General features: G+C 42.1%; 1 protein-coding gene across 3 annotated transcripts; it reads left to right on the forward strand.

The window, feature by feature from the left end:
- The first annotated feature begins 61337 nt into the window (after window positions 1-61337).
- On the forward strand, window positions 61338-117339 carry LOC106578590 (cadherin-20). Of its 3 annotated transcripts, none has more exons than XM_014157580.3 (12): window positions 61339-61755; window positions 74041-74422; window positions 81083-81377; window positions 82117-82236; window positions 82750-82917; window positions 85161-85348; window positions 85798-86051; window positions 92305-92441; window positions 103532-103653; window positions 103982-104099; window positions 114229-114480; window positions 114757-117339. In XM_014157580.3, the coding sequence occupies exons 2-12, from the start codon at window positions 74186-74188 to the stop codon at window positions 115284-115286; spliced, it is 2421 nt and encodes an 806-aa protein (XP_014013055.3). In that variant the 5' UTR covers window positions 61339-61755; window positions 74041-74185; the 3' UTR covers window positions 115287-117339. The 3 variants fall into 3 exon arrangements, with proteins under 3 accessions (XP_082821788.1, XP_014013055.3, XP_014013054.3); XM_014157579.3 differs by having other exon boundaries at window positions 74044-74422; XM_082965662.1 differs by lacking the exons at window positions 114229-114480; window positions 114757-117339 and adding an exon at window positions 111785-113773 and having other exon boundaries at window positions 61338-61755.
- Window positions 117340-144179: the final 26840 nt, after the last annotated feature.

The raw sequence follows: 144179 nt of genomic DNA on the forward strand, positions 1-144179 counted from the left end.
CGTCACATGCTAATGTAAAAAAGCTGTTTTTTGATATAAATATGAACTTGATTGAACAAAACATGCATGCATTGTATAACATAATGTCCTAGGGTTGTCATCTGATGAAGATCATCAAAGGTTAGTGCTGCATTTAGCTGTGGTTTTGTTTTTTGTGACATTATATGCTAGCTTGAAAAATGGGTGTCTGATTATTTCTGGCTTGGTACTCTGCTGACATAATCTAATGTTTTGCTTTCGCTGTAAAGCCTTTTTGAAATCGGACAGTGTGGTTAGATAAAGGAGAGTCTTGTCTTTAAAATGCTGTGAAATAGTCATATGTTTGAAAAATTGAAGTTTTTGTATTTTTGAGGAATTTGTAATTCGCGCCACGCCTATCATTGGATATTGGAGCAGGTGTTCCGCTAGCGGAACGTCTAGATGTAAGAGGTTAAAGGTTGAGACCGAGTCTGCGTCTCTCACATGGATAGGCAGACCATTCCATAAAAATGGAGCTCTATAGGAGAAAGCCCTTCCTCCAGCTGTTTGTTTAGAAATTCTAGGGACAGTAAGGAGGCCTGCATCTTGTGACCGTAGCGTATGTGTAGGTATGTACGGCAGGACCAAATCGTAACGATAGGTAGGAGCAAGCCCTTGTAATGCTTTGTATGTTAGCAGTAAAACCTTGAAATCAGCCCTGGCCTTAACAGAATGCCAGTGTAGAGAGCCTAGCACTTGAGTGATCAAATTCTTTGGTTGTAGTCAAGATTCTAGCAGCCGTGTTTAGCACTAACTGAAGTTTATTTAGTGCTTTATCCGGGTAGCTGGAAAGTAGAGCATTGCAGTAGTCTAACCTAGAAATGACAAAAGCATGGATTCATTTTTCTGCATCATTTTTGGACAGAAGGTTTCTGATTTTTACAATGTTACGTAGCTTTTCGGCAAAAGCACATTTTGCAATATTCTGAGTAGATAGCTCGGCCATCACAGGCTAGCTAAACAGACACCCGCCAACTGCAGGGCTCACTAAACTCAGAATTACTATTCGAAAAATTGGATTAGCTTTGCTGTTCTTCATCAGAATGCACTACCAGGACTTCTACTTCAACAACAAATGTTGTTTTGGTTCCAAATATTCCACAGTTATATCCAAATTTCCTCCGTTTTGTTCATGCGTTCAGGTCACTATCCAAAGGGTAACGCGCGAGCGCATTTCGTGACAATAAAATTCAAAATGTTCCTTTACTGTATTTAGCCTCTCTGGGCTAGGCGGGACGAAATCGTATCACCTACGCAACAGCCAGTGTAATCCCGTGGCGCGATTTTCAAATACCTTCGAAATGCTATTACTTCAATTTCTCAAACATATGACTATTTTACACCATTTTAAAGACAAGACTCTCGTTAATCTAACCACACTGTCCGATTTCAAAAAGGCTTTACAACGAAAGCAAAACATTAGATTATGTCAGCAGAGTACCCAGCCAGAAATAATCAGACACCCATTTTTCAAGCTAGCATATAATGTCACAAAAACACAGAAGACAGCTAAATGCAGCACTAACCTTTGATGATCTTCATCAGATGACACACCTAGGACATTATGTTATACAATACATGCATGTTTTGTTCAATCAAGTTCATATTTATATCAAAAACCAGCTTTTTACATTAGCATGTGACGTTCAGAACTAGCATACCCCCGCAAACCTCCGGTGAATTTACTAAATTACTCACGATAAACGTTCACAAAAAACATAACAATTATTGTAAGAATTATAGATACAGAACTCCTTTGTGCAATCGAGGTGTCCGATTTTAAAATAGCTTTTCGGTGAAAGCACATTTTGCAATATTCTGAGTAGATAGCCCAGCCATCACGGCTAGCCATTTAGACACCCACCAAGTTTAGCCCTGACCAAACTCCGATTTAATATTACAAAGTTTAATTACCTTTGATGTTCTTCGTCAGAATGCGCTCCCAGGACTGCTACTTCAATAACAAATGTTGGTTTGGTCCAAAATAATCCATCGTTATATCCAAATAGCGGCGTTTTGTTCGTGCGTTCAAGACACTATCCGAAGTGTAAATAAGGGTCACGAGCATGGCGCAATTCGTGACAAAAAAATTCTAAATATTCCATTACCGTACTTAAAAGCATGTCAACCGCTGTTTAACCTCTCCGGGCTAGGTGGGACGAATTCGTCCCACCTACGTAACAGCCAGTGTAATCCAGTGGCGCGATTTTCAAATAGCTTAAAAATCCTATTACTTCAATTTCTCAAACATATGACTATTTTACAGCTATTTAAAGACAAGACTCTCATTAATCTAACCACACTGTCCGATTTCAAAAAGGCTTTACAACGAAAGCAAAACATTAGATTATGTCAGCAGAGTACCCAGCCAGAAATAATCAGACACCCATTTTTCAAGATAGCATATAATGTCACAAAAACCCAGAAGACAGCTAAATGCAGCACTAACCTTTGATGATCTTCATCAGATGACAACCCTAGGACATTATGTTATACAATACATGCATGTTTTGTTCAATCAAGTTCATATTTATATAAAAAAACAGCTTTTTACATTTGCATGTGACGTTCAGAACTAGCATACCCCCCGCAAACTTCCGGGGAATTTACTAACAATTTACTAAATTACTCACGATAAACGTTCACAAAAAGCATAACAATTATTTTAAGAATTATAGATACAGAACTCCTCTATGCACTCGATATGTCCGATTTTAAAATAGCTTTTTGGTGAAAGCACATTTTGCAATATTCTAAGTACATAGCCAAGCCATCACGGGCTAGCTATTTAGACACCCGGCAAGTTTAGCCTTCACCAAAATCAGATTTACTATAACAAAAATGTTCTTACCTTTGTTGTCTTCTTCAGAATGCACTCCCAGGACTTCTACTTCAATAACAAATGTTGGTTTGGTCCCAAATAATCCATCGTTATATCCGAATAGCGGCGTTTTGTTTGTGCGTTCCAGACACTATCCGAAAGGGTAAATCAGGGTCGCGCGCATGGCGCAATTCGTGACAAAAAAAATCTAAATACTCCCTTACCGTACTTCGAAGCATGTCATCCGCTGTTTAAAATCCATTTTTATGCCATTTTTCTCGTAAAAAAGCGATAATATTCCGACCGGGAATCTCCTTTTAGGTAAACAGACAAAGGAAAAGAAAGCTTTCGGTCGACGCGGGCACGAGCCTGAGTCTCACAGTACTGTAACCAGCCACTACCCAAACGCGCTACTTTGTTTCAGCCAGAGCCTGCAAAGCCACGATTCAGCATTTTGCCGCCTTCTGAGAGACCATGTGAGCCGTAGAAAGTGTCACGTTATAGCAGAGATCCTTTGTAATTGATAGAGATGGCAAAGTTCAAGAAATTGTCAGACAGGGTACTTCCTGTACAGAATCTTCTCAGGTTTTGACCTGCCATTTGAGTTCTGTTATACTCACAGACACCATTCAAACAGTTTTAGAAACTTTGGAGTGTTTTCTATCCAAAGCCAATAATTATATGCATATTCTAGTTACTGGGCAGGAGTAGTAACCAGATTAAATCGGGTACGTTTTTTATCCAGCCGTGTCAATACTGCCCCCTTGCCCTAACAGGTTAAAATCCATTTTTATACAATTTTTCTCGTAAAAAAGCGATGATATTCCGACCGGGAATCTGCGTTTAGGTAAACAGAGGAAAGAAAACAAAGTATTCGGTCGACGCGGGCACGCGCCTGAGTCTCACAGTACTGTGACCAGCCACTACCCAAACGCGCTACTTTTTTTCAGCCAGAGCCTGCAAAGCCACGATTCAGCTTTTTGCCGCCTTCTGAGAGCCCATGGGAGCCGTAGGAAGTGTCACGTAACAGCAGAGATCCTTTGTAATGGATAGAGATAATTAAGAAGGGGAAGAAATTGTCAGACAGGCCACTTCCTGCATGGAATCTTCTCAGGTTTTGGCCTGCCATATGAGTCCTGTTATACTCACAGACACCATTCAAACAGTTTTAGAAACTTTAGGGTGTTTTCTATCCAAAGCCAATAATTATATGCATATTCTAGTTACTGGGCAGGAGTAGTAACCAGATGAAATCGGGTACATTTTTTATCCAGCCGTGTCAATACTGCCCCCTAGCCCTAACAGGTTAAAAGCATGTCAAACGCTGTTTAAAATCAATTTTTATGCTATTTTTCTCGTAAAATAGCGATAATATTCCAACCGGACAACGTTGTATTCATTCAAAGAGGGAAAGAAAAAAATGGCGAGTTCTCGTGAACGCGCATCTCCAGTCTCTCTGTCACCAGGCAGTCCACTGACAAACTCTGCTGCTGTTATATGCCCAGAGACAGGAGAAGCGTCAATCCAGTTTCTGAAGGCTTTAGAGAGCGAATGGAAGCCTTAGAAAGTGTCATGTAACAGCACAGATGCTGTAATTTCGATAGAGATTCAACAGAAGGACTACAAATTGTCAGACAGGCCACTTCCTGCTTGGAATCTTCTCAGGTTTTTGCCTGCCATATGAGTTCTGTTATACTCACAGACACCATTCAAACAGTTTTAGAAACTTTAGAGTGTTTTCTATCCAAATCTACTAATAATATGCATATTCTCGTTTCTGGGCAAGAGCAATAATCAGTTTAAATCGGGTACATTTTTTATCCGGCCGTGAAAATACTGCCCCCTAGCCCGGACAGGTTAACATAAAACTTCAATAATATTCCAACCGGACGATTCCAATGTCTTGAAAAATGTTATGGAACACAGCTACCTCATCACGTGAATGCGCGCCACTGAACTCATGTCATTTTCTGAGTCACCAACTTCCCGGCCTTCTTGTTCGCTCTCTGTTCACTGCAAAAGCCTGAAACAAGGTTCTAAAGACTGTTGACATCTAGTGGAAGCCTTAGGAAGTGCAAAATGAACCTTAAGTCACTGTGTGTTAGATAGGCAATGACTTGAAAAGACTACAAGCATCAGATTTCCCACTTCCTTGTTGGATTCTTCACAGGTTTTTGCCTGCCATATGAGTTTTGTTATACTCACAGACATCATTCAAACAGTTTTAGAAACTTCAGAGTGTTTTCTATCCGAATCTACTAATATATTTGACTCTGGGCCCGAGTTTTAGTTAGATTACTTTGGGCACGCTTTTCATCCGAAAATGAAAATACTGCCCCCTATACCTTAAAAAGTTAATGCCACTTTTAGTGAGTTTGGTACACATCCGGTGGATAGAGAGCCGTTTATTATGTTCAACATAGGAGGGCCAAGTAGGGTCCAGTATGCAGCTTGAAGGTTTAGAGGCCATGATTATTTTCATCGTGTCAAGAGATGTAGTACTAAAACACTTGCATGTCTCCCTTGATCCTAGGTCCTGGCAGAGTTGTGCAGACTCAGGACAACTGAGCTTAGGAGGAATACTCAAATTTAAAGAGGAGTATGTAATTTGCATTCTAATTATCATGAACTTTTCCTCAAAGAAGTTCATAAATGTATCACTGCTGAAGTGAAAGCCATCCTCTCTTGGGGAATGCTGCTTTTTAGTTAGCTTTGTGACAGTATCAAAAATACATTTTGGATTGTTCTTATTTTCCCCAATTAAGTTGGAAAAATAGGATGATCGAGCAGCAATGAGGGCTCTTCGATACTGCACGGTTCTGTCTTTCCAAGCTGGTCGGAAGACTTCCAGTTTGGTGTGGCGCCATTTCCGTTCCAATTTTCTGGAAGCTTGCTTCAGAGTTCTGGTACATTTTGTATACCAGAGAGCTAGTTTCTTATGACAAATGTTTTTGGTTTTTAGGGGTGCGACTGCATCTAGGGTATTGCGCAAGATTTAATTGAGTTCATCGGTTAGGTGGTTAACTGATTTTTGTACTTTGACGTCCTTGGGTAGGCGGAGGGAGTCTGGAAGGGCATCTAGGAATCTTTGGGTTGTCCGAGAATTTATAGCACGACTTTTGATGATCCTTGGTTTTGGTCTGAGCAGATTATTTGTTGCGATTGCAAACATAATAAAAAGGTGATCGGATAGTCCAGGATTATGAGGAAAAACATTAAGATCCACAACATTTATTCCACGGGACAAAACTAGGTCCAGAGTATGACTCTGGCAGTGAGTAAGTCCGGAGACATGTTGGACAGAACCCACTGAGTCGATGATGGCTCCGAAAGCCTTTTGGAGTGGGTCTGTGGTCTTTTCCACGTGAATATTAGTCACCAAAAATTTGAATATTATCTGCCATAACTACAAGGTCCGATAGGAATTCAGGGAACTCCATGAGGAACGCTGTATATGGCCCAGGCGGCCTGTAAACAGTAGCTATAAAAAGTGATTGAGTAGGCTGCATAGATTTCATGACTGGAAGCTCAAAAGACGAAACTTCATTTTTTGGGGGGGTAAATTGAAATTTGCTATCATAAATGTTAGCAACACCTCCACCTTTGCGGGATGCGCTGGGGATATGGTCACTAGTGTAACCAGGAGGAGAGGCCTCATTCAACACAGTCAATTCATCAGGCTTAAGCCATGTTTCAGTCAGGCCAATCACGTCAAGATTATGATCAGTGATTAGTTCATTGACTATAACTGCCTTGGAAGTGAGGGATCTAACATTAAGTAGCCCTATTTTGAGATGTGAGGTATCACGATCTCTTTCAATAATGGCAGGAATGGAGGAGGTCTTTATTCTAGTGAGATTGCTAAAGCGAACACCGCCATGTTTATTTTTTCCCAACCTAAGTCAGGCGCAGACACGGTCTCAATGGGGATAGCTGAGCTGACTACACTGACTGTGCTAATGGCAGACTCCACTAAGCTGTTAGGCTGGCTAATAGCCTGCTGCCAGGCCTGCACTCTATTTCATTGCGGAGCTAGGGGAGTTAAATCCCTGTCTATGTTCGTAGATAAGATGAGAGCACCCCTCCAGCTAGGATGGAGTCCGTCACTTCTCAACAGGCCAGGCTTGGTCCTGTTTGTGGGTGAATCCCAGAAAGAGGGCCAATTATCTACAAATTCTATCTTTTGGAAGGGGCAGAAAACAGCTTTCAACCAAGGATTGAGTTGTGAGACTCTGCTGTAGAGCTCATCACTCCCCCTAACTGAGAGGGGGCCAGAGACAATTACTCGATGCCGACACATCTTTCTAGCTAATTTATGCTTTAGCCAGCACCATCTTCAGATTATCCTTAACGTCGGTAGCCCTGCCCCCTGGTAAACAGTGTATGATCGCTGGATGATTCGTTTTAAGGCTAATACTACTGGTAATGGAGTCGCCAATGACTAGGGTTTTCAATTTGTCAGAGCTAATGGTGGGAGCTTTCGGCGTCTCAGACCCCGTAACGGGAGGATTAGAGACCAGAGAAGGCTTGGGCTCTGACTCTGACCTGCTGCTTAATGGGGAGAACCAGTTGAAAGTTTCTGTTGGCTGAATGAGTGACGCCAGTTGAGCATTCCTACAGCATTTTCCTCCAGAAGCCATGAGAAAGTTGTCCGGCTGCGGAGACTGTGTGAAGGGATTTATACTACTATCTGTGCTTACTGGTGGCACAGACACTGTTTCATCCTTTCCTACACTGAAATTACCCTTGCCTAACAATTGTGTCTGAAGCTGGGCTTGCAGCACAGCTATCCTCGCCGTAAGGTGATCGTTCTCCTGTATATTATGAGTACAGCGACTGCAATTGGAAGACATCATGTTAATGTTACTACTTAGCTTTGGCTGGTGGAGGTCCTGACGAACCACATCCACATAAAGCGTCCGGAGTGAAAAAGTTGAATGAAAAAAAGAGGAGCGAGGGAAAAAAACGAAAAATATAAACGGTAATTAAAAAGTTAAAACCGTCAAGTTGTCAGGTAGCAAAGTAAGGTTAGCAACAAAAACACACAACAGCACCTAAACAAGTACAAATAAATATTTAGATGAGGTTCATACCACAATGGTGTTTAGACGCGTTTGTTGCATCATACGTTCTGTTGCTACTGTTCCAATCACAAATTTGCGATCATATGCTGCAAGGACCACTCAACAATGATCACAAATATGTGATCGTACGCGTCAAAGGGTTAAAGTCCCCGGCCACTAGGAGCGCTGTCTCTGGATGAGCATTTTCTTGTTTGCTTATGGCCTTATACTGCTCGTTGAGTGCTGTCTTAGTGCTGGCTTCGGTTTGTGATGGTAAATAGACAGCTACGAAAAATATAGATGAAAACTCTCTTGGTAAATACTGTGGTCTACAGCTATTCATGAGATACTCTACCTCAGGCAAGCAAAACCTCGAGACTTCCTTCATATTAGATTTTGTGCACCAGCAGTTATTGACAAATAGACACAGACCGCCAACCCTTGTCTTACCGGAGGCAGCTGTTCTATCTTGCCGATGCACAGAAAACCCAGCCAGCTGTATGTTGTCCATGTCGTCGGTCAGCCACGACTGGGTGAAACATAAGATATTACAGTTTTTAATGTTTTGTCGGTAGGATAGTCTTTATCGGAGCTCATCCAGTTTGTTATCCAATGATGGTAAAGGCGGGTTACCCACTCGCCGTCGGATTCTTACAAGGCACCCTGACCTACGTCCCCTATATCTCTGTCTCTAATTCATGCGAATGATTGGGATTTGGGCCTGGTCCTGTGTTCGATGTAAATCCTTTGTGTATGACTCGTTAAAAAATCAAAAAGCTTTGTCCAGTACGAGGTGAGGAATCGGTGTTCTGATATCCAGAAGCTGTATTCAGTCATAAAAGATGGTGGCAGAAACATTATGTACAAAATAAGTTACAAATAATGCAAATAAATACACACAATAGCACAATTAGTTAGGCGACCGTAAAACGGCAGCCATCTCCTCCGGCGCCATTACTAGCATCAAGTGCAGCGTCTGGATACTCCTTATTAATTACATCAAACCCACAAATATTTTTAGCATAATTCATATGAGTCACAGCATAATCTTTTGTATGATCTCTTATATACTATTTTAGGCACGGCTTTTGGAACTTTGGCTTCTCTGGATATAGCCGCTATATTGTAATCACTGCATCCAATGGGTACGGATACAGCTTTAGAACAAAGTTCTACAGTATTAGTAAAAATGTGATCGATACATGTGGATGATCTTGTTCCTGTAGTGTTTAATAAACACTCTGGTGCGTTGATTAATAACCTGAACCAGATTACAGGCACTGGTTACAGTGAGAAGCTTTCTCTTGAGCAGACAGCGTGATGAAAACCAGTCAATATTCAGGTCCCCAAGAAAGTAGACCTCTCTGTTTACATCACAAACACATTCAAGCATTTCACACATATTATATAGATGCTGACTGTTAGCACTTGGTGGCCTATAGCAACACCCCAAAAGAAAAAGCTTTAGATGTGCCAAGTGAACCTGCAACCACAACACTTCAATAACACATGACATAAGATCTTCTCTAAAGGATATGGCTCTGAATATATATACAGCAACACCTCTCCCATACGCAGTTCTGTCTCTTCTACAGATGTTGTCCTTGTATTGCTACTGCTGTATCATTAAATTAATGATCTTAGTGAGTCTCAGAAATGGCTAATATATGAATGTTATCTGATGTTAGCAAGTTATTGAATTCATGAACCTTTTTTCTATGGTTACATATATTAATATGGGCTATTTTCAGCCCTTTCCTGGGTAGCTTAACAGACATGTGGAAAAGAGAAAACAAAGCAAGATTAAAAAAAATACATTCAGCTGTTAATCAATTGGTGTGTGTGTGCTGCGGGGTTGAAGTTACAAACCCATAGGCTTGGCTCTCTCATCCCCTCCAGGCTTCTGGGAGGGAGGGTGGACAATGAGCCTGTCATAGCGGATGCAAGCAATGCCCACACACGCTCTGGAAGCTTTTATGACTGGGATACGTTATTTCCTCTTCTGGCGCACGGCTTCAGGATAGTCCTCGTTGAGGAACATATACTTTCCTCTCAGGCTCTTGGCTCTTTCCAGAACAGCTACCTTGTCCTTGAACCTCAGGAACTTGATCACTATCGTTCTGTGCCTGTTACCTGGGCCAGTGGTGGGTTTTCCAGTCCTGTGGGCATGCTCCAACTCAATCTTCCTGTGGTCCATCTTCAATTTTCTGAGATAATTTCCCTCACTTTGTCCTCAGACTCCGTCCAGGTCTCATGTGGAGATTCTGCAATCCCGTCCACAACCATGTTGTTCCTCCTTGATTGTCCCTTGAGATTTCTCCATCATCATTATCATGGATTCACACACAGAATTGATGTCCTCTCTCAATTACTTAATGCTTGCTGTCATCTTGCCATTCTCCTGTTTCAACACATCGAGTTTACCCTGGGAGAACTGCAAACTCTTCTTCAAGTCCTGGACCTCTCTGGTCAAGTCATGCATTATTTTATTAGTTGAATCCACCAGCCAGCTTTGGTCTTTGTCATGGTAGCTAGGAACGTAGGTTATGCTGTTACTCCTCACAGTTCCAGACAGGGCAGGTCACAGGGAAGATTGATAACAACAACAAACAGCAGGGATCTACAACCACAAACCCGGGACAATCCGCGGTCCCAGTCACAATGGCTAACCGCGTCACAGGCTGCATTCAAGCCCTCAAGAAAATCCTGCTAGCTTGATAGGTGAGCTGCTATGCCAAATAGCTCCTCAGACCCGGCTTGGGTTGGCAGGATCACTGGACAGAGAGTAGCAGTACCAGCAACTGATGCCAACTTCGTTGTGGGATCCAAAGTCAAAAGTTAGCTAGCTACTAAGGAACTTTCCAATACACTTTCAAAACAACATACTTTCCAAAACAACAACACAAGCTCTCCCTTATTCTGCATTCAACAGGAAGTGGAAACAGGTTAAATAAAGGGGAGGAGACAGGTTAAATAAGGATTTTTAAGTCTTGAGACAATTGAGACAAGTATTGTGTATGTGTGCCATTAAGAGGGTGAGTGGGCAACACAAATTATTTAAGTGCCTTTGAACGGGGTATGGTAGTAGGTGCCAGGCGCACCGGGTTGAGTGTGTCAAGAATTGCAATGCTGCTGGGTTTTTAACACTCAACAGATTCCCTGTTCACCACCCAAAGGACATCCGGCCAACTTGACACAACTGTGGGAAGCATTGGATCCCTGTGGAATGCTTTCGACACCTTTAATAGTCCGTCCCCCCCCCGAAGAATTGAGGCAAAAGGGGGGTGCAACTCAATATTACGAAGGTGTTCTTAATGTTTTTTACACTTAGTCTATTTAGTCAGCGTTGCAACTTAGCTGTAGTCAACAGATCATTGATAGTGATTCACAAGCCTAGAGAGCATTGAAGAAGATGAGGTGGTTGAATTCATTAATGGCGGGTACGTTATCAGTATAATGTCAAAATCAAAATAAATCTTTAATTGGCATATGCACAGGATAAAGTGCGGTGCATACAGGAATATGACATTGCATGGTACCATGTACTATTGAAGTTATAATTTGTTTCATGTTATCCCAATGTCAATCTATAATGTACAGGACAGCTTGGTCCTGTTGGATGGAGGAAACAGTCAGCCATAGATGATGACGAAGATCCAAACCCATCAGCATTGTGTCAGTTTGACGTTCTACCTGCTACACCAGAAACCAACCAAACCAACTTTATTTATGATTATTTCAATTCAAAAGATAGAATGCACATGTGTTTCATCCATTTAGAATTTAACCTCTGTAGCAGGGCTGTAAAGATACATTGCTGTCATTTCGGCTCTATTGACCTCCAGGCAGTGCTTCATTTGAACAGGATCCGGCAACTCTCAGATTTCATTTTCCCAGATCCAGTACCTCCCGGGGCATGATTTATTCATTGTTTCAGTGTTCGCACTGTAAACATACTAATAAAAGTTTTCACAGTTAAATCAAGTTGCCTCGTTATTTCTCCGCCCCCCAGAAAAAACATCACATAAAAAAATTAACATAAATGCTCGGGACCCTTCTGTGTAATCAAGTGCATCCACCGACGAAGTGCTCAGAGCAGGTGCAATTTGGACGGAGGCTCAGTTCAAGATCAAGCAAACGTATAACCACTGGCTTGTCTTGCAAAATGTTAAACTGGGCAGTACAACATGCAAAAAGGTAGGGAGCTTGGGTCTAGAAAAGACTGGAGGGATTAAACTAGCAAGTAACGTCCTCCACCTCCGATGTAAAAAAAACTACAAAGAGCCCTCAGAAAATAGGTTTTTGAACATGCCCGAACCAATGCACATTTAGTGGCAGCTATCATTGTACAAAATGTTAAAGAGGACACCCAGGTTATAGGTAACACTCAAAACTAAAAAATAGACACTACAGCCAGTCTTCTGAAGAGCCTTAGAAGGTGTATAAACGTCACAGACACAGGCTCGTTCATGGCTTTGAGAAAGAAATTGACTGTCAGGAGTTGAATGGACTTGACATGGGAAAAGTCATTGTGGTAGGTTTTGAAAACTAAGGTAGGAACACATTTTTCCTTTACAAACTTGTTCTCTACTGTGAAGTTCAACTGAATATGTGCGTCATATTATCACACAGGCAGGCCTATATATTCTCATACAGTATGTGTGTTCTGCTGTAGCCTAGATTGATTTATTTTATTTTGAACTTGTATTCCAATATTGTGATATTTGTTCTACTGCTGCATTGATGTCTTGAAAATCATGTATGTCCCACAGCTGAGTATGTGTACATATGTGTATGGCGGGTGTTCTGCAGTGATGTCTAAAATGCTTTGAATTAATCAGCACCTCAGAGAGTGCTGTCCATTTCACCACCATAGATAGAAGGCTACTTGGCTGTTTACTCTGTCTGCTATGCTGCTACGTTGTGTTTGTCACTTTTTTCCTCATACATTCCGTTACCCCAGAGCCCCTGGATAGCCCCCCTCTCGCGCTCACTATGTGTTCCAGGGCCTCCCAATTTACAAATTAACCTCCAATGTCTTTTCTGTAGGGAAGCTAATTATCCATCATTTATAACATTCCTGGGAGTGTGTAAAATTAAACTTTTTATTACCAAATAATTTTTGTATGTTCTCTATAGTTATGTACTTGAAAATGTATCAATTTACCAATTCGGCACATTTGGGCAGACTTGATACAACATTTTGAACAGTAATGCAATGGTTTATTGGATCAGCCTAAGACTTTGCACACACTGCTGCCATATAGTGGCCAAAATCTAAATTGCACCTAGACTCCTAAGTGATATAATGGCCTTTCTCTTTCATGCTTTTTTCTTTGTATTATATTTTACCAGATCTAATGTGGTATATTCTCCTAGATTAATAGTCATTTTTGTAGTTTTTAACCAAGCTTTATCTTAAGTAGCTAGCTGTATATGTCTTGTATATGTCAAGCTGTATATGTCTTGTATGTGTGTTTTATTTAAGTTCTACAGTGTTCAGTTGTCATTGTCAATTGTTTTTAGAAAACAACACTTTTACCTTGTAAAGTTTTTAATTGTGATTTTATGTGATCATTTTTTATCATGCACCATGTAGTCCAAGTCATCCATGGTTTTGTTACTCCGGCAATGTTGATGCTGGTGGGTGACAAAAAATTAATAACACTGGAATGTATTGAAATCACTTATTAGCGCAGGTGTCAATGGCCTTTCCAAACCAAGTTTTTCATTGTATACATTTTAACTCAATGTAATTGTATATTCATTTCTCTAGTTTCATCAGGAAAAGGGAAAATGCTTGTAACGAGTTTAATGTCAACCATTCTGTATGAACAAACATTTCCTACCAAGCCCTTTGTTAGTGGTACTAGCTACAGAATGCTAGACCAGATACTGTGATTTAGCCAAATATTTTTGGGATCCATTACTGGGAGTTACAGGATAGGTACTATTTGGTGTAGCACAGAGCATTTTCAACCAAACTTAGTTTGGTGATACAGTCTTCATCCTCAATTCCTGGAAACAAGAGTCTCATAACATTTCTGTGTCCAGTTGCAGGGGTTCTGTTTGAATTTAGAAAAGGCTCTGGTATTAAAATAACTTTTTGACTCCATAAAGTAATCCAACAATGTGTACACCGCCATGTTGTCTATTTCAAGTCTTCTCTCATTGATCAAGACAGGTGGGTGTCCACGCCAAAGTGCTACATGTCATTATGACAGACACCTAGCCTTTGTTGGTTTGGTGTAGGCTAGACCATGTTAGGCTTTCATGGGCTCGGTGTGGGCTAGCCCATGTCGGGCTAGGTGTGGGCTGGCCCATGTTGGGCTGGTGTGGTTTAGCCCATGTTAGGCTGGTGTGAATTCAAGTCTTCTCTCATTGATCGAGACAGGTGGGTGTCCACCCCAAAGTGCTGTATGTCATGATGACAGACACCTAGCCTGTGTTGGGCTTGTTGTGGGCTAACCCGTGTCGGGCTGGTGTGGGCTTGCTGTGGGCTAACCCTTGCCCACCTTCCCCACTGAATACCCACATGGGGATAATGAGGGCATGTTTGCTGGGTTAACTAAAAAGTATACAAATACAAACATTACCGGCACCCAAATTTCCATCCAAGTCCAGCACTGGGCAGACTTGAATGATCACTATCAAACACATCAGCAAGTGACCAACCATAAAGGGTTTAGGGGGGCAAGTATTCTTTCAACATAACTTTGGCGACATGTTGTATGTTAACAAGTCCAGTCTGTCTCACTGTCCATATGATTGGATAGAGCTCAATCAGCACAGCTGTTTCTCCATGCATGACAATTCTCCCAAGGTGATTCTTCCCTGTTAGTTGGCATGATCTAAATGAAAACCCAATCCAATATAAGTCGTGACAAACTCAGTTACACAAAACTCAGTTTTGGAATCTACTGACTATATGACCAAAATTATCGTACTTATACTTTTTAATACATTTTGGCATTAGAATGTTTCTGACTAATATCGATATCAACCAGAGAAGTTAGTTCATGCGTTCAGTTGACCTTTAAGGTTAGGAGGACACCACGAGGGGGCTAAGAGCAGGGCAGCAGTCAACAGTCATAATTATAAAGCTAGGTCACAATGGTGGTGCAACAAATGATCCCATCATGGCAGGTGGGGGAGGTAAAGGTAGCAAACACAGAAGGGTGGTGTTGGCTAGAAAAGAGACAGACGGTAGAAATCATCTCACAGAACACAGCTTGAGGGGGAGCTGATGAGTTTTCGTTTAGTTTGTTCTGCTCTTCTTCCTCGCCAGCATCCCTCTATTTCTCTCTCTTTTTCTCTCCCTCCGGCTCAACCTCAAATCCAACCTCTCTCTATATCTCTCTCTCCCTCCTTCTCTCCCTCGGCTCAGCCTCCAAATCCATCCTGGCTCTCAAATCTCAGTGTAGCCAGCATACAATCACAATCCCTGTTTCACCATGGAGGCAAGGAACAAGGCAAGGAGCTGGGGGGTCGTGTTTAACATCTTGGTTCTTCTCGCCTTTCGGCGCCGCTGTGGGGAGGAGAGGCTTGGCAGGCTTGGCAGGAGCAGCGCTCCAAAATCAACATGAGGTGATGGCCATCTGGACCTGTGGAAAATAGCAAATACCACACGCTGCTCTGGGTTCTATTTGTCTGCCTCAGAAATTGTACCCTATTCCCTATGAAGTGCACTATTTTTGACTAAAGCACTATAGGGAAACGGGTGCCATTTGAGACAAAGTCTCTGCCCCTCTCCAACCATTCCCCAACTGGTCCAATACACACACAGACCCACCATCACCCACCATCATAACACCCAGATTAAATTAAATAAACAATCTGTCCTGGCTGTGTATGGAAGAGGTGGTGTGTCCTGAACGATTGTCTTAAACAGAGGTGATTCGCTTTGTCCTCTCTTATTTATAGAAGTGTTTATCTTCACAAGGAATAAACTGTTGAAGGCCAGGCCATGCAGGGGGTTCAGTCATTCAGGGAGTAGAGAGTTTGTGAAACAGTCAAGGCTCTGCTTGTTTTTCTATACACTGTGGTAGGGAAGTGCCTCTGTCATGATGCATTGTTATTCCTTGCAAGCCTGCCCCCCTCCCTATGATCTGTGAAGGCAAACTCAAACCTAGTATGAGCCATGCTGTAAGGGCCATCCAACAAATTGGGTGAAGGCTCATTGGAAGAGAGTATATGACATTGTCATGTTTTTGAACTCAGGTCTAGTCTACACAATGTTAGTGTCCCAAGGCATAAATTATGTGTGCTTTCTCTTGACTTTGGTCTTTTGTCCTGAAACATACTTGGCATAGGAATGGCTGCTAGGAAGATAGCTTGGTGGGGGTCTAAGTCGTGGGAGGAGATAGCTAAATTTGAAATTGTATGAAATGTCCCACAGCAGTAGGTGGCCAGTTCTCAATAGCTCTTTCTGTATACATTTGAGAACAGGAATCTGTTTGTCAAACCGAGACATACGGTAAAATGATTTTGTGTAAGATCTGTGATATGTAATGGTCTGTGTCTAAAATGCCACCTCATTCCCTATATAGTGCTCTTCTGTCTCTTTCTCTCTGTCAATTTACTTTCTGTCTCTCTCTCCATTCACATTCTCTCTTGGTATACTCTTATCTATAACTATGTTACACTCTCTATCACTCTCAATCTATCTGTCTCTGGTGTTAACAGTTTGAGAGCAGTCTCCTTGTAAATCGATTCCCTGCATGTTTAACTAATTGACGGCGATTGTGAAGCCATGTGTAATTTATTCCCAGGCCTGATCCATCACCCAATCTATCCCAGTGACATCTGAATGCTTCCGCGTTTCGATGCGTGTTTATCACAGCGCCACAGCACAGAACAGCTGATATGCGGGAGATGAGAGAGATGGGCTTGATAGAACACTCCCGCAGTGTCTCAAAAGACATTGTCTTATTCCCTATATAGTTCACTACTTTAAACAGAGAGGGTGTGTGTGTGTGTGTGTGTGTGTGTGTGTGTGTGTGTGTGTGTGTGTGTGTGTGTGTGTGTGTGTGTGTGTGTGTGTGTGTGTGTGTGTGTGTGTGTGTGTGCGGGTGTGTGTGTGTGGTGTGCCCATCTCAGCCTGTCACCCCTGTTCTGGTCGAAAGTAGTGCACTGTATATAGAATAGGGTGCTATTTTGGGATGCAGCCTCAATCTCAATCATGGCCTCTCTCTCTCTCATGCTAAATGGTTTTCATCACAGGCTCTTACTAAATAGCTATTGTTTTCATGGTTTAGATGTTATACATTTTGTTAGCCTATAATGCTAGTCTGACAGGATTTAGCTGATGGAATCCTTGACATAAAATAAGGGCAATTAAATGTAAAGAAGACAGTAGACCAAAAATAGGCATTTTCTATTTTATGAAAGACCCTTATACTATTGCATTACATTAAAGAGAGAGAGGTTGATTAATACAAAATGTAAAAGAGCAAAGCTTCCAACCGAATGACTCACCACTCAGGCCCCCCAGTCTAGTCCAAGTCCCTGACAACCGAGATGGCAACTGCTGCTACGGTGACGGCTAGCCGAATCCATTTGGCGCCTGAGAAGACACAAACACAAGCTGTCTGTAGGGACTAAGGTGGGCTTCAATCAGCTAAAAGGTGATAAAACATAATTAATTCAATCACTCGCTCGCTCTCTCTCTCGCTCCCTCCTGCCATCCCCTCCACCTCATCTGAAAGGAAGGGAAAAGGCAGGATACTACAGAAAGCTTCTCTCTCTTCAGGGCTATTTCTGTATTAGTAAGCACTAGCTGCCATTCTGGGAACTCTTCTCCTCTCCCTGGTTCCCTGGTTCTATAGGGAATCCATACACTAGTCTGCTAATAGAAGAAGACTTTGCTTTTATTCTAAAGGCTTTATGAGATTTCCTCTGCAATCCATCCATCTAGCCAATTCAATAAAGCACATCTGATATCTGCTAAAGCACTGGTTTTGATTCCTGAAACCCTTTTCACTTAATTGGGTACATGATACACACACACACACCCACTCACAGGCATAGACACACAGCCTCACACAAATCATCATGTGTATGGTCACATGATCAGAAACAAAGCAGTGATGGCTTCCTATCCACCCTGATTGTCATTAGTAGTGGTAGGGCTAGGCATCAAAGCAGTACGGCAGATTGGGAAATGACACTAACAGGTAGAAGTGTGTGTGTGTGTGTTTGTTTAGTGTGTGTGTGTGTGTGTGTGTGTGTGTGTGTGCATGTGTGTGACAGACATATAGCGCTTCTTAACAACCTCACACTCTCTCATAGACCATTAACACCAGGACCGGATGACTGCACCAGCCACCCTCCGTCCACCCGTCAGGGTCAAGTGGTCTGCGATTAATCCGCCGAACCGCCACACAAACACACTCTCACACACAAGCCTTTCCCGTATGCGTGCCTCAGCCTAGGGCAGAGTGGGTGAGAGACTATGAGAGGCAAATTAGTTAGTACTGTATCAATTTCTCATCAAACAGGCCTGATGTATGAGGCAGTGTTTATTTGTTATGGAAAGATAGAGATGGATAGACAGTGGATGGGAAAACATGCAGAGATTTTTATTTAATTTATTTATTTCACCTTTATTTAACCAGGTAGGCAAGTTGAGAACAAGTTCTCATTTACAATTGCGACCTGGCCAAGATAAAGCAAAGCAGTTCGACACATACAACAACACAGAGTTACACATGGAGTAAAACAAACATACAGTCAATAATACAGTAGAAAAATAAGTCTATATACAATGTGAGCAAATGAGGTGAGATAAGGGAGGTAAAGGCAAAAAAAGCCATGGTGGCAAAGTAAATACAATATAGCAAGTAAAACACTGGAATGGTAGATTTGTAGTGGAAGTAAGTGCAAAGTAGAAATGGAAATAATGGGTTGCAAAGGACCAAAATAAATAAATAATACAGTAGGGGAAAAGATAGTTGTTTAGGCTAAATTATAGATGGGCTATGTACTGACGAGGAGGGCGTTTGTGATTTTGCTTGCTTGTTTGTGTGCATCCTCGTGTGTTCCTGCCTGTGCATGTGAATGTGTATTTTTAGAACATGTACAATGGCGTTCTGTAAGCAGAGCCAATATCCTCAAAGGCAGTCCTCTCTCCCACATGGAAAAGGAAGGTGTTCACACAAGAACAATGTCTATACGACAGAGAATCGTGTTCAGCATCAATCCGACTCTGTCACAAATGGCACCCTATTCCCTATATAGTGCACTACTTTTGACCAGGGCTCTGACGTGGTTTGAGAGAATTTGGCAGTATGTCCAACCAGCCTCACAAATGCAGACCACGTGTAACCTCATGTAACCACGCCAGACCAGGAACTCCCAATCCGTCTTTTTCACCGGCGGGATTATCTGAGACCAGCTGATGAAACTGTGGGTTTACTTAAACAAAGCATTTCTGCACAAACTGTCAGAAACTGTCTCAGAGAAGCTCATCTGCGTGCTCGTCTTCCTCATCTCGGTTTTAACCTGACTGCAGTTCGGCGTTGTAACTGGCTTCAGTGGGCAAATGCTCACCTTCGATGGCCACTAGCACCCTGGGGAAGTGTGCTCTTCATGGATGAATCCTGGTTTCAACTGTACCGGGCAGATGTCAGACGACGTGTATGGCGTCGTGTGGGCAATCGGTTTGCAGATTTGTCGAACGTGAACAGAGTGCTCCATGGTGGCGGTGGGGTTATGGTATGGGCAGACATAAGCTATGGACAGACATAAGCTACGGACAATGAACACAATTGCATTTTATCAATGGAAATGTGAATGCACAGAGATACCGTGACGAAATCCTGAGACCTATTGTCGTGCCATTCAACCGCGCGCCATCACCTCATGTTTAATCAAGATAATGCACTGGATCTGTACACAATTCGTGTAAGCTATAGATGTCCCAGTTCTTCCATGGCCTGCATACTCACCAGACATGTCACCCATTGAGCATGTTTGGGATGCTCTTGATCAACGTTTATGAGAGCGTGTTCCAGTTGCCGCCAATATCCAGAAACTTCGCACAGCCAATGAAGAGAAGTGGGAGAACATTCCACAGGTGACAATCCACAGCCTGATCAACTCTGTGCGATGGAGTTGTGTCGCGCTGCATGAGGCAAATGGTGGTCACACCAGATACTGGCTGGTTTTCAGATCCACGGCCCAACGTTTTTTTAAGGTATCTGTATTCCCAGTCGTGAAATCCATAGATTAGGGTCTAACAAATTCATTTCAATTGACTTAATTCCTTATATGAACTGTATCTTAGTCAAATCTTTGAAATTGTTGCATATTGCGTTTATATTTTGTTCAGTGTAGTTCTCTCCTTATTCATTCCCCGTGCAACCTGAACATAAAGTAGTTATCACACTACACTACAGCACGGACGACCTGAATGCAGCATAACAGGTGTTACCTGGTCCTCCCTGTGTATTTCTTACTCTCTCTCCCATTTTCAATGTTTTCTATTTCTTTATCTGCTTTTTTGTGTCAGCTCTTAGATGGCAACCATGAACAGCAGAGAGAGGGTCAGAGAGAGAGAGCGATGAAGCAAGAGATAGATAGGTAGAGTGAGAAAAAGACACAGGGGCGTCATGCACCCCAAAAATCCAAGGGGTACAAAGTATTTAGGGATGGCTTGGGGGTGGTCTGGAGCCATCGGGAAGTTGGAGAATTTAGCATTTTTAAAACACCTGAAACAGCTTTTTTTTGTGTGTGTGTGTATGTGTGTGGGGGGGGGTTGACACCTACACACCCGGTCGTAAATTAAGCAGGTGTAAAGGGGTGCGTAACTGGTGGCAGTGAAGTCAGGCGCAGGAGAGCAGAACTAGGTAATAGCCGGAGCAGTTTAATTTCAAAATCAACGACATAAAGAAATAACCAACATGGGTACAAAACCCGACGCGCACCAGTAAACATGTGCACAAGCACTTACAACAAACAATTACACACAAAGACATGGGGGGAACAGAGGGTTAAATACACAACAATTAATGAGGGAAATGAGAACCAGGTGTGTAGGAAAACAAGACAAAACAAATGGAAAATGAAAAGTGGATCGCCGATGGCTAGAAGACCGATGGCGCCGAATGCCGCCCTAACAAGGAGAGGAACCGACTTCAGTGGATGTCGTGACGGCAGGAGAGGACTCTCTCTCAACCCTCCAGTGATGGCTAAAGCTGCATACTCAAGCTGCATACTGGACCCTATTCCAACTAAACTACTGAAAGAGCTGCTTCCTGTACTTGGCCCTCCTATGTTGAACATAATAAACGGCTCTCTATCCACCGGATGTGTACCAAGCTCACTAAAAGTGGCAGTAATAAAGCCTCTCTTGAAAAAGCCGAATCTTGACCAAGAAATTATTTAAAAAACTATCGGCCTATATCGAATCTTCCATTCCTCTCAAAAATTTTAGAAAAAGCTGTTGCACAGCAACTCACTGCCTTCCTGAAGACAAACAATGTATACGAAACGCTTCAGTCTGGTTTTAGACCCCATCATAGCACTGAGACTGCACTTGTGAAGGTGGTAAAAGACCTTTTAATGACGTCAGACCGAGGCTCTGCATCTGTCCTCGTGCTCCTAGATCTTAGTGCCGCTTTTGATACCATCGATCACCACATTCTTTTGGAGCGATTGGAAACCCAAATTGGTCTACATGGACAAGTTCTGGCCTGGTTTAAATCTTATCTGTCGGAAAGATATCAGTTTGTCTCTGTGAATGGTTTGTCCTCTGACAAATCAATTGTAAATTTCGGTGTTCCTCAAGGTTCCGTTTTAGGACCACTATTGTTTTCACTATATATTTTACCTCTTGGGGATGTCATTCGAAAACATAATGTTAAATTTCACTGCTATGCGGACGACACACAGCTGTACATTTCAATGAAACATGGTGAAGCCCCAAAATTGCCCTCGCTAGAAGCCTGTGTTTCAGACATAAAGAAGTGGATGGCTGCAAACTTTCTACTTTTAAACTCGGACAAAACAAAGATGCTTGTTCTAGGTCCCAAGAAACAAAGAGATCTTCTGTTGAATCTGACAATTAATCTGGATGGTTGTACAGTCGTCTCAAATAAAACTGTGAAGGACCTCGGCGTTACTCTGGACCCTGATCTCTCTTTTGAAGAACATATCAAGACTGTTTCAAGGACAGCTTTTTTCCATCTACGTAACATTGCAAAAATCAGAAACTTTCTGTCCAAAAATGACGCAGAAAAATGTATCTATGCTTTTGTTACTTCTAGGCTGGACTACTGCAATGCTCTACTTTCCGGCTACCCGGATAAAGCACTAAACAAACTTCAGTTAGTGCTAAATATGGCTGCTAATCAAATTTATTTATATAGCCCTTCGTACATCAGCTGATATCTCAAAGTGCTGTACAGAAACCCAGCCTAAAACCCCAAACAGCAAGCAATGCATGTGAAAGAATCACGGTGGCTAGGAAAAACTCCCTAGGAAAAACTCCCTAGAAAGGCCAAAACCTAGGAAGAAACCTAGAGAGGAAACAGGCAATGAGGGGTGGCCAGTCCTCTTCTGGCTGTGCCGGGTGGATATTATAAAAGAACATGGTCAAATCACGAGCTTAGCCATTTAGACACCGACCAAGTTTAGCCCTGACCAAACTCCGATTTACTATTACAAAAGTTTCATTACCTTTGTTGTCTTCGTCAGAATGCACTCCCAGGACTGCTACTTCAATAACAAATGTTGGTTTGGTCCAAAATAATCCATCGTTATATCCAAATAGCGGCGTTTTGTTCGTGCGTTCCAAGACACTATCCGAAGTGTAAATAAGGGTCACGAGCATGGCGCAATTCGTGACATAAATATTCCATTACCGTACTTCGAAGCATGTCAACCGCTGTTTAAAATCCATTTTTATGCCATTTTTCTCGTAAAAAAGTGATAATATTCCGACCGGGAATCTCCGTTTAGGTAAACAGAGGAAAGAAAACAAAGCATTCGGTCGACGCGGGCACGCGCCTGAGTCTCACAGTACTGTAACCAGCCACTACCCAAACGCGCTACTTTTTTTCAGCCAGAGCCTGCAAAGCCACGAATCAGCTTTTTGCCGCCTTCTGAGAGACCATGTGAGCCGTAGGAAGTGTCACGTAACAGCAGAGATCCTTTGTAATGGATAGAGATGGCAAAGAAGGCCAAGAAATGGTCAGACAGGGTACTTCCTGTACAGAATCTTCTCAGGTTTTGACCTGCCATTTGAGTTCTGTTATACTCACCGACACAATTCAAACAGTTTTAGAAACTTTTGGAGTGTTTTCTATCCAAAGCCAATAATTATATGCATATTCTAGTTACTGGGCAGGAGTAGTAACCAGATTAAATCGGGTACGTTTTTTTATCCAGTCATGTCAATACTGCCCCCTAGCCCTAACAGGTTAACCTCTTACATCTAGACGTTCCGCTAGCGGAACACCTGCTCCAATATCCAATGATGGGCGTGGCGCGAAATTCCTCTAAATATCGAAAACTTCCATTTTTCAAACATATGACTATTTTACAGCATTTTAAAGACAAGACTCTCGTTAATCTAACCACGCTGTCCGATTTCAAAAGGGCTTTACAACGAAAGCAAAACATTAGATTATGTAAGCAGAGTAACCAGCCAGAAATAATCAGACACCCATTTTTCAAGCTAGCATATAATGTCACAAAAAACAAAACCACAGCTAAATGCAGCACTAACCTTTGATGATCTTCATCAGATGACAACCCTAGGACATTATGTTATACAATGCATGCATGTTTTGTTCAATCAAGTTCATATTTATATCAAAAACCAGCTTTTTTACATTAGCATGTGACGTTCAGAACTAGCTTACCCCCCGCAAACATACGGTGAATTTACTAAATTACTCACGATAAACGTTCACAAAAAACATAACAATTACAGAACTCCTCTATGCAATCGCGGTGTCCGATTTTAAAATAGCTTTTCGGTGAAAGCACATTTTGCAATATTCTGAGTAGATAGCCCGGCCATCATGGCTAGCTATTTTGACACCCACCAAGTTTGGTACTCACCAAACTCAGATTTACTATAAGAAAAATTGGATTACCTTTGCTGTTCTTTGTCAGAATGCACTCCCAGGACTTCTACTTCAATAACAAATATTGGTTTGATTCCAAATAATCCATAGTTATATCCAAATAGCGGCGTTTTGCTGTTCGTTCAAGACACTATCCGAAGGGTAAAGAAGGGTGACGCGCCCAGCGCGTTTCGTGACAAAAAAATTCAAAATATTCCATTACCGTACTTCGAAGCATGTCAAACGCTGTTTAACGTCGGTAGCCCTGCCCCCTGGTAAACAGTGTATGATCGCTGGATGATTCGTTTTAAGTCTAATACTGCGGGTAATGGAGTCGTCAATGACTAGGGTTTTCAATTTGTCAGAGCTAATGGTGGGAGCCTTCGGCGTCTCAGACCCCACAACGGGAGGAGTAGAGACCAGAGAAGTTTCGGCCTCCGACTCCGACTCGCTTAATGGGGAGAACCGGTTGAAAGTTTCTGTCGGCTGAATAAGCGACACCAGTTGACAATTCCTACAGCATTTCCCTCCAGAAGCCATGAGAAAGTTGTCCAGCTGCGGACTATCTACCTGAGGTGGGGAGAGGAGAACTCCCCTCTCAGATAATCACTGGCACAGCTAAGTAGCTGTTACATGATTAATTTAATTGGGTAACAATTAAACCTAGTTAGCGGATGAAATAAATAACAGTCATCAGACTAATGAAAGTAAAGTCACAACATCATAATGCTTAATTCTATGTAAAAAAAAGAATTAAACATTTTCTGCATATCTAAAAAATATATATATATTTTTTAAGAAACTACATATTGTTTCTCTGCATCTCTGTTAAAATATGGTTAAAAGATTGAAAGGAATGTGAGTACATTTAGTTAATGCCTGCTTTTCTAAAGTCTATCAACCTTGCCAGCAGGTATGCCAGCTAAGATAATTAGGCAAGCTAGCTGCTCTAACTTGATTATTAGCCTGAAATGGCTAATAATCTAGTTCTGAGGTTGTGAGATTGGAAACTCATCTGGGCTCGCTAAAGCCATCTTCATAAAATTGCTTGGTGAGTAGTAATGCAGAGAACCCTAAAAAATACTGGACAAATCTGAGACGGCATGTGTCCCTGTGCCCCCTATTGGCAGGAAGCCTCTGCACACACAGGGCATGGACCCAGGCAGTGCAGCAGTGTCTGCCTCTCTGTGTATATTTATATTTCTACATTTCTCTCTGGTCTCTCATTGTCCTATACCCTTATACAGTATAATGCATATCATTTATTTATGTATTTTTGGACCTGGCTGTTCCGGCCAGATTAGTTATTAACAGGGCTTAATTGCTTATTACTCTCCCCAACTCAGCATTGCATTATACTAAACCAAATAAATTAGAAATAGCTAATTGCCTTTAGGGAACATTCAAACAAATTGGCTGCCTTGTTTTTATATGAAAAAAGGAGGATGAGCAGAACTGCCTTTTGCTCATCAAAGCTTCTGATAATACCGTTGTTGTCCAGATACCACTGTTGATACTGTGTGCGTCCTAAACGGCATCCTATTCCATATATGGTGAACTACTTTTGACCAGGGCCCAAAAGGATTAAGGTGCCTTTTGGGATGCAAACACTAAAGAAGCTCTTTGAAATGGGGCAGAAGGACAGATTCCATCCATGCTCATACATGACCACATACATGTCTTTCCACATGACATAACTTTTATGAGAACTATGTCTGAGTAAGAGATTAATAGAAGAATACATGAACACAATGAATGCAATATTATCCTGCATCTCACACAAATGCACATGTCTGTTTTTCCACATGAGACTACCTTCATGAGAACTACATTTTAACGGAAAACTGTGATTTATACAGTCATTTTGGTAAAGCATTCTCACTCATGGGCAACAAATATAGCCTCTCACATTTCACACTTCCAAAAAAATGTAAATCAACAATACCATGCACCTACTAGTAGTCAAAAGGTTTTTGGCGCTCCAAAGATACAGTATGGTACTGTGTTCTGTGAGTTTGGATTACAGTACCATTTGAAATACAGCAATTGTTTCCCCACCCACAACATTTTCCCACAATGGAGTGAAAGCATGAGTGCATGGATTATACACTGAGAGTAGAAAACATTAGGAACACTTCCTAATATTGAGTTGCACCCCCTTTTGAGTTGCAAATGGGGGTGCACCTCAATATTAGGAAAGTGTTGCAAATGTTTTGTACACTTAACCTTAAATGGTTGAGTATTTTGCCATGTCCTGGTCTGTTTTGCCCTGTAGTCGCTGCCAGTTTGGAAGCATTTGTTAAGGCCTTTAGAAGTGCAATTGATACAAAACACTAAATAATAATGAATGTGCAAACACTACCTAGCAGCCATTCTGCTTGCACCAATCCCTTATAATTACAGTAAAATACTGTGACATACAAACCACTCCCTTAATGAATTTGATTAATCCATTCTTTTATTTATTCATTCATTCTGATTAAGGTAGCATTTACTTTTTTTACAGAACAGTGCAGTAAATGTTATGGTATTGTACTGTGTGTCATTACACAGTATTTGCGTTGATCAAATAAAAGTTTATTTGTCACGTGCACCGAATACAACAGACCTTACAGTGAAATGCTTACTTACAGGCTCTAACCAATAGCGCAAAAAAAGGTGTTTGGTGAACAATAGGTAAGTAAAGAAATAAAACAACAGTAAAAAGACAGGCTATATACAGTAGCGAGGCTATAAAAGTAGCGAGGCTACATACAGACACCGGTTAGTCAGGCTGATTGAGGTAGTATGTACATGTAGATATGTTTAAAGTGACTACCCTATTTATAGTACAGTAGGTGTACTGTAATATGCAACTTTGCTATGGTCAAATTCACAGAAACCCCTTTACAGTGTATAGTATGTCTCAGTAAGAGTGAAAGATTTCATCCATGCTCTTAACGACCACATATATCTGTTTTTCCACTGTCACAACATACCTGAGAACTATCTGATTGTCATGTATATGTCTTTCCACATGCCACAACCTTTATGAGAAAGATGTCTGAGTAACAGTTGGTGATGAACAGAAGACAATGAATGTACTGTAGCTAACGTTATCCTGATCCTCACACATTGGGTTCTTGTGGAGAGAGGGAAAGAGAGGTAGAGAGAGACCTGGGGTAGTGGTTCATCACAACGGCCTTTTGTGCGCTGTCCGTTTTCAAGCTGCAATGAAAAGACACTGAAACATGAGCCAACACTGTGGAGAGGAGACAAAGATGACACTGACCTAACGGAATAGAGAACTAAAGGAAAATAAATAAGAGACAGACAGAGGGAGAGAAAGAGAGAGAGAGCGAGGGGGGACAGAGGAAAAAAGAAGAGAGGAGAGAGAGATGTGTCATTCCCCCCTCCCATTTCCATAGTCTCAAGGACATGTACTTCTGTGTTAATTTCTGATGAAGGAGGATGTCTTCTTTGCAGAGATAACGCTAACACACGTTCCGTAGTGGTGTCTACAAAAGCTGAAAAAGCCTTGTCTCTTTATGGGGGTGACAGGCTGAGATGGGCACACCACACACACACCCACACACACACACACACACACACACACACACACACACACACACACACACACACACACACACACACACACACACACACACACACACACACACACACACACACACAAAATCCGCTCCCCCTCAGGCTGTGTGCCTGGTCCTCACAGGTAGCGTGGTGGGGTAGGCCTGACTAGATGTCTTGTGAAGGCCTGGTTGTGTGCGTGCGTGTGTGTGTGTCGGCGTGTGTGTGTGCTCCTGCCCATGCCACTAGCGGTAATACGGGCAGACAGCAGCATATTTGCTGTGGATCATCAACTCTGACACAGCTGTTGATCTCGCTGGAGGTAGCGAGGAGCAGAATGTGTACCTGCGAGGCAGACCTAGCCACACATCTATCCACAGAGACGGAGACAGGGAGAAGGGCAGGAGGAGAAAAGCTATGCATAGCCCTGCCAAAGAGAGCGGGAAGGAGAAGGTAAGGAAAAGGTGAAGAGAGAAGAGGAGGTGGAGGAAGAGTTGTCTGTAACAGAACGCATATCTGCGAGACAAAGATATTCACAGCCCCGAAACACAGAGGGAGAAAGGGAGGATGTTTTACATTACCTTAGGCCTCCTCAGTCCCCTTCACAAACTCTCAAAAACCAACACACACATGTACATACACAGAACCCCTTTGAGCAGGAAGGCCACTCTCAACCGCCTAAACAAACATATACTCTGAGTGTACAAAACATTAGGAACACCTGCTCTTTCCAAGACATATCCTGACCAGGTGAATTCAGGTAAAAGCTATGATCCCTTATTGATGCCACTTGTTAAATCCACTTCAATCAGTGTAGATGAAGGGGATGAGACTGGTTAAAACATTTTTTTTAAGCCTTGAGACAATTGAGACATGGATTGTGTATGTGTGCCATTCAGAGGGTGAACGGGCAAGATAAAAGATTTAAGTGCCTTTGAATGGCGTACCATTCAGGTGCCAGGTGCCAGGTGCACTGGTTTGAGTCAAGAACTGCAATTCTGCTGGGTTATTCATTCTCAACAGTTTCCTGTGAGTATCAAAAATGTTCCACCACCCAATGGACATCCAGCCAACTTTACACAACTGTTGGAAGCATTGGATTCAAAATAGGCCAGCATCCCTCTCGACCCATCCCTGTGGGTCAGGTCCTTGAGGAGCTACTTAGGCCATAATTAAAGATGCAACAAAAGCTCTGTCAATTGTTGATTCACTCGTCTTCACGTGCACTTCACCTTGCATTAGGACACAAAGCTCAGTCTAGCATTCTCTCAGCACAGGGCTGGTGTATAGTCACATACATTACATACACTCTTATAAAACTACTGACATACTAGGTCTACATTACATACACTGTTATTTCAACAAATGTATGTATTAGGTTTAGATCAACACCAATTGTTTATATGATACGGCTTCTCTATGGAAAGGGCAATATGACCTACCAGTATGGTACTATTTTGGTGCTACTTTTAGTTTGTTTTGACTAACCAAAACACTAACGATGTGCTAAAAAATAACTAGAATGAAACCACTTTTAGTCATTCAGCTTTATGAGCAGAAAGGGGTCATCCATCTTAATGGTCTGTGTAGGACATAGAGAGAGAAAGAGAGAGCGAGAGCGATGTTGAGCTATGTCATTTGGCCACCTCTTGTTGTGTCAGGTGACTCAGTCCAACCCTTCTCTATAGCTCATCATACACAGAGACAGGTGTTGCCAAACTGTCATCATTCTAAAGTAATCTATTCTCATGGAATACACTGAAAATCCAACTGTTTACGATCTGAACACTGAACTTTACACTTTTCTGTAACACTTTTTAAACGCCTCGAGGCATTTCTAATTTCAATGAAAACACGTCACAGTCTTTAGATTGTAAACACCAGAACATGTTAATTTGCTGTGACACTTTTTAGACACATGAACAGGTTTATTTAGCACAAGGCCTTTATGTTTTAAACACTAAACTGGGGGTGTTGTTTTAACATTCAAATCAAATCAAATGTCATAAACATGGTTAGCAGATGTTAATGTGAGTGTAGCGAAAAGCTTGTGCTTCTAGTTCCGACAGTGCAGTAATATCTAACAAGCAATCTAACAATTTCACAACAACTACCTAATACACACAAATGTAAAGGGATGGAATAAGAATATGTACATATAAATATATGGATGAGCGATGGCCGAGCGGCATAGACAAGTTGCAATAGATGGTATAAAATACAGTATATACTTATGAGATGAGTAATGTAAGATATGTAAACATTATTAAAGTGGCATTTTTTAAAGTGACTAGTGATCCATTTATTAAAGTGGCTAATGATTTGAGTCTGTATGTAGGCAGCAGCCTCTCTGTGTTAGTGATGGCTGTTTAACAGTCTGATGGCCTTGAGATAGAAGCTGTTTTTCAGTGTCTCGGTCCCAGCTTTGATGCACCTGTAGTGACCTCATCTTCTGGATGGTAAAGGGGTGAACAGGCAGTAGCTTGGGTGGTTGTTGTCCTTGATGATCTTTTTGGCCTTCCTGTGACATTCTGTTTTGTAGGTGTCCTGGAGGGCATGTAGTTTGCTCCAGGTGATGCGTTGTGCAGACCGCCCTACCCTGTGGAGAGCCTTGCGGTTGAGGGCGGTGAAGTTGCCGTACCAGGCTGTGAAATAGCCCAACAGGATGCTCTCAATTGTGCATCTGTAAAAGTTTGTCAGGGTTTTTGGTGACAAGCCAAATTCAGCATTCTGCGCTGTTCAGCATTCTTCACCACACTATCTGTGTGGGTGGACCATTTAAGTTTGTTCGTGAGGTGTACGCCGAGGAACAACGTTCCACCTTCTCCACTTCTGTCCCGTCGATGTGGATAGGAGCATGCTTCCTCTGCTGTTTCCTGAAGTCCACGATCATCTCCTTTGTTTTGTTTACGTTGAGTGAGAGGTGCCCTCACCTCCTCCCTGTAGGCTGTCTCGTCGTTGTTGGTAATCAAGCCCACTAATGTTGTGTTGGATGCAAACTTGATGATTGAGTTGAAGGCGTGCCCATGCAATCATGGGTCCATGGCCACGCAGTCATGGGTGAACAGGGAGTACAGGAGGGTGTTGAGCACACACCCTTGTGGGGCCCCAGTGTTGAGGAACAGCGAAGTGGAGGTGTTGTTTCCTACCTTCACCACCTGGGGGCAGCCAATCAGAATGTCCCCGACCCAATTGCACAGAGCGGGGTTGAGACCCAGGGAATCAAGCTTAATGATGAGCTTGGAAGGTACTATGCTGTTGAATGCTGAGCTGTAGTCAATGAACAGCATTCTTATATAGGTATTCCTCTTGTACAAATGGGATAGGGCGGTGTGCAGTGTGATGGCGATTGCATCGTCTGTGGACCTGTTGGGGCGGTATGCAAACTGAAGTGGGTAGGGTGGCAGTTAAGTTGGAGGTGATATGATCCTTGACTAGTCTCTCACAGCACTTTATGATGACAGAAGTGAGTGCTACGGGGCGATATTTATTTAGTTCAGTTATCTTTGACTTCTTGGGTACGGGTACAATGGTAGCCATCTTGAAGCATGTGGGTAAAGCAGACTGAGTAGGGAGCAATTGAATATGTCCGTAAACACACACCAGCCAGCTCGTCTGCACATTCTCTGAGTACGCGGCTAGGGATGCCGTCTGGGCCAGCAGCCTTGCGAGGGTTAACACATTTAAATGTCTTACTCACGTCAGCCCCGGAGAAAGAGAGGGGTGGCCAGCAGTCCTTGGTAGTGGGCTGTGTCGGTGGCACTGCATTATCCTCAAAGCGGGCAAAGAAGGTGTTTAGTTTGTCTGGAAGCAAGACGTCGGTGTCCGTGATGTGGCTGGTTTTCCTTTTGTCGTCCGTAGTTGCCTTTAGACCCTGCCACATACGCCTCGTGTCTAAGTTGTTGAATTGCGGCTTCACTACACCGACATTTTGCTTGTTTGATTGCCTTGTGGAGGGACTAACTACACTGTTTATATTCAGCCATATTCCAAGTCATCTTTCCATGGTTGAATGCGGTGGGTTGCGCTTTCAGTTTTGCGCGAATGCCTCCATCTATCCACAGTTTCTGGTTAGGGTAGGTTTTAATAGTCACAGTGGGTAGAACATCTCCAATGCACTTCCTTATAAACTCACTCACCGAGTCAGCGTATAAATCGATGTTATTCTCTGAGGCTTCTCAGAACATTTCCAAGTCCGCGTTATTAAAACAATCTTGAAGCGTGGATTCCGATTGGTCAGACCAGTGTTGAATGAGCTTGTCGGGTACATCCTGTTTGAATTTCTGCCTGTAATACGATAGGAGCAAAATTGAGTTTTGGTCCAATTTGCCAAAGGGAGGGTGGGGGAGGGCCTTGTATGCATCGCGAAGGTTAGAGTAGCAGTGATCCAGTAGCCTTGTTCTCAAATTAGCTTTGTTAAAATCCCCAGCTACAATAAATCCAGCCTCAGGATATTTATTTTCCAGTTTACATAGAGTCCAGCGAAGTTCCTTGAGGGCCGTCGTGGTATCTCTTCGAGAATTCTCTTGGGAGATAATGTGGTCTTCATTTGATTGTAAGGAATTCTAGGTCAGGTGAACACAAGGATTTGTTATGATTGTTATGATTACGCCATGAGTCATTAATCATGAAGCATACACCTCCGCCCTTCTTCTTCCCAGAGAGATGTTTATTTCTGTCGGCACAACACATGAAGAAACCCAGTGGCTGTACGGACTCCAACAACATATCCCGAGAGAGCCATGTTTCCATGAAACAGAGAATGTTACAATTTCTGATGCCTCTCTGGAAGGAAATCCTTGCCCTAATTTCATCCACCTTGTTGTCTAGAGACTGGACAATGGCGAGTAATATACTCGGAAGCAGTGGCTGGTATGCATGCCTCCAAGGTCTGACCAGGAGGCCGCTCCGTCTACCCCTTCTGCGGCAACGTTGTTTTGGGTCGGACTCTGGGATTAGATCCAATATCCTGGGTGGTGGTCCAAACAATGGATCCGCTTCGGGAAAGTCGTATTCCTGGTCGTAATGTTGGTAAGTTAATGTCGTTCTTATGTCCAATAGTTCTTCCCGGCTGTATGTAATAACATTTAAGATTTTCTGGGCTAACAATGTTGATAAAAAAACAAGACTGCATAGTTTCCTAAGGACTCGAAGCGAGGCAACCATCTTTGTCAGTGCCATTTTGATAATTTCCCCACAGGATTTGAGTGAATGTGAGCAATACAGTACCTACCCTTGACAATAGGGTATAATGCCATATTTGCATATTTTCCCCACATGCCTTTGAAGTGAATGTGAGCGATACAGTACCAACCCTTGACTGTGTTTGTTAGTGACAGAGACATGGTTGTTGCATTCGGTAAGTCTTCACCAAAAGACTGCCTAATTGAGTATGTTTCTGTTAAATGTAAACTGTTTATGACCACATGTATATTATACATTTCATAAGGAATTTAGTTATGGACTTGTTATACTCAGAAACTCTTAGATCATGTCAGACCTGGAAGATACAATACACTGGTTTGCAAAGCCATCAGTAATCCAGAGGGAGTCTAGCCAACAATTGGGACATTGGATCACTCACAACCTGCACTCAGAATGACTGGTATGGTGTAAGATTAAACAAACAAGACTACCTAAAGCATATTAATTGGAACAACCTTCTCAGTTGTATTTATTTATTTCACCTTTATTTAATAAGGGGCAGTATTTTCATGGCCGGATAAAAAACGTACCGATTTAATCTGGTTACTACTCCTGCCCAGAAACTAGAATATGCATATAATTAGTAGATTTGGATAGAAAACACTCTAAAGTTTCTAAAACTGTTTGAATGGTGTCTGTGAGTATAACAGAACTCATATGGCAGGCCAAAACCTGAGAAGATTCTATACAGGAAGTGCCCTGTCTGACAATTTGTTCTCCTACTAGGGCATCTCTATCAAAAATACAGCATCTCTGCTGTAACGTGACATTTTCTAAGGCTTCCATTGGCTCTAGGAAGGCGCCAGAAAGTGGAATGAGAGCTCTCCAGTCTCTGGGCGAAAAACAGCATGGGTTTTTGTGAGTGGTCCTTCTGGGAACAATGACACTGGAGCGTGCGTGCACGAGACGACTCCATGTTTTACTTTCAGTGTTTGAATTAATGCATCTCCCGGTTGGAATATTATCGCGATTTTACGAGAAAGTTCGCATAAATATGGATTTTAAACAGCGTTTGACATGCTTCGAAGTACGGTAATGGAATATTGCAAAAAAAATTGTCACGAAACGCACCGGCGCGTCACCCTTCGGATAGTTACCTGAACGCATGAACAAAACGGAGCTATTTGACTATAACTATGGATTATTTCGAACCAAAACAACATTTGTTGTTGAAGTAGAAGTCCTGGGAGTGCATTCAGACGAAGAACAGCAAAGGTAATCAAATTTTTCTTATAGTAAATCTGAGTTTGGTGAGTGCCAAACTTGGTGGGTGTCAAATTAGCTAGCCGTGATGGCCGGGCTATGTACTCAGAATATTGCAAAATGTGCTTTCACCGAAAAGCTATTTTAAAATCGGACAGGAGTTCTGTGTATCTATAATTCTTAAAATAATTGTTATGTATTTTGTGAACGTTAACCTCTTACATCTAGACGTTCCGCTAGCGGAACACCTGCTCCAATATCCAATGATAGGCGTGGCGCGAATTACAAATTCCTCAAAAATACAAAAACTTCAATTTTTCAAACATATGACTATTTCACAGCATTTTAAAGATAAGACTCTCCTTTATCTAACCACACTGTCCGATTTCAAAAAGGCTTTACAACGAAAGCAAAACATTAGATTATGTCAGCAGAGTACCAAGCCAGAAATAATCAGACACCCATTTTTCAAACTAGCATATAATGTCACAAAAACCCAGAAGACAGCTAAATGCAGCACTAACCTTTGATGATCTTCACCAGACGACAACCCTAGGACATTATGTTATACAATACATGCATGTTTTGTTCAATCAAGTTCATATTTATATCAAAAACCAGCTTTCTACATTAGCATGTGACTAGCATGTGACTAGCATTCCCACCGAACACTGCCGGTGAATTTACTAAATTACTCACGATAAACGTTCACAAAAAACATAACAATTATTTTAAGAATTATAGATACAGAACTCCTCTATGCTCTCGCTATGTCCGATTTTAAAATAGCTTTTTGGTGAAAGCACATTTTGCAATATTTTAAGTACATAGCCCAGGCATCACGGGCTAGCTATTTAGATTCCCGGCAAGTTTAGCACTCACCAATATCAGATTTACTATTATAAAAGATTGATTACCTTTTGTTGTCTTCATCAGAATGCACTCCCAGGACTGCTACTTCAATAACAAATGTTGGTTTGGTCCAAAATAATCCATCGTTATATCCGAATAGCGGCGTTTTGTTCGTGCATCCCAGACACTATCTGAAATGGTAAATCAGGGTCACGCGCATGGCGCAATTCGTGACAAAAAAAAATCTAAATATTCCATTACCGTACTTCGAAGCATGTCAACCGCTGTTTAAAATCCATTTTTATGCCATTTTTCTCGTAAAAAAGCGATAATATTCCGACCGGGAATCTCCATTTAGCTAAACAGAGGAAAGTAAACAAAGCTTTCGGTCGACGCGGGCACGAGCCTGAGTCTCACAGTACTGTAACCAGCCACTACCCAAACGCGCTACTTTTTTTCAGCCAGAGCCTGCAAAGCCACGATTCAGCTTTTTACCGCCTTCTGAGACCCTATGGCAGCCGTAGGAAGTGTCACGGGACAGCTAAGATCCTCACTCTTCAATAAACAGAGACAAGAAGAACGACACCTTGTCAGACAGGCCACTTCCTGCATGAAACCTTGTCAGGTTTTTGCCTGCCAAATGAGTTCTGTTATACTCACAGACACCATTCAAACAGTTTTAGAAACTTTAGGGTGTTTTCTATCCATATGTAATAAGTATATGCATATTCTAGTTACTGGGTAGGAGTGGTAAGCAGATTAAATCGGGTACGTTTTTTATCCAGCCGTGAAAATACTGCCCCCTAGCCATAACAGGTTAACATAATGTCCTAGGAGTGTCAACTGATGAAGATCATCAAAGGTTAGTGCTGCATTTAGCTGTGGTTTTGTGACATATATGCTTGCTTGAAAAATGGCTGTGTGATTATTTTTGGGAGGGTACTCTCCTGACATAATCTAATGTTTTGCTTTCGCTGTGGCTGGTTACAGTACTGTGAGACTCAGGCGCGTGCCCGAGTCGACCTCATGCTTTGTTTTCTTTTGTCTCTTTACCTAAACGCAGATTCCCGGTCGGAATATTATCGCTTTTTTATGAGAAAAATAGCATAAAAATTGATTTTAAACAGCGGTTGACAAGCTTCGAAGTACGGTCACGAATTGCGCCATGCTCGTGACCCTTATTTACACTTCGGATAGTGTCTTGAACGCACGAACAAAACGCCGCTATTTGGATATAACTATGGATTATTTTGGACCAAACCAACATTTGTTATTGAAGTAGCAGTCCTGGGAGTGCATTCTGACGAAGAACATCAAAGGTAATCAAACTTTTGTAATAGTAAATCGGAGTTTGGTCAGGGCTAAACTTGGTGGGTGTCTAAATAGCTAGCCGTGATGGCTGGGCTATGTACTCAGAATATTGCAAAATGTGCTTTCACCGAAAAGCTATTTTAAAATCGGACACCTCGATTGCACAAAGGAGTTCTGTATCTATAATTCTTAAAATAATTGTTATGTTTTTTGTGAACGTTTATCGTGAGTAATTTAGTAAATTCACCGGAGGTTTGCGGGGGTATGCTAGTTCTGAACGTCACATGCTAATGTAAAAAGCTGGTTTTTGATATAAATATGAACTTGATTGAACAAAACATGCATGTATTGTATAACATAATGTCCTAGGTGTGTCATCTGATGAAGATCATCAAAGGTTAGTGCTGCATTTAGCTGTCTTCTGGGTTTTTGTGACATTATATGCTAGCTTGAAAAATGGGTGTCTGATTATTTCTGGCTGGGTACTCTGCTGACATAATCTAATGTTTTGCTTTCGTTGTAAAGCCTTTTTGAAATCGGACAGTGTGGTTAGATTAATGAGAGTCTTGTCTTTAAAATGGTGTAAAATAGTCATATGTTTGAGAAATTGAAGTAATAGCATTTCTAAGGTATTTGAAAATCGCGCCACGGGATTACACTGGCTGTTGTGTAGGTGGGACGATTTCGTCCCGCCTAGCCCAGAGAGGTTAACGAGAGTCTTATCTTTACAATGGTGTAAAATAGTCATATGTTTGAGAAATTGAAGTTATAGCATTTTTTAGGTGTTTTGTATTTCGCGCCACGCTATACTATTGGATATTGGTGAGGCGTTCCGCTAGCGGAACGTCTGTACCTAACAGGTTTTAACCAGGTAGGCTAGTTGAGAACAAGTTCTAGTTTGTTGCACCCTCAGTAAAGGGTGCAAGAAAGCCAAACCCTAGCAGATTGGATTAGTTTAGAAAAATGAATTTACCTTTGGATAGTATAAGATCAATTAGTCAATGTGCATGAGGATACATAGATATTAAAACAAACTATTCTAGAACTCTACCTACAACAAAGCATGCTGGGGAATATAATAATGAGGCCCCTCCCGATGCCCTTTTGAATAGAAAACTCAACACAGTCACATAATAACGCCACACGGTTGAAAATATCTTTTCAATCAAATGTCCTGTTCAGTTGTGCTAAAACATAGGTAAGGTGACAGACATTCCTAACACTGATCTGAATAAAAGTCATGGAAAGTCACATCAATTTCTAATGACTAAATGCACTCCAAACATGACAATAGGAAAGTAAGCACTAGTGTTGAAAATCAGAACACTTTGGAGATACAGGTGTTCTCCTGGTTGGAAACTGACTGGAAAAAGCTGATTCTCATGTTTAATCTTGCATTCTAAAAGCCTGTGTTTAAGAGACCACTTATTGAGAGACCCCTGTGTTTATGAGACCACTTATTGACAGATCTAGATGCCTAATGTTTAAGTTTTAAACACTGATGTTTAAGTTATAAACGTGTGACATGTTTTATGGTTATACAGTGTAGAAACCTCCTTGCATCCAACCCCTCCCTCTAAGAATAGTAAGGATTCTATATTTACAGTTAGTAAGGAATCATGAGAGCATTATCTAACGTCTCAAATGGCACTTTATTCCCATGTAGTGCACTACTTTTGACTAGGGCGTGATTTGACTCTGAGGAATATATTCCTTTCTTCTGGAGTAGAATGTCATAATAGGAAGGTACAGAAGTCCTAGAAATGTCACATTACCTTAAACTCATAGGTACACAGTACTGAGCCCCTGGTTGAAAGGACAAAAGCTATAGAAACCTGAATGTGCTATAGAACTAGGTGTATCCCAAATGGCACCTTTTTTCCTATGTAGTGCACTTTGACCAGAGGCCTATGGGTATTACAAACACTAGAGTGTTTGTCTTTTAGCCAAATATCCTAAAGATAAACACCCAAAGAGCAGACAAGACAGGGTATGTCAGCATCTCAGACTGGGTGATTCACAAAACTCCTCTGAATGCCTATCTGGTTGAGAAACATCTCTCTTTCAGAAATAATTGAAAGTGACGGTTCTTAAAACCTTCCAGACTCGGAGCGATAGTCAGCGAGTTGTTTGGTAGGAGAGGATAACCCCTAACCCCTAAACCTAATCCAAACCCTTACCCTAACCCTAAACTTAACCATAACCCTAACCTTAACCTAATTCTAACCCTAACACTAATTATAACCTTACCCTAAACACCCTAGAAATAACACACACACACACACACACAAACACACACACACACACACACACACACACACACACACACACACACACACACACACACACAGATCCAGAGTTTAGTGTTCATGGTACATCATTAAATATGTTGGAAAAACAGGTGACAAAGTATATTTTTATCAAGCTGACAGGGAGAGTATTGTTTTGTGTCTTTTTGTCTGGATATTCTTTATCTTTAAATCACATGTTCCATTCTTTTATGAAACACAGCTAGACCACTTCTGGTGGTAGGCTTTTCATTCAGTCTCGGCACACACACGCAGACACAGTGGTGGAAAAAGTACCTAATTGTCCTACCTGAGAAAAACAAAAGATATCATAATAGAAAATGACTCCAGTAAAAGTGAAAGTCATCCAGTAAAATAGTCTAAAAATATTTGGTTTTAAATATTCTTAAGTATCAAAAGTAAAAGTATAAATCATTTAAATGTTGTTATTTTAAGAAAACCAGACGGCATAATTTTCTTGTTTTATTTTTATTTACAGATAGCCAGGGGCATGCTCCAACATTCAGGCATCATTTACAAACTAAGCATGTGTTTAGTGAGTTCCCCAGAGGCTGTAGGGATGACCAAGGATGTTCTTTTGATAAGTGTGTGAATTAGACAATTTTATTGTCCTGCTAAGTATTCATTATGTAATTAGTACTTTTGGATGTCAGGGAAAATGTATGGAGTAAAAAGTATAATTATGGGTGCTTTAGCTGATGGTGGGGTGAAAGGGCTGGGTTTTGATGAATAAATAAGTTGTAGGATTGTAGAGGCTTGACCCAATACTGGCCAATCAGAACATGCTCCATCGCTAAATATGTGATTGCTTCAAGATGTGTATTTAAGGTATTATATATTGTATTGTCATCAACCCCAATTACACAGGAGGGCATGGGTGTTCATCCTATCATTTGCAGATTGCTATTGTTAATTATTCAAAAGTAGACTATCAAGTAGCCCTAGGCTATAATATGACTAGTTATGATAAACACGTAGGCCTATCCAGTTTTTTACAGCAAAAAGTTGCCTAATGTTTGGCTTCAACATGGAAATATTATCATACAATGCATTCACATTTCGAAATGGCCATGCCAGAGCCATGGACATGCTCACAAAACATTACATAAGATTAGCCTACCTTCACCGTTGATAGGGCCTGTAGCAAATTTGCCACGTGAAGAATTGTTAAGGTAAACAAACAGGCAAATATCAATAGCCTCAGCACTGCAGACAGGGATCTTTACGTACAAAGGAGGAAAATGGAAGATGAAAAATGATACATTTAAAAACAAAAAGCTGTACTTTTTAAACGACTTGATGTTTATTTTTTTCCTTATTATCCCCTTTTTCATGCTATCCACTTGGTAGTTAAAGTCTTGTCTCATCGCTGCAACTCCCATACAGACTCAGGAGAGGTGAAGGTCGAGAGCCATGCGTCCTCCGAAACACAACCCAGAAAAGCCAAGCCGTACTGCTTCTTGACACAATGCCCACTTAACCCGGAAGCCAGCCAGAACAATGTGTCGGAGGAAGCACCGTACACCTGCCGACCGTGTCAGTGTGCATTGCATCCAGCCCGCCACAGGAGTCGCTAGTGTGCAATAGGACAAGAATATCCCTGCCGGCCAAACCCTCCCCTAACACAAACAAACCTGGGCCAATTGTGCGCCACCCCATGGGTCTCCCGGTCGCGGCTGGCTGTGACAGAGTTTGGCCTCGAACCAGGATCTCTAATGGCACAGCTAGCACTGCGATGCAGTGCCTTAGACCAGTGGTTCCCAAACTTTTTATAGTCCCCTACCCCTTCAAACATTCAACCTCCAGTTGCGTACCCCCTCTAGCACCAGGGTCAGCGTGCTCTCAAATGTTGTTTTTTGCCTTCATTGTAAGCTTGTCACACACACACACTATACAATACATTTATTAAACATAAACACATAAACCTGGCTCATTGGAAGTGACAAAGAGCTCTTATAGGACCAGGTCACAAGTAACAATATAATAGCAATCAATCATTTTGATCTTTATTTAGCCATCTTACATATAAAACCTTATTTGTTCATCAAAAATTGTGAATAACTCACCACCGGTTAATGAGAAGAGTATGGTTGAAAGGATGTACATAACTTTGCAATGTTGGGTTGTATTGGAGAGTCTCAGTCTTAAATCATTTTCCACACACAGTCTGTGCCTGTATTTAGTTTTCATGCTAGTGAGGGCCGAGAATCCACTCTAAATAGGTATGTGTTTGCAAAGGGCATCAGTGTCTTAGCGCGATTTGCCAAGGCAAGAAACTCTGAGCACAGCCCTATCCAGAAATCTGGCAGTGGCTTGTGATTAAATAACATTTTCACAGAACCGCTTGTTGCAGTTTTGATGAGGCTCTCTTGTTCAGATATCGGTAAGTGGCCTGGAGGCAGGGCATGAAAGGGATAACGAATCCAGTTGCTGGTGTCATCCATTTCGGGAAAGTACCTGCATAATTGCACACCCAGCTCACTCAGGTGCTTCGCTATATCACATTTGACATTGTCCGTCAGCTTGAGTTCATTTGCACACAAAAATCATACAATGATGGAAAGACCTGTGTGTTGTCCTTGTTAATACAGACAGAAAAGACCTCCAACTTCTTAATCATAGCCTCAATTTTGTCCAGCACATTGAATATAGTTGCGGAGAGTCCCTGTAATCCTAGATTCAGATCATTCATGCAAGAAAAAACATGACCCAGATAGTCCAGTCTTGTGAGAAACTCGTCATCATGCAAGCGGTCAGACAAGTGAAAATGATAGTCAGTAAAGAAAACTTTAAACTCGTCTCTCAATTCAAAAAAATGTGTCAATATATTGCCCCTTGATAACCAGCGCACTTCTGTATGTTGGTAGCTCAGTTGGTAGAGCATGGTGTTTGCAACGCCAGGGTTGTGGGTTCGATTCCCACGGGGGGCCAAGTACAAAAAGAAGAAAAAAAAAAAAAAAAAATGTATGAAATGAAAATGAAATGTATGCATTCACTACTGTAAGTCGCTCTGGATAAGAGCGTCTGCAAAAAAGAAAAGCGTTACATGGCCGCTGCCCATATCATTGCATAATGCAGAAGATACACGAGAGTTCAAGGGCCTTGCTTTAACAAAGTTAACCATTTTCACTGTAGTGTCCAAAACTTATTTCGAACTGTCAGGCATTCCCTTGGCAGCAAGAGCCTCTCGGTGGATGCTGCAGTGTACCCAGGTGGCGTCGGGATCAACTGCTTGCACACGCGTTACCACTCTATCAGTTCAGATACCAACAGATCTTGACCACCAAAGTCCATTTGATGTCACAAAGCTGTCCAGTACTTTAAAAATATCCTCCCATATTGTCCTGGTTTCCAGTGGTTTGCAGAAGAGGATGTCTTCCTTAATTGACCCCCCATTAACCTAACGGACATAGTATACCAGGAGCTGTGCCAGGCTCGCCACTTCTCTTGACTCATCTAGCTGTAATGCATATAATTCACTGGCTTGTATGCGGAGCAGTAATTGTTTCAAAACATGTCCTGCCATGTCACTGATGCATCGTGAAACAGTGTTTTTTGATGAAAGCATTGTCTGTATAGTGTTTTTGTCCTTTCCCCCAGCATTGTCCCGCGGTAGCAGGAAGAATTAAGTCCTCCACAATAGTATGGGGCTTGCCTGTCCTAGCCACTCGGTAGCTCACCATATAAGATGCTTCTAGCCTCTTCTTATTAATGCTATCTGTTGCTTTTAGACATGTATTACCTCTCGAAAATCATCTTTATTCTCTCTCAAAAAACTCCTGTGGCTTATTTTTCAAATTGTCATATTTAATTTCTAAATGTCTGCACAAGAGTGAAGGTTTCCAGCGAGAGATTAATGGTTAATGTGATTGGATGTTAATTATTTGATTAGGATACCTGTATTTCACATTTTCTTGTTATTTCACTGAACCCTAGATGGTTTAATTGTATTTTTGGCAGTGACATGAGGTTACTCAGGCGAGAAAAGAAACTCACTGAAATGTATAGCACCTTTGGAAAATATAAATGGACTGTTTGAAAATGTTAGTACATTTAAAAAAAAATGTGAATCACATTTTTATTTGGCGTACCCCAGACAACATTGCGTACCCCAGTTTGGGAATACCTGCCTTAGTCCACTGTGCCACTCCTGGAGGCCTCACAACTTGATGTTTCTGAACAGGCTTTCCAGACACTGACATCTTTCATTCAGTGGACATCGCACATAATGAGTCCAAACTTTTCACAGAAGCAGACCAAAGTTCTAATGCAAAGAGAAAGTGGGGATGTACAATCACCGTTATACTGCTCCTAAATATGTGTTATACACATTATGGAACCATCTTACAGATCACATTCACACTTTTCCACAAATAGCAGACGGCTCCTAAATTGCATTGCACATTGTCAGCATAAAGCCAGAGTAGTGAAACATTCTAATAAGTTTCGTTTTTAATCAAATTAAACGAAAAACAAGATATCTGTTTTTTTAAACAACAACAATATTTCTAAATAGATTGGGGTCAGAAGCATTATATCATAACATCGCCAGGATAAAAAAGACAACGCTGTTGAACCAGGCTTCGTTATTGTCGCCTTGCTGCTCCCAAACGTTTTATATTTTAACAAAGCTAGGTTTGGTGATTAAGATTTATTTGAAAGTGGTCTCATGAGCTAAACCCTTTATTGATAGGCTTGGTTACTTGGCAAATGCAATGGGATTGATTTTGACACCACCTGCAGTGAATAAATCAAGTGTTATTTAAATCACTGTAATCACATGGTGTTGTTGTTACTCGACTGTGTAAAGTTAAGGGGCTTCATTACTATTATTACCCATCATGAGTTGTTGCAGGTTGATTTTTAGAATAGTTTGTTTTCATATCTCTTTCTACAGTACATGCACATTGATTAACTGATATTATAAACTGGGTGGTACGATCCCTGAATGCTGATTGGCTGGCAGCCGTGGAATATCAGACCGTATACCACAGGTATGACAAAACATGTATTTTTATTGCTCTAATTACATTGGTAATAGACAAGAACAGCTCAAGGGCAGAACTACATCAATTCCCAAAATAATTTAAAAAGGCACACACAGCCTACATATCAATACCAATACATACACACAAACTATCTAGGTCAAATAGGGGAGAGGCGTTGTGCTGTGAGGTGTTGCTTTATCTGTTTTTTGAAACCAGGTTTGCTGTTCATTTGAGCAATATGATATGGAACAAAGTTCCAAATATAATACTGTACTATTGTTGAATTTGTTCTGGATTTGGGGACTGCGGAAACACCCCTGGTGTCATGTCTGGTTGGGTAAGTGTGTGTGTCAGAACTGTGTGTAAGTTGACTATGCAAACAATTTTGGACTTCCAACACATTAATGTTTCTTATAAAAATAAAAAGTGATGCAGTCAATCTATCCTCAACTCTTAGCCAAGAGAGACTGACATGCATAGTATTTATATCAGCCCTCTGATTACAATGAAGAGCAAAACGTGCCACTCTGTTTTGGGACAGCAGCAGCTTAAATATGTCTTGCAGCACTTGACCACACAACTGGACACTAATCAAGATTAGACAAAACTAGAGGCTGCAGGACTTGCTTTTTGGAGTGTGGTGTCAAAAAGCAGAGCATCTCTTTATTACGCACAGACCTCTCCCCCATCTTTACAACCATTGAATCTATATGTTTGACCATGACAGTTTACAATCTAAGGTAACGCCAAGTAATTTAGTCTCCTCAACTTGTTCAACAGCCACACCACTCATTACCAGATTCAGCTGAGGTCTAGAAATTAGTGAGTGATTTGTACCAAATACAATGCTCTTAGGGTAAGAGATGTTCAGGACCAGTTTATTACTGGTCACCCATTCCAAAACAGAATGCAACTCTTTGATAAGGGTTTCAGTGACGTCATTAGCTGTGGTTGCTGATGCGTATATATGGTTGAATCAATACCCTTTACATGTTTGACATTAGAGAACCTTCCGTTAAATAAAACCCTTTGAGTTCTACTAGATAGATATCTCTGAATCCATGATATGGCAGAGGTTGAAAAGCCATAACACATAATTTTTTTCAACAACAGGTTATAGTCACTAATATCAAAGGCTGCACTGAAATCTAACAGTACAGCTCCCACAGTCTGTGCAGAACATGTTGAGTGCCCTTCTCTATAAGCATGCTGAAAGTCTGTTGTTAGTTTGTTTACAGAGAAATAGCATTGTATTTGGTCTAACACAATTCTTTCCAACATTTTGATAAGAGCTAGCAGCAAGCTTATAGGTCTACTGTTAAAACCAGTAAAGGCTGCTTTACCACTCTTGGGTAGAGAAAACTCATTTGGCTTCCCTCCAGGCCTGAGGACAAATACTTTCCTCTAAGCTAAGATTAAAGATATGACAGATAGCAGTGGCTACAGAGTCAGCTACCATCCTCAGTAGCTTTCCATATAAGTTGTCAATGCCAGGAGGTTTGTCATTATTGATCGATAACAAAATTGTTCCATCTCACTCACACTAACTTTACAAAATTCAAACCTTGCAATGCTTTTCTTTCATTATTTGTCTTTTTATGCATAAATACAATGTCTCACTATTCGTTGTTGGCATTTCCTGCGTAAGTTTGCCGACATTGCCAATAAAGTAATCATTCAAATAATTGGCAACATCAAATAGTTTTTTGTCTTCTATAAACCAATACCAAACTAATCAGGTGATTCTTCAATGAAGCAAAGTTTTGAATGTCATTAAAACTTCTTAGGGATAGGGGACAATATTTTCACGTCTGGATGAAAAGCGTTCCCAAAGTAAACTGCCTGTTACTCAGGCCCAGAAGCTAGGATATGCATATAATTGATAGATTTGGATAGAAAACACTGTGAAGTTTCTAAAACGGTTAGAATGATGGCTGTGAGTATGACAGAACTGATTTGGCAGGCAAAACCCCGAGCACAATCTATCCAGGGAATGTGTTTTTTGAGGTCATTGTGTGTTCCAATGATATTCTATGGAAACCCTGATTTATTAGGGCCCAGATTGCAGTTCCTATGGCTTCCACTAGATGTCAACAGTCTGTAGAAATTGGTCGATGTTTTTCTTTTGAGAAATGAAGAAGTATTGCTGTTCTTTGTACGTGTCACTCTGAAGGTCTCTAGTATTTTGGTGCGTGTGAACAGGAGCGCGCTCCGTGTTATTTTTCTTAGATATTGTAAACAGATTATTCGGTCTTAAATTTTATCGATTATTTACAATTTAGGATACCTGAGGTTGGATTAGGAACATTGTTTGAAATGTTTGGACCAAGTTTACAGGTAACTTATTAGATACTTTGTAGTCATGTTGGGCGAGTTGGAACCTGTGTATTTCTGAATCAAACGCGCCAAATAAATGGACATTTTGAGGATTTAACCTGTTGGGGCTACAGGTTAGCAATGAACCCCGAGTCGGGATTGCTAACAAGGCTGGAAATTCAAAACATCAAAAATCTAATAATTTCAATTTCTCAAACAATCAACTATTTTACACAATTTAAAAGATAAACATCTCCTTAATCTAACCACATTGTTCGATTTTCAAAGAGGCTTTACGGCAAAAGCATAAAGTTAGATTATGTTAGGACAGTACATAGCCACAAAAGTACAAACATCCAATTTCAATTCAAGGTCAGGCGTCACCAAAAGCAGAAACCAGCTAAAATTATGCACCAACCTTTGACAATCTCCATCAGATGACACTCCTAGGACATTATGTTATACAATACATGCATTTTTTGTTCCATCATGTTCATATTTATATCCAAAAACAGCATTTTACAGTAGCGTGAAATTCAGATTTTTTTCTTCTCTGAAATGCTTCCGGTGAACATAACAAAATTACTATTCGAAAACATTGGTAAATTATAATATTGTCATTCAAAGAATAATATATTATCATCTCGTAATTGCTACCGAATGGCCAGATCTCAAAATAACTTTACTGGGAAATCACATTTTGCAATAAACGGGGTGCTATGCTAAGAACAATAAGCTATGCTATACAGTTAGCATCATCTAATATCGATAATAACATTGTAAATATCCCCTTACCTTTGATTATCTCCATCAGAAGGCACTGCCAGGTCCAGAACAAATGTGGTTTCTTTTGACAAAGTTCATAATTTATGTCCAAATAACACCAAGTAGTTTGCGTTCATTATGCTCCCACAAAACGTGGTGGGGGGGTGTAAAATCACGCCGAAAAGCTAAAAAAACCTAGTAAATAATCTATTTACGTTCGTTCAAACATGTCAAACGTTGTTTATCATTAATCTTTTGGTCCATTTTTAACGTTAAACATCAGTAATATTTTCACACAACCTATCCTATGTCTAGATAAACAATTGTGACAAACTCACGCTTCTCAGATTTATGCGCAGGCGCAAAAAAATGAAGTGACGACATGTCAACTTCCATGCATTCTAATTTGCTCTCTGTTTATCATAGACGCTTCAAACAACTTTATAAAGATCGTTGACATCTAGTGGAAGCCGTAGGAGTTGCGAAATGAATCCTTTCTCACTATGGTATCTATAAAACAATGACACTAAATAGTACAGTCACAAAATTCACATTTTTTTAAATCTATTTTTCACAGGTTTTTGCCTGCAATATGAGTTTTGTTATACTTACAGACACCATTAAAACTGTTTTAGAAAATTCAGAGTGTTTTCTATCCTAATGTGTTAATAATAAGCATATCCTAGCTTCTGAGTTGGTGTAGGAGGCAGTTAAAAATGGGCACATATTTTTTTCAAAATTTCTCAATACTGCCCCCGAGCCCCAACAGGATAAAGAAGGAATTTATCGAACAAAACAATCATTCATTGTGTCACTGAGACATTTGGGATTGCAAAAAGAAGAAGATCTTCAAAGATAAGGCATGAATTATATCGTTATTTCTGACTTTTGTGTCGCACCTGCCTGGTTGAAAAACATTTCTATGTGTTTGTATGCGGGGCGCTGTCCTCAGATAATCGCATGGTGTGCTTTCGCCATAAAGCCTTTTTGAAATCTGACACAGCGGCTGGATTAACAAGAAGTTAAGCTTAATTTTGATATTTTCGTGAATGTTGAATATTGATATTTCCGTAGTTTGAATTTGGCACTCTGCAATTTCACCGGGTGTTGTCAAATCTATCCCGCCAACGGGATTGGCGCGTTAAGGGATCACTAAGAGGTTTTTAATCATGTGCTTCTGATAAAGTGATACAGGCATCGACACGCTGCTTCGAATGTAAACTGCTTAGCGATTTCGAGTTACGCCTTGGAGCTCCGGTATCAAACATAACAGCACTAATCTTTACTAAGACATAACTAAGGCCAGTGCTTGAAGTGGGCTTTCTACTGCTAGAATATTGGCTCAAATATATGAGTACAGTACTGTACAGGCACCTAAATAGCAACGGAAATAAATTATAATGTATTATTTTTCCATTGTGCTTTACTAGTGGAGGCCAAGTATTTAAGAGCTGAATCCTCCAACAATAGAGAGTGTCAGTTCATAGCGTAAAGTAAACCCACACTCTTAGAAACTATGCCTTTCTTTATAACACAGCCACGTGTCTACTTAAAAACAACAAATGTGTTTTTTTTTCTCCCACAATCACTTTGATGGGGCAACATAAAAGTATTCATGTGTACCTCTAGCATACAGAGTTAAACTGGTACAACACTTCCACTCACGGGTGACCAAAAAATAACAGCCGTAAAGCCACACCCCCACTAAACCACCCCTCCAATATAATTTCCCAGTGTGCCTTTCCTTTTTGCGTGTATTGTAGAGTTACTACCAATGACTTTAATTGTTAGTTGTTAGTGACAGAGATATATGAATATATATATGAACTTTTTCGAACTTAGTTAGGTTGCATTCAACAAGTGAGTTCTTAGGTGTATGTTATTTTTTAAGTTTTAATTGATATGTATCTCAAAAGGTTTAATTTTAATATTAAACAGTGGCCTGGAATTTACAGTTTACATCAGGCCTGCAAATAGGTTGCAAAATTCCCAGAAATTCTGCTTAAAATATTTAAGATTTCCTGCTTATACCTAGTGATGGGGAAGTGGAGTGTCCTGAAGTGTTGAGTATTTCCAGCCAATTCTGTCAAAAATAGCTAAATTACTCAAGGCTTTGATCAACACAGTGTACACTAGTGCCACCTGGTGGTCAAAAAAATTTAGAACAGCATTATAGGTGACCTGGAACACATCATACCATGTGTGCAGGGTAGCGATTTACCGTAACCAATACCAAAGAGGTGGTTGTTCGACAAAATAAAGCTTTGGACGTCATTGATCACATGCTTCTGATAAAGCCACACAAGCATCGGCACACTGCACCAAAGTAAACTGCCTAGCATAACATCACTACTTATTCACTCCCATTTACACAAGGTTTGCAACGGAGATTTCCGGAAATCCTCTGGAAGTGTTGAATACAGTGAGGGAAAAAGGTATTTGAACCCCTGCTGATTTTGTACCTTTGCACACTGAAAAATAAATTATCAGTCAATCATTTTAATGGTAGGTTTATTTGAACAGTGAGAGACAGAATAACAACCAAAAAAATCCAGAAAAACGCATGTCAAAAATATTATAAATTGATTTGCATTTTAATGAGGGAAATAAGTATTTGACCCCTCTGCAAAACATGACTTGGTGACAAAACCCTTGTTGGCAATCACAGAGGTCAGACGTTTCTTGTAGTTGGCCACCAGGTTTACACACATCTCAGGAGGGATTTTGTGCCACTCCTCTTTGTAGATCTTCTCCAAGTAATTAAGGATGCGAGGCTGACGTTTGGCAACTCGAACCTTCAACTCCCTCCACAGATTTTCTATGGGATTAAGGTCTGGAGACTGGCTAGGCCACTCCAGGACCTTAATGTTCTTCTTCTTGAGCCACTCCTTTGTTGCCTTGGCCGTGTGTTTTGGGTCATTGTCATGCTGGAATACCCATCCACGACCCATTTTCAATGCCCTGGCTGAGGGAAGGAGGTTCTCACCCAAGATTTGACGGTACATGGCCCCGTCCATCGTCCCTTTGATGCGGTGATGTTGTCCTGTCCCCTTAGCAGAAAAACACCCCCAAAGCATAATGTTTCCACCTCCATGTTTGATGGTGGGGATGGTGTCCTTTGGGTCATAGGCAGCATTCCTCCTCCTCCAAACACGGGGTTGAGTTGATGCCAAAGAGCTACATTTTGGTCTCATCTGACCACAACACTTTCACCCAGTTGTCCTCTGAATCATTCAGATGTTCATTGGAAAACTTCAGACGGGCATGTATATGTGCTTTCTTGAGCAGGCGGACCTTGCGGGCGCTGCAGGATTTCAGTCCTTCACGGCGTAGTGTGTTACCAATTGTTTCCTTGGTGACTATGGTCCCAGCTGCCTTGAGATCATTGACAAGATCCTCCCGTGTAGTTCTGGGCTGATTCCTCATCTTTCTCATGATCATTGCATCTCCACGAGGTGAGATCTTGCATGGAGCCCCAGGCCGAGGGAGATTGACAGTTCTTTTGTGTTTCTTCCATTTGCGAATAATCACACCAACTGTTGTCACCGTCTCACCAAGCTGCTTGGCGATGGTCTTGTAGCCCATTCCAGCCTTGTGTAGATCTAAAATCTTGACCCTGACGTCCTTGGAGAGCTCTTTGGTCTTGGCCATGGTTGAGAGTTTGGAATCTGATTGATTGCTTCTGTGGACAGGTGTCTTTTATACAGGTAACAAACTGAAATTAGGAGCACTCCCTTTAAGAGTGTGCTCCTAATCTCAGCTCGTTACCTGTATAAAAGACACCTGGGAGCCAGAAATCTTTCTGATTGAGAGGGGGTCAAATACTTATTTCCCTCATTAAAATGCAAATAAATTTATAACATTTTTGACATGCGTTTTTCTGGATTTTTTTGTTGTTATTCTGTCTCTCACTGTTCAAATAAACCAACCATTAAAATTATAGACTGATCATTTCTTTGTCAGTGGGCAAATGTACAAAATCAGCAGGGGATCAAAAACTTTTTTTTCGTCACTGTAGTTACTGACATTTTGTAACCCTACCTGCAATTGAAATTATACTGGCTTACATACAAAGTATTATTCCTATTGGAATACAGCCAGTGTTAGTTGACATTTTTATTCCCCTGCAACCAGCATTCAAATTTGTAACCAAGGATATGAAGATTGTTTAAACTGGAACAACCATTTCAGTAACGGTTGCAAATTAATGAACTAACGGATTGTATTAGTTTAGATAAATGTATGTTATTTATCTTTGTATAACATAAGATTAATCAATCAATGTACATGCAAAAACACCAACTGATAGTGTTAAAAAACTATATCTGTTTTTAATCTACCTGAAGTAGAGCATGCTGGGAAATATGATAACGCTTATAATCCAAATTTGCCTGACTAGCCTAACTTCTTCAAATGTTCCGGAGATACATGATATTTTTATAAATCAGAGATAAAATTTTGCCGTGTCCGCTCCGCATTAGCCTCAAATGGACACCTCATTCAGATAAAGAATAAATCTACCTTGATTTTTGTTTCATATTCCTCCTGCTGGCTGTGGCTCACTCCAGGCTGTCATCTGTCACTTCACATTTCAGGAAGTGAAGGCCAGGGTGTGTGGACGCAGCATAGATGCATGAAGACTTTAGATCCGCAATGTGATTGGTCAATAATCTAACAATTCTAGGGTGTGTTGTATGGTTTTCAGCTTTTAACACATTAATTGTAGGAATTAACACAAATCATGTTGTGTCAACATGGTGATTGTGTTAAAAGTAACACAACATGTCGTCCTGCAGCACTGGGTGCCAGAAAGCTCACCACACAAAATTCAGAATAGTTGCTAGTCGTCCTCACTACAAGCTCTCTGCCACAGCAATATTCCTCTGTCTCCCATTCCTCTCACGCTTCAGACAACTCCTCAAATTGGGCAGGAACTTCTTTCTTTGGGTTTTGGTTTAATTTCGTTCAGAGGGCTTTTTCTGTCTTTAAACCACATTTTTGTGTTTAAAGTAAATAATTAAGTCGGAGCAACAATGCTGACTTTCATGCATCCATAATTTAGAGAAATGTCATGTTGCATGAGCGTTGATTGCTTCTTGCAACTACTTCTTGCAACTGCTTCTTGCATCAATTACAATGAATGTTCTCCCACTTGTGCTTCACAAGGACTTTCAGTGTTCATTTGTGTGTGTGTGTGTGTATGTGTGTGTAAATGTTTCTGTGTTTCTTTCTACATAACTGCTTTTCTTGACAATCATCATTATCAGTACTTTATGTCTAGACCATTTATGTAAGCTTCTATGGTTTCACTTTTCTATCTCCGATTCTGCTGCATAGCGGGGCAGGATATTGCAGCAGCAGGGACAAGGACAGGGTCATGGAGATTAGGGGTTATGGGGAGTGACGGGGGGATGAGGGGGGGTTGGAGGGTAAATATCAGTGCAGAGAGACATGTTTTCCCTGTTCTCCCTGACACAAACACACACACAAATTCCAGAGGTTTTCAGCGGACCCCGCTTTTCTAAACTTCGCTGAGCTGCGCTGTCTCTTCGGTTTCCGTCAGTGCATCAGGGCCAACTAGCATCTGATCCCCAACGGAATACAGCATCAACCGGCCCGAGGAGAAGCCTTTTATCCCAAAAAGAACGCCACTCCATAGCTATGTGTCACAGGGAAGCAAGAGAAGCTTCTGCATTGAGGTTGGAAAGCAGAACGTGTCGATGTGAAAGTCGACTGTTTCATCCCATGTGGCACCCTATTCCCTATATAGTGCCATACTTGTGGCCAGAGCTCTATTGGCCCTGGTCAAATGTAATGAGCTACATAGGAATAGAGTGCCAACTGGAACGCATCTGAGTCTGGCGAGGTGGTGGGGAAATCTGGAAAGGTCACGTTTGTAAAAATGTCTCATCTAAAGTAGGAAGACAGCTAGCTAGCTCCAAGTCAGAGCACATTGAACTACTGTAGTTACAAAACACTATAACAGCTTATCGTGAAATAGACAGGGTTGGATAGGTTACTTTCTAAATGCAATTCGTTACCTGTCCAAAATTGTAATCAGTAACGTAACTTTTGGATTACCCAAACTCAGTAGCGTAATCTGATTACATTCTGTTACTTTTAGATTACATTCCCCTTAAGAGGCATTAGAAAATACAAAGATGTATATTACCAATTGAACAACATCTATTGCAGGACAAATCAACGTTAAAGTTTACATAGCTGGCCATATATGGATATTACATTTTACTTTATGGGTTGGTTATGTAGGATTCTTCTAACCCATCGCTTTCTACTACACATGATAATACGATTAAATTATATCTTTACATTAAAAACCAAAGTCTATCAGAATTCCAGTCATTCCAATGAATGTTTTACCCCTTGATCTTCAAGAATAGGACTTGGAAATATGGAAGTATAGACTAGACAAATTGTTTTACCTGAGCATGACCCCAAAACGAAGGACTTATTAGCTCTGTTGTTTATGATGTTGTCCACTGGTTTCAAAACAATGATTGATAGGCAGCTTAAATTCAACCATTATTGGGTTCAAATACACATTTAGATTTTTGAACAGCCAACCGCAATCCGTAAGGCGCAAATAGGTAAATGAGAGAGCAGCAGTGTAATTCACATCAATACGCTATGTAGATATCAATAATAAGCTATATCCGTATCGCCGTAGACTACACTGCTGTTGTCATCCTTACCTCCAAGCAGTTATTCAAATTCGATAATCTTTGGATGCCGATAGCAGTCACGCCATTAGGAAGAAATAGCTTGGACTGTAGTCAACAAAAGCCTATTCCTGCGCTTTTCCCGCGATCCATCAAACACATTTGGTGTGTCATCATAGTGATCTCTGACTTGTGGTCAGACTCGTTCAGGTGGAACAAACTTAAACATTGCGTTATACACACACCCATCCTCCCTGACTGATATCCCTCCTATTTTTCTGTCTTAAGTAGCCTATTGTCTTTATCTTTGATTATACTACACAATACTTTTCCACGTGCCTGTCACAAATGTCCAATAACTAATTTGTATCTGTTTCACAATAACCTGTGATAGTGGGTTGGAATGTCATAAATCTTGCTGTCTTAATTATATAAAACATTGATTACATCCCAAATGGCACTCTATTCCCTATATAGTGTACTACTTCTGACCAAGGTCCACCTTTTCCATATATAGTGCACCACTTTTGACCAGAGCCCTACAGGCCCTCATCCAAAGTAATACATAGTATATGAATAGCGTGCTAATTGGGACGCAGACATAGTTCACTCTAGTTGACCTAGTGCCTAATTCCTGCTGTCTTCCAATTATACAAAACATCCTGTATTTTGTCATTATGGCTCTGGTCAAAAGTAGTGTATAAATTACACTGTAAAAAAAGAAGTGATTGTTGTTTTTATGGGAGTTTGACCCTAATTCATTTATTTGAACCTGGGTCCAGTGATTGACTCAGGCGTGACCTCCAATGTACTTTACTTGCTTTGTTTTTTCAAGTGAATTGTACAGTTAATACCCATGCCTGTATTTGTTAGTGACATAGATATAATTGTTGATTTCATTCATTTTCAGTCCTGTGGCCTTCACCAAGTGACTTCCTAGGCGAATGTTATCATTCAAATTATACTTTTTATGACAAAACATATTTTGAGGCCAAATTCTACCCACATATAATGGCCTGAAATTCATGGTTTACAGGCAACATCAGGCCTGCAATTAGGGTTGCATTATTTTTAACTTTCACAGATACCATGGTTGAAGAATTCAAAGTTTTCTTCTTATTCCCTCCTGTTTCCAGGAATTTCCCAAAAAAGGATTTTGTAGCCCATCTGCAAATCAGATTATGCTGGTTTTCAATGTGATGTGAAATTCCTATTTGAATCCAGCCAGTTAGAATATCCAACACATTTTCACCCGCAGCCTATATTCAGAATGACTGTCAGGATTAGGCATATTGATTAACCTGTTGGGTCTAGGGGGCAGCATTTGCACGTCTGGATAAAAAAAATGTACCCGATTTAATCTGGTTACTAATCCTACCCAGTAACTAGAATATGCATATACTTATTATATATGGATAGAAAACACTCTAAAGTTTCCAAAACTGTTTGAATGGTGTCTGTGAGTATAACAGAACTCATTTGGCAGGCAAAACCCTGAGACATTTTCTGACAGGAAGTGGATACCTGATGTGTTGTATTGACTTTAAACCTATCCCATTGAAAAACACAGGGGTTTAGGAATATTTTGGCACTTCCTATTGCTTCCACTAGATGTCACCAGCCTTTACAAAGTGTTTTGAGTCTTCTGGAGGGAGATCTGACCGAACAAGAGCCATGGAACGATGATGGCCCATTAGACACCTGGCGCGCGAGTTCATGTTGGGTACCCTCGTTCCAATACGTTATAAAAGAGTATGCATTCGTCCACCTTGAATATTATTCATGTTCTGGTTAAAAAAGGCCCTAATGATTTATGCTATACAACGTTTGACATGTTTGAACGAACGGAAATATATTTTTTCCCCTCGTTCATGACGAGAAGTCCGGCTGGCTTACATCATGTGCTAACGAGACGGAGATTTTTGGACATAAATGATGAGCTTTTTTGAACAAAACTACATTCGTTATGGACCTGTGATACCTGGAAGTGACATCTGATGAAGAGAATCAAAGGTAATGGATTATTTACATAGTATTTTCGATTTTAGATCTCCCCAACATGACGTCTAGTCTGTATCGCAACGCGTATTTTTCTGGGCGCAGTGCTCAGATTATTGCAAAGTGTGATTTCCCAGTAAGGTTATTTTTAAATCTGGCAAGTTGATTGCGTTCAAGAGATGTAAATCTATAATTCTTTAAATGACAATATAATATTTTACCAATGTTTTCTAATTTTAATTATTTAATTTGTTACGCTGACTTGACTGCCGGTTATTGGAGGGAAACGATTTCCTCAACATCAATGCCATAGTAAAACGCTGTTTTTGGATATAAATATGAACTTGATAGAACTAAAAATGCATGCATTGTCTAACATAATGTCCTAGGAGTGTCATCTGATGGAGATTGTAAAAGGTTAGTGCATCATTTTAGCTGGTTTTATGGTTTTGGTGACCCTGTCTTTGACTTGACAAAACATTACACACAACTCTTGTAAATGTACTGTCCTAACATACTCTAAATTTATGCTTTCGCCGTAAAACCTTTTTGAAATCGTAAAACGTGGTTAGATTAAGGAGATGTTTATCTTTCAAATGGTGTAACATAGTTGTATTTTTGAAAAATTTGAATTTTGACATTTATTTGGATTCAAATTTGCCGCTCTTGAAATGCACCTGCTGTTGATGGAGTGCACCACGGGTGGCACGCTAGCGTCCCACCTAGCCCCAAGAGGTTATTAAGTAGACTACCTAAACCATTAAAATTGTAACAATCATTTTAGTAATGGATGCAATAGATCTAACTAGCTGATTGGATTTGTTTTATAGAAACATGTATGGATTTGTTTTATAGAAACATGTATGTTGTATGTTATTTATCTTTATGTAGCATAATATTAATCAATCAATGTACATGCGAAAACAGACACTCAAAACAATCCTACAAAAAAAAATCTGTAGAGAATGCAGGGAAATATTTCATATTTTTACTGTACAAGAGATATATGTATATTTTCAAACCTTTGTTTTACAGTAACTTACAGGTAACTGGCCGCCAGTAAATTAAGAACTAAAAAGTCCAATTCAGCATAAGTCATTCAGAGGGGTGTCCACATTTTGTGAAGGTGGGGGAGGTGGAGAGTTGTTTGAATTCAGGGTAAGTGATGTTACAATTCTCCTACTTTCCACAAGGGGTCTGTGTTTTGCATGTAGCTCCTATTTTGTGGGTGCTTGGGTTACTTTTAACAATGGAAAATTATTCATTTGTGTGCTGTGCCTTTCTGATTGTACAGTGCAATGCAAAAGTATTCATCCCACGGAGCACCATTAACCTCTTGACGGTCGCCTAGGATAGGGGGCACTACAGCGATTTCTTAAAAAAAATGGTGCCCATTTTAAACGGCCTCCTACTCAAACTCAGAAACTAGGATATGCATATAATTAATACTTGTGGATAGAAAACACCCTAAAGTTTCTAAAACTGTTTGAATGGTGTCTGTGAGTATGACAGAACTCATATGGCAGTCAAAACCCCGAGACCGATCGTAACAGGATGTGGAATTCTGAATTGCGGACTCAACTTCATCACTTTGCCTATTAATCACACCATGAGCAATGGTTCATTGAGCACTTCCTATTGCTTCCACTAGATGTCCCCAGTCTTTACAAAGTGGTTTGAGTCTCCTACTGTGAAAACTGACTGAATGAGACGCTGTGGAAAGTGGTCACATGAGGATGGCCATCACCATTATGACGCCGGCGCCCCTGGCTACCCTCCCCTTTCGAAACGTTTTGAAAGACAATGCAATCGTCCCCCTTGAATCTTATTGGAGCTCTGGTTGAAAAAGGCCCTAAAGATTTATGTTATACAACGTTTGAACGAACCTAAATTAAAAAAAAATGCATTTTATTGAAAGAGGAGTCCCGCAGCCGATGGAAGTTTTGGAGCAGCCTTCAGAACGCGCTAACAAGAACAAGCTATTGGGACGTAAAGGATTAACTTTTTCGAACGAAAATACATTTGTTGTGGACCTGGGATTCCTGGAAGTGCTTTCTGAGGAAGATAATCAAAGGTAAGGGATTATTGACAATAGTATACAAGAGTAGATTTGATATGCGATTGTTCCAAGATGGCGCTGACCTGTAACGGTAGCCTATTTTTCTGAGTATCGCATCCCCTTTTATCGCAAAGTGTGATTACCCAGTAAAGTTATTTTTAAATCTGGCATTACAGGTGCTTTCAAGAGATATTCATCTATAAATCTTAGAATGACAATATTACATTTTAAAAATGTTTTCGAATAGTAATTTAGTAAATTGTAGCGCTGTTTCACCAGATGCATTTGAGGGAAAATAGTTAGTCAACGTCACGCGCCGATGTAAAATGCTGTTTTTACATATAAATATGAACTTTATCGAACAAAAGAATGCATGTATTGTGTAACATGATGTCCTAGGAGTGTCATCTGATGAAGATTGTCAAAGGTTAATGCTGCATTTAGCTGTTTTTTGGTTATTTGTGATGCATGCGGTTGGTCGGAAAATGGCTATGTGGCTACTTTTACGATATACTCCTCTAACATAATCTAATGTTTTGCTTTTGCTGTAAAGCCTTCTTGAAATCGGACAACATGGTTCGACTCAGGAGAGGTGTATCTATAAAACGATATAACATAGTCCTATATTTGAAAAAAAAAAAATATTACATTTTGTTATGCATACGGGACGGAGCCCGACCAGGGGTTAAATTGATTATTAGAAAATGGAAAGAATATGGCACCACAACAAACATGACAAGAGAGGGCTGCCCACCAAAACTCATGGACCAGTCAAGGAGGGCATTAATCAGAGAGGCAACAAAGAGACCAAAGACAACCCTGAAAGAGCTGCAAAACTCCACAGCGAATATTGGAGTATCTGTCCATAGGACCACTTTAAGCCGTACACTCCACAGAGCTGGGCTTTATGGAAGAGTGGCCAGAAAAAGCCATTGCTTAAATAAAAAAATAAGCAAACACATTTGGTGTTTGCCAAAAGGCATGTGGGAGGCTCGCCAAACATATGGAGGAAGGTACTCTGGTCAGATGAGCCAAAAATTGAGCTTTTTGGCCATCAAGGAAAACGCTATGTCTGGCGCAAACCCAACACCTTCCATCACCTCGAGAACACCATCCCCACAGTGAAGCATAATGGTGGCAGCATTATGCTGTGGGAAGTTTTTCATCGGCAGGGACTGGGAAACTGGTCAGAATTGAAGGAATGATGGATGGTGCTAAATACAGGAAAATTCTTGAGGGAAACCTGTTTCAGTCTTCCAGAGATTTGATACTGGGACGGAGGTACACCTTCCAGTAGGACAATGACCATAAGCATACTGCTAAATCAACACTCGAGTGGTTTAAGGGAAAACATTGAAATGTCTTGGAATGGCCTAGTCAAAGCCCAGACCTCCATCCAATTGAGAATCTGTGGTATGACTTAAAGATTGCTGTACACCAGTGGAACCCATCAAACTTGAAGGAGCTGGAGCAATTTTGCCTTGAAGAATGGGTAAATATCCCAGTAGCTAGATGTGCCAAGCTTATAGAGACCTACCCCAAGAGATTTGCATCAGTAATTGCAGCAAAAGGTGGCTCTACATAGTATTGACTTTGGGGGGGTGAATAGTTATGCACGTTCAAGCTCAGTTTTTTTGTCTAATTTCTTGTTTATTTCACAATAAAAAATATGTTGGATCTTCAAAGTGGTAGGCATGTTGTGTAAATCAAATGAAACAAACCCCCCCAAAATCCATTTAAATTCCAGGTTGTAAGGCAACTAAATAGGAAAAATGCCAAGGGGGGTGAATGCTTCCACAAGCCAATATATATGGCTAGGGTGCCATTTAGGACACAACCAGGTAGTATTTATATCTGGTACATTGGAAATGACCATGCTGTACACAACTCTACTCCACTTTCATAGATAGACACATAAATCTTATCTGCTGTGGTAGGAGTCACCACTTCCTCTCATAATTTCCCTTTGTTTTTATCTACAGTATAAGTGGAGGAAGACATGAAAAGCTTTATCTGAGCACCTCAAAGACATGAGGGATCACTTTGTAGTCTACTTTTTGTAGTCTGTGCCACTTTTAATCTTGGGCAGAAAAAAAGTGTCTCCTCTCCTTTCTTTCGTCTCTCATCTCAGTCAGACGACATGGAGGATTTGCTCTCTCTCTACCTCTTTTTTTATTTTTTTCTGATATCTTTCTCTCTTTCAGTTCTACCGTTTCATGACCAATTTATTAATGTAACTACCAGGTGACGGGAACAAGTTGTTGCTTCCTCCCTTTTGGCCAATCGACAACACTTAATCATTTGAAGGGGTGGATTTTATCCTGGAAGCTTTACAACACACCATGTCTCTATTACATTAAGCATATCACACCAGACCTATGTCCAGATTAGCAGAACAACCAGAACACAACTGAATCCAATTTCTATGCTGTACCTAGGACTATTGTGGTGGACCCCCTCTGGGGGGGGGGGAGACAAAAAAGAGTCCTTCTCTTCGATAAGACCATACGTTCAATTAGTTCTGTCAATTACGATCTCCCGGCCTGCCAGTGTGATGGAAAGCGCTGCTCAATGAGGTGGAATGTCAACCTGTCAAACCCCGCCCCTCTCCCCCGACCGCACCCCGCCCTGACAAAGCGGGAACAAGAGGGACTAAGAAGTGCCGAGACCCCCTGTCTTTTCTGGGGGCTCAGTAAAGCTTTGTCTGACAGATTGGCTGAAGCACTAACCAGTCAGGTCTTCAGAGAAGAAAAGAGGTCGGGGACACAGGGAAAAGAAGAATGGGCTGGCAAATGAGAAAGAGACATATTGAATGGGACAAGAGAGGAAAAGAAGGAGGGAAGGAGAAAAAACATATTGAACTTGATGGAGGGAGTAACCTTTTGTCCATATGTGCTGTGGAGGACGACAACAGCAGTCATCTGTATTTTATGTACCATACAACAGACTGAATTACTCTGTGAGGAAGATGAGACTGGAAAGGCTTGGAGAGGAAAAAAGAGCTTACTGTTCTCAGAGAAAAGATGTCAAGAGAGAAGGAAAGAAATATGACTTGCAGTGCACAAGAGGAATATGGGTTATGTTTGGAGTCCTGAAGTTATATCACTTTTACAATATCAAAATAGCTTGGAACAGTTGATAAAAAGAGCCACTGGTCACATAATGATAGTCTACTAATGAAATATTAATGATAAAGCATTTTATTTGGTATAGCACATTTCACAAACCCAGAGTGCTTGCAAAATGTAATGAAACAAAACCGACAGCATGTCACACTGCCTTCCTCTAATGTATTTTAATTTACTATCTAAGCATGGTTGAATAATTCTTGCAATGTTCTCTCTCCTAGTTTATTTAGTGGAAAGAAGTAAAGAAGAAAAATCATGCACAAAGATTTTATCCCAAATGGCATCCTATTCCCTATATAGTGCTTTACTTTTGAAACACTGTGTAGGGAATAGGATGCCATTTGGGACCTTGTCAAAATACTCAACTTTACCATATTAATTTCATGATTGCTTTAAATGAAACATTGGTTTTTCCTCCTGCTCCTCCTTCTTTACGGATGATGATTTTTCTATTCTAAACAGGGATCAGATTTTCCGTGACCATGTTTAATGCCGGCAATGTGCTTTGTGTGTATTGGCATGCATCTAATTTTCCACAGTCTTTACGCAAATTTGGTAAACAAATAGCTTTTTCTCTGGCTAGGCATTGCAGTGATATATAATGTAGTTTGAAGTTTGAACTTTAATGTTATAAATCCCTGTACAGATCCATCCATCCGTGTACGACATGCTGTCATTAAAATGCATAAGGGTGGAAGAGAAGAAAAAAATGTCTCCTTCCCCTTCCTCTCTCTCCCTCTTTCTCTGTTTTCCACTTCACCGCTCAAGGAAATAAGGAAATGAGTACACACCCTTCTCTCGCGCACTCCCCCCGCCACACACAAGGCACTTTATTCACTTGCAAATACAGAAAGATGAAATGAGTGGCATTTGTGACACAAGAACCCGCCCCTCACCCTGCTCCTCTCCCTCTCTCTCTCCTCTCTCTCTCCTCCCCTCCTCCCTTTCTCTGCTCTTCGCAGAATTCTTGTCCCCTGCTTCAGGTTGCAGATTGCTGGATTACGAAGGATCAAGAGGGCTGACCCCTGATTGTGCACAGCAGAAAATGGTCCTTTAGTCTGATTGGCTCCTGGGGGGATGACACTGTGTATGAGAGTGTGGAGATGGAACGAGAGAGAGAGTGGAAAGTAAAAGGGAGAGAGGAAGAAGAATGCATAGAGAGCAAGACAGAGAGAGAGAGAGAGACGAGAGAGAGAAGGGGAGAGAGAGAAGTATAAACTTTTCAAAGAATGACAGCCAGTATAGTTGAGAGGGAGCATGGACCCAAGGTGACTCTATAGGGAACTGATGCACAAGGGGAATTTAGTGAGCTTTGAGAGAAAAGAAGAGACAGATAAGCGAAGAAGAGCAAAAACTGTCTGAAAAGGACAGAGAAAAAAGAAATAAGGAAAAATAGAAGGTAAGGTGTGGAATTTTAATTGATTCTGACTCCACGCTAGAATGCTTTTCTACATGATCATCAATGAGAGATTTCAATTAAACGCTTGACTGGGTGTTACAGACCTTGTCTTGGAAGTTTTTCTTTTGACTGAATATTTTGAATATTCAGAAACGGAAAGAGAAACCTGTGGAAAATGTGACTGGCAGAGATGATGCCAGTGTGGGAAAACTAGCTAACTGAAGCTGTAACCTGTTTTTCAGTATAGAGAATTGGTCTGTAAGAATGCTTGTCTTGTACAGCAGGATATTTGGCTGTCAAGAGACGACCAGAGTATTAAGAGTGAGTATTGGTCTGTGAGAATGCTTGTGGCAAAGTACAAACTTGTATAACTTCAATATGAATCGGAGTTCAAACTGTATAGGCTCATTCTGTACACGTCTAGCCTTGTCGGCAGTTCAAACACACTGTATTATTAGGTCTGCTTTTAGGGACTTCAGTTTAGCATTCAAACCTCACTCCTCACTCACAGTGAAGGCTTACATTTTTCAACATGACAAGGAGGTCTTATTTTTTTTAACTCTTCTCCAAAACCATTAAGCTGTCTCCTGTCTTGTAAATTGAAGCTGGGTATTTCGCCAGTGGATTGACAGCTGTGCTCAGACACAGCTAGAGGCACAAAGGATATTGTGATTATTATCTGTGTCAAAAGTGGGGACGATTAATGCTCATTCATGGAACTGAGTGACGCACATCATGCTGATGTGTTGCTGTGTTTTCTCTATAATAACTAACAACTGCTTCCCAGGGATCCTGGATGATCCCAGACTATGTCCTAAATGACACCCTTTTCCCTATGGTCAGAAGTAGTGCACTATGCAGGGAACTGGATGCCTTTGAGACGCAACCCATCTAGGACTGGTTAATTTGTGGTGAAATGACACTGATTGCAAACTTTCCTGATGACACTCATGCTCCATGACATAATTTCCATGCACCAGTGATCGGGATGAATGCCAGTTTGTATGATTTAATTTCTCCATAAATGACAAGGTTTCCACCCCACTCGGAATGAATGGACGTGCAGAGAAAGACGGAGAGAGAGAGAGAGAGAGATGGAGAGAGCGAGAGAAAGAATGAGACAGGGAGTGCCAGAGATGGAAAGAGAGAGTGCAATAACAAATGAAATAATTTTTATATTGTTGTAGAAAAGCATAGCAGAAAGGAGTGAAACATTCAGCGAATAATTTTTCCCTTTTTATGGCACTGAGGGTGCTAGTCCACTGATGCAGCAGACAGACAAAGCCACACAACTGGGTTCAGAGTACAGAGATCCTATAATTTAAGAGGCTCACATGTGGCCCCCAGAACACATAGAGACAGGACGGAGAGGGATTATGTTTAGTCATTTGGTTGACTATCTGTTTTCATGAACCAACCATGTTTATGCCTTGTGTTTTTTTCAGTCTAACATGGGTGGGAATCTGGTCTCCCATACCAGGATTTTAGCTTTCAATCCAGCTGCCCTAAAGAACCTACATACATTCATCCTTCTCTGGGGACAAAGATTTGAAGTGCCCCGATAGTGTCTACTTCCTCAACTTTCTCCACCATGCTAAATCAATTGTGGTTAACAAATTAGCCATGACGTATCTTCCTGTGGTTCCCCACAAGGGGTTTTACGATGTTGGGAGCCCAAAATTGGCCTTCTTTCACGGTGACTCCCTCTTTAACTGGTCCATTTATGGACCAATGGTCCTCTTAGATAGGGGTGAAATGAGGATACGGACATGCCCACTGTGAAATCAATCCTTATTAATGAATTGGAGGACCTGGATCTACATGGTATATAGGACCAGACTGTCGCGCTACACACAAAGTTGGGAGAAAGTATAAACGTCATCTCTTCAATAGGTATATTGTTACGTATAGGTTGTTCCATGAAATTAATTCCTTTTGCCCACCTTTGATATAAAAGCCTGTTATATTAAATAAAGTGCACTTTAATATACACTGAGTTTACACCCCCCCTTCTTGGCACAAACTGGGGTTTTGCATGTCAGCAATCACATTTTGAAGCTATATAACTATCAAAATACAGAAATATTTTGCATTTTGATACTGCGTTTTGCATTTCTGTATTTTGAAAGTTATATATCTTCAAAATGTAATTGCTGACATGTGAAACATTTTGGGACTATATCAACAATGGACTAAAGAAACAAATACCAAAAGATCGTTTTGGGTGGAATTGTCCTTTAAGTAAAATACAAATAAAAATATTTACGAAAACTTAAACCAGGTAGAAAGCGTGTAAAAAATGATAATGAAATTATTTGTAAATAATGTAATCTCAGATTTCATTTCATCACAGTATTTTCAATATAGAGCTATTAGCAGCAGACGTTTGGTTGATTTTGTGTTCTCAAACCAGTGAGTTTATTAGCATTCTTCATCAAGAATATGGGCAAAATGTTATTATTGATTTATGAAAGAGGTGGGAATGTTGTTCCCTTGTCATATAATTGCTACATTTCCTATGAAAAAGCATTCAAAATAGTTTTCCAGATTGTATTTTGCTGATTCTTTTTCTCAACGCAAATATTGGGTCCCAACTGAGACAACCTGGTTCAATTTGGGTCCCTAGGCAAATCCATTTAAGAACCACTGCTATAGACCACATGGAAAATTATAAAAATCTGATTTCTAATATGAATAAAGACCTGCTGTGCCAAAATTCTGCATTTTGACGTGTCCTTCTGCGCACCATCTATGACTTCTAGGAAGATTTTAACCCACTTAAACCCAATATTTCTCCAAGTTTTAATCATCATTGTAAGGCCCTAATTATTGTGTTGCTTTGACAAAGTAATGTCTGCAGATTATTTATTTCATGTGATTAGTGATTGATTTACATATGTCCCTCATTTTAAGGTCAACCTTGTTATGTGAACTGAACTATTGTTTTAATTTACATTTACATTTACGTCATTTAGCAGATGCCCTTATTCGGAGCGACTTACAAATTGGTGCATTCACCTTATGATATCCAGTGGAACAACCACTTTACAATAGTACTTTTATGTCTTTTTTTGGGGGGGGGGGGGTTAGAAGGATTACTTTATCCTATCCCAGGTATTCCTTAAAGAGGTGGGGTTTCAGGTGTCTCCGGAAGGTGGTGATTGACTCCGCTGTCCTGGCGCCGTGAGGGAGCTTGTTCCACCATTGGGGTGCCAGAGCAGTGAACAGTTTTGACTGGGCTGAGCGGGAACTGTGCTTCCGCAGAGGTAGGGGGGCCAGCAGGCCAGAGGTGGATGAACGCAGTGCCCTTGTTTGGGTGTAAGGACTGATCAGAGCCTGAAGGTACAGAGGTGCCGTTCCCCTCACAGCTCCGTAGGCAAGCACCATGGTCTTGTAGCAGATGCGAGCTTCAACTGGATGCCAGTGGAGTGTGCGGAGGAGCGGGGTGACGTGAGAGAACTTGGGAAGGTTGAACACCAGACGGGCTGCGGCGTTCTGGATGAGTTGTAAGGGGTTTAATGGCACATGCAGGGAGCCCAGCCAACAGCGAGTTGCAGTAATCCAGACAGGAGATGACAAGTGCCTGGATTAGGACCTGCGCCGCTTCTTGTGTAAGGCAGGGTCGTACTCTGCGAATGTTGTAGAGCATGAACCTACAGGATCGGATCACCGCCTTGAGGTTAGTGGAGAACGACAGGGTGTTGCCCAGGGTCACGCCAAGGCTCTTAGCACTCTGGGAGGAGGACACAATAGAGTTGTCAACCGTGATGGCGAGATCATGAAATGGGCAGTTCTGATATGTTTGCCAGACATGCAGAGATGCGATTCGCCACCTGGTTATCAGAAGGGGGAAAGGAGAAGATTAATTGTGTGTCGTCTGCGTAGGAATGATAGGAGAGACCATGTGAGGATATGATAGAGCCAAGTGACTTGGTGTATTGCGAGAACAGGAGAGGGCCTAGAACTGAGCCCTGGGGGACACCAGTGGTGAGAGCACGTGGTGCGGAGACAGATTCTCGCCACGCCACCTGGTAGGAGCGACCTGTCAGGTAGGACGCAATCCAAGAGTGAGCCGCACCGGAGATGCCCAATTCGGAGAGGGTGGAGAGGAGGATCTGATGGTTCACAGTATCAAAGGCAGCAGATAGGTCTAGAAGTATGAGAGCAGAGGAGAGAGAGTTAGCTTTAGCAGTATGGAGAGCCTCCGTGACACAGAGAAGTGCGGTCTCAGTTGAATGACCAGTCTTGAAACCTGACTGATTTGGATCAAGAAGGTCATTCTGAGAGAGATAGCAAGAGAGCTGGCCAAGGAAGGCACGCTCAAGAGTTTTGGAGAGAAAAGAAAGAAGGGATACTGGTCTGTAGTTATTGACATCGGAGGGATCAAGTGTAGGTTCTTTGAGAAGGGGTGCAATTCTCGCTCTCTTGAAGACGGAAGGGACGTAGCCATTGGTCAAGGATGAGTTGATGAGCGAGGTGAGGTAAGGGAGAAGATCTCCGGAAATGGTCTGGAGAAGAGAGGAGGGGATAGGGTCAAGCGGGCATGTTGTTGGGCGGCCGGCCGTCACAAGTCACAAGATTTCATCTGGAGAGAGAGGGGAGAAAGAGGTCAAAGCATAGGGTAGGGCAATGTGAGCAGGACCAGCGGTGTCGTTTGACTTAACCTGTTAGGGCTAGGGGGCAGTATTGACACGGCCGGATAAAAAACGTACCCGAATTAATCTGGTTACTACTCCTGCCCAGTAACTAGAATATGCATATATTATTGGCTTTGGATAGAAAACACCCTAAAGTTTCTAAAACTGTTTGAATGGTGTCTGTGAGTATAACAGAACTCAAATGGCAGGCCAAAACATGAGAAGATTCCATGCAGGAAGTGGCCTGTCTGACAAGTTGTGTTTCATCTTGGCTATTTTTATTGAAGACTGAGGATCTTTGCTCTAACGTGACACTTCCTACGGCTCCCATAGGCTCTCAGAGCCCGGGAAAAAGCTGAACGATATTGAGGCAGCCTCTGGCTGAAACACATTATCGCTTTTGGCAAGTGGCCGATCAGAGTATTATGGGCTTAGGCGCGTGCCCGAGTCGAGCCCACTCTTTATTTTCTTTCGTCTGTTTACCTAAACGCAGATTCCCGGTCGGAATATTATCGCTTTTTTATGAGAAAAATGGCATAAAAATTGATTTTAAACAGCGGTTGACATGCTTCGAAGTACGGTAATGGAATATTTAGACATTTTTTTGTCACGAATTGCGCCATGCTCGTCACCCTTATTTACCCTTTCGGATAGTGTCTTGAACGCACGAACAAAACGCCGCTGTTTGGATATAACTATGGATTATTTTGAACCAAACCAACATTTGTTATTGAAGTAGAAGTCCTGGGAGTGCATTCTGACGAAGACAGCAAAGGTAATAACATTTTTCTTATAGTAAATCTGACTTTGGTGAATGCTAAACTTGCTGGGTGTCTAAATAGCTAGCCCTGTGATGCCGGGCTATCTACTGAGAATATTTCAAAATGTGCTTTCACCGAAAAGCTATTTTAAAATCGGACATATCGAGTGCATAGAGGAGTTCTGTATCTATAATTCTTAAAATAATTGTTATGCTTTTTGTGAACGTTTATCGTGAGTAATTTAGTAAATTCACCGGGAGTGTTCGGTGGGAATGCTAGTCACATGCTAGTCACATGCTAATGTAAAAAGCTGGTTTTTGATATAAATATGAACTTTATTGAACAAAACATGCATGTATTGTATAACATAATGTCCTAGGGTTTCACACAACACAAAGCCACAGATGTCTCAAGTTTTGAAGGACAGTGCAACTAGAAGATTGTTTTGCTGACTGCAGGAATGTCCACCAGAGCTGTGGCCAGAGAATTGAATGTTCATTTCTCTACCATAAGCCACCTCCAATGTCGTTTTAGAGAATTTGGCAGTACTTCCAACCGGCCTCACATACGCACGCTATGTGTAAACACGCCATCCCAGGACCTCCACGACCAGCTTCTTCACCTGCGGGACCGTGTGAGACCCACCAACCGGGCAGCTGATGAAACTGAGGAGTATTTCTGTCTGTAATAAAGACCTTTTGTAGGGAAAAACTCATTCTGATTGGCTGGACCTTGACCAGGGCCAAAAGGTCTCTGTTCAAAAGTTGTGAACTATATAGTAATAGGGTGCCATATGGGGCACATCAAGTGTGTCTGAGGGTGTAGACATGAACTGTGATGGAGTTGTTCATAGATTGGGGTTGTGATATATAATGAAATGACCCAACAAGATAATACCTCATGCTGTCTTTACTATAAGAAAAATGTTATTACCTTTGCTGTTCTTCGTCAGAATGCACTCTCAGGACTTCTACTTCAACAACAAATGTTGGTTTGGTTCCAAATAATCCATAGTTATATCCAAATAGCGGCGTTTTGTTTGTGTGTTCAAGACACTATCCGAAGGGTGACGCGCCGGCGGGTATCGTGACAAAAATATTCAAAATATTCCATTACCGTACTTCGAAGCATGTCAAACGCTGTTTAAAATACATTTTTATGCGATTTTTCTCGTCAAATAGCGATAATATTCCGACTGGGAGACGTCGTTTTCGTTCAAAGACTGAAAATGTAAAATGGACTCTTCACGTGCACGCGCGCACCCGTCTCATTGTTCTCAGATCGACCACTATCCAAATGCGCTACTGTTTTTCAGCCAGGGACTGCAGAGTCATCATTCAACATTCTGGCGTCTTCTGAGAGCCTATGGGAGCCTTAGAAAGTGTCACATTACAGCAGAGATCCTCTGTTTTCAATAAAGAGGCTAAAGAAGGCCAAGAAATGGTCAGAGAGGGAACTTCCGGTTTAGAATCTTCTCAGGTTTTGGCCTGCCATATGAGTTCTGTTATACTCACAGACACCATTCAAACAGTTTTAGAAACTTTAGGGTGTTTTCTATCCAAATCAAACAATTATATGCATATTCTAGTTTCTGGGCAGGAGTAATAAACAGATTAAATCGGGTACGTTTTTTATCCGGCCGTGAAAATACTGCCCCCTATCCATAACAGGTTAAATCACTTCCTATCTCAGTCTGTTGTCCCCACATGTTTCAAGATGGCTACCATTGTTCCTGTACCCAAGAAGGCAAAGAAAAAAACTGAAATAAATTACTACTGCCCCATAGCACTCACTTCTGTCATCATGAAGTGCTTTGAGAGCCTAGTCAAGGATCATGTCACCTCCACCTTACTTGCCACCCTAGACCCATTTCAGTTTGCATACCGCCCCAACAGGTCCACAGATGATGCAATCGCCATCACACTGCCCTATCCCATCTGGACAAAAATAACATCTATGTAAGAATGCTGTTCATTGACTACAGTTCAGCATTGAACACCATAGTACCCTCCAAGCTCATCATCAAGCTGGAGGCCCTGGGTTTCAACCCCGTCCTGTGTAATTGGGTCCTGGACTTTCTGATGGGCCTCCCCTAGATGGTGAAGGGAGGAAACAACATCTTCACCTCGCTGACCCTCAACACTGGGGCCCCACAAGGGTGTGTGCTCAGCTCTCTCCTGTACTCCATGTTCACCCACGACTGTGTGGCCATGCATGCCTCCAAATCAATCAACAAGTTTGCAGACGACCCAACAGTAGTAGGCTTGATCATCAACAACGACGAGACAGCCTACAGGGAGGAGGTGAGGGCACTCGGAGTGTGGTGTCAGGAAAACAACGTCTCACTCAACGTCAACAAAACAAAGGAGATGATCTTGGACTTTAGGAAACAGCAGAGGGAGCACCCCCCATCCACATTGAAGGGACAGCAGTGGAGAAGGTGGAACGTTTTAAGTTCCTCGGCGTACACATCCCAGACAAACTGAAATGGTCCATTCACACAGACAGTGTGGTAAAGAAGGCACAACAGCAGCTCTTCAACCTCAGGAGGCTGAAGAAATTTGGCTTGTCACCCAAAACCCTGACAAACTTTTACAGATGCACAGTCGAGAGCATCCTTTTGGGCTGTATCACAGCCTGGTACGGCAACTTCACCGCCCTCAACCACAAGGCTTTCCAGAGGGTGGTGCAGTCTGCACAACGCATCACCGGGGGCAAACTACCTGCCCTCCATGACACCTACAGCACCCGATGTCACAGGAAGTCCAAAAAGGTCATCAAGGACAACAACCACCTTAGCCACTGCCTGTTCACACCGCTAGAATTCCAGAAGGTGAGGTCAGTACAGGTGCATCAAAGCTGGGACTGAGAGATCGAAAAACAGCTTCTATCTCAAGGCCATCAGATTTCTAAACATGAATCACTAACTCAGAGAGGCTGCTGCCTACATTGAGACCCAATCACTGCACTCTTTAATAAATGGATCACTAGTCACTTTAAACAATGCCACTTTAAGCAATGCCACTTTATTAATAATGTTTACAAAATCTTACATTACTCATATCACATGTATATACATTATTTTATACCATCTATTGCACCTTGCCTATGCAGCTCAGCCATCGCGCATCCATGTACTTATATGTACATATTCCCATTCACCCCTTCAGATTTGTGTGTATCAGGTAGTTGTTGGGGAATTTGTTAGATTACTTGTCAGATATTACTGCACTGTCGGAACTAGAGGCACAAGCATTTCGCTACACTCACATTAACATCTGCTAACCATGTGTATGTGCCCAATACAATGTGATGTGATTTGATGCAGTACCAACTGAGGAATGAACAAAAGGAAGGCACTTATAAAGGGGAGGTAATGAGGTCCAGGTGTGAATCCTAACAATGAGTCCCAGGTGCGAGTAATGATGAGTTCCAGGACCGGTGATTAGTATTCCAGCGAAGTCTTATGCCGGAGGGTAGGAGCAGGAGTAGACATGATGGTACACCCCCCACCCCCTGATGCACGGCTCCTCGTAATGATGAGTGCCAGGACTGGTGGTTAGTATTCCGGCGATGTCGCACGCCGTAGGGGAGGAGCAGAATTAGACGTGACAACCACACTGTCACGCCACACATGAAGTTATACTGTATCTGTGTGACAGTTCTGTTGTTGACCACACCGTTGTTACCACACACAAAGTTCAGAGAAAGTCTGAATTTATCTCTTCAAAATGTGCATTGTTGATGTGTTGAAAAGTTGTTGATGGTTCAAAAGCAGAGTGTATAAGTCTGTTTTGGACAAGTACACCCCTGCTCTCAAGAGGGAAGTGCTCTATCGATAGGAAGTAGGCCACAATCATACAAGATTGACTTGTAAAATTGTATAAATCCTTTTCATATGATCTGCAGCAGAGCACTTAAGTCAGGCTGCATTCACAGAGTCTGAGTGACTAAAGTCAGAGGGTTTTTGTACAGTTCTGATTGTTAGTTGAGATTCCACCTGTGAAAGCCTTGTTTTAACTGGGGTAATTTTCTGTAGTTGGCCTAAGGGAAGGGAAAAAGAAAAGTGGTGTTCAGCTACAAACATCTTTTAAAGGTATTTTGTCACCAAATAGTAGTTCATGGTCATGCTGACAAGCTAAGTCTGCATCCCAAATGGCACACCATTCTTTACAAAGTGCAATACTTTTGACCAGGGTAGTGCACTAAATAGGGAATAAGGTATAATGCTGACAGGCTGACTGAGATTTTGATGACTCAACAATACGGTCCTTCAATTGCCAACACCAGCTGCTACAGCTGTTGATTGTTACAGCCCCTCCTTGATTTACACACTTACAAACTTACACAGACCGTGCAACAGGATTCTACATCTCTCAGTTCTCCTTGAAAGTTAAAGTGGCTTTTACCATTTCCGTAGAATATGTAATTGTGGTGGGAAAATACCCTCTCTCTTCTTATGTTTGGTAAAGCTTTCTCATATGATGCCTCCTCGACCCTCCCCACTCCATCCATCCCTCCCTCCCTTCATTCCTCTACTCAGGACAGGGGGCAACTTGTGTGGCAGGTCGTAAAGGCAGGAGCAGCAAGAACAGCTGCTTTTTTTATTTTTTCTTTAATAAGTGAAAAGCCATCAGATTAGTCTGAGGGAGATGTGTGGAGTGTTTAGCCAGCACAATTATGTAGCATGTCACCTCATTAGACACAACAAAATAGAGGCCGAATATAACGGGTGCAAGTCCTGACCTTTGACGGAGAAGGGGGCTGGGGAGGTGAAGGGGTGTGCGGAAGGTTTAGCGAGGTGCTAATTTGACTTCATAATGATCAACAGGCCCACTTGATTGGAAATAATGGAGACAGAATACAGACAGAATAGAGCAGAGACCAGGAGGGGCCCATGGAGGTCAGGGCTCACCCAGCCTGTCAGGGGCCCTCGTGGGGCTTTGAGTCCCAGGTTGGGCGCGTCCCAAATGGCACCCCATTCCATATAAATTACATTACTTTTGACCATGGCCCATAGTGAATAGGGTGACATTTGGGACAGATCCCCTGAGTTGGAGGGCCAGGGGGCTAGGAGCCAGATACCCCCTCCTGTCAGGGCCTTTCTAGCAATAGCACCCCGCCCAGCACCCTTCCGTAGCCACCAGTCTCTTTGTGACTCTTCAATAATGATTAACTGTGTTTGGAGATTCAGAGAGTGTCCTCTATGGCACAATGAGCTCTCTCTCTTACACAGTATAATAGAGCTCAACACAGTCTCTCTTTCTCTATTCTCTCTCTCTTTCTCTTTTTGTCACCCCCTACTTTCCATTTCTCTCTCCACGCCCCCTGCTAGCATTCTTTTCTTCCACTTTTCTCTTTTCTCTTTCCCCCCTTTTCACTATAGATCTGTCAGTTTTTCCCCCGTGCAGCTTGTTAATTAAAGAGCGGGAATAGATTGTGGTGGAGGCAAACAGATGTGACCAACTCACTGATAAAAGGAAAGAAAATCAAGCGAGTGTCATAAAGGCACAGTTTGAGTAGAAAACTACATTGATTAAATGTAAAACTTTACTTGAAATCAATAAAAAACCTTTTTTTTTTATCTACAGCACCATAAAGTAACAATTGACCTTGTTTTTTTCTGATTATTGTGGGCTGTCCGAGTGCAGAAAAAATTTAAGTTATAAAAATAAGTTATTAAGTCTATTCCAAATGGTGGAAACAAAACATCTTGCAGAACTCCACACCCTCAGTGGAAAGCACCGAAGCACCACTAGTTGTTTGTTGTCCAGTTAGGCAGCAGCATGTAGCTTGTAGTTACAGGAGGTTGGTGGCACCTTAACAGATGAGGAACAGTGCAAATCTCAACTCTTCTACAACAGCCAGGGAAAGAGAGGTAGAGAGGAAAGAAAGGAAGAGAGGACAGGGAAGAGGGGAGAGGAAGAAGGGGAGATTGGGGGAGAGGGAGAGAGAGAGGCCGGGAGAAACAGCACCGCCTCCTCTACACTCTCAGAAAAAAGGGTTCCAAAAGAGTTATTTGGCTGTCCCCATAGGATAACCGTTTTGGGTTCCATGTAGAACCCTCTGTGGAAAGGGTTATCTGATGGGGACAGCTGAAGAACCATTTTAGGTTCAAGATAGCACCTTTTTTGCTAAGAGAGGGGGAAAGAGGGGAGAGGGGAGAGAAAGAGAGTGAGGGAAGCAAATACACACTGAGAGACTGTTAGCGAGAGAGAAATGAGAGAAGTTACCGCTGTTCCTATAGAAACTGAAAAGAGAGGGTGAAGCACCAACACAGAAAGAAAGCAAAGAGAAAGATGGGGGGAGGGGGTTGAGGAAAGGCGTTTTGAAGATGGTTTCTGTTGCCTAAGCACAACAGTGAATGGGAGAGGAGTAACCTCTCCCCCGTCTCTCTCCCATCATTTCCCCGTCTCTCCCCTCTTCTCTCCCCTCTTCTCTCCCCTCTTCTCTCCCCTCTCCTCCTCTACATGTATTTAGAATGCAGTGTGAGGCCCCACTCACTGAGTTTTAATGCAGCAATCTATTTCTACCACACACAAACACAAACACACATGGACATTCATGCATGCATGTACACACAAACACACACACAAAAACAGACACACACAGAGGGTTCCTTATCATTCAACAAAGGACAGAAGAGAGAAGCAGATTAATCTGTGGTTCTACACAATAGACTGGGATCAGTGTCATCTCTCCATCCTTCCATCCTTTAATCCATCCATACTTTCCTCAATAGTTTCAGAGAAGGAAATAAATAAATAAGGAAACAGAGAAGGAGCTTATAGGCCAAGGACGATAGAGTCAGTGTCCAATAATGACATCTACATTTGGAGGATATGAAACTCATCTTTCTCTCTTTTCTTTTTTCACTTTCCACGAAGCAGGAAAAGGAGAAAGTAGCCAATTGAAGACCTTCCCAAGACACAAGAAACAAAGGCCTGTCATCAGTGGGTCATCGCATCACCACAGAAAACACAAAACCCCATTTGAAAACAAATTGATTTGATTTGCTGTTGAGTATCCATCATGGGAGATCGACATCACCACCATCCTGGGGGTGGTAGGCCTGTCTACACCCTCCTACTCAGCATAGGTCTGGCCTTGCTGGCCCTGTTGTCTGAGGCCCAGGGCTGTATGGATAGAGCCAAGACAGAAGAGGAGAGTGGAGCAGGACTGTTGAGGAGGGTGAAGAGAGGCTGGGTATGGAACCAGTTCTTTGTGCTGGAGGAGTACACTGGACTGGAGCCGCTGTACATAGGAAAGGCAAGCCCCCCCCCCCCCCCCCCCCCACACACACACACACACACACACACACACACACACACACACACACAAAGAGAATATGTGTGAACTGCATGTCACTTTCGATTAAAGCATCTGCTAAATGTCCACCGTCATTATTATTGAACTGTTCGATGACAGCTCTCAACTTTTCAATCAATATCGTCGCTGTCGGCAGAACGCTACTTCTGCTGACCACAGGGTCTATCATCATTGATCAAATGTTCAAGCCACTTTAACACCTGAGTGGTCAAAGTATCCTCTTCTGCCAATGATCTTTGTGCCTACATCCCAAATGTCATCCTATTACCTATAAAGTGCACTACTTTTGGCTAAGATCCATAGGGTTGTGGTCAAAAGTAGCGCACTATGTAGGGAATAGGGTGCCATTTTGGATACAACCTCTGCAGTACGTTCTCCACTGTGTTTGTATAGAGAGTTAGAGTGTGGATGAGTGTCTGGGGCAGTTTTCCTTCACTCATTCCTTATCGTCTGCCCCTCTGACAAAGCAGAGGAGACCTTCTCAGTGTGAAAGGTGTATAGCCAGGGGTTAAGTGGAGATGGAGTGTAAATGGAACTGTCCATTTTCTTTCTTCTTTTTTTTACAGAAATCTTTTGAACCACCACCTTGTAAAGTGAAGTAGTGAAATGTCACTGATTCAGTGAAGTCAGAATGATTCTGTCCCAAATTCAGTCTGTCCCAAATTGCACCCTATTCCACATAGTGCACTACTTTTGACCAGGACCAATAGGGGTAAAGTAGGGTGCTTATTGAGAATCTACACTAACCGTGTGTGTGTGTGTCATCTCTTGACCTGGGTTCAAATACTATTTATGATATTTCAATTGTGGATTTGAAAATATACTTGTATTTATTTTAAAATACTGAAATTCAAAGTGTATTTTTAAATACAAATTAATACTACCGTGCATTTGAACCCAGGTCTGTTTGGTATTTGAAATAATATAGCCTATTTCGAAATAAGTATTTGAATATTTATAGGACATTTCCTTTTTATAGGAAGTTATTTGAAAATACACAGTAAATAAGTAATTAAGCCTGTGGCGCGATTTTCAAAACCTTCAAAATCCTATTACTTCAATTTCTCAAACATATGACTATTTTACAGCTATTTAAAGACAAGACTCTCGTTAATCTAACCACACTGTCCAATTTCAAAAAGGCTTTACAACGAAAGCAAAACATTAGATTATGTCTGCAGAGTACCAAGCCAGAAATAATCAGACACCCATTTTTCAAGCCAGCATATAATGTCACCAAAACCCAGAAGACAGCTAAATGCAGCACTCACCTTTGATGATCTTCATCAGATGACAACCCTAGGACATTATGTTATACAATACATGCATGTTTTGTTCAATCAAGTTCATATTTATATCAAAAACCAGCTTTTTACATTAGCATGTGACGTTCAGAACTAGCATACCCCCCGCAAACTTCCGGGGAATTCGCTAACATTTTACTAAATTACTCACGATAAACGTTCACAAAAAGCATAACAATCATTTTAAGAATTATAGATACAGACCTCCTCTATGCACTCGATATGTCCGATTTTAAAATAGCTTTTTGGTGAAAGCACATTTTGCAATATTCTAAGTACATAGCCCAGGCATCACGGGCTCGCTATTTAGACACCCGGCAAGTTTAGCACTCACCATAATCATATTTACTATTATAAAAGTTTGATTACCTTTTGTTGTCTTCGTCAGAATGCACTCCCAGGACTGCTACTTCAATAACAAATGTTGGTTTGGTCCAAAATAATCCATCGTTATATCCGAATAGCGGCGTTTTGTTCGTGCGTTCCAGACACTATCCGAAATGGTAAAGAAGTGTCGCGCGCATGGCGCAATTCGTGACAATAAAATTCTAAATATTCCATTACCGTACTTCGAAGCATGTCAACCGCTGTTTAAAATCAATTTTTACGCCATTTTTCTCGTAGAAAAGCGATAATATTCCGACAGGGAATCTCCTTTTCGGCAAATAGAGGAAAAAATCACAAAGGCGGGGGCGGTCGGGTCACGCGCATAAGCCCAGAGTCCCTTGATCAGCCACTTGAGAAAGGCGATAATGTGTTTCAGCCTGGGGCTGGAATGACGACATTCTGTTTTTTCCCGGGCTCTGAGAGCCTATGGAAGACGTGGGAAGTGTCACGTTAGAGCAGAGATCCTTAGTAAAAGATAGAGATGGAAAAGAAGTTCAAGAAATGGTCAGACAGGCCACTTCCTGTAAAGGAATCTCTCAGGTTTTGACCTGCCATTTGAGTTCTGTTATACTCACAGACACCATTCAAACAGTTTTAGAAACTTTAGTGTGTTTTCTATCCATATGCAATAAGTATATGCATATTCTAGTTACTGGGTAGGAGTGGTAACCAGATTAAATCGGGTATGTTTTTTATCCAGCCGTGTCAATACTGCCCCCTAGCCCTATTAAATAACAAATAATCAAAGACACATGTATTTGAACCCAGCTCTTATCACCTTACCAAACACACATACAGGATGATTGTAAGCATCGTCATGACAACTCTTGTAGGTAGCTACAAGAGTTTACCCTTATGGAAAAACTAAGCGTGAGGTCAGTTGTTCACATGTGAAACCATATGTTGACATGTATTACACTTGGAGTTCACATGTTAAGACCACCTTTTCACATGTGAGGAGAATAATACGTGAATTGCAGATTTTTTATTTGATCCTAGAAGAAAGTCTTTGTCCTCAGGCCTGGAGGGAAGCCAAATAGCGACCCACCTCGACAACATCTGGTGAAATTGCAGAGCGCGAAATTCAAATTATAGAAATAGTAATATTTAACATTCATGAAAATACAAGTGTGATACATCAGAAAAAAGCTTAACTTCTTGTTAATCCAGCCGCTGTGTCAGATTTCAAAAGGCTTTACGGCGAAAGCACACCATGCGATAATCTGAGGACAGCGCCCAGCACACAACAGTGTTAAAAACATTTTCCAACCAAGGCAGGTGCGCCACGAAAGTCAGAAATAGCGATAAAATAAATGCCTTACCTTTGAAGATCTTCTTCTGTTGGCACTCCAAAAGGTCCCAGCTACATCACAAATGGTCCTTTTGTTTGATAAAGTCCTTCTTTATATCTGCAAAAACTCAGTTTAGCTGGCGTGCTTCATTCAATAATCCACCGGTTTCCCTCCTTCAAAATGCATACAAAATTAATCCCAAACATCACCAATAAACTTCTCCAAACAAGTCAAACAATGTTTATAATCAAACCTCAGGTACCTTAATACGTAAGTAAACTATACAATTTAAGACGGAGAATCGTTATTGTCTTTACAGGAGATAAACAACAAAGTATGCGTTCTCATCCACGCGCGTGAAAACATTACAGCCAAAATGGGAGCCACTTACAAAAACTACAAATTCTAGCAAATTTTTCCCAAAACAAGCCTGAAACTCTTTCTAAAGACCGTTGACATCTAGTGGAAGCCCTAGGAACTGCAATCTGGGAGGTTTTCCCTTCATATTAAAAATGACAGCCATTGCAATCAGTGTAGGGCTGCATTTTTTTTCTGGATGGTTTGTCCATGCCATATCTGTTCTGTTATACTCACAGACATTATTTCAACAGTTTTAGAAACTTTAGAGTGTTTTCTATACGCATATCCTAGCTTCTGGGCCTGAGTAACAGGCAGTTTACTTTGGGAACGATTCTCATCCAGACGTCAAAATACTGTCCCCTAGCCCAAAGAGGTTTTAAAGAAATTAACAACAGACTTTCAGCATGCTTATAGAGAAAGGCACTCAACATGTACTGCACTGACACAAATGACTGATGATTGGTTGGAAGAAATTGATAATAAGAAGATTGTGGGAGCTGTACTGTTAGATTTCAGTGCAGCCTTCGATATTATTGACCATAACCTGTTGTTGAAAAAATGTATGTGTTATGACTTTTCAACCTCTGCCATATCATGGATTCAGAGATATCTCTCTAATAGAACTCAAGGGTTTTCTTTAATGGAAGCTTCTCTAATGTCAAACATGTAAAGTGTGGTGTACCACAGGGCAGCTTTCTAGGCCCTCTACTGTTTTCTATTTTTACCAATGATATACCACTGGCATTAAACCATATATATGCAACAGCAACCACAGTTAATGAAGTCACTGAAACCCTTAACAAAGAGTTGCGTTCTGTTTTGGAATTGGTGGCCAGTAATAAACTGGTCCTGAACATCTCTAAAACTAAAAGCATCGTATTTGGTACAAATCATTCCTTAAAATCTAGACCTCAGCTGAATCTGGTAATGAATGGTGTGGCTGTTGAACAAACAAATTGAGGAGACTAAATTACTTGGCGTTACCTTAGATTGTAAACTGTCATGGTCAAAACATATAGATTCAATAGTTGTAAAGATGGGGAGAGGTCTGGCCGTAATAAAGAGATGCTCTGCTTTTTTGACACCACACTCCAAGAAGCAAGTTCTGTAGGCTCTAGTTTTGTCTAATCTTGATTATTGTCCAGTCGTGTGGTCCAGTGCTGCAAGAAAAGACCTAGTTAAGCTGCAGCTGGCCCAGAACAGAGCGGCACATTCTGCCCTTCATTGTAATCAGAGTGCTGATATAAATACTATGCATGCCAGTCTCTCTTTGCTAAGAGTTGAGGAGAGACTGACTGCATCACTTCTTCTTTTTATAGGAAACATTAATGTGTTGAAAATCCCAAATTGTTTGCATAGTCAACTTACACACACACTTATCCCACCAGACATGCCACCAGGGGTCTTTTCACAGTCCCCAAATCCAGAACAAATTCAAGAAAGCATACAGTTTTATATAGACCCCTTATTGCATGGAACTTCCTTCCATCTCATATTGCTCAAATAAACAGCAAACTTGGTTTAAAAAAAAACTGATTAAGCAACACCTCACATCACAACGCCTCCCCCCATTTGACCTAGATAATTTGTGTGTATGCATTGATATGTAGGCTATGTGTACGTTTAATTTTTTTGTTATGTAGTTCTGTCCTTGAGCTGTTCTTGTCCATTGATGTTCTGTATTATGTAATTCTGTACTATGTTTCATGTTTTGTGCGGACCCCATCCCTATTAGCTGCTTTTGCAACAGCTAATGGGGATCCTAGTAAAATACCAAATACCAAAATTACATTTTCACATGTGAAAAATGTTCACAAGTGAAAATCTAACACTCATGTATGGACTTCACATTCACGTGAAATTCGAATTTGCAGTTTTACATGTAAAACACGTTCAAATGTTGTTGTATAGTTTCATGGTATAACATGTTGAATTTTTGCATCCCCATATTGTCACATTAACTTCACATAAGATCACATGATGACATGTGATCACATGAGATGACATGTGAAACGTGATCACATGCCAAATGTATGTGTTTTTTTCCATAAGCGTAGTGTAAAACATAACATTACGTTTGTGATATTTCAACAGCCAGAGGTAAAAGGATTAACTTGTTATCTTGAAAGGAAAGTGTTATTATAATGTTAGCGGGCGGTAGCCGTTTGTGTGGTGTGCATGCTGAGCTGTGTATGTGTCTGTGTGTGTACAGATTGGGGTTGTGATTGCACCAAGCATCAATAGGCTCAACAGGCTGGTATTTGCACTAAAAGACCAACAATGGTCTTTGGGAACCTATTCCTTATGTAGTGCACTACTTTTGACCAAAGCCCTATGGGTCCATTTGGGATATGTCTGTAGCTTCCATAAGAACCACTAGCACCACTGATCAGGAGAGCTGGACATGATTACTGTTCTTCTTCTGATGACCAACCAACCGTGATTAAAGCTGTACCTGATAATATTGTTCTATCTCAGATAGCACCCTATTCCCTATATAGTGCACTACATTTGAACAGGGCCCATAGGCACCCTATGCATTTGGGACGCAGTCTGTGTAATCATAAGACTATTGTGGGTCAAATAGCAGCCTGGTGAGCCTGTTGATGCTTGGTGCATTTGGGACGTACACTATACCATTCGTCTCATGAGAGAGCCCAGACAAACAGCATTATAATGACCATGTATACAGTGGTCCTTGACCTCTAATGGACCAGACCAGACCTGCGTCGAATTCAGTATCTGAAATAGTTTCAAGTACTGTACTTGAGCTGTGCTTGATTTAGTTTGCCTGCTACTATAACACCACTAATCAAATAGTCCCAATAAATGTAAACGCCATGCTAAATCAAGCCCAAACACCTAAATTACTATAAAGTATGGTCTAACACAGGGGTGGGCAATTACAGTCCTTGGGGGCCTGATTGGTGTCACAGTTTTTCCCCAGCCCCAGCTAACACACCTAAGCAAGATCTTCAGTTCAGAATGTAATTTGATTAATTAGCTGTGTTTCCTAGGGATGGAGAAAAAGTGTGCCACCAATAACATACAATTACATATAGAACATGAGCATGGTGCATTCAATGCAATAATTTTTTATTTGATTCTTGCTAGGTCCAACCATATGTAAAATGTACGCACACATGACTGTAAGCCGCATTTGATAAAAGCATCTGCTTAATTATTATTATTATATTATAGGATATCTGGCTCCTAAGCTGTCTTGACTCCTAACATCTGACCTGTGACCCCCACAGCTCCACTCAGACATGGACCTAGGGGACGGTTCCATCAAGTACATCCTGTCAGGCGACGGTGCGGGCACCACCTTCACCATTGACGACAGTACAGGCGACATCCATGCTATCAAAAGGCTGGACCGTGAGGTGAAGGCCCAGTACCTTCTGCGAGCCCAGGCCTGGAACAGACAGACAGACCGACCCCTGGAGCCTGAGTCTGAGTTTATCGTCAAAATCCAGGATATCAATGATAATGAACCTAAGTTCTTGGAAGGGCCCTACCAGGCCACCATACCTGAGATGTCATCCATCGGTGAGTCAAGGGAGATTCTGGTGGTCAGAGACAAAGTCCCGATTCCCCATTCTTCTCCGAAAGTGTGCACTTGCACTCTGTCTCGCATCGATTTTAAAATAGTAGAAAAGTCCCTCAAGCCAATGATTAGACGCATTAAAAAAAAATCCATGACAGGAAGTGTGCAAGTGCACACTTTGGAAGAACTGTGGATAATTGGGTCATAGCCAGAGTGTGCATCCAAAATGGCACCCGATTCCCTACATAGTGCACAACTTTTGACCAGGGCCATTTCAGACCAAGCTGGACATTGTGCTGCTGCTTCTGAACATTCAATTCATCCATTCATTCAGTTAGCAAACTCTGTTTAAAATTCTCTCTATAAAGGTTGTTGTGGTTATTCACAGCAGTGTATTTATGTAGTGTATGATGGTATGGAGATGAGGATGTTTCAGTCTGTGAACATAATAGGCAAGTTATTGATGGCTCTGCAATATCATCATTATGCCATCAAAATGATGCACTAGTGGGATACAATATTTATAAATCCACCAGTGAGTGCAGGTACAGACACAGTTGCCTTTATAGCCTATACCATTCGCCAACATTGAAGCAGTTTTATGTAGATGAACAGGCCATTTTTTAAACAGGCCTTGTTGAAATAACCATACAAATAGAATGAGTCATTCCAATTGTGTGGAAATAACATTGCTCACCATGTCACTCTCTTCTTCTCCTCCCTCCCTCCTTCCTTTCCTAGGCACTGAGGTGATTCGGATGACAGCCACAGATGCAGATGACCCTACGTATGGTAACAGTGCCAGGGTGGTCTACAGCATCCTACAGGGACAGCCATACTTCTCTGTAGAGGCCAAGACTGGTATGTGAGCACAGGGGACGTTTGGAAAAAATAATAATCGGACCTGCATTAACGATAGCAATTACAGCATTTGTGTTTTAGTTATGTTAGTAGATTGCCATGTTTTGGCAAAGAGCTGAGGCACTTACGTTTGCTCCTCCCAGAAGTACACACATACAAACACACAGGCTGAGGGCAAAAAAACAACAGATTTGAAATGTATCAACTTGGTTAAGAATGCCCTCTTGTGGCTGCCAATGGTAACAACTGGAAATCAATGAAGACACCTGTGCATCCCAAATGGCACCCTATTTCCTCCATAGTGCACTTAGGGCTCTGGTCCTTAAAAAGTGCATTGGCAAAAGGGTGCCATTTGGGTTACTGTCCAAGACACATCCCTAATCTGCCTGACGACTGCACTGCTGACCCTCCCAATCACACTGTTTCTAATCGTGACCTCTCTTTCCTCTTGCCCCCCCCACTTTCTTTCCTCTTGTCCCCCCCCCCCCTCCCATGTTTCTCTCCGTCCCCCAGGCGTGGTGCGTGTGTCTCTGGCGGGCATGGACCGCGAGGTCAGGGAGAACTACTCCGTCATCATCCAGGCCAAGGACATGGGAGGCCAGCTAGGGGGTCTGGCCGGAACCACAGTGGTCAACATCACCCTCAGTGACGTCAATGATAACCCACCCATGTTTGATCAGAGTAAGATCCAGAGACTCCTCTCCTCATGTGCCATATTTGTTTATTTTAATTCCCTTCTTCAATTTATGCTCAAGACTGTTGACTTCCTTGTCTTCATTCTTGTTAACCCTCTCCTTCCCTCTTACATTTTAGTCAGTTAGCAGATGCTCTTATCCAGAGCGACTTACAGTAGTGAGTGCATACATTTTAATAAATTTTTCGTACTCTCCTCGTGCTCTTTCTTTTCTTCCCACTCCTCTTGCTCTTTCTCTCCTGAAGTCTCATCTTCCTCTTATGTCCTTCTCTTGCTCTGTCTCTCCAGCGCTCTCCTCCATTTCATCCACAGTGTATCTCCTCGCTTATCCATCTCCTTCAGATTCTGCTCTCTCTCTCCTCCCGCATCATAATTTTCTTTGGCCACCAGTCAGTCACCAGCACATTAACCCTTCCCCTCTCTGTCATTACTTTTTATGTCATCATCATCCATCCATCCAGTCCCCCAGCCTCTCACTGATCTCCTTCTCTCCACCCACCCCTCTCCTCTCTTTCTCCCTCTCCCTCAATTTATTAAGGGCTTTATTGGCATGGGGAAACATGTTAACATTGACAAAGCAAGTGAAGTAGATAAAAAACAAAAGTGAAATAAACAATAAAAATTATCAGTAAACATTACACTTATGAAAGTTCAAAAAGAATAAAGACATTTCAAATGTCATATTGTGTGCAAATAGTTAAAGTACAAAAGGGAAGATAAATAAACAAAGACATGGTTTGTATTTACAATGTTCTTCACTGGGTGCCCTTTTCTTGTGGCAAAAGGTCACAAATCTTGCTGCTGTGATGGCACACCGTGGTATTTCACCCAATAGATATGTGAGATTATCGAAATTGTGTTTGTTTTTGAATTCTTTGTGAGTCTGTGTATTCTGAGGGAAATATGTCTCTCTAATATGGTCATACATTTAGCAGGAGGTTAGGCAGTCCACCGCATTTTGTGTGCAGTGTGCACATAGCCTGTCTTCTCTTGAGAGGCAGGTCTGCCTACGGCGGCCTTTCTCAATAGCAAGGCTATGCTCACTGAGTCTGGACATCGTCAAAGCTTTTCTTAAGTTTGGGTCAGTCACAGTGGTCATGTATTCTGCCACTGTGTACTCTCTGTTTATGGCCAAATAGCATTCTAGTTTGCTCAGTTTTTTTGTGAATTCTTTCCAATGTGTCAACTAAGTTTCTCTCTCGTTACCCGGCAACCAGTCCTATTCCGGACCCATGCTGTCTTTGATTGGCCCCATTCCTGCTCTCCTCATTAACATCCTCATCAGGTCATCTGTCTATCCCTCTCTCAATCTCTTTCTCCCTCTGATCTGGCTATCCTCGGCCGCAAGTCATCCCCTAGCTGTCTGCCTGACTGGTGGTCTCGTCTCCTCCTCGGAACCCCACCACCACCACCCTTATTTCTCTCTCTTCCCCCTTCCCTCTCTTCTCTCCAATTAGTGACATCACTTAAGTGAGACTTTAATACATTGTGAGATGCTATGGGGGCACTTGTCTGACAACCATAATGTGTGACCGCTTCAGTTCGGACAGTAAGGAGCACCTCAAATTGGGAACCTCTTTCACCTGTTTTTGAAAAGAGGTTAAATTGTTGAAATAAAATTTTTGTTGACCCATACGACAATACACCCCAATTTACGAACCGGCTCTCAGTCTGAAGCAATTTGTGCTCCATAGTTTGTGCTCTCGGTTCATGGGTTTGTCCTCTTTATGTCTTGGTGTAATTTAAGAGGTTTGGTGCCCTCTAGAGGAAGAATGGCCAAACACGTTCTAAAACTGCTCTATCGACTAAAACTTGATTTCTCTCCGTCTACCTTTTGCTGACATAGTACCCAACCTGACACACAACAAAAGATATTCACAAAAAATAATCCCTCAAACGCACAGTTGTTATTGATATTCACCCAGGGCTCAGGGCTAAAAACCTTAGAACATCAACCAGCAAACATCATGAGTATAAATGAAACAACCCATGTTTTGTTATGGAAATTTAAGGCCACACAGCTCTGTGGTTGAATTGGACACCACCTCAATATTAAACATCTGTTTTTCTAATAACTACATTTATTTGGAATGTGAATACATTTCTAAATATGGGGAGGATAGAAGATATAAGAGCTGACCAAATATCCGTTGAACTGATTTGAACCTGGATTAACCTGTCGTTTGTTCTCTCTCTCTCTCTTTCACCATTCCTCCCTTCACCTTCTCAGAGCTGTACCAGATGAGTGTTCCAGAGTCGGCTCCGGTGTCGTCTGTTGTGGGTCGTATTCGGGCGAAGGACCGTGACATTGGCATCAATGCAGAGATGAGGTACAGCATAATCGACGGAGACGGGAGGGACACCTTCGACATCAACACAGACCCAACCAACCTGTTTGGCATCATCACCATCAAAAAGGTACAGAGGGTAGACATCAATGAAAGATAACATCAATAAAAGCACACGCACACACACACACACACACACACACACACACACACACACACACACACACACACACACACACATAGGATAGACATCAATGAAAGGTCATGACATGCTTTCAGAACCACTGACACGAGTCAACACAGCAGTTATGAGTCACATTGACCTCAATTAAGTCCAGAGAACAAGTTTAGAATCATTATTTGATTGATAAACAGCTGATTTTCTCTTAATGGATTCTTTCTCAACATACCTGTAAACCTCTGCTTGTTTAGTGAAGGTGTCTTGGGGCCTGATTCAGACTTGAGATAGACTTAAGTCTACATCGTAAACCTACATCTTTACTTGAGTATTTATATGATTGATACCTACCTATGATACACCATATCTACTAACGCTGTCAGCATGTCTCTCTCATCTAGCCTCTGAACTTTGAGACCAAGGCGAGCTACACTCTGAAGATAGAAGGAGCCAACACACACCTTGACCACCGTTTTCCAGATAAGGGCCCGTTCAGCCATGTCACCATCGTTCACGTCAGCGTAGAAGATGTGGACGAGCCCCCAGAGTTTAGCTCGGCTGCCTACTACATAGAGGTCCCTGAGGACACAGAGATCAGCACAGTGTTTATGACGGTCTCCGCTAGAGACCCCGATGCTGCCAACACCTCCATCAGGTGAGGATGGGGTTAAAACCACAACAAAATAACACCCAATATGTTCTAATTAACCAACACTGTCCATATAATGGAATCATGTGGCCAAAAGGGGGCAGTATGATACCAGATGGGGGCAGTATGATATTGGAGTCTAAAAGGCTATGTTCAAAAGCCATTGAGCTGATGTGACAGCTCTGAGTGATAGAGACAGTAGGCTATGTGATTTTAGTTAATTGGATGAGGATGGTGGTAATGATGATGACCTGTCGAGGACCCTAATCAGTCAAAGCTTACTGCCATTGTGTGGTTTTAGGGGACTTTCCCATTATTTTCAATGATGCAGAGTCAGTGTGTTTACCTCACTCTCAGAGCAGATATTGGGTTGGAAGGGAGCTGTGCACCCCAAATGTTACCCTATTCCCTGTATACTGCATTACTTTTGACCAGAGCCCTATGGGCCCAAATAGGGTGCAATTTGAGACGCAGCAGCCTCACTCTCCAGACCGTACCTCTAATTAATTAAACGTTCAGCCTGCTGCACAGACCCTATGGACGCTCTACTCTAGAGCATCTGGTTAAATTGTGTTTCGGAGGATTATTTTAAATCTCTAAATGGTTAAATACATGTGATTATTAAAAAAAGATGTTTGCTTTATTTACTGTCATCCTAAACTAAGATATTTCATTCCTTTGCCATATCTAATTAATGTATATTACACAACTTTCCATGATGTGGACAGTACAGTATGTGTTACTACATTACCAAGCTCACATGTTGATGGTGGGAATTACACATCCTTTTTATTTCACATTGGTGATGTTAGTATATAAGTTCAAAGTCAACACGTTGACATAAGAACAATTGCTTAAAATAGATCAATATCTTGAGTTTTGTACCGTTGATTTTGTCAAACACAGCTATCATTTTTTTTTTCTCAAATGGAACGGATAATTCTTGGTGGACTCTCTGTAAAAGTCACTGGCCATACACCAATGCAACGGATTTTAAATGTAATCTATCACTTCAAAGTACTTTTTCTTCTCATGGCTAAATACCAGGAAGTTTGAAAAGACAGGCCGAATGTGCGGGGAGCTTATATTCAAAAGTTCTCCTTGACTGACAGCTCTTTGAAACACCTTTGTCATGCAAGTTGGACGCAGTGAGCAGTGTTTGCAATAAAATCAACAGTGTAACATTTCTAGTGTTGATTAAGTTGTTAAATTAACTCTGTGAGTGTTAAATTAACAGTAATTGGTATAAAATAACCATTATAACCAAAATGACAACCATTATAACCAGTAAACCAAAACGACACCCATCATTATCATATTTCCCAGCATAATCTATTGCAGTTTGATTTTCAGAGTTGGTTGTTTTAATATCTATGTTTTTGCATGTTGATTGATTAATTAATATTATGCTAATATAAATAACATACATTTTTCTAAGCTAATTCAATATGTTATATGGACTTAATGTACCCCTTACTGAAATAGTTGTGCCAGTTCAGAATATTATCGCTTCTTTACGAGATAAATTGCATAAAAATTGATTTTAAACAGCGGTTGACATGCTTCGAAGTACAGTAATGGAATATTTAGAATTTTTTTGTCACGAATTGCGCCATGCGCACGACCCTGATTTACCATTTCGGATAGTGTCTGGGACGCACGAACAAAACGCCGCTATTCGGATATAACGATGGATTATTTTGGACCAAACCAACATTTGTTATTGAAGTAGCAGTCCTGGGAGTGCATTCTGACGAAGACAACAAAAGGTAATCGAACTTTTATAATAGTAAATCTGATATTGGTGAAGGCTAAACTTGCCGGGTGTCTAAATAGCTAGCCCGTGATGGCTGGGCTATGTACTTAGAATATTGCAAAATGTGCTTTCACCAAAAAGCTATTTTAAAATCGAACATATCGAGTGCATAGAGGAGTTCTGTATCTATAATTCTTAAAATAATTGTTATGCTTTTTGTGAACGTTTATCGTGAGTAATTTAGTAAATTGTTAGCAAATTCCCCGGAAGTTTGCGGGGGGTATGCTAGTTCTGAACGTCACATGCTAATGTAAAAAGCTGTTTTTTGATATAAATATGAACTTGATTGAACAAAACATGCATGTATTGTATAACATAATGTCCTAGTTGTGTCATCTGATGAAGATCATCAAAGGTTAGTGCTGCATTTAGCTTTCTTCTGGGTTTTTGTGACATTATATGCTAGCTTGAAAAATGGGTGTCTGATTATTTCTGGCTTGGTACTCTGCTGACATAATCTAATGTTTTGCTTTCGCTGTAAAGCCTTTTTGAAATCGGACAGTGTGGTTAGATAAAGGAGAGTCTTGTCTTTAAAATGCTGTGAAATAGTCATATGTTTGAAAAATTGAAGTTTTTGTATTTTTGAGGAATTCGTAATTCGCGCCACGCCTATCATTGGATATTGGAGCAGGTGTTCCGCTAGCAGAACGTCTAGATGTAAGAGGTTAAGAATTATAGATACAGAACTCCTTTATGCAATCGCGGTGTCAGATTTTAAAATAGCTTTTCGGCGAAAGCACATTATGCGAAATTCTGAGTAGATAGCTCGGCCATCACAGGATAGCTAATTTGACACCCACCAAGTTTGGTGCTCACTAAACTCAGAATTACTATAAGAAAAATTGGATTACCTTTGCTGTTCTTCATCAGAATGCACTCCCAGGACTTCTACTTCAACAACAAATGTTGTTTTGGTTCGAAATAATCCATAGTTATATTCAAATAGCTCCGTTTTGTTCGTGCGTTCAGGTCACTATCCGAAGGGTGACGCGCGAACGCATTTCGTGACAAAAAAATTCGAAATATTCCATTACCGTACTTCGAAGCATGTCAAACGCTGTTTAAAATCATTTTTTATGCTATTTGTCTCGTAAAATAGCGATAATATTCCAACCGGGTGACGTTGTATTCATTCAAAGGCTGAAATAAAAAAAAATAGAATTCTCGTGAATGCGCCTCTCAGTCTCACTGTTCCCAGGCTGACCACTAACAAATTATCCTGCTGCAGACACCCCATTACACTTTCTGGCGCCTTCTGAGAGCCAATAGAAGCCTTAGAAAATGTCACGTTACAGCACAGATGCTGTATTTTCGATAGAGATGCTACAGAAAGACAACAAATTGTCAGACAGGGCACTTCCTGTATGGAATCTTCTCAGGTTTTGGCCTGCCATATGAGTTCTGTTATACTCACAGATACCATTCAAACAGTTTTAGAAACTTTTGAGTGTTTCCTATCCAAATCAACTAATGATATGCATATTCTAGTTTCTGGGCAGGAGTAGTAACCAGATTAAATCGGGTACATTTTTTATCCGGCCGTGAAAATACTGCCCCCTATCCCAAACAGGTTAAGGTAGACTCATACCTTAGTCTTCCCAACCTGGCAGTCATTTTGAATGCAACCTGGCAGTCATTTTGAATGCAAATTTTGGATAGCCCCACTCTGGCTGGATTCCAATAGGAATTACACATCATTTTGTGACTTACAGTCTTTATTTTGCATGTACAGTGGGGGAAAAAAGTATTCGATCCCCTGCTGATTTTGTGCGTTTATTTGAACAGTGAGAGACAGAATAACAACAAAAAAATCAAGAAAAATGCATATCAAAAATGTTATCAAATGATTTGCATTTTTATGAGGGAAATAAGTATTTGACCCCTCTGCAAAACATGACTTAGTACTTGGTGGCAAAACCCTTGTTGGCAATCACAGAGGTCAGACGTTTCTTGTAGTTGGCTACCAGGTTTGCACACATCTCAGGAGGGATTTTGTCCCACTCCTTTTGCAGATCTTCTCCAAGTCATTAAGGTTTCGAGGCTGACGTTTGGCAACTCGAACCTTCAGCTCCCCCACGGATTTTCTATGGGATTAAGGTCTGGAGACTGGCTAGGCCACTCCAAGACCTTAATGTGCTTCTTCTTGAGCCATTCCTTTGTTGCCTTGGCCGTGTGTTTTGGGTCATTGTCATGCTGGAATACCCATCCACGACCCATTTTCAATGCCCTGGCTGAGGGAAGGAGGTTCTCACCCAAGATTTGACGGTACATGGCCCCATCAAATGATGCGGTGAAGTTGTCCTGTTCCCTTAGCAGAAAAACACCCCCAAAGCATAATGTTTCCACCTCCATGTTTGACGGTGGAGATGGTGTTCTTGGGGTCATAGGCAGCATTCCTCCTCCTCCAAACACGGCGAGTTGAGTTGATGCCAAAAAGCTCCATTTTGGTCTCATCTGACCACAACACTTTCACCAGTTGTCCTCTGAATCATTCAGATGTTCATTGGCAAACTTCAGACGGGCATGTATCTGTATTCTTGAGCAGGGGGACCTTGCGGGCGCTGCAGGATTTCAGTCCTTCACGGCGTAGTGTGTTACCAATTGTTTTCTTGGTGACTATGGTCCCAGCTGCCTTGAGATCATTGACAAGATCCTCCCGTGTAGTTCTGGGCTGATTCCTCACCGTTCTCATGATCATTGCAACTCCACGAGGTGAGATCTTGCATGGTGCTCCATGCCGAGGGATATTGACAGTTCTTTTGTGTTTCTTCCATTTGCGAATAATCGCACCAACTGTTGTCACCTTCTCACCAAGCTGCTTGGCGATGGTCTTGTAGCCCATTCCATCCTTGTGTAGGTCTACAATCTTGTCCCTTACATCCTTGGAGAGCTCTTTGGTCTTGGCCATGGTGGAGAGATTGGAATCTGATTGATTGATTGCTTCTGTGGACAGGTGTCTTTTATACAGGTAACAAACTGAGATTAGGGGCATTCCCTTTAAGAGTGTGCTCCTAATCTCAGCTCGTTACCTGTATAAAAGACACCTGGGAGCCAGAAATCGTTCTGATTGAGAGGGGGTCAAATACTTATTTCCCTCATTTTGTTATTATACTGTCTCTCACTGTTGAAATTCACCTACCATTAAAATTATAGACTGATCATTTCTTTGTCAGTGGGCAAACGTACAAAATCAGCAGGGGATCAAATACTTTTTCCCCCCACTGTAAACCATGAGATTCGGGCCACTTTATTATGGTAAAACTAGGACCTCAAAATAAGGCCTTATGTGTTCTATTGTGTTGTATTGTTGAAGATTAAAATGGTAATGATAACATATTCACTTAGGCTCTCACTTGGTGAAAGGCATGAGACTGAACATAGATGAATGCAACAACCATGTCTTTGTCATGGGTTGTAACTCTACAATTCACATGAAAAGCAAGGCACTCTTGGAAATATGCAATTAAGGCTTTACACTAAGCAGTGGGTTAATTTAACACTGAAAAGTGTGGACCTGTACAGAAACTGGACCCATTTTAAATGTAACACTTTCACTGTTGATTTGACACTGGAGAATTTGCTTCGAAGGTATTAGTGAATGCCGTAACAGTGAGTTAGTGTAAAATTGTAATGCCACTGGTGTTGGAAAGTTTCGGTGTTAAAAGGGTAACACTTTGAAAAGGGTAAATTCAACACTAGAACGGCATAACAGCCATTACAATGTGCCCGTCCTCCTATAGCTCCTTCCACCAGCCTCCTCTGGTCTCAGAGTAGGATCAGACCCCCTGTCCTTGTAGCGTTATTAATTGTTATATAAAAGGCTAAACTGATCCTAGATCAGCACTACTTCTTTGAGAAACTATGAATATGGGCATAAACTGTGTCCTGAAGTAGTGCTCCCCTCTCTATTCAGCTTGCTTCTTCTCTGAGTTCCTGTCTGTCTACTCATTGTTGTGTGGAGTTCTCTGAGGAGCATGGAGCATGTTATGGCAGGAGATGAGTCAGGCTGTGCAGCACAGCCCATCCCAGTGCAGGCACACACCCACCCCAGCTCTGTACTGCAGGCCTGTGTCTTTAGCTTAATTTGGCAGAGGGCAGAGATATATCTGATTAGACCTTATCACAACTGGGACGGTTTGAGGGAGTTTGTCATACCTCCAACCTTTGCCACAACACCTTATCAGGCTAACACATACGTGTATTAATCTGCACTCGTGTATGCTCACATACAGACACACACACACACACACACACACGCACACACACACACACACACACACACACACACACACACACACACACACACACACACACACACACACACACACACACACACACACACACACACACACACATTAAGCTCAGCAATAGATAAAGATATGTACATAAATACCAGATGAGTGTTACTCAACATTGGTTACCCTTGTTTCCCTCTGTCACCAGGTATTCCATAGAGAGGAACACTGACCTGGGGAAATACTTCTATATTGACATCACTTCCGGGGCGTTGATGACAGTGCTTCCTTTGGACAGAGAGGAGTTCTCCTGGCATAACATCACCGTCCTGGCCATGGAGATGAGTAAGTCCAAAAAAAAGTGCACTGCATAGTGAACATGGTGCCATTTGGGATGAAGCCACATACACATACAGTACATACACACATCTGGTTTGTTTTGAATGACATCACCATATTGCATTGTGTGATCATTTAAATCAGATCTGTACACAGCTGGTATTCAGAACCCAGGAGAGTCACCTTCAGTCCTCTTGTTTTGTTTGTGTTTGTTTGGAACGCACACTAACGAGGGGAGTTACTTTTAATGAATGACTTAATTGAATAAACTACACCTCAATGTTGTATCTTTCCCATTATGGCGTCTGTGAGTGTACGGGCAGTGCCATTGAGGACATCTCCATTTTGAACTAGTCAATTTTCTTTTTCTACTACTTCTACGAGTTGGTAAACAAACTGAAGTTGTGCATGCTGCCACCTGGAGTGTGTTATTTGAACAGGTATAAAGCCAAGGTTACTGCCATCTGCAGTTCTGGAATGTTTGCTCACAAGGATAATTCATTGGCTGATGCCTCCTCATGACCTGGATGGAATTATGTGATCTTTCCTTAACCCATAGGAAGTCCCACCCAGTTGACTACTTAAAAGTGGTGAAAGTCCTCAATGGTGCTGCCCATGCTAAAACTGGCTTTTGGGCACCAGAATTCTCTATACATCTCTATGATAGAGACAATGAGAGAACAATGGGTGAGGGAGAAAGAAAATTAGTGAGGGGAGACAAAATTAAAGAGAAGTGGAATGGGAACGAGTGCCTTCTGAGTCTACAACAAGCGTGCTGGGAGGGCTTGTCTTGTAACTAGTAAGGCCACAGGGTGAGATGGGGAGAGAGATTGTTTTTACTGGGGTCTACACACACACACAAACACACTGAGAGGCAGCACAGAACCATTTACCCTCAGCCAGACAGTGCCAAAGTCAAGCTATTGAGTGATTGATCGTTTGATGAAACCTGAGAAAGTAGTTACTGCCAGCTAATTGCATTTCCATTGCCAATTACAAAGCTGATTAAGGCATGCAAATGGCCATTGGTATAATAGAGAATAACTGAATTGTAATCTTATTCTGAGCGACCTAATGTGCCCCAGGCCCAGTGTACTGTAAGTGGAGGCACGATAAAGATAGAGGAAAGAAGGCAGAGTTGACTGCTCAGCATGATTCGCTGCAGTGTTCATTTTGCAAGTCTTTTTTAATTTCTTATTTAGTCTAGTCTTAGTCTTTTTGACTAAAATATCATGAAATCATGTTTTTGTCATTTGAATAATGTTTAGTCTATTGTCAAAATGAAGAAAAAAACGTGCCATTTTAGTCTTTGACATTTGTATTGCCTCATTAACCTATAGTAAACATAAATCCCTGCCATTTTCACTAATATACATAGACTTGTCCTACCAACATATATCATAACATCCTATTCTCTTCCCAACAGCAAAAATATGACAAACATATATAAGAATTGTAATATATATATATATATATTATTTAACTAGGCAAGTCATTTAAGAACAAATTCTTAATTACATTGACGGCCTACCCCGGACGACACTGGGCCAATTGTGCGCCGCCCTATGGGACTCCCAATCACAGCCGAATGTGATACAGCCTGGATTCGAACCAGGGACTCTAGTGACACCTCTTGCACTGAAATGCAGTGCCTTAGACTGCTGTGCCACTCGGGAGCGTAGAATACACTATATATGTAAAAGTATGTAGACACCTCTTCAAATTAGTGGATTCGGCTATTTCAGCCACACCCATTGCTGACAGGTGTGTAAAATTGAGCACACAGCCATGTAAGTTCCATAGACAAACATTGGCAGTAGAATTACCTTAATGAAGAGCTCAGTGACTTTCAACGTGGCACTGTCATAGGATGCCACCCTTCCAACAAGTCAGTTGGTCAGATTTCTGCCCTGCTAGAGCTGCCTCAGTGAACAGTAAGTGCTGTTATTGTGAAGTGGAAACGTCTCGGAGCAAGTACGGCTGAGACGCAAAGTTGTAGGCCACACAAGCTCACAGAACGGGACTGCCGAGTGCTGAAGTGCGTAACGCATAAAAAATTGTCTGTCCTCGGTTGCTACACTCACTACCAAGTTCCAAACTTCTTCTGGAAGCAACTTGGGGACAATAACTGTTTTTCGGGAGCTTCATGAAATGGTTTCCCTGGCTGACAGCACACAAGGCTAAGATCACCATGCGCAATGCCAAGTGGTGGCTGGAGTGGTGTAAAGCTCAGCGCCATTGGACTATGGAGTAGTGGAAACGTATTCTCTCGAGTGATGAATCAAGCTTCACCATCTGGCAGGCCAACAGACAAATCTGGGTTTGGCGGATGCCAGGAGAACGTTACCTGCCCGAATGCATAGTGCCAACTGTAAAGTTTGGCTGGAGGACGAATAATCGTCTGGGGCTGTTTTTCATGGTTCGTGCTAGGCACCCTTAGGGCTATGCGTCCCGTCAGCAGGACACCGGCGCTCGGGACGGAGGGCGCGCAATTCAAATAAATAATCGTAATTATGGATATTAAACATCTAGGTATATACAAGTGTCTTATATCAGTTAAAAGCTTAAATTCTTGTTAATCTAACTGCATTGTCTGATTTACAATAGGCTTTACAGCGAAAGCATGCTATGCGATTGTTTGAGGACGGCACCCCACAACATTTTTCAACCAGGCTTCATAAAATCACAAATAGCGATTAAATAATCACTTACTTTTTGAAAATCTTCCTCTGATTTGCAATCCAAAGGGTCCCAGCTACAACATGCATGGTCGTTTTGTTAGATAAAATCCTTCTTTATATCGCCAAAAATCTGTTTAGTTGGCGCAATCGACTTGAGTTCAACATGCAGACAAAGGAATCGAAAAAGCTACTGCTAAACTTTGTTAACTTCTATGCGCAAGCGTCCCACCCCTGGTACACTCTATCAACAGCAGGTGAAATATCAAGGGCGCCAAATTTGAAAAGAATTAAATGTCATAATTCAAATTTCTCAAACATACAACTATCTTACACCCTTTGAAAGATACACATCTCCTTAACCTGTTAGGGCTAGGGGGCAGCATTGACACGGCTGGATAAAAAACATACCCGATTTAATCTGGTTACCACTCCTACTCAGTAACTAGAATATGCATATACTTATTACATATGGATAGAAAACACCCTAAATTTTCTAAAACTGTTTGAATGGTGTCTGTGAGTATAACAGAACTCAAATGGCAGGTCAAAACCTGAGAGATTCCTTTACAGGAAGTGGCCTGTCTGACCATTTCTGGAACTTCTTTGCCATCTCTATCATTTACTAAGGATCTCTGCTCTAACGTGACACTTCCCACGTCGTCCATAGGCTCTCATAGCCCGGGAAAAAAGAGAATGTCGTCATTCCAGCCCCAGGCTGAAACACATTATCGCCTTTCTCAAGTGGCCCATCAAGAGACACTAGCTTATGCGCGTGACCCCGACCGCCCCCGCCTTTGGGATTTTTTCCTCTGTTTGCCGAAAAGGAGATTCCCTGTCGGAATTTTATCGCTTTTCTACGAGAAAAATGACGTAAAAATTGATTTTAAACAGCGGTTGACATGCTTCGACGTACGGCAATTGAATACTTTGAATTTTATTGTCAGGAATTGCGCCAAGCGCGCGACACTTCTTTACTATTTCGGATAGTGTCTGGAACGCACGAACAAAACGCCGCTATTCGGATATAACGATGGATTATTTTGGACCAAACCAACATTTGTTATTGAAGTAGACGTCCTGGGTGTGCATTCTGACGAAGACAACAAAAGGTAATGACATTTTTATAATAGTAAATATGATTATGGTGAGTGCTAAACTTGCCGGGTGTCTAAATAGCGAGCCCGTGATGCCTGGGTTATGTACTTAGAATATTGCAAAATGTGCTTTCACCAAAAAGCTATTTTAAAATCGGACATATCGAGTGCATAGAGGAGGTCTGTATCTATAATTCTTAAAATAATTGTTATGCTTTTTGTGAACGTTTATCGTGAGTAATTTAGTAAAATGTTAGCGAATTCCCCGTAAGTTTGCGGGGGGTATGCTAGTTCTGAACGTCACATGCTAATGTAAAAAGCTGGTTTTTGATATAAATATGAACTTGATTGAACAAAACATGCATGTATTGTATAACATAATGTCCTAGGGTTGTCATCTGATGAAGATCATCAAAGGTGAGTGCTGCATTTAGCTGTCTTCTGGGTTTTGGTGACATTATATGCTGGCTTGAAAAATGGGTGTCTGATTATTTCTGGCTTGGTACTCTGCTGACATAATCTAATGTTTTGCTTTCGTTGTAAAGCCTTTTTGAAATCGGACAGTGTGGTTAGATTAACGAGAGTCTTATCTTTAAATGGCTGTAAAATAGTCATATGTTTGAGAAATTGAAGTAATAGGATTTTGAAGATTTTGAAAATCGCGCCACAGGATAGCAGTGGCTGTTACGTAGGTGGGACGAATTCGTCCCGCCTAGCCTAGAGAGGTTAATCTAACCACGTTGTCCGATTTCAAGCATAAAGTTAGATTATGTTACGACAGTACATTGAAAATAGCTGTGTGTAATGTTTTGTCAATGCAAAGACAGGCGCCACCAAAAGCAGAAAACCAGCTAAAATTATGCACTAACCTTTGACAATCTTCATCAGATGACACTCCTAGGACATTATGTTAGACAATACATGCATTTTTTGTTCTATCAAGTTCATATTTATATCCAAAAACAGCGTTTTACAATGGCGTTGATGTTGAGGAAATATTTTCCCTCCAATACCGCCAGTCAATCAGCACAACAAATTAAATAATTACTATTCGAAAACATTGGTAAAATATTATTTTCATTCAAAGAATTATAGATTAACATCTCGTGAACGCAACCGCATTGCCAGATTTAAAAATAACTTTACTGGGAAATCACACTTTGCAATAATCTGAGTACTGCGCTCAGAAAAATAGGCTTGGCGATACAGACTAGGCGCCATGTTGTAGAGATCTAAAATCAAAAATACTATGTAAATATTCCCTTACCTTTGATTATCTTCATCAGAAGGCACTTCCAGGAATCCCAGGTCCATAACAAATTTAGTTTTGTTCGAAAAAGCTCATAATTTATGTCCAAAAAGCTCCGTGTTGTTAGCGCGTCCTGTAGGCTACTCAAAAACATGAACGACGCCCGCCGGACTTGTCTTCACCAAAGAGGGAAAGAAAAATATTTACGTTCGTTCAAACGTCAAACGTTGTATAGCATAAATCATTAGGGCCTTTTTCAATCAGAACTTCAATAATATTCAAGGCGGACGATTGCATTCTCTTTTAAAACGTATTGGAACGAGAGTACCCAAACATGCACTCGTGCGCCAGAGTAGTATCGGCCATCTGCTTATGACCAACGTTGCAAGTCTCTTGTTCGGTCAGTTTTCACAGTAGAAGACTTAAACCACTTTGTAAAGACTGGTGACATCTAGTGGATGGCGTAGGAAGTGCTCAATGATTAATAATTCCCTGTGTGTTTCAATGGCACAGGCTTAAAAGTAATTCAACACATCAGATACCCACTTCCTGTTAGAAATTGTCTCAGGGTTTTGACTGCCATATGAGTTCTGTTATACTTACAGACACCATTCAAACAGTTTTAGAAAATTCAGAGTATTTTCTATCCAAATATGTTAACCGGCTGGATAAAAAACGTACCCGATTTAATCTGATTATTAGTCCTGCCCAGAAACTAGAATATGCATATAATTATTAGCTTTGGATAGAAAACACTCAAGTTTCTAAAACTGTTTGAATGGTGTCTGTGAGTATAACAGAACTCATTTGGCAGGCCAAAACGTGAGAAGATTCTGTACAGGAAGTACCCTGTCTGACCATTTCTTGCCCTTCTTTGTCATCTCTATCCATTACAAAGGATTTCTGCTGTTACGTGACACTTCCTACGGCTCCAATGGGCTCTCAGAGCCCGGGAAAAAGTTGAATGACGTAATTCAAAGCCCTGGCTGAAACACACGAGCGCTTTTGCTAAGTGGTCTATCAGAGGACAAAGGGCTTAGGCTCGTGCACTGGCCGCCCCCGTCTTTCTGTTTTTCCCTCTATTTACCGAAACACAGATTCCCGGTCGGAATATTATCGCTTTTTTACGAGAAAAATTGCATAAAAATTGATTTTAAACAGTGGTTGACATGCTTCGAAGTACGGTAATGGAATATTTAAAAACAAATTGTCACGAAATGTGCCATGCGTGCGACCCTGATTTACCATTTCGGATAGTGTCTAGAACGCACGAACAAAACGCCGCTATTTGGATATAACGATGGATTATTTGGGACCAAACCAACATTTGTTATTGAAGTAGAAGTCCTGGGAGTGCATTCTGACGAAGAACAGGAAAGGTAATAACATTTTTCTTATAGTAAATCTGATTTTGGTGAAGGCTAAACTTGCTGGGTGTCTAAATAGCTAGCCCGTGATGGCTGGGCTATGTACTTAGAATATTGCAAAATGTGCTTTCACCAAAAAGCTATTTTAAAATCGGACATATCGAGTGCATAGAGGAGTTCTGTATCTATAATTCTTAAAATAATTGTTATGCTTTTTGTGAACGTTTATCGTGAGTAATTTAGTAAATTGTTAGTAAATTCCCCGGAAGTATGCTAGTTCTGAACGTCACATGCTAATGTAAAAAAGCAGTTTTTTGATATAAACATGAACTTGATTGAACAAAACATGCATGTATTGTATAACATAATGTCCTAGGTGTGTCATCTGATGAAGATCATCAAAGGTTAGTGCTGCATTTAGCTGTCTTCTGGGTTTTTGTGACATTATATGCTAGCTTGAAAAATGGGTGTCTGATTATTTCTGGCTGGGTACTCTGCTGACATAATCTAATGTTTTGCTTTCGCTGTAAAGCCTTTTTGAAATCGGACAGTGTGGTTAGATTAACGAGAGTCTTGTCTTTAAAATGCTGTAAAATAGTCATACGTTTGAAAAATGGAAGTTTTCGGATTTTAGAGGAATTTGTATTTCGCGCCACGCCCATCATTGGATATTGGAGCAGGTGTTCCGCTAGCGGAACATCTAGATGTAAGAGGTTAATAATATGCATATCCTAGCTTCGGAGTTGGTGTAGGAGGCAGTTAAAAATGTGCACATATGTTTTTCAAAATTCTCAATACTGCCCCCTAGCCCCAACAGGTTAAAACAAGTCAAACTATGTTTCTATCTAATCCTCAGGTACCCTAAAATGTAATTAAACTATAATATTTCATACGGAAAGAAGTATGTTTAATAGAAAAGTAATTTTAGCAAGTCCTCTTCGTCGCAAGCCCACAGACTGATTTCCAACTGTGACTCCCAGTACCAAAACTCAACATGTTTCCTCGTTTTGGAAGAAACAAGCCTGAAACCTTGAACAAAGGCTGTTGACATCTAGTGGAAGCCATAGGAATTGCAATCTGGGAGATGGAATTCCATAGGACCCAAAGCTTTCCATTGTAAGAGCATGGGATGTCAAAAAAACCTAGCCCTAAGTAATTCCATTGAAGGTTAAATCTAAATGATTCTGTGCTTCCAACTTTGTGGCAACAGCTTGGGGAAGGTGCTTTCCTGTTTCAGCATGACAATGCCCCGGTTCACAAAGCAAGGTCCATACAGAAATGGTTTGTCGAGATTGGTGTGGAAGAACTTGACAGGCCTGCACAGAGCCCTGTTCTCAACCCCATCGAACACCTTTGGAATGAATTGGAAAGCTGACTGCAAGCCAGGCCTAATCACCCAACATCAGTGCCCGACCTCACTAATGCTCTTGTGGCTGAATGGAAGTCCCCACAGCAATGTTCCAACATCTAGTGGAAAGCCTTCCCAGAAGAAGAGGCTGTTATAGCAGCAAAGAGGGTACCAACTCCATATTAATGCCCATGATTTTTGAATGAGAGGTTCAACCAGCAGGTGTCCACATACTTTGGGTCACATAGTGTATATAACAATTCCTAATTCAGCTTCATAAAGTAGATATTACACATTACATGAAAGAGAGACACAATCACCAGATGGTGCCGCAAAGTAGTATGGGTTGCACCTCCGTCACTTGGTCGAGCCATTTCCATTGTTATCAACACTCCACAGACGCAGGTACTTCAGCCATGTTGGTGTCCAAAAGTTGAATGGGGGATAATGACTTTGAACGGGAGCTGAAGACTGTTTTGCCCAGTGATGTAGTCGAGTCACATTGCAGATAGAAATTCCATGAATAGAGCCAACTTTATTCCTTACTCAACATGTCAGAGAGGCATGTTTGTTCCACATAGCATGTTTCTATCTGAATGTTCCAAAGCATTGTGTCCTGCTGAACACGTTCCGAAACCATGTGTCCTGCTGAACACACCCCAGGTTGTTAGCTAGCTAATGAGGTAACATGATTGAACACGATTTTTATTTATTTTTTATTTAACTAGGCAAGGTGTAACCTAAACAAATGGGTAACGGTCCGGTCCACAAGTAGCCTAGTTTTAGAACAGTTGGTGATATGCTTTATGAATGTAAATTGTGGCCCGCCAACACATGATAGAAAGAAGAATAAAACGTAGCACCGGCATTATGGGTCATATCTTTAGAACGGTAAGGGAAACAATCAAGACGTTTTCGCTGAGAAAAAGATGTAGATTTGGCTAAATTGGCTCCAGAACCTGGCTATGAAATGCAGTGGGGAAAATGTGAGGGTTGAGCGAGACTACAAATTCAGACAACTTTTCTATACTCAAGGGAGAGAAAAACAAAGCTAGACTGTTTTTTACTATTAAACTCAATGCTGCTATTGCTTTTAATTTCGTAAAGCAGCTTATGTTTCTTAACCTCTCTAGGGTCGGCGGGACGAAATCGTCCCACCTACTCAACAGCCAGTTGAATCCCGTGGCGCATTTTTCAAATACCTTAGAAATGCTATTACTTCAATTTCTCAAACATATGACTATTTTACACCATTTTAAAGACAAGACTCTCGTTAATCTAACCACACTGTCCGATTTCAAAAAGGCTTTACAACAAAAGCAAAACATTAGATCATGTCAGCACAGTACCCATTTTTCAAGCTAGCATATAATGTCACATAAACCCAAACCACAGCTAAATGCAGCACTAACCTTTGATGATCTTCATCAGATGACAACCCTAGGACATTATGTTATACAATACATGCATGTTTTGTTCAATCAAGTTCATATTTATATCAAAAACCAGCTCTTTACATTAGCATGTGACGTTCAGAACTAGCAAACTTCCGGTGAATTTAATAAATTACTCACGATAAACGTTCACAAAAAACATAACAATTATTTTAAGAATTATAGATACAGAACTCCTCTATGCACTCGCTATGTCCGATTTTTAAAATAGCTTTTCGGTGAAAGCACATTTTGCAATATTCTCAGTAGATAGCCCGGCATCACAGGGCTAGCTATTTAGACACCCACCAAGTTTAGAACTCACCAAAATCAGATTTACTATAAGAAAAAGGTTATTACCTTTGCTGTCTTCGTCAGAATGCACTCCCAGGACTTCTACTTCAATAACAAATGTTGGTTTGGTTCAAAATAATCCATAGTTATATCCAAATATCCTCTGTTTTGTTTGTGCGTTCAAGACACTATCCGAATGGTAAAGAAGGGTGACGCGCACGACGCATTTCGTGACAAAAAATGTCTAAATATTCCATTACCGTACTTCGAAGCATGTCAACCGCTGTTTAAAATCCATTTTTATGCAATTTTTCTCGTAAAAAAGCGATAATATTCCGACCGGGAAAGCGTGTTTAGGTTCAAAGACGAAAGAAAATAAAACATGGGTTCGACTCGTGCACGCGCCTCAGCCCATTGTCCTCTGATAGAGCACTTACCAAAAGCGCTAATGTTTTTCAGCCAGTGGCTGGAATTACATCATTCAGCATTTTCCCGCCTTCTGAGAGCCTATGGGAGCCGTAGGAAGTGTCACGTTACAGCAAAGCTCCTCAGTCTTCAATAAACAGAGTCAAGAAGCTCAAGGAATGGTCAGAGAGGGCACTTCCTGTACAGAATCTTCTCAGGTTTTTGCCTTCCATATGAGTTCTGTTATACTCACAGACACCATTCAAACAGTTTTAGAAAATTTAGGGTGTTTTCTATCCAAAGCCAATAATTATATGCATATTCTAGTTTCTGGGCAGTAGTAATAACCAGATTAAATCGGTACGTTTTCTATCCGGCCGTGTAAATACTGCCCCCTACCCCCAACAGGTTAACCAGGCAAGGGGTAGCTAACTAAAAGGCTGGTGGTGATTGGTTAGCTACGGGGAAGCAAGAGAGTTGCCTTGCGCTCTGCCCACACTCATCGCTCCCTAGCAGCTCACCAGCTGATGTAGGCTGTGTGTACTGGGTGTGGCGCTTCCTTCCCACTGCTGAACAGAACTTGCTAATATTAATTGTGCTCATCACTGAAAACCTCTCAACCTCTCCAAAAACTCTTGTCCAGTCCACTTAGTAGTCAGTTTTTAGTCACAGAGATAATTTCATCTGACCTCATTTTAGTCACCTGAAATTATATATATTTTTTGTTTAGTTCTAGTTTTTTGGGGGGGTCTATTTACTGTAGTCAGTTATAGGCTCATCAATTCCCACTGAAAATAGGTGTTTGACAAATATTTTAGTCACACTTTTTTGTTGATGAAATTAACACTTATTCACTGTGGAGGGGAGTGAGTAATGAATCCCCGTTGCACTTAATATATCTGTGTACAGTTACTTAAAAACAATTCCAAAAAGTCAACTGGCAGTAGCACATGCTGGGAAAAGGTTATTTGTTTTCATAACTTTAAAACATTTAGTTGATGTGACTTCTCCTTTAGTTTTGAGTCAGTACCACATACACATTTTAAGTAATAATGACTCTTTATTGACTTTGAGTTCAACTTACAGGACGTATTTGAGCAAAAAACGCCTTGGGCTTTAGAGGGTACAGTAATGTTTATGTGTGTCATACAGTAATATGTGTGTGTGTGCGTGTGTGAGTGCATGCATGTCTTATACAGTATTGTGTGTGCGTGTTATATTCCAGATAACCCCAGGATGATCGGGAGTGTGTCTGTAGCCGTGAAGATTCTGGACGTGAATGATAACCCTCCGTTGCTGACACAGTACTTTGAAGCCTTTGTCTGTGAGAGTGCCAATGCTGGACAGGTACAAAGGCACACACACACTTTCATAGATACACACACACTTTCATACACACACATGCACACACACACGTATATACACAGGTAGGACCTGGACAGAGCCAGACCAGGAACCATTATTTGCAGACCTGTAATATTATCATATGAAGAATTACTCAAAATTATGACATACTGCAGCAAAATATGTGCATAAGCAAAAATATGAATTAATAAATGCATAATTTGAATTTCTGTGCTATGTCAGTTTCACTCACAACCTGTCTCAGGGTTACTGACCTGACTGTCTCTCTCGCCCCTCCCCTGGCTGTTGTCTGATTGTCCGGTGACCTCAGCTGATTCAGACAGTGACGGCAGTAGACACAGATGATCCGCTGGGAGGTCATCACTTCTACTACAGCCTGGCCCTAGAGGCAGCTAACAACCCCAACTTCACCCTTAGAGACAACCAAGGTAAATAAATATTTTTATTATACAGCAGTAAACCCACATGATTTCCTGGACACAGATTTTTGCACGATGTATCACCTTTTTTGTGGGTATTATTTGTCGTCAACTGCTAAGCCAATTCAGCAATATTTGTCTAACTCAGTCATTTGCGGCTATAATTACAGCTACCTTGTTGTATGTGTGGCAGATCACTCTGCTTTATAGAACAGGGAGTGGGATCTGCAGACCAGATAAAAAACATATATACAGTACCAGTCAAAGGTTTGGACACACCTACTCATTCACGGATTTTTCTTAATTATTTTACTATTTTCTACATTGCAGGATAATACTGAAGACATCAACACCATGAAATAACATATGGAATTATGTAGTAACCAAAAAGCGTTAAACATATCAAAATATATTATATATATTTTGGATTCTTCAAAGTACCCACCCTTCGCCTTGATGACAACTTTGCACACTCTTGGCTTTCTCTCAACCAGCTTCACCTGGAATGCTTTCCCAACAGTCTTGAAGGAGTTTCCACATATGCTGAGCACTTGTTGGCTGTTTTTCCTTCACTCTGGGGTCAAACTCATCTCAAACCATCTCAATTGGGTTGAGGTCGGGGGATTGTGAAGGCCAGGTCATCTAATGCAGCATTCCATCACTCTCCTTCTTGGTCAAATAACCCTTACACAGCCTGGAGGTGTGTTGGGCCATTGTCCTGTTGAAAAACAAATGGTAGTCCCACTAAGCTCAAACCAGATGGGATGGCGTATCGCTGAAGAATGCTGTCGTAGCCATGCTGGTCACGTATGCCTTGAATTCTAAATAAATCACAGACAGTGTCAAGAGCAAAGAACCATCTCACCACCTCCTCCATGCTTCACAGTGGAACCACAAATGCAGAGATTATCCGTTCACCTACTCTGTCTCACAAAGAGACCAAAGAACAGATTTCCACCGGTCTAATGTCCATTGCTTGTTTTTCTTGTCCCAAGCAAGTCTCTTCTTATTATTGGTGTCCTTTAGTAGGGGTTTCTTGCAGCAATTCGACCATGAAGGCCTGATTCACGCAGTCTCCTCTGAACAGTTGATGTTGAGATGTGTCTGTCACTTGTGACAGCATTTATTTGGGCTGCAATATGAGGTGCAGTTAACTCTAATGAACTTATCCTCTGCAGCAGAGGTAACTCTGAGTCTTCATTTCCTGTGGCGGTCCTCATGAGAGCCAGTTTCATCATAGCGCTTGATGGTTTTTGTGACTGCACTTGAAGAAACTTTCAAAGTTCTTGACATTTTCCAGATTGTCTTAAAATAATAATGGACTGTCATTTCTCCAGCCTTATTTGAGCTGTTCTTGCCATAATATGGACTTGGTCTTTTACCAAATAGGGCTATCTTCTGTATACCACCCCTATCTTGTTACAACACAACTGATTTGCTCAAATGCATTAACTTCTTTGGGATAGGGCGCAGTATTTTCATGGCCGGATAAAAACGTACCCGATTTAATCTGGATAATACTCCTGCCCAGAAACTAAAATATGCATATAATTAGTAGATTTGGATAGAAAACACTCTAAAGTTTCTAAAACTGTTTCAATGGTGTCTGTGAGTATAACAGTACTCATATGGCAGGCCAAAATCTGAGAAGATTCCATACAGGAAGTGCCCTGTCTGACAATTTGTTGTCCTTCTGTTGCATCTCTATCGAAAATACAGCATCTGTGCTGTAACATAACATTTTCTAAGGCTTCCATTGGCTCTCTAAAGCCGCCAGAAAGTGGAATGGGGTTTCTGCTGTCTCTGGGCGAAGAACAGCAGGAGAATTTGTAAGTGGTCAGCCTGGGGACAGTGACAATGGAGATGCGTTTTCACGAGCCTACTCCATTTTTTTCTTTCAGCCTTTGAATGAATACAACGTTGCCCGGTTGGAATATTATCGCTATTTTACGAGAAAAGTAGGATAAAAATTGATTTTAAACAGCGTTTGACATGCTTCGAAGTACGGTAATGGTATATTTTGAATTTTTTGTCACGAAATGCGCTCGTGTGTCACCGTTTGGATAGTTACCTGAACGCATGAACAAAACGGCGGTATTTGGATATAACTATGGATTATTTGGAACCAAAACAACATTTGTTGTTGAAGTAGAAGTCCTGGGAGTGCATTCTGACGAAGAACAGCAAAGGTAATCCAATTTTTCTAATAGTAATTCTGAGTTTAGGTTGTCCCAAACTTGGTGGGTGTCAAATTAGCTAGCTGTGATGGCCGAGCTATGTACTCAGAATATTGCAAAATGTGCTTTCGCCGATAAGCTATTTTAAAATCGGACATAGCGATTGCATAAAGGAGTTCTGTATCTATAATTCTTAAAACAATTGTTATGTATTCTGTTAACGTTTATCGTGAGTAATTTAGTAAATTCACCGGAAGTTTTCGGTGGGTATGCTAGTTCTGAACATCACATGCTAATGTAAAAAGCTGGTTTGTGATATAAATATGAACTTGATTGAACAAAACATGCATGTATTGTATAACATAATGTCCTAGGAGTGCCATCTGATGAAGATCATCAAAGGTTAGTGCTGCATTTAGCTGTGGTTTGGGTTTATGTGACATATATGCTTGCTTGGAAAATGGCTGTGTGATTATTTGTGTCTTTGTACTCTCCTAACATAATCTAATGTTTTGCTTTCGCTGTAAAGCCTTTTGGAAATCGGACAACGTGGTTCGATTAAGGAGAAGTGTATCTATAAAATGGTGTAAAATAGTCCTATGTTTGAGAACTTTGAATTATGACATTTTGTGGTTTTAAATTTGGCGCTCTGATTTGTCACTGGCTGTTGAATAGTGTGGGACGATTTCGTCCCACCTCCCCTACAGAGGTTAAGAAGTAAAGAAATTCCACAAATTAACTTTTAACAAGGCACATCTATTAATTGAAATGCATTCCAGGTAACTACCTCATGAACCTGGTTGAGAGAATGCCAAGAGTGTGCAAAGCTGTCATCAAGACAACTTTGAAGAATCTCAAATATAAAATATATTTTCATATATTTTACACTTTTTTGGTTACTACATGATTCCATATGTGTTTTATCATAGTTTTGATGTCTTCACTATTATTCTACAATGTAGAAAACAGTAAAAAATGAAGAAAAACCCTGAAATGAGTAGGTGTGTTCAAACTTTTGACTGGTACTGTATATATACTTTGTTATTCTTTCAATTAAGGACTATAGCTTTAAACAGAGTTTTCTCTCTGCCCCATGACAAAATGTGTAGACTTCTAGGAAATGTTCTTCAAAACCTCAAAATGTTCTCTCCGCTGCCAAGAGGTCGGCCTTTAAAATGTTCCTTCCCAGGGCCCGAGACTTTCACTGCAAAAACATAGTAAAACTCTGTGTATGCTATGTTTATCTCACTCGAGTTATAAGCAGGTCCCTGATGAATATGCTTTCACAAAAGGGAACCCGGTTTGAGAACCCCTGTTATGCAGTGCCTTTAGAATGTATTCACAGCTCTTGACTTTTCCCACATTTTGTTGTATTTAAAATTGATTAAAATGAGATTTCTTATCACTGGGCTACACACAATACCCCATAACTGCATTCATGTTTTCTTTTTTTTACAAATTAATAAAAAATGAAAAGCTGAAATGTCTTAATAATTATTCAACCCCTTTGTTATTGCAAGCCTAAGCTTCTTATGGCTTGAATCCCGTTAGCGGGATCAATATGACGACAGCCAGTGAAAGTGCACGGCGGCAAATTCAAAACAACAAATATCTCATAATTAAAATTTCTCAAACATACAAGTATTATACACCATTGTAAAGATAAGATTCTCCTTAAACTAACCAGATTGTCCGATTTCAAAAAGGCTTTACGGCAAAAGCAAAACATTAGATTATGTTAGGACAGCACCTAAACAAGAAAACCACACAGCCATTTTCCAAGCAAGGAGAGGCGTCACAAAAACCAGAAATACAGCTAAAATTAATTACTAACCTTTGATGATCTTCATCAGATGGCACTCCCAGGACTGAATGTTACAAAATACATGTATTTTTTGTTAGATAAAGTTTGTATTTATATCCATAAACCCCATTTTACATTGGCGCGTGATGTTCAGAAAATGTATTCCCACCAAAACCCCCGGTGAATAAGCACATCAATTTACAAAAATACTCATCATAAACGTAAAAAAAAATGTACAACAGTTTTATTGAAAGAATTATAGATATACTACTCCTTAATGCAACTGCTGTGTCCGATTTTAAAATAGCTTTTCGGCGAAAGCACATTTTTTCAATATTCTGAGTACTGAGCTCAGCCATCAAAGCAAGCTATACAGATACCAGCAAAGTTCTGGAGTCAACTAAACTCAGAATTAGTATTATAAATCTTCCCTTCCCTTTGCTGATCTTCGTCGGAATGCACTCCCAGGACTCCTAATTGCACAAGAAATGTTATTTTTGTTCAAAATACTCCATATTTATGTCCAAATACCTCTGTTTTGTTCATGCGTTCAGATCACTAGCCAAAGGCATAACGCGTGAGTGTAAAACAAGAGACAAAAAGTCAAATAGTTCCATTACCGTTCGTAGAAACATGTCAAACGATGTTTAAAATCAATCCTTAGGGTCTTTTTAACATAAAACGTTGATAATGTTCCAACTGGACAATAGCGTATTCATTACAGAAGAAAAAGAAGGAGCGGTGCGCCAAACGTGCCGGCGCAGTAAACAACTCACTGCTCCCAGGCAGTCCACTGATTGACTGAGCTCCTATTCTCTGCCCAGTAACAGTAGATGGATGAAACAAGTTTCTAAAGGCTGTTGACAGCCAATGGAAGCCTTAGGAAGTGCAAAATGACCCCACAGACACTGTAGTTTGAACAGGGATTAGATAGAAGAACTACAAGTCACTTCCTGGTTGGATTTTTTCTCAGGTTTTTGCCTGCCATATGAGTTCTGTTATACTCACAGACATCATTCAAACAGTTTTAGAAAATTCAGAGTGTTTTCTATCCAGATCTACTAATAATATGCATATCTTAGTTTATGGGAGTGAGTAGCAGGCAGTTTACTCTGGGCACGTCAGTCATCCAAGCGACTCAATACTGCCACTATCCATAAGAAGTTAACAAGTCACATAAAAAGTTCCATGGACTCACTCTGTGTGCAGTAATGGTATGGCAACTGCTCGGCCCCCGACCGCAAGGCACTACAGAGGGTAGTGCGTATGGCCCAGTACGTTACTGGGGCCAAGCTTCCTCCATCCAGGACCTATATACCAGGCTGTGTCAGAGGAAGCCTTAAAAATTGCCAAAGACTCCAGCCACCCTAGTCATAGACTATTCTCTCTGCTTACGCACGGCAAGCGGTACCGGAGTGCAAAGTCTTGGTCCAAAAGGCTTCTCAACAGCTTCTAGCCATAAGACTTCTGAACAGCTAATCGAATGGCTACCCATACTATTTGCATTGCCCCCCCCCCTTTTACGATGCTGCTAATCTCTGTTTATTATCTATGCATAGTCACTTTAACTCTACCTACATGTGCATATTACCTCAATTACCTCGACTAACCAGTGCCCCCACACATTGACTCTGTACCGGTGCCCCCTGTATATAGCCTCACTATTGTTATTTTACTGCTGCTCTTTAATTATGTGTTACTTTTATTTCATATGTTTTACTTATCTATTTTTACTTAATAAATCTTCTTCAGGCTAGGGTCTACTTTTCTCAATTTCCACCTGACTGACATGACCAAAGTAAACTGCCTGTTGCTCTACCAGCAAGCACTACTGTATCAGCAGTACTGTATCATTTTAGTCAACAAGATTTTTGCAACGTAAGCTTAACTTTCTGAACATTCGAGATGTGTAGTCCACTTGTGTAGCTAGCAGGACTGACTTTGTGTTAGCTAGCCAACGTTTAATCACTTCTGTGTTATGAAAGGTACCAGACATGGACACGAATGATCCATTGGTAGTTTGTTGTAACCAAGTATTGGTGATAACCGTGTGTTATTGGATGCTAGCATGCTAGTTAGCTACGGCGTCATAGGACACGGTGCACTGGAAGAAGCTGGAAGAATACTGTACCAAGTTATCTAGCTGAATAAACTAAGTTTGAGCCTATTCCTGGTAACATTGAACACCTGTAGTTTACATCAATTATAATTTCTAAAGTTGAAGTTGGAAAGTTATATTTGAGTGTCATTGAGTGTCATTGAGTGTTCATTCCAATCTCCTTTGCATTAGTGTAGCCTCTCCTGTAGCCTGTCAACCATGTGTCTGCCTATCCCTGTTCTCTCCTCTCTGCACAGGCCACACAAATGCTTCACACCGTGTGGCCGCTGCCACTCTAACCTGGTGGTCGCAACGCGCACGACCCATGTGGAGTTCCAGGTCTCCTGCAGCCTCAGTTCACCCTCCAGACCCTCGACTTCTTGGCGCTGACGGAAACATGGATTACCACAGAAAACACTGCTACTCCTACTGCTCTCTCCTCGTCTGACCACGTGTTCTCGCATACCCCGAGAGCATCTGGTCAGCGGGGTGGTGGCACTGGAATCCTCATCTCTCCCAAGTGGACATTCTCTCTTTCTCCCCTGACCCATCTGTCTATCTCCTCATTTGAATTCCATGCTGTCACAGTCACTAGCCCATTCAAGCATCACCCTCCAGGTTCCCTTGGAGAGTTCATCAATGAGCTTGACGCCTTGATAAGTTCCTTTCCTGAGGATGGCTCACCCCTCACAGTTCTGGGTGACTTTAACCTCCCTACGTCTATCTTTGACTCATTTCTCTCTGCCTCCTTCTTTCCACTCCTCTCCTCTTTTGACCTCACCCTCTCACCGTCCCCCCCTACACACAAGGCAGGCAATACGCTTGACCTCATGTTTACTAGATGCTGTTCTTCTACTAATCTCACTGCAACTCCCCTCCAAGTCTCCGACTACTACCTTGTATCCTTTTCCCTCTCGCTCTCCTCCAACACTACTCACTCTGCCCCTACTCAGATGGTATTGCGCCGTCGCAACCTTCGCTCTCTCTCTCCTGCTCCTCTTCCATCCTATCATCTCTTCCCTCTGCTCAATCCTTCTCCAACCAATCTCCTGATTCTGCTTCCTCAACCCTCCTCTCCTCCCTTTCTGCATCCTTTGACTCTCTATGTCCCCTATCCTCCCGGCCGGCTCGGTCCTCCCCTCCTGCTCCATGGTTGACGACTCATTGCGAGCTCACAGAACAGGGCTCCGGGCAGCCGAGCGGAAATGGAGGAAAACTAGCCTCCCTGCGGACCTGGCATCTTTTCACTCCCTCCTCGCTACATTTTCTTCCTCTGTTTCTGCTGCTAAAGCCACTTTCTACCACTCTAAATTCCAAGCATCTGCCTCTAACCCTAGGAAGCTCTTTGCCACCTTCTCCTCCCTCCTGAATCCTCCTCTCCCTGCCCCCCTCCTCCCTCTCTGCGGATGACTTTGTCAACCATTTTGAAAAGAAGGTTGACGACATTCGATCCTCGTTTGTTAAGTCAAATGACACCGCTGGTCCTGCACACGTTGCCCTACCCTATACTTTGACCTCTTTCTCCCCTCTCTCTCCAGATGAAATCTTGCGACTTGTGACGGCCAGCCGCCCAACAACATGCCCGCTTGACCCTATCCCCTCCTCTCTTCTCCAGACCATTTCCGGAGACCTTCTCCCCTACCTCACCTCGCTCATCAACTCATCCTTGAACGCTGGCTACGTCCCTTCCGTCTTCAAGAGAGCGAGAGTTGCACCCCTTCTCAAAAAACCTACACTCGATCCCTCCGATGTCAACAACTACAGACCAGTATCCCTTCTTTCTTTTCTCTCCAAAACTCTAAATTGCGTCCCACCTACTCAACAGCCAGTGTAATCCCGTGGCGCGATATTCAAATACCTCAAAAATGCAAAAACTTCAATTTTTCAAACATATGACTATTTTACACCATTTTAAAGACAAGACTCTCGTTAACAAAGTTTAGCGGTAGCTTGTTGGATTCCTTTGTCTGCATGTTGAACGATAATTAGATTACTGAAATCGATGATGCCAACTAAACTGACTTTTTGGGATATAAAGAAGGATTGTATCCAACAAAAAGACACTACATGTTGTAGCTGGGACCCTTTAGATGACAAATCAGAGGAAGATTTTCAAAAATTAAGTGAATATTTAATCGCTATTTGTGAATTTATGATATCCTGTGCCGGAGGAAAAATATTTTGATGTGGGACGCCATCCTCAAACAATTGCATGGCATGCTTTCGCTTTAAAGCCTACTGTAAATCATACAGTGCAGTTAGATTAAGAGGAATTTAAGCTTTTAACCGATATGACACTTGTATGTACCTAAATGTTTAATATCCCTAATGTTTATGATTATTTATTAGAATTGTCGTGCCCTCCAGTTTCACCGGAAGTCGTCCTGCTAGTGGGACGCCTAGCCTTAATTAACACATATTTTTCTTAAAACTGTATTGTTGGTTAAGGGCTTGAAGGTAGGCATTTCACTGTAAGGTCTACACATTTTGTATTCGGCACATGTGATAAATGAAATTAGATTTTTGAATGACTACCTCATCTCTGTATCCAACACATACAATTATGTCTATGGTCCCCCAGTTGAGCAGTGATTTTCAAACAAAGATTCAACCACAAAGACCAGGGAGGTTTTCCAATGCCTCGCAAAGTAGGGCACATATGGATAAAAAAAACATTTTGACATTGAATATCCTTTTGAGCATGGTGAAGTTATTAATTACACTTTTGATGGTGTATCAATACACTCAGTCACTACAAAGATAGAGACTTCCTTCCTAACTCAGTTGCCGGAGAGGAAGGAAACCGCTTAGGGATTTCACCATGAGGCCAATTAAAACAGTTACAGAGTTTAACGGCTGTGATAGGAGAAAACAACTGAGGATGGCTCAACAACATTTTAGTTACTCCACAACACTAACCTAATTGACTGAGTGAAAACATGCATCCTGTTTGCAACAAGGCACTAAAATAATGCTGCAAAAAATTGCCAAAGCAATTCACTTTTTGTCCAGAATACAACATTATTTTGGGGCAAATCCAATACAACCCATTACTGAATACCACTCTCCATATTTTCAAGCATAGTGGTGGCTGCATCAAGTTATGGGCATGCTTGTAATCTCTAAGGACTGGACATTTTTTCAGGATAAAACAATGTACGGAATGGAGCTAAGCACAGGCAGAATCCTAGAGGAAAACCTGGTTCAGTCTGATTTCCACCAGACACTGGGAGATGAATTCACCTTACAGCAGAACATTAACCTAAAACAAAAGGCCAAATCTACGCTGGAGTTGCTTTACCAAGAATACAGTTAATGTTCCTGAGTGACCGAGTTATAGTTGTGACTTCAATCTACTTGAAAATCTATGGTAAGACCTGAAAAGGATTGTCTGGCAATGATAAAAAACACATTTGACAGAGTTTGAAGAATTTTGAAAAGAATAATGGGCAAATATTGCACAAACCAGGTGTGGAAAACTCTTAGAGACTTACCCATAAAGACTCACAGCTCTAATCACTGTCAAAGTTGCTTCTAAAAAGTATTTACATATGTAAATGAGTTCTGTATTTCATTTTCAATAAATTTGCAACAATTCTAAAAACATGTTTTCACTTCGTCATTACGTGGTATTGTGTGTAGATGAGTGAGAAAAAAACATATATTTGCATTTTGATTTCAGACTGTAACACAACAAAATGTGGAATAAGTCAAAGGGTATGAATTATTTTTGAAGGCACTGTATAAGACACTTAACCAGGCCCCGCTTTCTCTGTCCTATTGCAGACAACACCTGGATATTAATAATGATGCATCATATTTATTTATTTTTTTCTACTGCATTCATTGATTGTATGTTGTTTTACTCCATGTGTAACTCTGTGTTTTTGTATGTTGTCGAACTGCTTTGCTTTATCTTGGCCAGGTCGCAATTGTAAATGAGAACTTGTTCTCAACTTGCCTACCTGGTTAAATAAAGGTGAAATAAAAATAAAATAAATAAAATAAAAATATGACATACTGTATCAAACCAGGCTTCTCTCTCTGTCCCTGATTTAGACAACACAGCATGGATCCTGACGCGTCGCGGGGGCTGGTCTCAGCAGGATCAGTCAGTCTACTACCTTCCTATCTTCATCTCAGATGGAGAGCAGCCAGTCCAGACCAGCACCAGCACCCTGACCATCCGTGTGTGTAGCTGCGATTTTGAGGGCAACATTATGTCCTGTAATGCTGAGGCCTACCACCTCCCGGCTAGTCTGAGCAGAGGGGCGCTCATCGCCATACTGGCATGTATCTTCGTCCTGCTCGGTAAGTCATGATCTTGTTCTTCTTCTATGGAATGATTGTCTACACTGTTGATCTGCTTTATACTTACTTCATAAGCTACTGTATATTCATATTGTATTTATATACAGAACATCAGATTCCAATCTAGACAAACCCTCTTTTACCGTATCTATGCTTCTTCTTTTGAATGTCTTAGTCCGGTAAACCAATTCACTAAATTCACTAAAGCAACCATTAATAATCTCCCATAGTTTCGGTTTCTGTTGTATCTGACCATGTCTCTTTTCTCTCCTCTAGTGATGGTCCTGCTCATGTTGTCCCTCCAGAGCCACCGTAAGAAGCCCTACCTGCACGATGAGGAAGACAACGTCCATGAGAACATTGTCCGCTACGATGACGAGGGGGGCGGAGAAGAGGACACCGAGGCCTTCGACATCGCTGCCATGTGGAACCCCCGTGAGGCCCACCTAGTGGGGAAGCAACGTCAGGACATGCTGCCTGAGATTGAGAGCCTGTCGCGTTACGTTCCCTTAGCATCAGTAGGCGGGCCGGGTAGTGGTTGTGGTGGTGGAGACAGCAACGTCCAGGGGTATGTGCTGGCCAAGCTCCTGGAGACGGATCTGAACCCCTGCGCCCCGCCTTACGACTCCCTGCAGACGTACGCCTACGAGGGTGAGGGATCAGTGGCCGAGTCCCTGAGCTCGCTGCAGTCTGGGTGCTCCAATACTGATCATGAGTATGACTATCTCAATGACTGGGGGCCCAGATTTAAGAAACTGGCAGAGATGTACGGGGTTCTAGAGACGAACAACCCTTCCATGTGGTAGAGGGGAGGAAGGAACGAGCGACTCCCCCCTACATACACACACCTTAGAGAAAGAGAAGATACAGAGACATAGAGAGACAATGACTGAAACAGTGACAAACAGAGAGAGGCTGAAACAGAGAGATATAGAGACACAGGACTAGAGAGAGAGAGAAATAGAGTTTGAAAGGTGTGCTCGCCATATAACTGTAGCACTTGCGATTGCACAGCTAAGCATCGCCTGTTCTCCACAGCCTTGGAGGCCTGAGCCGTGTAGCTTTCTAGCTACCATCACAATCCCTCCCCATCCACAGGAAGAGGCTTTAGAGGAGCCTGGACTGACTGACTGACAGACAGCTAGCACAACGAGACCCTCAAAGCAAAGGGCTTCAAAGCACACGTTAGTTAACTCCCATGGACGACCCAGGCCCTAGCCACAGGCGCCAGCAGCTCTTTGGTCCAAAGGGTTCGATTCCCCTCAGAAGAACACAAGATAGGGGAGCGAAGGGCAAATGTGGAACTCAGAATACATTACCTTCCTGTACACATGTATGCAGGAGACAAACAAACTCTGAAACGCTGACTTATTTTGGCAGTTTGTTTTGCCAATTTTATTTTATATTAAAAAATAATAATAATAATTCTATCTTCTTTTGGTCACGCTTAAGTTTTTTTATTATAAGCCACTATGTGACAATATTTTTTTTTAAAGGTAATGATTTGATGAAAAGTTGTATCGTTATTGTTGCAGCCATTTTGATTTGAGAACTGCTATTTATTCCCGGTAGCTCCATTATGTGGCTGTATCTTATTAATTAATTAATTCATTTTTTAATATGCTGTCCTTATATTTAGTGTAACTTATTTTTGGGGAATCAAACAAACACTGGACTTGTGTTGGATGTTATCCCAAGGTTGTGGGATCGGCATAAATTATGTTCAAATATGTTCAAGCGTTATCGTGTAACATAAATGTTTCAATGGCGTCTAATTGCATTTCTGTTGTGTGTGTTTCTCAGTGTCTTGTTTCAGACAGAGTAAGGGAGATGTACACTCAGTAATCCTGTTTGGATTTTAAAGTTAATTTGTTTAACGTGTCAATCCATATTTTGTTAGTATGAACACTTTGTTTTTTTACTGCTGTTTAGGAGCATGAAGCATGATCATGCATTCAACAGGACATTCTGTGTGTCTCAAATGGTACCATATTTCCTACATGGGCCCTGGTCAAAAATGGGGCACTATTTCTTATATTTAACTAGGCAAGTCAGTTAAGAACAAATTCTCATTTACAATGAAGGCCCTTGCCAAACCCTCCCCTAACCTGGATGACTCTAGGCCAATTGTGTGCCGCCCTATGGGACTCCTGATCACGAACGGTTGTGATACAGCCCGGGATCGAACCCGGGTCTGTAGTGACGCCTTAGACCGCTGCGCTACATGGGAGGCCCACTATATAGGAAATCGGGTTCCATTTGGGATGCAGGAACAATCTTTAAGCTCTTGTTTTGAGATATACTGTCCATGATACCACAGCAGGACTGGGGGGACATTACAGTAACTGATTTGATTTGAGGATGCTAAGTTACCATCAACTTCTCAGTCAACATCACAAACATACCTGGATGAACACAAACAGAAGATTTATGAAATAACCATTTCATCAGGGTATCAGCCATGAACAGGGGTGGAAATGGGGGGGAGGGGTCTGAGACCAAAACAACAGAGATCATGGTGCATCTGTCCTTTTGGAGAAACCAAACTGTCCACCACATTCACTAGGCCTACTCCTCCATGTTTTGTGGCATAATCTCAACCCTCACATTCCGACCAGTGGACTTTGATAACTTTGATAATCTGCTTCTTTATGTGCCAAATGTAAAGAAGTTAAAAAAATCACTTCAGAACGCCAAAAATAAATAACGATGTGAAATTATATTTTGATAATTTCTGAATGGGTGAAATCTACTTGAAATATGTGTGGTATCAGTTATGCTACAGTATGTGGTATTTGAATGTAAATGTGTTTTGTATACTTGGCAATAAAATACAAAAATAAAACCTTCTGTTGTCGACATTCGCAGAGATCGCATTCATGGTAAACACTGCAGATGCTGGCTGAAGTGAAAATTACCTTTTAAATGTTAAGTGCTGTGTACTTGATTGATTCCCCGGGTTTTGAGTGCTAAATAAAGGTGTTTTGTTACTTTTGTGCCTTTTTAGGTATTTTGGCATTCATTTCGGGAGCTTGCTGAAAGCAAGAACAACTTTAGATATCCGACATACTTATTAGTCTCCTCCTGCTGCCAACTGTAGAGCCAAACTGTAAAAGCTACCAACATCAAAATAACTTTAAAACATGCAGGCTGACTGACTTCAGGTTGACTGAAAAAAAAGGTTTTGATACTACTAAGACTTTTCAAACTACAACCACTTTTGCATCAAACCCATTGCATTTTAATGTCCATAGAAAAATTCTGGTCACTACTAGTCTTCCACCTTTAAGATAGAAACACTATTCAAACTTTACAACGTGCAGACTGGTCTGGAACAGGTTGTTTGTCAAAAGAGAGTATCAACAATGTGTACTTTTATAAATGTAACTTCAAAGGCAAAATGTGGGTTAGCCACTCCTCTTGATCCATTTCAGCAACAACAACCAACTCAACGTTGACATGTGCAGACTGACTCTACTTAGATTGTATCAACAGAACTTTTTGCTACCATTTATACTTCATAAACTACCATTCGTTCTTCACATTAATTTCAATGGCGGATGCAGGCTTTAACATTCTAAACTAAAATCACTGCCACAAAACTTTCACCTGTTCAAACTAAAGCGTGAAAAAAACACATTCCATGGCTTATGATGCTATAGTACTCACTCTAGCCTACTATACTAGCCAACTATAATCCACTATAATAACTCTCCACCTAGAAACAACCCCAAAATAGGTCACTATAACTATCCTATAGCCTATGAAACCTTAATTAACTACCATTACTAATACAGTCACTACCACTACTACTACATTTCACAACCATAAACACTACCAAGCACACACACATTTACTCCAGAAAATGTATTTTTCTAGTTTTGGAGAGAGAGCATACTTTTGAATAATAAATTACTTCTCTCCCCTGTAAGGAACATTAGGCATTTCCCTGAAGCATGACAGAAGTGTAAGCCTTTCAAAAGATAAAGCAGCTATTTAAATGTGCAATCATATGCTAAATTGTTCTCCAAAGTGTTATTGCAGATTACTTCATTTTCATTACAGTTCCCTCTTAAAGAACTTAATTTGCTTGACTTATTTTGTTTGGAGGCAAACAAATACCTGTGCCTAAAACTTAAGAGGCAACTGAGGAAGGCTTGCATTCCATTATTTTCACAACACCTATACATACAATCTTCCCAGGTAAAACTCTTACTATAAAAATCCATTTCAACCATAGTTGTGTAAATATAAAACAAAGAGTTCATGTTAATTATATATTCTAATTAATGTCCCTTGTTAGAAGTAAAATTTATGAAATAAATAACCGTTGACGTATGGTGTCTGTGTCTAACGGTTCAACAGACCAGAGGAGGCTGTTGGTTTCAATGTGTCTGATACCATTTCAGGTATTCCGTTCCAGCTATTACAATGAACCCCTCCTCTGGTACACAGTATCTGCCCACCATCACCCCTGCAACAGACAGACTTAGCCTACCGGCAGACAATGATACACTACTATGTACTGTGACGCTCCTCCAGCTTGAAATTACCTCAATACATTTATGATATCCTTGTCAGAGGAAAGGAGAGGAGCTTGTAACCCAAAAATGATTCCCAATCTTTTCTACTGCTTGTTATTCATAGCAACTGAGAAGCAAAATTAAGTCCGAAAAAGAAAAAAGAAAATAAATTACTGCAATTAACAAATGAGCCTGTGGCTTTTGCTCACCTGCTGGGTGGCATTCAAGAGTGAAATTACACAGACAATGGGCCAAATATTCCTAAAACTGAAGCCACTACCTATACTGTACCATGCATACTGTATATGTCAGTGGAAAACTCCAATTACACAGCAATGGTTTTGTTTTGTCTGTACTTTCAGCTCTATTTTATAACTGTTGCAGACATTCATGCATTATAAGCATCCATATTACCACTCTGAAAGTGTGGTACCTTAAAGGAAAACTTCACCCAGAAACAATATTTTGGTATTTGTTTCATTAGTCCATTGTTGACATAGTCACAAAATGTTTTGCTTGTCAGTAATCAGGTTTTCAAGATATGTGACTTTCAAAATACAAAAATCATCACGATGCACAACGCACAATCATATGATTTGAATTTGCTATGTATCTTTTTAAGCATCTGATACATGTTAACAAGAAACGAAGAGGAAAACATGGAAGTTTCATGGATCATGGAAGATAAGAAGTTTGAAGCCAACTAGTAACATACAGTGCACCCTATTGATGGGTTAGCTGATGTCACAAAAAAGATGCACATGCTTCAATGGGGCAGAAGTCCGTGAGTTGTTGTGATTCTGGATGGCCAGATAGCTACCAACAATGACAAGAACCTCCATGTGGGGAATCGTAAGTGACTTGTTTCAGCTAGTTTCATCTTGTTCTTGATATAGTGACTTGTTTTGAGGTGTTTTGACTGATTTCATGCCAATGCATATATGGTTCAAATTCGCTAGCTACAACAACTTTAACGATGTATTTGAGAGACAAAAAAACATTAAAGAAGAAACATAGTTCACATGTTGTCAACATTCTAAGCCAACCCTGTCTATTTTACCCCATAGTTGCGCACGCATCGTTTGTGTTCCTAAACAACCAATCCGTCAATATAATTCATGAGGTAATGTAAGCATTATGCAAATTGTCAACCAGTTTAAAACGAGAAGTGGTTATGACCGATAAAAACCGTGCAAGTATTAATACTCTGTAAGTTAACTTCAAATTTCCCCTTAATCCTCTCTTTTCTAAATGACTTAAATTATAATGATGTGTTATGATTAACCTCCTTATTAATCATTCTTGCAATAAATCCATTATCAAGAGCATATAAAGCATAAATCATTGCATTAAACCCCTGTCTCAAACATCCTCCCAATGCCGTTTACTGTGGTTTCCCTGCTCCTTCTTACCCCTCCATCACTGCTGCCACCGCCTCGCCCACACACACACACACACACACACACACACACACACACACACACACACACACACACACACACACACACACACACACACACACACACACACACACACACACACACACACACACACACACACAGTCCCAGTGTTATCCAGAGTCGTCAGGGGTAATTTGTCTTAAGCCTCAGTACTCTGTCTCCCATAAGAGGGTTTCAAACTGCAGCACAAGTTATTAAGAAGCCTGTTGGCTCCCTTCACTAATCCTGCCCAGGGTAAACTCACCAACAGCAGAGCAGAACACACTGAATCATCCTCTAATACCATGCTATAGAAAAAGGCACTCACTCTCTCACTCGACTGCAACTGGAGGCAAGTAAAAACTAACTCGCCCCGGGAGAGAGAGAGAGAGAGAGAGCAAGAGAGAGGGAGAGTGAGAGAGAGTGTATGAGAGAGAGTGAGAGAGAGCGACAGAGACAGAGAGACAGAGTGAGGGGAGCATCTTCAACACATTTGACATGTTGGAGTTTAAAGCTGAGCAGAACAGTACAGACTCACACGACTGATGCCCGACAGATCCTTTCTTTATCATTCTCTCCCTTCTTCCTCCCCTGCTTCTCTCTCACTCTCCCTCTCTCCCTGTCCTTTAACTGTCCTGTGTGCCGTGCACTCTCTCCGTTTAACTGTTCAGTGCACTCTTTGTTAAATTGCAGTGTGCTCTCTCTGTTTAACTGTGCAGTGTGCTCTCTCTTCATTTAACTGTGCTATGTGCTCTCTCTTTTTAACTGTGCTGTGTGATCTCTCCAATTAACTCTGCTGTGTTCTCTCTGTGTACCCAGAATAACCCCAAACATTTAATGTAGTTCAAGGGGCTTCTCATGCCTCATGGATGGATTTATACCTTGCTGCATACTCTGATAAAATGACTGAGGAGTAACAATTACTATCAGACCCCAAATTAATCAATCAAAGATTCTCCCACTTCTATAAAGAACTGCACACCTCTGATTGTAAATCCACACCAATCCAGACTAAGTCCATAGTTTTGTTGTCTTCACTATTATTCTACAATGTAGAAAATAGTAAAATAAAGAAAACCCCTGGAATGAGTAGGTGTTTCCGAACTTTTGACTGGTACTGTATGTCACACGGTTTTGTTATGTTTCAGTCTTCTGTGATGTATATAAAGTGCAATATTTGGGTGCAAACTCAAAATGTTATACATTTCAAATATACTGCTCAAAAAAATAAAGGGAACACTTAAACAACACATCCTAGATCTGAATGAAAGAAATAATCTTATTAAATACTTTTTTCTTTACATAGTTGAATGTGCTGACAACAAAATCACACAAAAATAATCAATGGAAATCCAATTTATCAACCCATGGAGGTTTGGATTTGGAGTCACACTCAAAACTAGTGGAAAACCACACTACAGGCTGATCCAACTTTGATGTAATGTCCTTAAAACAAGTCAAAATGAGGCTCAGTAGTGTGTGTGGCCTCCACGTGCCTGTATGACCTCCCTACAATGCCTGGGCATGCTCCTGATGAGGTGGCGGATGGTCTCCTGAGGGATCTCCTCCCAGACCTGGACTAAAGCATCCGCCAACTCCTGGACAGTCTGTGGTGCAACGTGGCGTTGGTGGGTGGAGCGAGACATGATGTCCCAGATGTGCTCAATTGGATTCAGGTCTGGGGAACGGGCGGGCCAGTCCATAGCATCAATGCCTTCCTCTTGCAGGAACTGCTGACACACTCCAGCCACATTAGGTCTAGAATTGTCTTGTATTAGGAGGAACCCAGGGCGCAACCGCACCAGCATATGGTCTCACAAGGGGTCTGAGGATCTCATCTCGGTACCTAATGGCAGTCAGGCTACCTCTGGCGAGCACATGGAGGGCTGTGCGGCCCCCCAAAGAAATGCCACCCCACACCATGACTGACCCACCGCCAAACCGGTCATGCTGCAGGATGTTGCAGGCAGCAGAACGTTCTCCACGGCGTCTCCAGGCTCTGTCACGTCTGTCACGTGCTCAGTGTGAACCTGCTTTCATCTGTGAAGAGCACAGGGCGCCAGTGGCGAATTTGCCAATCTTGGTGTTCTCTGGCAAATGCCAAACGTCCTGCACGGTGTTGGGCTGTAAGCACAACCCCCACCTGTGGACGTCGGGCCCTCATACCACCCTCATGGAGTCTGTTTCTGACCGTTTGAGCAGACACATGCACATTTGTGGCCTGCTGGAGGTAATTTTGCAGGGCTCTGGCAGTGCTTCTCCTGCTCCTCCTTGCACAAAGGCGGAGGTAGAGGTCCTGCTGCTGGGTTGTTGCCTTCCTACGGCCTCCTCCACGTCTCCTGATGTACTGGCCTGTCTCCTGGTAGCGCCTCCATGCTCTGGACACTACGCTGACAGACACAGCAAACCTTCTTGCCACAGCTCGCATTGATGTGCCATCCTGGATGAGCTGCACTACCTGAGCCACTTGTGTGGGTTGTAGACTCCGTCTCATGCTACCACTAGAGTGAAAGCACCGCCAGCATTCAAAAGTGACATAAACATCAGCCAGGAAGCATAGGAACTGAGAAGTGGTCTGTGGTTACCACCTGCAGAACCACTCCTTTATTGGGGGTGTCTTAATTATTGCCTATAATTTCCACCTATTGTCTATTCCATTTGCACAACAGCATGTGAAATTTATTGTCAATCAGTGTTGCTTCCTAAGTGGACAGTTTGATTTCACAGAAGTGTGATTGACTTGGAGTTACATTGTGTTGTTTAACCTGTTAGGGCTAGGGGGCAGCATTTGCACGTCTGGATAAAAAAATGTACCCGATTTAATCTGGTTACTAATCCTACCCAGTAACTAGAATATGCATATACTTATTATATATGGATAGAAAACACTCTAAAGTTTCTAAAACTGTTTGAATGGTGTCTGTGAGTATAACAGAACTCATTTGGCAGGCAAAACCCTGAGACATTTTCTGACAGGAAGTGGATACCTGATGTGTTGTATTGACTTTAAACCTATCCCATTGAAAAACACAGGGGCTGAGGAATATTTTGGCACTTCCTATTGCTTCCACTAGATGTCACCAGCCTATACAAAGTGTTTTGAGTCTTCTGGAGGGAGATCTGACCGAACAAGAGCCATGGAACGATGATGTCCCATTAGACACCTGGCGCGCGAGTTCATGTTGGGTACCCTCGTTCCAATACGTTATAAAAGAGTATGCATTCGTCCACCTTGAATATTATTCATGTTCTGGTTAAAAAAGGCCCTAATGATTTATGCTATACAACGTTTGACATGTTTGAACGAACGTAAATATATTTTTTCCCTCTCGTTCATGACGAGAAGTCCGGCTGGCTTAGATCATGTGCTAACAAGACGGAGATTTTTGGACATAAATGATGAGCTTTTTTGAACAAAACTACATTCGTTATGGACCTGTGATACCTGGAAGTGACATCTGATGAAGAGAATCAAGGGTAATGGATTATTTACATAGTATTTTCGATTTTAGATCTCCCCAACATGACGTCTAGTCTGTATCGCAACGCGTATTTTTCTGGGCGCAGTGCTCAGATTATTGCAAAGTGTAATTTCCCAGTAAGGTTATTTTTAAATCTGGCAAGTTGATTGCGTTCAAGAGATGTAAATCTATAATTCTTTAAATGACAATATAATATTTTACCAATGTTTTCTAATTTTAATTATTTAATTTGTGACGCTGACTTGACTGCCGGTTATTGGAGGGAAACGATTTCCTCAACATCAATGCCATAGTAAAACGCTGTTTTTGGATATAAATATGAACTTGATAGAACTAAAAATGCATGCATTGTCTAACATAATGTCCTAGGAGTGTCATCTGATGGAGATTGTAAAAGGTTAGTGCATCATTTTAGCTGGTTTTATGGTTTTGGTGACCCTGTCTTTGACTTGACAAAACATTACACACAACTCTTGTAAATGTACTGTCCTAACATACTCTAAATTTATGCTTTCGCCGTAAAACCTTTTTGAAATCGTAAAACGTGGTTAGATTAAGGAGATGTTTATCTTTCAAATGGTGTAAAATAGTTGTATTTTTGAAAAATTTGAATTTTGACATTTATTTGGATTCAAATTTGCCGCTCTTGAAATGCACCTGCTGTTGATGGAGTGCACCACGGGTGGCACGCTAGCGTCCCACCTAGCCCATAGAGGTTAAGTGTTCCCTTTATTTTTTTGAGCAGTGTATATATCTGACTGTCACAGTATCCACCGAGGATGGCGCCCCTCCTCGGTCGGGCGGCGCTCGGCGGTCGTCGTCGCCGGGTCTACTAGCTGCCACCGATCTATGTTTCTGTGTTCTTTGTTTTTTGTCTGATCTAGCCCGCACCTGTCTCTTGTCTGTCATTAGTGGGGAGGTATTTAGTTTGTTTCTTTGGGTTCGTCTTTGTGCGGGATTGTTTGTTCGTCAGCGGGCAGGTCTGTGAACGTTCTGTGCTTTTGCAAATTTTTTCCCCAGCGGATTCTCGCTAGAGGAATGTTGTATTTGCCGGGCTGCGCCCCGTGTGTATTTTTGTTTTCTCAGGGTTTACTGTGTTCCCGTGTGGTCTCTGGGCGCACCCTATGCCCTTTTGTTACGCCGAGTGGTTTTTCGGTGCAATAAATATCCGTTCTACGACACTACTGGACTACGTCTCCTGCGTTTGACTCTGCCCTTTCCTCCTGCCTTAAGGAACCATGACAGAATTCAGCACCTCTAAAAATATGGAGTCAGCATGAGCGGAAGCACCGTCAGAACAGGTGTCACAGCACTCCAACCTCCTCCACCGCCTGGGCTCGGCAATGGACCAAGTGCTGGCCAGATTGGAGAACTGGGAGAGAGGGGCTTCACCCACCGGACCAGCTCCGGTTCCTCAGCCGGCGCCCCTACCGACCCCCCCTGAAGCGGGCGCGAGCGGCATCCGGATTGCGCCACCGAAGGAGTTTGACGGGACAGCTGCGGGATGTAAGGGTTTTTTGCTACAGGTTGAACTCTACCTGGCGACCGTTCGCCCCTCTCCCTCCGACAAAGAAAAAGTCAGCGTCCTCGTCTCTTGTCTTACGGGTAGAGCCCTGGAATGGGCCAACGCGGTTTGGGATGGCCCAGACTCGGCTCAGGGTGACTACCCGGAGTTCACCCGCCGCTTCCGGGCGGTATTCGATCATCCCCCGGAGGGCAAGGTGGCGGGTGAGCGATTGTTTCACTTAACCTGTTGGGGCTAGGGGGCAGTATTTTCACGGCTGGATAAAAAAACGTACCCGATTTAATCTGGTTACTAATCCTACCCAGTAACTAGAATATGCATATACTTATTATATATGGATAGAAAACACCCTAAAGTTTCTAAAACTGTTTGAATGGTGTCTGTGAGTATAACAGAACTCATTTGGCAGGCAAAACCCTGAGACATTTTCTGACAGGAAGTGGATACCTGATGTGTTGAATTACCTTTAAGCCTATGCCATTGAAACACACAGGGGTTGATTAATGTTTTGGCACTTCCTATTGCTTCCACTAGATGTCACCAGCCTTTACAAAGTGTTTTGAGTCTTTTACTGTGAGATCTGACCGAACAAGAGCCATGGAACGGTGATGGCCGATTAGACTCTGGCGCGCGAGTTCATGTTGGGTACCCTCGTTCCAATACGTTATAAAAGAGAATGCATTCGTCCACCTTGAATATTATTCATGTTCTGGTTAAAAAAGGCACTAATGATTTATGCTATACAACGTTTGACATGTTTGAACGAACGTAAATATATTTTTTCCCCTCGTTCATGACGAGAAGTCCGGCTGGCTTAGATCATGTGCTAACAAGACGGAGATTTTTGGACATAAATGATGAGCTTTTTTGAACAAAACTACATTCGTTATGGACCTGTGATACCTGGAAGTGACATCTGATGAAGAGAATCAAAGGTAATGGATTATTTACATAGTATTTTCGATTTTAGATCTCCCCAACATGACGTCTAGTCTGTATCGCAACGCGTATTTTTCTGGGCGCAGTGCTCAGATTATTGCAAAGTGTGATTTCCCAGTAAGGTTATTTTTAAATCTGGCAAGTTGATTGCGTTCAAGAGATGTAAATCTATAATTCTTTAAATGACAATATAATATTTTACCAATGTTTTCTAATTTTAATTATTTAATTTGTGACGCTGACTTGACTGCCGGTTATTGGAGGGAAACGATTTCCTCAACATCAATGCCATAGTAAAACGCTGTTTTTGGATATAAATATGAACTTGATAGAACTAAAAATGCATGCATTGTCTAACATAATGTCCTAGGAGTGTCATCTGATGGAGATTGTAAAAGGTTAGTGCATCATTTTAGCTGGTTTTATGGTTTTGGTGACCCTGTCTTTGACTTGACAAAACATTACACACAACTCTTGTAAATGTACTGTCCTAACATACTCTAAATTTATGCTTTCGCCGTAAAACCTTTTTGAAATCGTAAAACGTGGTTAGATTAAGGAGATGTTTATCTTTCAAATGGTGTAAAATAGTTGTATTTTTGAAAAATTTGAATTTTGACATTTATTTGGATTCAAATTTGCCGCTCTTGAAATGCACCTGCTGTTGATGGAGTGCACCACGGGTGGCACGCTAGCGTCCCACCTAGCCCATAGAGGTTAAGTGTTCCCTTTATTTTTTTGAGCAGTGTATATATCTGACTGTCACAGTATCCACCGAGGATGGCGCCCCTCCTCGGTCGGGCGGCGCTCGGCGGTCGTCGTCGCCGGTCTACTAGCTGCCACCGATCTATGTTTCTGTGTTCTTTGTTTTTTGTCTGATCTAGCCCGCACCTGTCTCTTGTCTGTCATTAGTGGGGAGGTATTTAGTTTGTTTCTTTGGGTTCGTCTTTGTGCGGGATTGTTTGTTCGTCAGCGGGCAGGTCTGTGAACGTTCTGTGCTTTTGCAAATTTTTTCCCCAGCGGATTCTCGCTAGAGGAATGTTGTATTTGCCGGGCTGCGCCCCGTGTGTATTTTTGTTTTCTCAGGGTTTACTGTGTTCCCGTGTGGTCTCTGGGCGCACCCTATGCCCTTTTGTTACGCCGAGTGGTTTTTCGGTGCAATAAATATCCGTTCTACGACACTACTGGACTACGTCTCCTGCGTTTGACTCTGCCCTTTCCTCCTGCCTTAAGGAACCATGACAGAATTCAGCACCTCTAAAAATATGGAGTCAGCATGAGCGGAAGCACCGTCAGTGGCAGAACAGGTGTCACAGCACTCCAACCTCCTCCACCGCCTGGGCTCGGCAATGGACCAAGTGCTGGCCAGATTGGAGAACTGGGAGAGAGGGGCTTCACCCACCGGACCAGCTCCGGTTCCTCAGCCGGCGCCCCTACCGACCCCCCCTGAAGCGGGCGCGAGCGGCATCCGGATTGCGCCACCGAAGGAGTTTGACGGGACAGCTGCGGGATGTAAGGGTTTTTTGCTACAGGTTGAACTCTACCTGGCGACCGTTCGCCCCTCTCCCTCCGACAAAGAAAAAGTCAGCGTCCTCGTCTCTTGTCTTACGGGTAGAGCCCTGGAATGGGCCAACGCGGTTTGGGATGGCCCAGACTCGGCTCAGGGTGACTACCCGGAGTTCACCCGCCGCTTCCGGGCGGTATTCGATCATCCCCCGGAGGGCAAGGTGGCGGGTGAGCGATTGTTTCACTTAACCTGTTGGGGCTAGGGGGCAGTATTTTCACGGCTGGATAAAAAAACGTACCCGATTTAATCTGGTTACTAATCCTACCCAGTAACTAGAATATGCATATACTTATTATATATGGATAGAAAACACCCTAAAGTTTCTAAAACTGTTTGAATGGTGTCTGTGAGTATAACAGAACTCATTTGGCAGGCAAAACCCTGAGACATTTTCTGACAGGAAGTGGATACCTGATGTGTTGAATTACCTTTAAGCCTATGCCATTGAAACACACAGGGGTTGATTAATGTTTTGGCACTTCCTATTGCTTCCACTAGATGTCACCAGCCTTTACAAAGTGTTTTGAGTCTTTTACTGTGAGATCTGACCGAACAAGAGCCATGGAACGGTGATGGCCGATTAGACTCTGGCGCGCGAGTTCATGTTGGGTACCCTCGTTCCAATACGTTATAAAAGAGAATGCATTCGTCCACCTTGAATATTATTCATGTTCTGGTTAAAAAAGGCACTAATGATTTATGCTATACAACGTTTGACATGTTTGAACGAACGTAAATATATTTTTTCCCCTCGTTCATGACGAGAAGTCCGGCTGGCTTAGATCATGTGCTAACAAGACGGAGATTTTTGGACATAAATGATGAGCTTTTTTGAACAAAACTACATTCGTTATGGACCTGTGATACCTGGAAGTGACATCTGATGAAGAGAATCAAAGGTAATGGATTATTTACATAGTATTTTCGATTTTAGATCTCCCCAACATGACGTCTAGTCTGTATCGCAACGCGTATTTTTCTGGGCGCAGTGCTCAGATTATTGCAAAGTGTGATTTCCCAGTAAGGTTATTTTTAAATCTGGCAAGTTGATTGCGTTCAAGAGATGTAAATCTATAATTCTTTAAATGACAATATAATATTTTACCAATGTTTTCTAATTTTAATTATTTAATTTGTGACGCTGACTTGACTGCCGGTTATTGGAGGGAAACGATTTCCTCAACATCAATGCCATAGTAAAACGCTGTTTTTGGATATAAATATGAACTTGATAGAACTAAAAATGCATGCATTGTCTAACATAATGTCCTAGGAGTGTCATCTGATGGAGATTGTAAAAGGTTAGTGCATCATTTTAGCTGGTTTTATGGTTTTGGTGACCCTGTCTTTGACTTGACAAAACATTACACACAACTCTTGTAAATGTACTGTCCTAACATACTCTAAATTTATGCTTTCGCCGTAAAACCTTTTTGAAATCGTAAAACGTGGTTAGATTAAGGAGATGTTTATCTTTCAAATGGTGTAAAATAGTTGTATTTTTGAAAAATTTGAATTTTGACATTTATTTGGATTCAAATTTGCCGCTCTTGAAATGCACCTGCTGTTGATGGAGTGCACCACGGGTGGCACGCTAGCGTCCCACCTAGCCCATAGAGGTTAAGTGTTCCCTTTATTTTTTTGAGCAGTGTATATATCTGACTGTCACAGTATCCACCGAGGATGGCGCCCCTCCTCGGTCGGGCGGCGCTCGGCGGTCGTCGTCGCCGGTCTACTAGCTGCCACCGATCTATGTTTCTGTGTTCTTTGTTTTTTGTCTGATCTAGCCCGCACCTGTCTCTTGTCTGTCATTAGTGGGGAGGTATTTAGTTTGTTTCTTTGGGTTCGTCTTTGTGCGGGATTGTTTGTTCGTCAGCGGGCAGGTCTGTGAACGTTCTGTGCTTTTGCAAATTTTTTCCCCAGCGGATTCTCGCTAGAGGAATGTTGTATTTGCCGGGCTGCGCCCCGTGTGTATTTTTGTTTTCTCAGGGTTTACTGTGTTCCCGTGTGGTCTCTGGGCGCACCCTATGCCCTTTTGTTACGCCGAGTGGTTTTTCGGTGCAATAAATATCCGTTCTACGACACTACTGGACTACGTCTCCTGCGTTTGACTCTGCCCTTTCCTCCTGCCTTAAGGAACCATGACAGAATTCAGCACCTCTAAAAATATGGAGTCAGCATGAGCGGAAGCACCGTCAGTGGCAGAACAGGTGTCACAGCACTCCAACCTCCTCCACCGCCTGGGCTCGGCAATGGACCAAGTGCTGGCCAGATTGGAGAACTGGGAGAGAGGGGCTTCACCCACCGGACCAGCTCCGGTTCCTCAGCCGGCGCCCCTACCGACCCCCCCTGAAGCGGGCGCGAGCGGCATCCGGATTGCGCCACCGAAGGAGTTTGACGGGACAGCTGCGGGATGTAAGGGTTTTTTGCTACAGGTTGAACTCTACCTGGCGACCGTTCGCCCCTCTCCCTCCGACAAAGAAAAAGTCAGCGTCCTCGTCTCTTGTCTTACGGGTAGAGCCCTGGAATGGGCCAACGCGGTTTGGGATGGCCCAGACTCGGCTCAGGGTGACTACCCGGAGTTCACCCGCCGCTTCCGGGCGGTATTCGATCATCCCCCGGAGGGCAAGGTGGCGGGTGAGCGATTGTTTCACTTAACCTGTTGGGGCTAGGGGGCAGTATTTTCACGGCTGGATAAAAAAACGTACCCGATTTAATCTGGTTACTAATCCTACCCAGTAACTAGAATATGCATATACTTATTATATATGGATAGAAAACACCCTAAAGTTTCTAAAACTGTTTGAATGGTGTCTGTGAGTATAACAGAACTCATTTGGCAGGCAAAACCCTGAGACATTTTCTGACAGGAAGTGGATACCTGATGTGTTGAATTACCTTTAAGCCTATGCCATTGAAACACACAGGGGTTGATTAATGTTTTGGCACTTCCTATTGCTTCCACTAGATGTCACCAGCCTTTACAAAGTGTTTTGAGTCTTTTACTGTGAGATCTGACCGAACAAGAGCCATGGAACGGTGATGGCCGATTAGACTCTGGCGCGCGAGTTCATGTTGGGTACCCTCGTTCCAATACGTTATAAAAGAGAATGCATTCGTCCACCTTGAATATTATTCATGTTCTGGTTAAAAAAGGCACTAATGATTTATGCTATACAACGTTTGACATGTTTGAACGAACGTAAATATATTTTTTCCCCTCGTTCATGACGAGAAGTCCGGCTGGCTTAGATCATGTGCTAACAAGACGGAGATTTTTGGACATAAATGATGAGCTTTTTTGAACAAAACTACATTCGTTATGGACCTGGGAATCCGGGAAGTGACATCTGATGAAGAGAATCAAAGGTAATGGATTATTTACATAGTATTTTCGATTTTAGATCTCTCCAACATGGCCGTTTGTCTGTATAGCAAAGCATATTTTTCTGGGCGCAGTGCTCAGATTATTGCAAAGTGTGATTTCCCAGTAAGGTTATTTTTAAATCTGGCAAGTTGATTGCGTTCAAGAGATATAAATCTATAATTCTTTAAATGACAATATAATATTTTACCAATGTTTTCTAATTTTAATTATTTAATTTGTGGTGCTGACTTGACTGCCGGTTATTGGAGGGAAACGATTTCCTCAACATCAATGCCATAGTAAAACGCTGTTTTTGGATATAAATATGAACTTGATAGAACTAAAAATGCATGCATTGTCTAACATAATGTCCTAGGAGTGTCATCTGATGGAGATTGTAAAAGGTTAGTGCATCATTTTAGCTGGTTTTATGGTTTTGGTGACCCTGTCTTTGAATTGCCAAAACATTACACACAGCTATTGTCAATGTACTCTCCTAACATAATCTAACTTTATGCTTTCGCCGTAAAACCTTTTTGAAATCGTAAAACGTGGTTAGATTAAGGAGATGTTTATCTTTCAAAGGGTGTAAGATAGTTGTATGTTTGAAAAATTGGAATTTTGACATTTATTTGGTTTCAAATTTGCCGCTCTTGAAATGCACCCGCTGTTGATAGGGTGCACCACGGGTGGCACGCTAGCGTCCCACATAGCCCCAAGAAGTTAAGACAGGGGACGAGGAGCGCTCAGGACTTCGCCCTGGAGTTCAGGACTCTCGCCACGGGGTTGGGGTGGAATGAGCGGGCCCTGATGGATCATTATCGCTGCAGTCTCCGAGAGGATGTCTGCCGGGAGCTGGCCTGCAGGGACAACGCCATCACACTGGACCAGCTGGTGGATTTATCCATCAGACTGGACAACCTGCTGGCTGCCCGGGGACGTTCCAGTCGGGGCCTGTTCGTTCCACCTCCCAGCCCTCCTGCTCCACAGCCCATGGAGATAGGAGGAGCTGCATCGAGGTGGACTGGGGGGCCTCTCCTGCACCCACTGCGGGCTCAGAGGACACACTGCGGACCGGTGCTGGAGGAGTCCCCCCGGGAGTTCAGATGGCAGGCAGAGCACTACATCGATCCCCCAGGTGAGTCAGCACCAGCCACACCCAGAGCCCCCTGTCGACCACCTGTACACTTCAGATTGTTTTCCCGATTATTCCCTCACTTCCAGTATAAGGCACTAATCGATTCAGGTGCAGCTGGGAGTTTTATGGACCGTGGGGTCGCTAAGAGGTTAGGGATTCCCCTGATTCAGCTGGACCACCCCTTCCCTGTGCACGCCTTAGACAGTCGACCACTAGGGTCCGGCCAAGTGGGGGAGGCTACTGTACCACTGGTTATGGCGACGTGGGGGGGGTCATGTGGAACGTATCAGCCTCTTCCTCATTGACTCCCCGGCGTTTCCAGTGGTACTGGGTATCCCCTGGCTAGCCACTCACAACCCTCAGATTTCGTGGAGACAGAGGGCTCTTAACCTGTTATGGCTAGGGGGCAGTATTTTCACGGCTGGATAAAAAACATACCCGATTTAATCTGGTTACCACTCCTACCCAGTAACTAGAATATGCATATACTTATTACATATGGATAGAAAACACCCTAAAGTTTCTAAAACTGTTTGAATGGTGTCTGTGAGTATAACAGAACTCATATGGCAGGCCAAAATCTGAGAAGGTTTCATTCAGGAAGTGGCCTGTCTGACAAGGTGGCGTTCTTCTTGTCTCTGTTTATTGAAAAGTGAGGATCTTAGCTGTCCCGTGACACTTCCTACGGCTGCCATAGGGTCTCAGAAGGCGGTAAAAAGCTGAATCGTGGCTTTGCAGGCTCTGGCTGAAAAAAAGTAGCGCGTGTGGGTAGTGGCTGGTTACAGTACTGTGAGAGTCAGGCTCGTGCCCGCGTCGACCCAAAGCTTTGTTTACTTTCCTCTGTTTGGCTAAATGGACATTCCCGGTCGGAATATTATCGCTTTTCTACGAGAAAAATGGCATAAAAATGGATTTTAAACAGCGGTTGACATGCTTCGAAGTACGGTAATGGAATATTTAGATTTTTTTTGTCACGAATTGCGCCATGCGCACGACCCTTATTTACCCTTTCAGATAGTGTCTGGAACGCACGAACAAAACGCCGCAATTTGGATATAACGATGGATTATTTTGGACCAAACCAACATTTGTTATTGAAGTAGCAGTCCTGGGAGTGCATTCTGACAAAGACAACAAAAGGTAATCAAACTTTTATAATAGTAAATCTGATTTTGGTGAAGGCTAAACCTGCCGGGTGTCTAAATAGCTAGCCCGTGATGCCTGGGCTATGTACTTAGACTATTGCAAAATGTGCTTTCACCAAAAAGCTATTTTAAAATCGGACATATCGAGTGCATAGAGGAGTTGTGTATCTATAATTCTTAAAATAATTGTTATGCTTTTTGTGAACGTTTATCGTGAGTAATTTAGTAAATTATTAGCAAATTCCTCCGGAAGTTTGCGGGGGGTATGCTAGTTCTGAACGTCACATGCTAATGTAAAAAGCTGTTTTTTGATATAAATATGAACTTGATTGAACAAAACATGCATGTATTGTATAACATAATGTCCTAGGGTTATCATCTGATGAAGATCATCAAAGGTTAGTGCTGCATTTCGGTGTCTTCTGGGTTTTTGTGACATTATATGCAAGCTTGAAAAATGGGTGTCTGATTATTTCTGGCTTGGTACTCTGCTGACATAATCTAATGTTTTGCTTTCGCTGTAAAGCCTTTTTGAAATCGGACAGTGTGGTTAAGTTTTTGTATTTTTGAGGAATTTGTCATTCGCGCAACGCCTATCATTGGATACTGGAGCAGGTGTTCCGCTAGCGGAACGTCTAGATGTAAGAGGTTTTAAGGGGTGGTCGAGGGAGTGCTCAGGTAGGTGTATAGGAGTTTCCATCGGTGCAACCACGGTGGAGAGTCCAGACCAAGTCTCTACCGTGCACATTCCCTCTGAATATGCCGATTTGGCTATCGCCTTCAGTAAGACGAAGGCGACCCAATTACCACCCCATCGACAGGGGGATTGTGCGATAAACCTCCAGGCTGACGCGGTCCTTCCTAAAAGTCACGTGTATCCTCTGTCTCAGGAGGAGACAGTGGCTATGGAAACGTATGTCGCTGAGTCCTTGAGACAGGGATACATTCGGCCATCTAAATCCCCTGTCTCCTTGAGCTTATTTTTTGTGAAGAAGAAGGAGGGAGGTCTGCGCCCGTGCATTGACTATAGAGGTCTAAATTCGATCACAGTGGGGTTCAGTTACCCGCTACCTCTCATTGCTACGGCGGTGGAGTCATTTCACGGGGCGCGCTTCTTCACCAAACTAGATCTCAGGAGCGCGTATAACCTGGTGCGTATCCGAGGGGGAGACGAGTGGAAAACCGCATTTAGTACCACATCTGGCCATTATGAGTACCTCGTCATGCCGTATGGGTTAAAAAATGCTCCCGCTGTCTTCAAATCCTTTGTGGACGAGGTTCTCAGAGACCTGCTCGGACAGGGTGTGGTGGTGTACATCGATGACATTCTGATCTACTCCGCTACACGCGCTGCGCATGTGGCTCTGGTGCGCAAAGTGCTTGGGCGGCTGCTGGAGCATAACCTATACGTCAAGGCTGAGAAATGTAAGTTCTCCAAACGAGCCGTCTCTTTCCTGGGATATCGCATTTCCACCACAGGGGTGGTGATGGAATGTGACCGCGTTACGGCCGTGCGTAATTGGCCGACCCCTACCACGGTGAAGGAGGTGCAGTGGTTCTTGGGGTTCGCCAATTATTACCGGAGGTTTATGCGGGGTTTTGGTCAGGTGGCAGCTCCCATTACTTCACTGATGAAGGGGGGTCCGGTGCGACTGCGGTGGTCGGCAGAGGCGGACAGAGCCTTCCGTCGTCTGAAGGTTCTGTTTACCGATGCTCCAGTGCTGGCGCATCCGGATCCCTCTTTGCCATTCATAGTAGAGGTGGACGCGTCCGAGGTTGGGGTCGGAGCATTTCTGTCGCAGCGCTCGGGCGCTCCTCCGAAGCTCCACCCCTGTGCATTATTTTCTAAGAAGCTGAGTCCGGCGGAGCGCAACCATGACGTGGGGGACAGGGAGTTGTTGGCCGTGGTCAAGGCTTTGACAGTGTGGAGACATTGGCTTGAGGGGGCACATCACCCTTTTCTCATCTGGACCGACCACCGTAACCTGGAGTACATCCGAGCAGCGAGGAGACTCAATCCTCGTCAGGCCAGGTGGGCCATGTTCTTTACGAGGTTCCAATTCACCCTTTCCTACATTCCGGGTTCTCGGAACCGGAAGGCCGACGCACTGTCGCGTCTCTACGACACTGAGGAGCGGACCATCGATCCAACTCCCATACTCCCGGCGTCCTGTCTAGTGGCACCGGTGGTATGGGAGGTGGATGCGGACATCGAGCGGGCGGTTCAGGCGGAACCCACTCCCCCTCAATGTCCCGCGGGTCTGAAGTTCGTTCCGCTTGGTGTTCACGATCGCCTGATCCGATGGGCTCACACTCTACCCTCCTCGGGTCATCCTGGAGTGGAACGGACAGTGCGAGGCCTGAAAGGAAAGTACTGGTGGCCCACCTTGGCTGAGGATGTAAGACACTATGTCTCTTCCTGTTCGGTGTGCGCCCAGTGCAAGGCTCCTAGGCACCTGCCTCGGGGGAAATTACAGCCCCTCCCCGTTCCACAGCGACCTTGGTCTCACCTCTCGGTGGATTTCCTTACGGATCTCCCGCCATGTCAGGGGAACACTTACATCCTGGTTGTTGTGGATCGGTTCTCGAAGTCCTGCCGTCTGCTCCCATTACCCGGTCTTCCTACGGCCCTACAGACCGCGGAGGCCCTATTCACCCATGTCTTCCGGCACTACGGGGTGCCAGAGGACATCGTATCTGATCGAGGTCCCCAGTTTACTTCCAGGGTGTGGAGGTCGTTTATGGAGAGGCTGGGGTCTCGGTCAGCGTGACCTCGGGTTTTCACCCCGACAGTAATGGGCAGGTAGAGCGCATTAACCAGGATGTAATGGGCAGGTAGAGCGCAAAACCTGACTCTGAAGGGGAGGGTCCGGGTGGGCCTTCTTAACCTGTTTGGGCTAGGGGGCAGTATTGAGAATTTTGGAAAAAATATGTGCCCATTTTTAACTGCCTCCTACACCAACTCAGAAGCTAGAATATGCATATTATTGTTCAGGTTTGGATAGAAAACACTCTAAAGTTTCTAAAACTGTTTGAATGGTGTCTGTGAGTATAACAGAACTCCTATGGCTGTCAAAAACCTGACAAGGTTTCATGCAGGAAGTGGCCTGTTTGACAAGGAGTCGTGCGTCTTGCATCTGTTTATTGAAGAGTAAGGATCTTAGCTGTAACGTGACAATTCCCAGGGCTCCAATAGGCTCTCAGGACCCGGGAAAATCATGAAGGTTGACGAGGCAGCCTCAGGCTGAAACAGATTATCACCTTATCCAAGTGTCCCATTAGGTGACAATGGAATGAGGCGCGTGCGCGATTAGCCCCCGTGGAGTATTTTAATTCGGCTGTTTAGTTTATTGCAGATTCCCGGTCGGAATATTATCGCTTTTCTACGAGATAAATGGCATAAAAATTGGTTTTAAACAGCGGTTGACATGCTTCGAAGTACGGTAATGGAATATTTAGACATTTTTTGTCACGCCATGCGCCATGCGCACGACCGTGGATTACCATTCGTATAGTGTCTAGAACGCACGAACAAAACGACGCTATTTGGATATAACTATGGATTATTTGGGACCAAACCTACATTTGTTATTGAAGTAGAAGTCCTGGGCGTGCATTCTGACGAAGAACAGGAAAGGTAAGAACATTTTTCTTATAGCAAATATTATTATGGTGAAGGCTAATCTTGCCGGGTGTCTAAATAGCTAGCCGTGATGGCTGGGCTATGTACTTAGAATATTGCAAAATGTGCTTCATCCGAAAAGCTATTTTAAAATCGGACATATCGAGTGCATAGAGGAGTAATGTATCTATAATTCTTAAAATAATTGTTATGCTTATTGTGAACGTTTATCGTGAGTAATTTAGCAAACTGTTAGTAAATTCCCCGGAAGTTTGCGGGGGGTATGCTTTTTCTGAACGTCACATGCTAATGTAAAAAGCTGTTTTTTGATATAAATATGAACTTGATTGAACAGACATGCATGTATTGTATAACATAATGTCCTAGGTGTGTCATCTGATGAAGATCATAAAAGGTTAGTGCTGCATTTAGCTGTGGTTTGGGTTTTGGTGACATTATATGCTAGCTTGAAAAATGGGTGTCTGATTATTTCTGGCTGGGCACTCTCCTGACATCATCTAATGTTTTGCTTTCGTTGTAAAGCCTTTTTGAAATCGGACAGTGTGGTTAGATAAACGAGAGTCTTGTCTTTAAATAGCTGTAAAATAGTCATATGTTTGAGAAATTGAAGTAATAGTATTTCAAACGATTCAAAAATCGCGCCAATGGATTAGACTGGCTGTTACGTAGGTGGGACGAATTCGTCCCGCCTAGCCCATAGAGGTTAAGGCGGCGGCTCAGGTGCGGGACGTGGCCTCTGCTCCACCCTCGGCGTCGCCCTCTTAGGTGGCGCACCTGGCCGCACCGAAGGTCTGGTGGGCGACCCTGACAGCGCCCGGCTGGCGGGCGGTGATAGCTGCGCCCGGCTGGCGGGCGGCGATGGCTGCGCCCGGCTGGCGGGCGACCCTGGTTGTGCCCGGCTGGCGGGCGGTGATTGCTGCACCCGGCTGGCGGGCGACCCTGGTTGCGCCCGGCTGGCGGCGATGGCTGTGCCCGGCTGATGGGCGGCGATGATTGCGCCCGGCTGGCGGACGACGATGTCTGCGCCCGGCTGGCGGGCGTCCCTGGCGGCTCCGGCGGCACTGACCCAGGATTCACCAGGCTGAGGAGACATGTAAGAGGCCTGGCCCTAGGCGCAGGACTCACCGGGCTGGCGGGCGGCTCTGACTGCTCTGGACAGGCGGGCGGCTCTGGCGGCTCCGGACAGGCGGGCGGCTCTGGCGGCTCCGGACAGGCGGGCGGCTCCGGACAGGCGGGCGGCTCTGGCGGCTCCGGACAGGCGGGCGGCTCTGGCGGCTCCGGACAGGCGGGCGGCTCTGGCGGCTCCGGACAGGTGGGAGGCTCTGGCGGCTCCTGACTGGCGGCGGCTCTGGCGGCTCCAGACTGGCGGGCGGCTCTGGTGGCTCCGGACTGGCGGGCAGCTCTGGCGGCTCCTGATTGGCGGGCAGCTCTGGCGGCTCTGGACTGGCGGGCAGCTCTGACGGCTCCGGACTGGCGGGCAGTTCTGGTGGCTCCGGACTGGCGGGCAGTTCTGGCGGCTCTGGACTGGTGAGACCCACTGGAGGCCTAGTCCTAGGAGGCGGCACAGGACGGACCAGGATGGGGAGACCCACTGGAGGCCTAGTCCTGGGAGGTGGCACAGGACGGACCAGGCTGGAGAGATCCACTGGAGGCCTGGTCCGAGGAGGAGGCACAGGCTTAACCAGGATGGGGAGACCCACTGGAGGCCTAGTCCTGGGAGGTGGCACAAGACGGACCAGGCTGGAGAGATCCACTGGAGGCCTGGTCCGAGGAGGAGGCACAGGATAAACCGGGCTGTGGGGGAGCACTGGAGTTCTAGTGTGGACGCTCTTTACCCACACTCCAGGCTGAATGCCCACTTTGGCCCAGCACGGGCGGAGCGCAGGCATTGGGCGAACTGGGCCCTCCCAGCGCTCTGGAGACACAGTGCGCAGCGCCGGCGCAGGATAACCTGACACGAGGAGGCACACTGGAGACCAGACGCGCTGAGCTGGCACCATCCACCCTGGCTCGATGCCTGCACTCGCATGGCACTTGCGGGGGGCTGGCCTATAGCGCACCGGGCTATGCACGCGCACTGGAGACACTGTGCGCTTTACCGCATAACACGGTGCCTGACCAGTACTGCGCTGCCTGCCGTAAGCACGGGGAGTTGGCCCAGAATTCCTTCCTGGTTCCGCCACACTCCCCGTGTGCCCCCCCGAAACATTTTTGGGGGCTGACTCTCGTGCCTGTTGCGCTCCCTCTCCTCATACCAGAGCCTCTCAGCTATCGCTGCCTCGATCTCCCACTGCGGGCGGCGATACTCCCCAGCTTGAGCCCATGGTCCCTTTCCGTCCATTAATTCCTCACATCTACAGGAATCCTGAACGTTCCTCTCCATCTTTTCCAAAGTTCATGAGTCCTTCTCCTGGTGCCACTCCTTCCTCCGCTGCTTGGTCCGTTTTTGGTGGGTAATTCTGTAAAGATCGTCTGAAGAGAGAGTAGACCAAGGCGCAGCGGAGTTAGTGTTCATCATTGAATTTAATAACAGAAAGAACACTATACAAAACAAAACAAGAAAACCGACAGCCAAACAGTCCTGTTAGGTGCAAAACACTAAACAGAAACAATTACCCACAAAACCCCAACGGAAAAACAGGCACTTATGTGTGACTCCCAATCAGCAACAACACTCCACTGCTGTGCCTGATTGGAAGCCACACGGCCAAAATCAATGAAACAAACCAACATAGAAAAATGCACATAGAACGCCCACCCAATGTAACACCCTGGCCTAACCAAAATAAAGAACAAAAACCCCTCTCTATGGCCAGGGCGTTACACAAAGCGATTACATTTAGGAGAAGTGTATCTATAATTCTGTGCATAACACTTCTATATTGATCAAAGTTTATGATGAGTATTTCTGTAATATGTGTGCTCATTGTGGTCATTCACCGAAAGGTTTGGAGGGAAAACATTTCTCAACATTACGCGCCAATGTAAAATGCTGTTTTTGGATATAAATATGAACTTTATCGAGCAAAACATACATGTATTGTGTAACATAATGTCCTAAGAGTGTCATCTGATGAAGATCGTCAAAGGTTAGTGCATCATTTTTGCTGAATTTATGGTATTTGTGACGCCTGTCCTTGCTAGGAAAATGGCTGTGTTGTTTTACTTGTGTTGGAACTGTCCTAACATAATCTAATTTTATGTTTTCGCCGTAAAGCCTTTTTGAAATCGGACAATGTGGTTGGATTAACGAGAGTCTTATCTTTAAAATGGTGTAAAATAGTTGGTTGTTTGAGAAAATGGAATTATGAGATTTTAGCTGTTTTGAATTTGGCGCTATGATTTTCCACTGGCTTTTTTCTAAATAAATCCCGTTAACAGGATAAGAACGGGAAGGGGTCCCCTAGCGGTTAAGCCCAGCAATAAAAAGTGAATATGATTCAAATACTATATGCCAATCCCTCAACCATAGTTATATCAGGCAATGTCTACTGTGCTCCATTCAGAATCATTAGAAGCAGCAGACAAGGTGATCCAATTTCACCTTAGCTATTCTTATTATCCATGGAACCCCTGGCCCAGGCAATTCGTCAATCAAAGGAAATAACAATTTTCCTAAAATCTACTGATCACTTCATCTCATTACATGCAGACAATATTTTACTATATCTAGACAATGTATCTCAATTGATCCCAAATTCATTGAAGATCATAGATTAATTCAGCTTAATTTCACGTTATACAATTCATATAACCAAATCAGCCCTACTGCTTCTCAAGACCCCATTGGATGACTCCTTTACTTATGGAATCTCAAACGTTTCCCATTTTACATATTTGGGAGTAGATATATTTCCTTCCTTAGATAAAACCAATGCCAGAAACTTTAACAGAATGCTCAAATCAATTAAATGCGTCCTCAGTAGATGAAATAATTTCCCAGTAGCTTTAACCGGCAGAAAATCTATTGTCAAAATGAATATATTGCCACGGCTGAATTTCTGTAGTCCAAAGCTTCCCATGGCTCCCCCTTTCTGGATATTGGGATAACATTTATAGAGCGTTTTCAAAATGTATATGGCAAGGTAAACGATCCTGCATAAAATGTATAAACTTACAAAGAGGGAAAGACGTAGGAGGACTATCCATACCAAACTTTAATTGTATTTCCAGTCACTAGCATTTCACCCAATTGGTTTAGACATAATTCTTCCAACCCCTGGTTGAGTATAGAGAGAAATATGGTGTCTCCTATTGTCCTGGATGAGGTGGTCTTCACTGATATATCCCTTAAACAATGTTAACTACGCTTGTGTCCTATTATTGCTCACACAATCTCTATTTGTGTAATTTCTTTTAACAATGTAACTTGGAATCAAAATGGCATGCCCCAACTCCCAACTGTTCAGTGTGTCCCCTAAATCAGGTAGGCACATTCCTTCATATGATGTGGGAGTACCCTGCAGTTAAATGCTTCTGGGACAAAGTTAAAAAAAAATGCAATGCTTTGCATCTACTATGTTACTTAATGATAATAGCTTCTTAAATCTCTGTTACTCAGAGACGATTACTGCTGGCCATGCAGAACTGCTGCAATCAAGATGTTGGCTCTTAGATGGCAATCACCTCACTCTCTTCCAATTCACCAGTGGATACAGTTACTATTAGAAGTTATAACATTAGAATTATCGACAGCAAGAATGAATGGTGCTAGTCAAGGAACAATTGAGGCCTGGACAAATGCATTTGACTCTGTAAAGAATAATCTCAGCTAAAGCCCAACACATACAAATAAACTATCTATAAAGCCAACATACATACAGTATAAATGTTGGGTGACTGACAAGCAACCCTGGTTGCTAGGGGGGTGGAAAGGGGTGAAAGACATGGTTTACGGGTGGTTGGATGGTGACATGTTGGATGGGTGGGGTCGGGGGAATGGGGTGAGAGGTTGGGGGTGGAGGCTCACTTCTTTTAGTTTTCTTCCTTTGCATACTGCGTTTATTATCTTTTTGATTCTGTAATTTGATTATAATGATAAATACTTATATCTAATTACCCCCCAACGGAAAAAAAAGAATACATGGATAATTGATAATTGTATATGTACCTTCTCTTTTCTAAAAGGACTATCTCCTACTGTAGTAATGGCTGTACAAGAAGAGAACACATTTTCCTCTTCTGTACCCCAGACTTTAACTCAATGAAAGCTTGCTCTTTGCATTCATATGAATAACTTCCCAACAATCACAACAAACAAGCCTACCAGCTACACTACAGTGCCTTTGGAAAGTATTCAGTTTTTCCACATTTTGTTACGTTACAGCCTTATTCTAAAATTTATAAAACAATTCTGGCACAGCCAGAAGAGGACTGGCCACCACTCAGAGCTTGGTTCCTCTCTAGGTTTCTCCCTAGGTTCTGGCCTTTCTAGGGAGTTTTTCCTAGCTTCTACATCTGCATTGCTTGCTGTTTGGGGTTTGAGGCTGGGTTTCTGTACAGCACGTTGTGACATAGGCTGATGTCAAAAGGGCTTTATAAATACATTTGATTGATTGATAAATAATTCTCAGCAATCAACACACAATACCCCATAATGAAAAAGCAAAAATAGGTTTTTAGAAATGTTTACATACATAAGTATTCAGACCCTTTGCTATGAGACTCGAAATTGAGCTCAGGTGCATCCTGTTCCCATTGATCATCCATGATATATTTCTACAACTTGAATGGAGTCCATCTGTGGTAAATTATATTAATTGGACATGATTAGGAAAGGCACATACCTATTTATATAAGGTCCCACAGTTGACAGTGCATGTCAGAGCAAAAATCAAGCTGTGAGGTTGAAGGAATTGTCTATTGAGCTACGAGACAGGATTGTGTTGAGGCACAGATCTGGGGAACAGTACCAAACAATGTCTGCAGCATTAAAGGACCCAAAGAACACAGTGGCCTCCATCATTCTAAAATGGAAGACGTTTGGAACCACCAAGACTCTTCCTGGAGCTGGCCCGCCTGGCAAAGCTTGGCCTGGTCAGGGACGTGACCAAGAACCCGACAGTCACTATGGCAGAGCTCTAGAGAGCTCTTCCTCTGTGGAGATGACAGAGCTATGACAGAGCTCTTCCTCTGTGGAGATGGAAGAACCTTCCAAAAGGACAACCATCTCTGCAGCACTCCACCAATCAGGCCTTTATGGTAGTGGCCAGATGGAAGCCACTCCTCTGTAAAAAGCATGACAGCATGCTTGGAGTTTAACAAAAAGCATCTAAAGATTCTCTGGTCTGATGAAACTAAGATTGAACTCTTTGGCCTGAATGCCAAGCGTCACATCTGGAGGAGACCTGGCACCATCCCTACAGTGAAGCATGGTGGTGGCGGCATCAGGGACTGGTAGACCAGTCAGGATCAGGGCAAAGATGATCGGATTAATTTACTGAGATTTTTTATGAAAACCAGCTCCCGAGCGCTGAGGACCTTAGACTGGGGCAAAGGTTCACCTTCCAACAGGACAACAACCCAAAGCACAAAGCCAAGACAACGCAGGAGTGGCTTCGGGAAAAGTCTCTGAATGTCCCTGAATGGCCCATCCAGAGCCCGGACTTGAACCCGAATGAACATTTCTGGAGAGACCTGAAAATAGCTGTGCTGCAACACTCCACCTCCAAATCAAATCAAACGTTATTTGTCACATGCAGCAAATATTACAGGTGAAATGCTTACTTACAAGCCCTTAACCAAATAATGCAGTTCAAGAAATAGAGTTAAGAATGTATTTACTAAATAAACTAAAGTAAAAAATAAAATAAAAAGTAACACAATAAAATAACAATAATGAGGCTATATACAGGGGGTATCACGTTTCAGGTAAGGCAGAGTGGTCAGGCAGGTGGGCTCAGAGTCAGAACAGGTAAGGGTGAAAACCAGG

The sequence above is a fragment of the Salmo salar genome, chromosome 19 (genome assembly GCF_965601325.2).
Source record: "Salmo salar chromosome 19, fSalSal1, whole genome shotgun sequence".
In the NCBI taxonomy this organism is placed as follows: domain Eukaryota; kingdom Metazoa; phylum Chordata; class Actinopteri; order Salmoniformes; family Salmonidae; genus Salmo; species Salmo salar.

What these genes read in the sequence shown, in the direction of transcription:
- LOC106578590 (XM_014157580.3), top strand. Translation starts at nt 74,186, where the DNA reads ATGGGAGATCGACATCACCACCATCCTGGGGGTGGTAGGCCTGTCTAC. An exon ending in ACCTGAGATGTCATCCATCG is followed by an intron (nt 81,378 to 82,116) that starts GTGAGTCAAGGG and finishes TTCCTTTCCTAG; the next exon opens with GCACTGAGGTGATTCGGATG. An exon ending in CACCCTTAGAGACAACCAAG is followed by an intron (nt 104,100 to 114,228) that starts GTAAATAAATAT and finishes TCCCTGATTTAG; the next exon opens with ACAACACAGCATGGATCCTG.